We start from the raw sequence: 104,947 nt of genomic DNA on the forward strand, positions 1-104,947 counted from the left end.
TCCTCAACATTCTAGAACGCGCGGGACACCTAACAGGTGCCCAAAACGTTTATTAAATTCGTTTTCGGGTAGCTCGGCTCTCATTCAGCGATCGGCAAGTTCACTGCAGGTTTGGAGAAGACAAATAGGCTTAGGAGAGAGCTGAGTGATCAAAGTTCTTTTAGAGGGGAATCAGCCAGAGGGAGAGTGAGCTTGAGGCCTGGATCTGGGAGTAGGGCAGAGACCGCAGCCGCTTGCGCCTACGCCAGGTGAGTAAGCCTCAAGCAAGGAGACCTAAGACTCAGGGTCAGGAAGAAGGAAGCCGTGCGCTGCATGCTGAGATCTGCGCTACTGACGGCCGCATTGCATGCCGGGGTTTGTAGTCCCGCCCCTTGCAGGGCCCCTCAGACCAGTTATATTCGGCTGCACTCAACCACGTCCTTATACAGATACAGTATTGATCGTCCAGCACAGAATGACTAGGCTCTGCAAGACAAGTTACCTATTAGCACTTTTTAGAGCAAACATCATTTCGGCGTCGGCCACGAAGAAAGCGCATTGGGTGCGGATGCGCATGCGCAACGCGCGCATGCGCCCCGGTGTGTGCGTGTCTCCCTCACTCCCCCCGCGAGTGAACGCAGCGGGCCCCGCCCCCAGAAGTGCCGGCTCGGCGCGCGTGCGTCGTCCGCGTGAGGCCGCCTTGAGCCGGGTGGCGCAGGCGCAGTGTCCCCGGGCCAAGATGGCGGCGTGGTGCTCCACACGCTGGTTGCTGGTGGCCGTGGGGGCTCCGCGGCTGCCGGCTGCAGCGGGGAGAGGGGCCCGGCCGCCCATGGGGGGCGTGGTGGGGGCGTCGCTGGGCCGCAGTCTGAGCGTCACCGCCTTTGCGCCTTCACTGGGAGCTCGCGGTCCCAGGGCGCTGCTGACATTGAGACCTGATGTCAGCCTCACAGGTGAGTGCAGTCTCCAGCGCCCGAGTGAGGGGCTCCAAGGCCTGGAAAGGAGTGACTCGCTTCGCTCCGACTACGGCGGTAGCGGGGTGGAGCGTGTCTTCTGATCTACGTGCGGAATCGCTTGGGGGAGATGGGCCAGCAGGAGGCAGAGATACCCAAATGGCTACTCAGAGGTGGTAAATGAGGGAGAGCTGCGTGGAGCCTCCGGCGGCGGGGATGAAACGCCCCGCAGCCGTGAACCTTCACCTCTCTGTAAACATTTCTGGAGGCTTTTTTCCGGCCTGCCGCTGCTCCCCTGCCCAATTCCTTTCCCTTCCCTCTACCTCCTAGCCTGTAACGGAAGGGAAGAGGTAACTGCCATTCGGTGAGTACCTGCTCATGGGCTAGCTGGGCACTTTGTGCCTCTTCTCCCTTGATGGTAACAACAATCCTGCAAGGTGGGGCTCATCATCCCCATTTTAAAGAGTGGGGAACTGAGGTTCTAGCAGAGGAGTTGACCCGCCCAAGGTCATAAAGTTAGATAAGGAGAGTTGTCCCAAACCCAGAGCTGTTCTTCCATAGCTTACGCTCTCCACCACATGGTGTAAATCGAAGGACATACTTACTGTTTTTTCGAAGTCCCTTTTGATTGACATATATACACTAGTATGTATAAAGTAGATAATAAGAGCCTGCTGTATAAAAAATAAATAAAATTCAAAAAAATAATTAAAGAAGTTCTTATGTTGGTCATTGATGCAAACTGATATATATTGAGCACTTACTATGCACCAGGCATGGATCATTTCCATGTGATAAACACTGCTCTTAATTCTATTTTATAGATTAAAAAATTGAGCCTTAGATGTTAACTTGTAGAATGTCACAAAGCTAGAAAGTAGTTGAGCCTTGATTCAAAACCTGCTGCTTTCTTAATTGCTGGAGGTGATGTTGAATTAGTATATGTTAAGCCTTTTAAGTATTTAGCTATGATGGTTTCTTATGCTGTGTGTTGGGTGACTTCCCTTATAGTGAGATAAGGAAGGAAGGAGGAAACAGTGAACAACCAACGATGTGCCTGGATTGTGCTAGATGTTTGTGTTCTCTAGAATTTGTGCAAATGATATTTAAACTATAAACTTACAAAGATGATTAATTAGAGGGTCCTGACAAGGTAATTTACACAAGATAATTTCCTATTGAGATCCAATTTTTATTGCTTACATAAAAGCCAGTAATTAAAGTATCAGTAATTGTTATTACCTTGTACAGTGAACACTACTCCAGTAATGTATGTGCGACTTGGGTGGATTATTTAATCCTTTTGTGCCTCTCATTCCTTAAGTGAAAATTTTTTTATTTACAGGTATTTATTGAGGACTTGTCATATGCTAGGTACTGTTCTAGGTACTGGGGATACAACAGAGAACAAAGAGATTGGATGTGGTTTTGGTCAGAATGGTCCCATTTTTAAGTTCTGTTCCTGCCACCTGTATTTCCTCATGGATGGACGGAGCAGTAGTCTGCCCAGGTTTCCTCAGGATTATTTGGATCGATGTCATGCTGTATTTCTCAGTATGAGCAAAAGTGATTATTTTTAGGTTTTGCCAACGTTTTCTAATGTCAAGGTTGTTGTGAATAGAATTTGACTACATCTTTATGCTCAATTATTAATTCCTTAGATACCTATTAAGCTAAATTAGTTCATATCACATTTGTACAGGTTTGGGAACATTTTTTGATAATTGTGTATGTGTATGTGTGAGAGACAGACAAGCACTAAGTACTGAGCCTGGCATGGGGTGATTACTAAGGAACTGCAGTCAGCTGTCCTTTTCCCCAAGTGAACCCAGTGCCCACAATGGGCATGTTTTGTAACAGGTGTTGAACACCTGTGAGAGGTGGCATCCTTCAAGGTGCACTGTTACCACATCTAAGGTCATCATCTCAGCTCCCAAACGTTGGTGTGTGATCTCATCTCAAATCCAGCAGTACAGTTAGATGATGTAAAAACTTTATTTAAAAATTTTATTTATTTATTTATTTTTGGCTGCATTGGGTCTTCATTGCTGTGCACAGGCTTTCTCTAGTTGCAGAGAGCGGGGGTTACTCTTCGTTATGGTGCGCAGGCTTCTCATTGCAGTGGCTTCTCTTGTTGTGGAGCACGGGCTCTAGGTGCGCGGGCTTCAGTAGTTGTGGCGTGCGGGCTCAGTAGTTGTGGCTCGTGGGCTCTAGAGCGCAGGCTCAGTAGTTGTGGTGCACGGGCTTAGTTGCTCTGCGGCATGTGGGATCTTTCTGGACCAGGGATTGAACCCGTGTCCCCTGCATTGGCAGGCGGATTCTTAACCACTGCGCCACCAGGGAGGTCCCTAAAAACAACAGTTTAAATCTGACTTTTTCTCCCAGAATGGAAGGTAGTTATTTCACACCTTCTCCCAGAGTGGAAGGTTGGCCATTCTTGGAATGACTTGGAGGCTAATCCTGTTCTGGGTTGTTCTAAAATGGGCAAGACATTTATTGGTCATATCTCGGGGGAAAATGTGTCTATTAAATGAACTCTTTCTAATCATTGCTAATCATTGATGCCTTTGGGATAATGTCAAGTCATCAAACTTGTGCTAGTTAAATGTACTACTTGTCTTTATATGCAGTTGTGCACATTACTGTCTCCCGTTCTAACCCAAGCCTGAGTTCTCTTCTCATGATGTAGAATCTGCAGCTTCCAGAACCTTTGCCACTACCAGCCTCTGCCTTCTGGATTGGAAGGGGTGGGGGAAAGAGGCAGGATAGGTCAAGGTAACCCCTCAGTCCTGGAGTGAAGCGGGGGTTGAGTATGGGAGCATTGAGAAACTAGTTCTGCTCTTTTTCTCAAATCTGACCAGAGAAAGACGATAGTGGTCTCTGCCTCTCCCACACTGTCTGCTTTTCATATTCCAGGAAATCTAGGGTGCAGCAGCAGAAAACAAGTATGGGGGATACTGAAAATACGGATTTACTGTTTCCGATTTTATCGTTCTGACCATTCCTACTTATTCTCCTGATTATCCTTTTTCTTGCCCCCTTCCTGGATATGCTCCACACCCTGGGTTGTCTTTTGTGCATACATAAATTTTAAGTAGCCTCCCAATCCTTGTTGTTGTTGTTGTTGTTGCTGTTGTTTGAGAGCTATTTCTCATGCAAATCTGATCAGTTCTCTGTTTAATGCTTGCAGTGGCTCCCTATTGCCCTCAGGATAAAATCCAGACTCTTCAGCCTACTCAAAGGCCCTTCTGTTTATTCCTAGGCCCTATTAATTATCATCCTCATCAACATCTGTAACCACCCCTCTACCACCACCACCACCACCACCACTACCACACACACACACACACACGCACACGCACACGCACACGCACACGCACACGCACACGCGTGCGCACTCGAGTCTCTAGTTATATCATAGTACCTGCAGTTACACAAGGACTTTCTCTCTCCAAACCAAAGGTGATCATATGATGTAGTTGCTGAATGGAGCACTTTTGAAAGCAAAAGAGGATGCTATTGCAAACAGTGCCGGGACTACAAGCATAAATCTGGATGGATTCCAGCCCTCCTTAGCTGAGCTAATTTCTGCAGCTTAACAGCAGGTGCCTTAGAAGACCTCTGAATTTCTGAGATTGGGTTTACTGGTTCTCAACTGGGGATGATTTTACCCTCCAGGAGACATCTGGCAACATCTGGAGTTTTAGTTACCAGTTTGGGGTTGGGGGGTGATACTGGTAACTAGTTGGCCAGGGATGCTGCTAACACATCCTACAATAAATACATAGGCATGTTAGGCTATAAATAGATAACATAGGGCTGCCATAACTAAGTACCACAGTCTAAGTGGCTTAAAAAAATAGAAAATTACTTTTTCACAGTTCAGGAGGCCATAAAATTCCAAGATGAGTGTTTTGGTAGGGTTGTCTTTAAAGACCCCCATCTCCAAATACAGTCATGTTCTGCAGTGCTGGGGGTTAGGACTTCAACATGTGAATTCGGGAGGGAGGACCCAATTCAGCCCATAACAGCTCCCCCACCTCCGCCTCCCGCGAGGAACCTGATCCCGTTGTGAACATCGTGGAGGCTGAGAGACTCTGGCTAGGTGACCCTTTTGTGTATTCTCACTCTGTGTTCCTGTGTGCTAGTATCACTTCACACACTGCCTCCCACACTCCCCTGCTGGGCAGTAAGCTCCTTGAGGGCACTGGCTTAGACTCTTTTATTCAACTTGTATCCTCAGTGCCTAGTACAGTATTAAGATCCTGAATGAATGCAAGCTCCCAGAGGGCAGTACCTTTGCATGGTTTGCTGCTGTGTCCCCTGCGAGGAGCCCAGTGCCTGGCAGGCGTGTTTGCTGAATGAGTGAGTGGTGAATCTAGAAGCTTCTCCTTGGCAGGGGAACCTTTGACTTAAAAACCTGGAGCTGCCTCATGATCCTCATTCTCTTTTGTGGCCCTGCCCTCTCTTTTGCCTTAACTTGGCCCCTTCTGCTCCCAGCCCTGCCCTCCCCATCTTCAGTTGTCACAGGATGGGTTGGGGGTTAGGAGGCAGGTTATAGAGCAGCTCTCCCCCCTTCACTTGGTGACAGTCCAGTTGGCTCTCTGCTCCATACAGAGGGCAGTTGAGTAGATGTGTCTGTCAGCCTTTCCTCCCAGCTGCTGATGCAGGAGGCCTGAAAGGAGGGCAGGGCATGGAGGCAGGGCTACCATGTGCTTTGATCCCTTTTGGGTTGTCTGCTCTGGGGTAAACAGAGGTTCTGGCACAGGGCCGTTTAACCTTGTGTGTCTATATATATGTATTGTTTTTAGGGGAGGGGTCAGTGCTTTTATTGGATGCTCTCAAAGAGATCTGAGACTCTAAAGACCAAGAACCATTTATTTAGCACAGTGGTTCTCAAATTGAGTGTGCCACAGAATCATCACCTGGAGGGCTTGTTAGACACAGCTTGCTGGACCCCACCTCCGGAGTTTTGGATTCAGATTTGGGAGGGGCCTGAGAATTTACATTTCCAGCAAGCTGATGATGCTGCTGGTCTGGGGACCACACTCTGAAAACCACCCCATAAGCAGATATCCAAGGTTGCATGGTGGAGGGAAAGAACCTGGGGAGTTGTTAAGCTTTAAGTGAGACAAGGCCTATGTGAACACCTGGCATATGGTGGGTGCTCGGCCAGCCGTGTAACAGGAGAGCTAAGTTCCTTTTCAGTCATCCCCAGGTGCAACCCCCATCTGGGGGTGGTTCCTTTAGAGGTATAATGAGGCTACAGCCCTAGTGTAATACAGCAGAATCAGCCCCACCCAGCACTCTGTTTTTTGTAGACTCCGTTTACAGTGGCTTTAGCTGTTTTTTTTTTTTAAACATGTTTTATTTTGTTTGCTTCTTTGACCATGAAGCTTTAATTTTATTTATTTATTTATTTATTTTTGGCGGTGTTGGGTCTTTGTTTCTGTGCGAGGGCTTTCTCCAGTTGGCGGCGACCGGGGGCCACTCTTCATCGCGGTGCGCGGACCTCTCACTGTCGTGGCCTCTCTTGTTGCGGAGCACAGGCTCCAGACGCGCAGGCTCGGTAGTTGTGGCTCACGGGCCCAGCCGCTCCGCGGCATGTGGGATCCTCCCAGACCAGGGCTCGAACCCATATCCCCTGCATTGGCAGGCAGATTCTCAACGACTGCGCCACCAGGGAAGCCCGCTTTAGCTGTTTTTGAAGTGCAGTGAGTTTGGTCCCCAGTGGGCTTGTAGGAGAAGAGGCCCTAAAGCTGTGACCTCTCTGCTCCTTCACAGGTATAGCCTGGCTGGTTGTTTGCTCACTATTTCCTTTTGTTGAGTACATTCCCAGAGTGATTTTCTTTCCTTTTTTCTTTTTTAGGAGTAAAAAGTTACCCTTTTCTTTGTACTGCCTCCTTCCACACGAGTGCCCCTTTGGCCAAAGAGGATTATTACCAGATATTAGGAGTGCCCCGAAGTGCCAGCCAGAAGGAGATCAAGAAAGCTTATTACCAGGTCTGTATGGAAGATTTTACAGACAAGACTGCAGAAGGGACGCTGTGGATGTAGTGTGACCCTGACGGGTGCAGTGTGTGTGCCCGTACGTGTCGGTTGTGTGCAGCCGAGAGTGTGGAATGAGATGGTAAAGATGGGCTTTGCTGGACCATGTTCCTCAAGTGCGCGAGGCCACGCTGGTTAATGCTGCAGAAAAAAGGAGAGTCAGAACCAGAGATTTAAAAAAAAAAATCTTTTTCCAGAGATGTTTTTGTATTTAAATCTCTTCTGTATCTTCTGAATCAGTAGGTGTGCTGCTCTAAGTTTTAGGTACTCATTCTTTGCATTTAGATAAAAGTTTATGGGTTTAGAATTATTTCATTTTTTTAACCCATCGTCCATATCCCGGAATGTATTGGGCTGATTGGTAAAGTGGCATGTGAGTTATCTAGACCTGTGGTTTCCAGGCTTTTGCTCTGATGAACACAATCAAAATAAAAAAAAAAATTAAAGATGAAGGGCGCCGATGTAGGAATGCTAGCTTTTGTATTTTGCCTAATATAGGTGTTAAAAATAATCAAGTACAATCTATTAATGTCATTTGATGAAAAAAAGAGCACTTTAACACCATAAACATAGGAAAGCCATATCAGAATAAAGAAGATTGAAATTTAACAAAATTAATAAATTAAATACAATTTAAATTTTAAAAATTACCGGGAGTTCCCTGGTGGTCTGGTGGTTAGGATTCGGCACTTTCACTGCCGTGGCCGGGGTTCAGTCCCTGGTTGGGGAACTGAGATCCCACAAGCTGAGCGGCGTGGCCAAAAAGAAAAAAAACTTTTTTTTAAAGCCAAATACTGATCAAGACCAGACCTAACATCTTATAGCTTGGATAGCTACTCTCTTCTCTTACTCTTTTTTTTTTTTTTTAAGGGTACAGTTCACTGGTTTTTAGTATATTCACAGAGTTGTATAACCATCACTACAATGAATTTTAAAACATTTTCATACCTCAAAAAGAAACCCCACACCATAAGCCCTTATTCCCCATTCTCCTCTGCCCTTGAAATTGCTAACCTGCTTTCTGTCTCTGTAGATTTACCTATTCTGGACACTTCATAGAAATGAAATCATGTGATATGTGGACTTTTGTGACTGGTTTGTTTTACTTTATTTTTTATTTTTCTGGCCACGCCATGTGGCATGTGGGATCTTAGTTCCCTGATCAGGGATCTTACCTGCGCCCCCTGCGGTGGAAGCGCAGAGTCTTAACCACTGGACTGCCATGGAAGTCCCATGGTTTCTTTTACTTTAGAATAATGTTTTCCAGGTTCATCCGTGTTGTAACATGCAGCAGTACTTCATTCCTTTTAGTGGTCAAATAATATTCCATTGCATGGATATACTATGTTTTATTTATCTGTTCATCAGTTGATGGATATTTGGATTGTTTCCACCTTTTGTTATTATGAGTAGTGCTGCTATGAACATTCCTCTGTAAGTTTTGTATAGACTTATACTTTCATTTCTCTGGGGTATATACATATACCTAGGAGCAGACTTGCTGGGTCAATTCATAGCAATTCTGATTGCCATGTTTAACATTTTGAGGAATGGCCAGGCTATTTCTTTTTTTTCTTTTACTGAAATATAGTTGATTTCCACTGTTGTTAGTTTCAGGTGTACAGCAAAGTGATTCAGTTATACATAAATATATATATCTATTCTTTTTCAGATTCTTTTCCCTTACAGGTTATTACAAAATATTAAGTATAGTTCCCTGTGCTATACAGTAGGTCCTTATTAGTTATCTATTTTATATATAGTAGTGTGTATATGTTAATCCCAAACTCCTAATTTATCCCTCCCTCTCCCCTTTCCCCTTTGGTAACCATAAGTTTGTTTTCTATGTCTGTGAATCTTTCTGTTTTGTAAATAAGTTCATTTGTATCTTTTTTTTTAGATTCCACATATAGGTGATATGTAATATTTGTCTTTTTCTGTCTGACTTACTTCACCTAGTATGATAATCTTTAAGTCTATCCATGTTGCTGCAAATGGCATTATTTCATTCTCTTTTTATGACTAATATTCCATTGTATATATATGCCATATCTTTATCCATTCATCTGTCAGTGGACATTTAGGTTGCTTCCATGTCCTGGCTATTGTAAATAGTGCTGCAGTAGATGTTGGGGTTTATGTATCTTTTCGAATTATAGTTTTCTCTGGACATATGCCCAGGAGTGGGATCCCTGGATCATACGGTAACTCTGTTTTTAGTTTTTTAAGAAACCTCCATACTGTTCTCCATAGTGGTTGTACCAATTTACATTCCCACCAACTGTGTAGGAGGGTTCCTTTTTCTCCACACCTTCTCTAGCATTTATTTTTTGTAGACTTTTTGATGATGGCTATTGTGACCAGTGTGAGGTGATACCTTATTGTAGTTTTGATTTTCATATCTCTAATAATTAGCAACGTTGAGCATTTTTTCATGTGCCTGTTGGCCATCTGTATGACTTCTTTGGAGAATTGTTTATTTGGATCTTCTGCCCATTTTTTGATTGGGTTGTTTGTTTTTTTGATATTGAGCTGTATGAGCTGTTTGTATGTTTTGGAAATTAATCCCTTGTTGGTTGCATCGTTTGCAAATATTTTCTCCCATTCTGTAGATTGTCTTTTCATTTTGTTTAGTTTCCTTTGCTGTGCAAAAGCTTTTAAGTTTAATTAGTTCCCATTTGTAGATTTTTGTTTTTATTTCCATTACTCTAGGAGACGGTTCCAAAATGATATTGCTGCGATTTATGTCAAAGAATGTTCTGCCTATGTTTTCCTCTAGGAGTTTTACAGTGTCCGGTCTTACATTTAGGACTTTAATCCATTTTGAGTTTATTTTTGTGTATGGTGTTAAAGAATGTTCTAATTTCATTCTTTTACACGTAGCTGTCCAGTTTTCCCAGCACCACTTATTGAAGAGTCTGTCTTTTCTCCATTGTATATTCTTGCCTCCTTTGTCATAGATTAATTGACCATAGGTGTGTGGGTTTATTTCTGGTGCCAGACTATTTCAAACAGGCTGCACCGTTTTAGATTTTCACCAGTAGTGTGTGAGGGTTCAAATTTCTCCACATCCTCGCAAACACTTGTTATCTGTCTTTTTGATTCAAGCCACCCTAGTGGGTGTGAAGTGGTATCTCACTGTGGTTTTGATTTGCTTTTCCGTGGTGGCTAATGATGTTAAGCACCTTTTCATGTGATTTTTGGCCATTTGCTGTATGTGTATTAGATCCTTTGCCCATTTTTAAATTGAGATATCTTTTTATTACTGGGTTGTTAGGGAATGAGGAAAGACTTGGGGATAGGAAGCAGAGATCCTGGCTTGGGATAGTGAATAGTGTGTCTCTTGAGCTGGAAGGTAAGGTACCTGATACAAGGGTGGGAGAAGACTGGAGAGATGGAGCCTGGGGCCAACTTAAGGGGGCATGTGAGGCCCTTAGCAAGTACTAGAGATTTAATTTAAGAGAGAGTAGGGAACCATCCAAGTTTTTAGGTGTGGAAGTAAATAGATCAGGTAAAGCTGTGTAATTTAAAACTGGAAATTTAGAAAGTAGGCTTTATGGAGCAATAACTGGGGTCAAACCTTGATAAAAGCTTTTCATGTGTTACATCATTTAATCCTCGTGGCAAAAGACTTGGCAAGGTTATGACATGCAGCTGAGGCCACACAGTCAATAAGTGGCATACATGAGACTAAAGCACAGGTCTTTCTGACTGCAAAAGGCCTCTGTTTTCCTTGTGCTGATCTCATGAGCATATCAGCGTATCTTGCCCTGGCCTGGAACTAGACTTGTGGCCCACCATGATCTACTGCCGTGCCTTGAGAGCCCCCTTCCGGCTGAGCACTCAGCCTCTGACGTCCTTCCACATGCTGGTGTGAGGACCAGCATGTCCAGCAGCAGAGTGAGCAGCCAGTTGCCAGCAGTGGTGGAGCCAGACGTCTCCTGAGTCACTTTCAGCTTTAGGATTCTGTGCCCTCCTCACCCTCTATCAGGGTGACCCAGACTTGGAAGGCATCGGTAGCTGCAGCAAACATAGTGAACACCTACAAAGGTGTCGCACAGCACTGCTCAGCATGGTCAGGAAGAAACCTTCATTTTAGAGCTGCTCAGCTCGCCTGCGTGCTCTGGACAGCCAAGGGAGATCTTGTTTTGTTTTTTAATATTTAAATCTATGTTTTTAGTGGGTAATATATTCCCCTTGTTCAGAAATCAAAAAGTACAAAGGAGTGTACAGTGAGAAGTCTTCCTCCTTCCCGTTCATCCACATCCCTCCTGGAGCAGTCCGTGTTTTCAGCTTAGTGTATGTTCTAACTATTTTATACAACAGATACAGCTACTTATCTATCCAGTTATTTATCTCTCTTTTTATATAGATGGTAGTCTACCAGATACACTCTTTTGCATCTTTCACAAAGGTGCTCAAGTTCTAAAGAATTAGTTTTTATTTTTGTTAGAGATTTGTTGTGGTTGAAAAATGTGTACACACCTCAGATTTGAAGAGATGGTTTTATTTATTTATTTATTTATTTATTTCTCTTTCCCAAAACTCAGTTTGTCATTTTGTAATAAACTTTTGATCGAATTTGAAAGCTGAACACAATGTGTATGTTCTTAATTCTGGCTGTGTGTGCTTTGCTTTTAGTTTGTTTTTATTGAGGTATAATTGACATGTTAGTTTCAGGTGTACAACATAGTGACTCAACATTTGCATACACTGAAATGATCATCACAATAAGTCTAGTTAGAGATGGTTTATTTTAAAGTCTTAAACCTTGTTTTAAAAATTGCTATTGGTTGTAAAGTCTCAGACAACTGCTACAAAGGAGGTGAGGTGTAACTGGTATCTGGGGTTCAGTTTTAGTAATCATCTTGTGTCCATAGTAATTTACCATTTCCTCCCTTAGCTCGCCAAGAAATATCACCCAGACACGAATAAGGATGATCCCAAAGCCAAGGAGAAGTTCTCCCAGCTGGCAGAGGCCTATGAGGTAATGCAGCCCACCGGTGTGTGCAGTCACTGTCATTCCGCTGTGTGTGTGCATCAGAGCTCGCTGCCCAGGGCAACCGCTGTGTCAGAAGGTCCAGTGGGAAGGCTGTGTTCCCCACCAGATCACCTCGTTGAAGGAAAAAAAAAATTCCCAGATCCAAAATTTTCACATTAGATCTAACTTCGAATCTCAACAAAGAACAGGATCCAATAATCTGTGTTAACAGAGCTCCCTCCACTCGGACTTGTAGCTGGGTCTGGGAACTCCTTGTCAGAGTAAAAAGTTTTGTGCCTGTTTGATGACCCCTCCCACCCCCAACTTAGGGCATCACTGTCTGGTGGGGATGGTGGGTGTTGTAAAAGTAGACCACCACTGCCCTAGAGGAGTGTAGAATGTAATCAGGGGGACGAAGCGGACGTGAAACAGCCACTGAGCATTGCAGAGTTAAGTGAAAGTGGACCTCCTTCCTGGACTTTGGCCGTGCTGAAGGGGTTCAGGATATGTAGGGTATCATACGTCTGCTCTGTGTGTGTGTGTGTGTGTGTGTGTGTGTGTGTGCGCGCGCGCGCACAAGTGTGCGTTCCCCCGACCATTTGAGAATAAGTCGCAGACGTGGTGTCTCTCTATCCCTAAGTACTTCTGTGTGTATTCACTAAGAACAAGAACATTCTTTTCCATAACTTCAGTACAGCTGTCAAGATTAGGAAATTTTATGTTGATACGATACCACTGTCTGTGTTTGGTGTCCATGTCCCTGGACCTTGGGAGACTCGGGAGCACCTGACTGCTGTGCCTTTCACGGTAGGTCCTGAGTGATGAAGTGAAGAGGAAGCAGTATGACACCTATGGCTCTACTGGCTTCGATACTGGGGCCGGCAGCTCTGGGCAGAGCTACTGGAAAGGAGGCCCCACTGTTGACCCTGAGGAGCTCTTCAGGAAGATCTTTGGGGAGTTCTCATCCTCCTCTTTTGGAGACTTCCAGAGTGTGTTCCATCAGCCCCAGGAGGTAAGCATCTCATTTTGAAGAATCATTCAAATTTTAGCTGCCAAGTGTGATGCAAACGGATTTTACCAATTGTTTTTCTCAAAGAAAAAGCTAAAGCAGCTTAAATGGGATGATTTGGAGGCAGCCGTCTTGGTAGGAAATGGTTCCAGTATTTGAAAAATCATATAATAATGTGTACATACAGTTTTACTATATTCTTACAATTGCTTAATCAGGCAGCACCTAAGGCTCTCAGAGTCCATAGTTAGAGTGTGACTATTTTATCTGGAGCCTGCCTCGTTATTCTAGGAGAGCTCAATCCATAGGGAGGTACTGCCAGTCCTGCCTCTTCCATATTTATGTCTTGTTTCAGACATTATTAGAATTGAAGAGAGAGGGGAGATGTTTTATGATGTGAGTTATGATTGTGGATCGTTTGAGTTGTTAGTAAGGACCCTGTACAAATATTTTCTGTGAGCATTTTCAGTTTGTTGAAAAGCACATTTTCACTTAAATATTATCTCTTAAAAATTCTGAGGAGTAGGGCAGAATCAGTTGAGTCCCATCTATTCTTGCTTGACAAAGTACAAGTAAGTTAAAAAGTAAAGTAACTAGGGGATCAGATGAATTGGTGGAGCATAGGATTTTTAAGGCAGTGAAACTACTTTACATGATACTATGATGAGGATACATGTTATTATACATTTGTTCAGACCCATAGAATATCCAAAACCAAGAGTGAACCCTAATGTAAACTGTGCGCTTTGGATGATTATGTTGTGTGAATGTAGGTTTATCCTTGATAAAAAAAAAGTACCATTCTGGTGAGTGATGTTGATAACAGGGGATGCTCTGCATGTGTGGGGGCAAAGGGTATGTGGGAAATCTCTGTACCTCCCTCTCAATTTTGTAAACCTAAAACTGCTTTAAAAAATAAAGTCTTTAAAACAAAAAGTAACTGTAAACTGCTGGCCAGTGCTCTCCCTTACTTTAAGAGAGATAACAGGCGGTCCCTTGATTTCTTTAGTACATCATGGAGTTGACATTCAATCAAGCTGCCAAGGGTGTCAACAAGGAGTTCACCGTGAACATCACTGATACCTGTGAGCGGTGTGATGGCAAAGGGAACGAGCCCGGCACCAAGGTGCAGCACTGCCACTACTGCGGCGGCTCCGGCATGGTGAGCGTGAGGCCGAGCCCTTGGCCTCCCACCTCTTGCCCCCTTCCTGCTCCCCTCCACCACTCCTCTTTTCTGTGCTCCAATGGACCTAGGGCTTTGAGAGCTCATAACTAGGTGGGACTGTTTTATCTAGAATCTTCTGCACTTTCCCAGGAGTGCTCTGTCCTAGTCAACAATACAGAAGAAGCAATGAAACTCTGCTATCTTCTCTGAAAATACATTGTGGGGTATTTTGGTAATTTGAACCTGGGGTAGGGGAGGAGGACTTAAATTTTGCTTGAAGTGTGATCATTTTTTTCTTTTTCTTTTTGGTAAGTTTTAGGTATAACTCAAACTTATAGAATAGTATGAAGAACACTCCCTTACTCCTTCTACCCAGCTTCACCAGTTGTTAACATTTTGTCCCATTTGCTTTGTCATTTGTGGTGTGTACATATGTGTGTGTGTGTGTGTATATATATATATATTTTTTGGCTGCGCGGGCTCTTTGTTGTGGCACGTGGGCTTCTTTAGTTGCGGCGTTTGGGCTCTAGAGTGCGCAGGCTCAGTAGTTGCAGCGCACGAACTTAGTTGTGGTTTGTGGGATCTTAGTTCCCCAACGAGGGTTCGAACCTGGGCCCCCTGCATTGGGAGTGTGGAGTCTTAACCAGTGGACCACCAGGGAAGTCCCTATGGTATATATTTTCTAAGAGCAAGAATATTCTTTTACGTAACCACTAAGTTGTCAAAGTCAGGAAGTTTAATGTTGATACGATACCGCTATCTGTACTATTCAGATTTTTTCAGTTGTCCTTATAATGTTCTTTTTTTCCCACAAGCCCAGTATCCAGTCTGTGATCTTGCATAGTATCTGGTTGTCATATCTTTTGTCTCCTTTAATCAGGACCGACTTCTCAGTCTTTCTTTTATGACAACTGACATTTTTTAGGATTACAGACCTGCTTTGTAGGATGTCCCTCATTTGGGTCATCTGATGTTTTCTCTTGATAAAATTCAGATTATGCATTTTTTGCAGAAACACCAGACATGTAGTGCCCTTTTCATGGATCATGTCAGGAGTCATGACGTGTCAGTTTGTCTCATTAGTGGTGATGTTACATTTGTTCACAATCAGTTAAGGTGTAGTGTCCACCAGGTTTCTTCATTATAAAGTTATTATTTTTCCCATTGAAATTAACGAGGAAGTTGTGAGGTACCTTGACACTATATAAATATCCTGTTCCTCATCAAACTTATACCCAGTAGTTACAGCATCCATGGATCAGTCTTGCGTAAATCAGGGATTACTCTGACTGTTGCTAAATGGTGATTTTCTTTTTTGTTTTTTAAGTTTTTTTTTTGAATTTTTGAATTTTATTTATTTTTTTATACAGCACATTCTTATTAGTTATCTTTTTTATACATATTAGTGTATATATGTCAATCCCAATCTCCCTAAATGGTGATTTTCTGATTGCAACATCCCTTCTTTGTTTATTAGTTGTCATTCTCCTGAAAGGAAGAGCTTTCTCTTCTCCATTTATGTATTCATTCTTTCATTCATATCAGTATGAACTCATGGATTCTTATTTTATTCACTGAGTTGTCATTAGTATTACTACTTTGACGCTCAAACTGTCCCTGACTTGGCCTGTGGAAGTCTCTTCTGGCTGGCTCCTGTATTCTTTTGATGTGTCCCCATCATTCTTTCAGCGCTTCCTTACTTTCTATTACAACAGGATATTCTAGACAACTTGTACTTTCCTTGCCACACCCTGGAAAACCAGTCATTTCTCCAAGGAGTCCTGGTTCCTTTTACTGTCTAGTGGGATTTAGAAACCAAGATCTGTGCTCTAGGTGTGGTCATTGTGCCTGGAGTGTCACTGCTTCCAAGACTTTTCAGCAGACTGAGCCAGGAAAAAAGCATGTGTTTGTGTGTATGAGCACATGTGCATGTGCACATATAGATACATATTTCAAACCTATGTTTCCATATTTTTCATATTATAGATGTATATACACACATATGTTCACACTGATCCATCCACCCATCATCCACCTGATAGTTCCACTTCCAGCCCAACACCACAAGGTTTATCTAGTCTTCTGCCTGTCCATATTTGAAACTAAATAATAAAGATAAATTATTAATTTCTAATAAAGAGAAATCTGGCTCTCATTATCCTCTATATTTACTCATTTGCTCAGTCCTATAAGACACAAAAAGTAGTTTCAGAATTGTTATTCATACCACTGCAAAAAGAAGTCCTACTTAACTGGCATTTAGTATTTAGAGTTGTTTTTACCTTTGGATTAAGGGTATATAGTTAAAATACTGTGCTCAACTTACTTAGATCACTTCCTTTTCTCCCCCTTCACCATGATTATTTGTTTGAAATGCAGTTAGGTTTCCATTGAGCATGTTTGTATTCCATTTAGATGGTTTTTTTTAAGGGAGTTGGGAAGTTCTCCATCACCCACCTTTAAAATCAAATCATTGTTCATGATATGTGTGTGTATGGGGGGATAGAAGTTGTCTTTGAGTACAGAAAAGCATGAAAAAGGAGACAAAAGTCACTGATAATCCCACCACTGTTAGTATTTTGGTGTGTTTCCTGCCAGTTGTTTTTTGTTTGTTTGTTTGTTTTTTGGGGGTATAATTGTTTTACAATATTGTGTTAGTTTCTACTGTACAGTGAAGTGGAGTTCCCTGTGCTATACCGCAGGTTCTTATTAGTTATCTATTTTATACATATTAGTGTATATATGTCAATCCCAATCTCCCAGTGCATCCACCCCCCCCCCCCCACCTTGGTGTCCATACATTTGTTTTCTACGTCTGCGTCTTTATTTCTGCCTGCCAGTCGTTGATTAGGAATGTCATTTCTGTTTTATATTAGCTAGTTTTTGAATAGGTTGTATATGCAAATCATTGGAAATTCAGTGGGTACAAATTGAAAACTGTGTAAGATAAGTCTCCCTCTCAGTCTTGACTTTAGCCATTGAGTTCCATGCTCCAGAAACATCCTTTTGTCTTTCTGTATGCAAGCCTCTATGTGTGTGTGTGTGTGTGTGTGTGTGTGTGCATTTTTTCATACCAGAGATAGAATACAATTGTTAGCACTGTTTGTACCTTGGTGTTTTGTTTTGTTTCTAGTTCTCAATATGTTTGGGAAATACTCTGCATTTATAGCTGCCTCAGTCTTTTTTTTTTTTTTAAATGTTTGCTTATTTGGTTGCGCCGGATCTTAGTTGTGGCAGGCACACTCCTTAGTTGTGGCATGTGAACTCTTAGCTGCGGCTCGCTGGCTCCTTAATTGTGGCATGCAAACTCTTAGTTGCGGCATGCATGTGGGATCTAGTTCCCTGATCAGGGATCGAACCCGGGCCCCCTGCACTGGGAGCATGGAGTCTTATCCACTGCGCCACCAGGGAAGTCCCTGCCTCAGTCTTTTTATGGCCATGGTATTCCTTTATATGGACACATCACCGTTTGTTTAGCCAGGCCCCTGTTGCTGGATGCCTAGGTGGTTCTTATGTTTTTCATGTTATAGACAACGGATACCTTTGAATAGTGTCATTCCTCATATTCATTTTCTGAATATACAGGTATCTATTATGTGTGAAGTAGAGTATCTTTTCTAAGATTTGAGAGCCATTGTTTTTTTGCATGTATTCCATCTTTTGTCCTTCTTTGTATTGAGTAATTGGTCTTTTTCTTATTCATTTGTAGAAGCCCTTTATAAATTAATTGAATTAGTCCTTTGCCAACGATTTTAGTTGTATTTGTCTTTTGACTTTGAATATATTTTTGCCTATTTGTATATAATTTTCAACGGTTGAGAATCATACATGCAATTTTTCCCTTTTTTCATTTATTATAATGAAAGCATTTTTCCATATCTTTAAATATTTTTAAACATTCTTTTTGATGGCTAAATAATAGTCCACTGATGGGTGTGCCCAGAGTGACCTGTAAATACTCCTACAGCTTAGTCTGAGAAAGTGAAGTTGTGCTTACATTCCTCTAGAGGGCGCTCTTGGAGAGGATGAGGATTCCTGTGGTTACAGTTTTGTGAGTTGAGTTGCTGCCACTTGTTACAGATACTTTTTATTTTATTTTTTATTTTATTTTATTTATTTTTGGCTGCGCCAGGCGGCTTATGGGATCTTAATTCCCCAACCAGGGATTGAACCCGGGCCCTCAGCAGTGAAAGCTCCGTGTCCTAACCACTGGACCGCCAGGGAATTCCCTACAGATACTTTTTATTGATCCTAATTCCCTCTCACTTCTAAGGTCCTTTCTCCAAGGCCCTGAATTGCTATGACTTTCTTTTTTCACACTTCTTTGGTGAACATTGAGATAAGACAAGCTGAAGTGTATTTCTCTCAAAATGTAATGTTTGAGATTGGGAAAAAAAATTTGCAAGGCATACGCTAAAGGATTAGTATTCCTAATATGTAAAGGGCTCTTTCAGAATAATGAGAAAAAGACTAACAGCTCATTAGAAAAACAGGTCAAGGTGAGAAGAGGAAATGCAAGTGACCAGCAAATGTTTCTTGCTGGCGATCAGGAAAGTGCAGGTGGAGCCAAGGAGATGCCTGAAGTTCGCCACACATTTCAGAGACGGGTTCAGGCCCTGTTGACAGGCCTGTGGGACGTGGCACTCGTGTGCACTGATGGTGGATGTGGAAACCACCCTGGCCTTTGGGAGTGGCAGCTGCAGTGGCTGTTCACCTGCACATATGCCTCTCTCTGTGGGGATGTAGCCTATAGATCACACCTGGAAAATAGCACATGTACAGGGTGTCCCTTGGAGCCTGTGTGTAATAGGAAAGGACTGGACAGCCTCAGTGACCACCAGGAGCGAGTTGTCTGAAAAATACACTGATGAGGAATGCTCTCTGAGATTATTAAATTGTTAAAAACAAAATAGCAAAAGCCACAGAACTGTGTGCACGGTATGCTACCTGGGCTTATTGAAAACTTGTAATGCACAGATGGATGGCTTGAAATGTGTATCTGTAAAAGTAGGATACGCAAGAATATCACTACAGCTGTGCATCTATGGAAGGTACCTGGAATGGTTAGGGGCCAGGGGTGAGGGGGACATTTAAATTTTCACCGTACCTTCATTTTTTACTTTAGAATTTTTTTTTAAAATTTATTTATTTATTTATTTATTTTTGGCTGTGTTGGGTCTTCGTTGCTGCACATGGGCTTTCTCTAGTTGCGGCGAGCGGGGGCTACTTTTGGTTGTGGTGCGTGGGCTTCTCATAGCAGTGGCTTCTCTTGTTGCAGAGCACGGGCTCTAGGCGCATGGGCTTCAGTAGTTGTGGCGCACGGGCTTAGTTGCTCTGCGGCATGTGGGATCTTCCCGGACCAGGGCTTGAACCTGTGTCCCCTGCATTGGCAGGGGGATTCTTAACCCCTGCACCACCAGGGAAGTCCCTACTTTAGAATTTTGTACCATACGCACATAGGACCTTTTCAAATAAATGTAGCACATAAAATTGTATTTTTAAAAAAAAATTTTTTTTTAAATTTATTTATTTATGGCTGTGTTGGGTCTTCGTTTCTGTGCGAGGGCTTTCTCTAGTTGCGGCAAATGGGGGCCACTTTTCATAGCAGTGCGCGGGCCTCTCATTATCGTGGCCTCTCTTGTTGCGGAGCACAGGCTCCAGACGCGCAGGCTCAGTAATTGTGGCTCACGGGCCTAGTTGCTCCGCGGCATGTGGGATCTTCCCAGACCAGGGTTCGAACCCGTGTCCCCTGCATCGGCAGGCAGATTCTCAACCACTGCGCCACCAGGGAAGCCCAAAAAAATATATTTATTTATTTATTTATTTGGCTGTGTCGGGTCTTAGTTGTGGCATGCGGGATTTTTAGTTGCGGTATGCAAACTCTTAGTTGCGGCGTGCAGGATCTAGTTCCCTGACCAAGGATCGAACCTGGACCCCCTGCATTGGGAGTCTTAGCTACTGGACCACCAGGGAAGTACCTAGCACATAAAATTTTAAATTTAGTAAATATTTGTCCTAGCAAGTCCACCTTTGGGAATCTGTCTTAGAAAAAAAAAATTAAGACATCAGAACAGAAGTATCTATGTGAAGAGATTTTTTTCTTCAGCACCGAAACAAAAATTAAATATTAAAATGGAAATTGAAATCTGTATATATTGGTCTGGAGGAATGTTCATGATGTGTCATGAAGATGAAAGGGAAAGCAAGTTTCAGAGCGATAGTATAATATATTGTCATTATAAAATTTTTACTTAAAAAGTTTTTTATGGAGAGAAAGAGAGAGTGAGTGAGAGAGTTGCGGGAAAGAACACCTCAAACTGAGCTACCAAGAGCTGGTCACCTTGGGAGTCAAGATGAGGGGAGAGATTAATAATTTTTTTTATATATGTCTGTATTCTTTGATTTGCTATAACAACAGGTATTTGATAATTTACCAAAAAAAAACACACAAAAAACCCAAGGATGTGAGGTTAAATAAAAAGGTAACCGATTTCCAGTGCCCAGTGAGGAGCTGATGGGAGTGGCCACAAATTGTAAGGCCCCACCAGCTGTGCGAGGGGCTGGGAGCCGGGGAGGCTCCTGGAGGACTGGGGTGGGGAAGAAGAGACCCCTGGGGGGGAGCATGAGCAGCACCAGTGCCTGCGAGAGGCGCTGTTTGCCTCCTTGCTCCCAGGGTGCCTGTGATGGGGGCTGGGGACAGTGGGGGGCCCTGGGAGGCAGAGAGGCCAGTGCTGCTCCTCCCTTGGAGTGGGCAGTGGCAGCTCTGGGTGGGGGTTGCATCCAGTCGTCACTTTCCTCTTTCTTTCCCTGCTTTCCCAGCTGTCCCTTTTGTAATGGGGGGGGGGTACTCTTTTTAAAGCATATTTGTTCAGCCTCAGGAGTTTCGGGAACTTCTGTAGAGAGGCAGCATCTCATTTTTCAGCCTCATATAGTCAGGTTTGTGGTTTGGGATTCAGAAGTCGGTGCGCTCTAGGTCAGATTAACAGTTTGAGCTCCTGCACCTGTGTCTTTAGGCGGTATGTTTTAGTGCATGTGCACGCAACACGTGAATCTTCGGTGAAATGTTTCTTGTGCACATTGTGGTCCCAGGACCTCGCTGTCAGGGTTTACCGGTGTCTAAGGGTCCCGTTTTTCTTCTCCTTTTTATCAGGAAACCATAAATACAGGCCCTTTTGTGATGCGCTCCACGTGTCGGAGGTGTGGTGGCCGGGGCTCCATCGTCACGTCTCCCTGTGTGGTGTGCAGAGGAGCAGGAGAAGCCAAGCAGAAGAAGAAGGTGGTGATCCCTGTGCCTGCCGGTGGGTCTGGGGCTCCTCCACGCGCAGGGGCTGGGAGCCGGGGCCATCGTGTCCTTGTTTCTAGAGCCCAAACTCGAGGAGGAACCAGGGTCTCCTTGCGTTTTCCTCTGCACCAGTTATCCTTAAAATCTGCACACATGTCACATGGGGAGATGGAACCCGATGTGACCGCTCTGCTTCTGCGTGAAGGACTCCCCCATCTCCTCCATCTTTTGTCCCAAGGCCAATGTCGTCCCCACTGCCAGCCCAGTGGGCAACACCACCCCCTCCTCCTGCCCCCAGGGCCAGCTTGTGGCTGCTCTCCCTAACTGGCTCCTGTTCCTAGGGTAGTGTTTCCACTGTGCGGTCTGATCATGTCTCTCACCCTGTTGAAGACACCGCAGTGACTCTCAGGGGCTGAGAAATGGCCTCCCCTTCCAGCCCCTGCTGGTCTCAGCCTCCCCTCTTTTTAGTCTCCCCCTCATTACCTGCCCTGCAGCTTCCTGACTCTGACGTAGCCCCTGCCTCCCAGAACAGAGCCTTTGCGTACGCCATTCCCTGTGACTGAAGCTCGCTGTCCAGCTTCTTTTCAGTAGGGTAACTCTGTTCTCCCGGAGCTCCCAGCTCAAGGGTCACTTCCCCAGGGGAGCCTTCTGGAACCCTCCCTGTTCCTTAGATGTTCCTTTGTCTGGAGTTGTGATCTTTTCTTTCTAAGAACACGTCTCTGTTTGTAGTGACACATTTGTTAGTGTTGTTATTTGGCTAATAGCTGTCTCCCCGGTTAGACTCTAAACTCACTGAGATATTAGGTGGACCTGGTAGTAAACCAAAGAAATGAATAGAAGGGGCTTTTGTTCAGTTATCAATTATTGTATGTTGCACCTTTGGAAAGTTATTCTTGTTTTAAGTTATACTTGTTGCTATCTTTGGTAGTTGTGTTATTCCTTGTTAACAAGAAACAGGAATGAGTAAGTTGGTGGGTTGTAAATGGATCTAGCATAGAAAATGCCTTGGGAGGTCCCAAAATAATCGTTCTCTTTTAAACTTTTGTTTTTACTTACAGGAGTTGAGGATGGCCAGACTGTGAGGATGCCTGTAGGAAAAAGAGAAATTTTCATCACATTCAGGGTAGGTTCTCTGTTTGCACAGCTTCTGTCAGGCCCTTGCTCTCCTGGAGAGGGTACGGCCCAGGCTTCTCATAGGAGAGGTAGGAGCTTCACAGAGTGTCTGGCCATCTGAGTTTCCAAGGTGAGCAGTGGCCACTTTGGCAGGGTGATTAAACGTGTGTTACATCAAGCTTTTGTGCTAAATGTGGAGAGAACAAAGTTTCCTCGAGGTGTTTACAAGTTGGACTCATAAAAATACAGAAAACATCTCCTTGTATTTTTTATTTATGTATCGAATTGTTCATAGGGACAATAAGTGCCAAAGCTACAGTTTTACGTGCAATGTGCAGGGCAAACCCACTTTTCTGAGGTGAGGGAAACATGAGAGGAGGTGGCGCCTTCTGCCAGCGATTCCACCAGACATGTACCCGAGGAGGTGCAGTTCGCAGAGGCAGGGTGTGTGACAGCCTCATTAACAACAGCGAGACAGTGACAACAGCCTGCTGTCCTTGGAGAGGAGAATGGTGAGTGGTCTGCGCTGTGGGCCCAGGGCATCTCAGAGCAAGAGGCTCACGCTACACGTGTCAGCATGAGATGTCCTGAGACTTCTCAGTTACAAACAGGGAGAGAGCAGGTTGCAGGACGAGGGAAGGACGTCATCTGTGTAAAATTTTAAACCATGTGAGGTGGTGTTATGTATTCTTTAGGGACATGTAAACATGTAGGAAAAGTAAACAGATGCTTGTAGGAATGATACCTACTAAATTGGCCTGGTTACTCTGGAGGGGTGAGCTGGAGGTGGGGAGAAGTCACCTGTGTCCTAATGTTCTGTTACCTAAGCTGGGTTGTGGAAACACTGTGTGTTATTTACTTTGCTGGTTTACGTATATGTGAAATATTTCGTAATTTAAAACAAAGAAAAAAATAATGTAAAGGGTGAGTCTTCTAGACTGAGAAATCGAAGACAAAGGCAGCGGGCTGGAAGCCAATCTATAAGGAAGGCTTGGTAGAGAATTCAGATTGTTCCCAGCTGATAATAGAGAAGAAAAAAAGAAAGAAGAAATCAGTGGAAGGCAAAGAATGTGTTTGACACACAAAAAATTGTGCTTATAAAACCAGAATAATTCCAGTGTTGGCAGTGTGACTTGAAGGTAGTTTGTACCAAATGGCTCTTTGGAAAGTAAACCGTTTTCGCCTTTGTAGATTGTATTAGTCTGTGTTTCTTTATACTTTCCAATAAAGAAAGATTTTTTTTTTTTTAATGTTCAGAAGCTGATTTTACTTTTTTAACTTCCCTCAACAATTGAATAGCTTGATCTGAGATGACACTCTAGCGTTGCAGTGGAGTAAGAACCTGCCCTGTAACTCCCAGAGCCTGGGGGCATGGTCGCTTTGGTGAAAGTACATTCTCTCCCTGACACTGTGCTCTGAGCTGCTGAGATGCGTCTGTTGCCCGCTCTGCAGAACGACTTCTCTGAGCGTAACCCCCTCTCGTGCTTGGCTGTAGGTGCAGAAAAGCCCCGTGTTCCAGAGGGACGGCGCAGACATCCACTCCAACCTCTTCATTTCCATAGCTCAGGCCATTCTGGGAGGCACCGCCAGAGCTCAGGGCCTGTACGAGACCATCAACGTGGTGGTAAGAGGACAAGCGTGGCGTCGCCACCCTTGTACTTCCTTGTTCTTTTTTTCTGAAATGGGAAATGGCTGAGAATTGGCTGGAACCTGGGAACAGCCAGCCTGTCGGGGATTCGAGGAGACAAGCTGGGTGTGGGGGAGGAGGGAGGAGTGTTGGCCGTGCCTTGGGTGTGACTTGGCAGGGAAGGCAGCTCCCGGGCCATGTCCACTGCTGCCGGGCCGGGGAGCGGCCTCAGTAGCGCCCCAGTTGGCTCTGCCTCCTCCCAGGTCTCGCTCCCCGTGCTCCCTCACTCCTGCTCTGGGCTCGCCGCCCCAGACTCCCTGCCCTCAAGGCCGTCACAGGCTCTGCTTGGGATGGACCCGGCTTAGCCAGTTTCCGTGTGGTGTCTGGTGGGTTTGGTTTAGAAACCTGAATGGAGTTCTTTTCGGGAATAAGATTGTCTTCACGTAGTGAAATGTTTTCATTTGGGCAACTGGAAACCAAGGAAAACCAGAGATTCCTTTCTTTATAGATTCCCCCTGGGACTCAGTCAGACCAGAAGATTCGCATGAGCGGGAAGGGCATCCCCCGGGTTAACAGCTACGGCTATGGAGATCACTACATTCACATCAAGATCAGAGTTCCAAAGTAAGCGCCGCTCAGCTGTGGCGAGGCCCGCCCGATCTCTGCAGCTTTCAGCACTGGGCAGGAGCCGCTTGAGGGCTTCTTACCTGCTGAGTTGGTGCTGAGCGGCATGGTGGTTCAGTGCCGAGCCCGACTGCCCGGCCTGTGTGGCTCTGCTGCCATAAGCGCTGCGGCTTAGGCGGGTTACTTCTCCCTCTAAGTCACGTGTGTCCTGCCCGGGCGCTCCTTCTGAAAGTGGACGTAATACAAAAGCTCGACCTCGTTGAGTTGCTGGAAGATTAAAGAAATAACCCATAGGGAATGCTTAGCTATTGCTGCTGCTGTTGATTTTGTTATTATTGTTCTCAGGTTGCCTGCCATCTGGTGGGAGAGACCTATAACCAGATAGTGGTGGGTGATGTCTGTGGTGTCTGGGAGAAAAGTCCAAGCAGGGAGCTGTGGGCATCCGGAGCAGGGCATGCCAGACTCTGCTTGGGAGGACTGGGTTTCCAGCCCTCTCTTTAATTAGATCATTTCCATTTTGTTCCCCCCTGTAAACTATTTAGCATAGCCACAGTGGCAGTTGTTTAGAACAAGTTAGGGTAGTTCAGGAGGTTTATTTTACAGAAGCTTTGAGGGCGTGGGCTGTTGGGTTCAGGGTGTGTCCTGTGCCTGGGTTGCGGGTCTTGCATTTCCCACACACTGCGTGGGGACTGGCCGCGTCCACGTCCTTTAAAGAGCTGCCCAGAGGAAGCACTCTGACACTGACTGTGCTCGGTCCACAGGAGACTGACAAGCCGGCAGCAGAGCCTGATTCTGAGCTATGCTGAGGATGAGACTGACGTGGAGGGGACAGTGAACGGCGTCACCAACACAAGCACTGGTAAGGTGGCCCAGCGACCTGTGGGAGCCCCCAGCCCCTCGGAGGGTGGACGGTTCAGAAGCGTGTTGGGGTTTCCACTTGGGCAGAGCAGAGTAGAAAGAGGGGAGCTGAGGGCTAGGAACAGCGGGGGCAGCCGCGCTCCAGAGTAAAGCTGCTCCCCCTTCCTCTGCGCCTGTGCTGCTTGCCAAGGTTAGCAAGTTCCACGATGCTTCCTGCCAGGTAGCAGCTGTGTGTCTCAGAGGGCTGCTCTCCTGATTTCTATCCTTGGTTCTGCCACTTGCCATGTGACCTTGGGCACATCCCTACCTGAGATCACCTTGTAACCATTAAAGGAGAAGATGGGTTGGGAGGCTTAATGCATTCCTCTCCCAGAAAGCTTCTCCAGGATTTCAGAGTGTCCTGTAAACAACAGCTACTATAGCAATGAAGGACCGTGGTCACATTACCCCAAGTCTGCCTGTTCATAGCAGGCCTAAGTTCTGAATTCCTAGGGCAATGAAAAACAAAACACCTTATTTACCCTGAGCTTAAACATCATAGGCCCTCTGTAGAGTGGAGTTAAATATTGGTGATTTGATACCAAAATGCCCACAGGCAGAAGCTTTGGCCATGGGAACCTCGGCCACAGCCCTCCTCCCATGGGATGGGGGTGCTCTGCTGAGAAAACGCTGTTCTTTGTCGGTTGGGCCTCTGTTGGGGCCGGGACAGGCTGTGCCAAGGGTGAATTGGCTTCAGCTGCCCAACATGTTGCCTCCTCGTTGCATCATTTTGTTTTTGTCTGGGTCCTGGATCTGCCTCTCACCTTCTCAGAGCTTGAATGGCATTAGATCAGTGTATGGTCATTCAGAGCAGGTATCGGAGCAGGGGGTGTGGGCTTGGTCTTGCAGCCCCGGGGTAGGGGTGGGGGTCCCAGCGGCAGTAGCCTTTGCGTGGACTTGGCTGAGCTCCTGTTTTGTTTTTGTTTTTTGTGTTTTTTTTTTGCTGTGCCACGTGGCATGTGGGTTCTGAGTTCCCAGACCAGGGATCGAACCTGCACCCCCTGCATTGGAAGCGTGGAGTCTCAACCCCTGGACTGCCAGGGAGGTCCCCTGAGTTCCTTTTAAGTCCAGGGGACCAAGTCCTCCGTGAAAAAGCAGCTGCCACAAATCCTGTCTGTGGCCAACTAGGCACCAAGTGGGCACTTATTTTAGTGGTTTGGTTCATAGACTTTTTTCATATTTTCTGTTAATATCCCTTGAACTAAAAGGAAGTGGGAATGGTTGTTCCATGTAACTCTACTTATGCACCTCTAGCTTCTTCCTGAGTCCCAAATATTTCCGCAGTCATGGAGCATGTGAGATTTGTTCTGCAGCCAGCTCTCAGCTGTGCCCCCTCCCACATTGGGTACTCGAGGTCCACCTGGGCCTTGTTCACTCTATTTGAATGTCAGGTATTAGTCGTCACCAGTTGTTGTCTTCAGTCCCTTTCTGAGAGCTTAAATTGGGAGTTGATCATACAGTCAGCTTATGAGTGTTCTTAGAACCGTCATTACTTTCATGGTTCTTTGTCCTGTTAGCTCATTCCCTGTCCCCTTGTTCAGCCAGGATTTATTGGGACGCTCCTGTGTGCCAGACACTTTGCCAGTTCTTCCTTTAAATGTTTATTGACATAATTTTGCTGAGTATAGTGTAACTTTAACATAGGCATTGGATGCATTTGTGAAAAGTGTTTATAAAGTAAAATGCCGAATTATTATTTTTTCCACTTCTGTTGTCATTTCAGAATTGTATTCCAGTGGGAAATTTGGCTGCCAGACATAATTCTTTAAAAGGCGTTTAAGAATCTTAATAATGGCTTCAAAGAATGCATTGTCAGTCAGTCTGCTACCTGGGTGTGGTTAAGCCTCTTGTTACACTGTGAAGAAAGTTACCTTTGCAGTCCACGCGTGAAAACACACCAGTGTACAAAATTCCCCTCCTGTCAGCTTCCCTAAGGTGACTCCTATTTATTTAAGTAGAGCCTGAATCTCTTTTATTAAAGTTTTACTAGAAGCAGTTGCTTGCAGTCATCAGTGGTTCTTGGGCTAAAGTGTCACTTCTTTTTATAAATTTATTTATTTATTAATTTTTGGCTGTTTGGGTCTTCGTTTCTGTGCGAGGGCTTTCTCCAGTTGTGGCGAGCGGGGGCCACTCTTCATCGCGGTGCGCGGGCCTCTCACTGTCGCGGCCTCTCCCATTGCGGAGCACAGGCTCCAGACGCGCAGGCTCAGTAGTCGTGGCTCACGGGCTTAGTTGCTCCGCGGCATGTGGGATCTTCCCAGACCAGGGCTCGAACCCGCGTCCCCTGCATTGGCAGGCAGATTCTCAACCACTACGCCACCAGGGAAGCCCAGTGTCACTTCTTAATAGCCTCTAGAAGTGAGATAGTCATTGGAGACAGTCACTGCAGATACAAACAGATTCCTGGGTGTCTGCTTTCATTACGGGAAGGCATTTGGAATAGTTACAATTATGTAGGAAACTGACCTAAAGTTTTTGGTGGGTTTAGTATCCCTTGTTTACTTTTATTCCCTAAAGCCCCTGCTGAAAACCTTAATGTCTGACCCTGGCTTCATTCCCAGTCTGTGAAGCAGAAGACCGTAGTGAACTTGGGACCCTTAGTGCTCTCGGGGGCCTGGGGTGCTCTGAGCTTACCACGTGGCCTTTTGGGTTTAGAGACAGTGTGGCTCATTGTTTGTGTTTCTGGATCATCATTAATTCCTGTGACAACCCACGTACGTACACTTAGCTGTCGTGTAGGAGCCTGTTCCATAGCTCATTATTTGGGGATCCCACTGCGTTCTGTTCTCTGACAAGCTGACAGTTGACTGTAGAGCCCCTTTATCTAGGCAGGGTGGAGGCAAGAGGAAGATGAGGGAAAAGACATTTTAGTGGAACGAGGGGTGCTCCACTGGCTCAGTCTGTGCGTGTAGACGGCTCAGGGAGTCAGGCTGTGAGTGTAGACCCGCATCTCTACCTGTAGGGTGGGTCCAGTCCTCAGAAGTCATCCTGGAGTCCTGTTGGCTTCTGTTTCTTCACACAGATGGTCATTGAGCATTTGCCATGTGATAAGAAGCAATGCACAGAGAGACAGGGTCCCTGCCCCATCCAGCTTACAGTGTGAGCGGGGAGGACAGGGCAAGCACTGAACCCCCAAATAAGTGTTAGACCTTGCTTATAACACTAGGGGTTTGTGACTGTGGAGAAAAGTGGTACACATTCCCAGAATGAATGTTACCTGGTTATTCTTCACTTTGTAAAGAGCCATCAAACACTTTTGACTGGGAATCGCTGCCTGTAGGCCGGGAGCGTGTCCTCTTTGAATCCCCTGCACGTGCACAGTGCCTGTTAGCTGAGTTTACTTGAATTCATTTTCCTTCTGAGGGATGGAAACGTAACCCCTGCTCGGGCAAGCTGCGTGTGGTCTGATAGAGGAGCCCTGTGCCTCGGGTCCGGCCTCTGCCTGAGGTTGGCTGAGCAGCCCCTCCGCTCTGGTCACCTCCTGAAGGCGCGGACGGGAAACGCTCGTGCAGCGCCTGTGCAGCTGGAGGGGTCACGGGCATTTCCTGTTTATCCTAAGTGCAGGAATCATGTGCCAGCTTGTATCCTGTAATGAGGCCAGCAGGCACCTGAGTGCTCAGGACATCCTGTAAGGACACGTCCCTCCTCCCCTAGGCCAGAAAAGCGATGTAGGTATAGACTGCGTCATCCGTGTGCAGAGGCCCACAGTTTATCCCTGACTTTCGGTTCAGAATTTTAAATTCAGTGTTTAAATCCTTTGATGTCCCTGTCAGTAAGCCTTATTCCTGAAGGAGCCCACATTTAAAATAGAGATAAGAATGTGTTCTGGTGGCAGGGGATGAGAATTTCCAGATGTGTCTGTGTTCTGTTGTTTTATTTTTCGGTTCTGAATCATTAACCCGCTAACTAGGTATTTATTCTGGCTCTCCCAGACTTTGGCCAAACGCTGTGGCCCCGGGGCATGACTGCAGGGACAGCAGAGTGGGGGTGGGGGTGATGGTGGTCACTGAGTGTTTCTGTGCCCCATTGTGACTAATAGTTAAGAGCTTGGGTTCTGCTATCAGATGATTCAAGTCCCGGCTCTGCCATTTTTAGCTATAAAGCCTTAGGCAAATTTCTTCGCTTCTGAGCCTCAGTTGCCTCATCTATAAATTGGGGGTAATAGTAGCATCTACTTCATAGGGTTCTTCTGTGATTAAATGAGATCATGTGGATAAAGCATTTGGCATGATACCTGGCACATGTTAAAAGCTCCATCAGCAGCAGTAACTCACAGTGTGAGACACACACACACATGCACACACACACAGACTTGCCGTCCCCTCACCAAGGACATAACAAAATTCAGTACTTTTGCCTTGCCTTGCCTTGTCCAAGGAGGCCCAGGAAATTTCTGGTTTGTGGATTCCTTTGTGTCAGGAGAGTCCTTTTTCGTTACTTAAGTCTTTATGTAAGAAAAGGGGACGTGAAGGACTGAAGGAGGGCACACCTGGCCTTGTAACCTGTGGCCATGGATGCCTCTCGCAGGGGCCTGCCGCCGTGATTGTGCAGTGCCCGGGTCCTCACCTGGGGAGCCCTGGGCATCGGGCTTTTGTGGTTGCTCAGACCTCTGTCAGCACATTCTTGTTTGGGGCCACCGCTGTCTCTCTGAGGACATTCCTGACTTAGGAGAGCACGTCAGGTCCAGAGGACGGCCTGGGGGGCTGTACCCAGGACAACCTGCCCCACCCCTGCTGGGGGCCTGTTGCCCAGAGCTTTGGGCCTCTCACCAACAAAGGCGTCTTAGACTGAGATCTTGGGGACGTGACCATTTTGTACCCTCTATGCGCTGTACTTGATGTACATACATCTTCTAGCATGTTGAGATGTGCTAATTCTCCTAGCACAATGAAAAATATTGACTACAGTCCAGCTCATAACAAGTTGGCCCTCTGCCTCGTGGTTGGCAGGTCTTTAAAACGATGTGTTTGTGCAGCAGAATTGCTCTCAGTGGGCCCTCAAGAAACAGCAGATCAGCTTCCCTTTATCTGGAGCATTTGGAGCCAGATGCTTGCCCAGTGACACACAGGGTCCTCGGCTGCCGTTGTCATAGATGAGAAGTGCGCATGTCCTGGGATCCCCAGGTGTCCCGGAGACGGTTTGTGTGCACCGACGGGCTGTGGAAACTGGTCAGTTGGTCTTGGTGCATGTTCTTCACTTCTCAGAGCCGGTGAGCGAGAGCCTGGACTTTGGCGTCTGACTGCTTGGGTCTCATCTCGGGCCTCCTGCCTGCTTACTGGCTCTGTGACCTTGGGCATGCCACCTAACCCCTTTGTGCCTCTGGTTTTTGGTTTTTTCATCTGTGGCATTTACTTGTAAGGTTAGCCTGAGGATTGAATGAGCTAATGTGGATGCTGTGTGGCCTGGCCCAGAAGACATCTGGCACTTGGCTCTATTTCTATTATGGTTGTTAAGGTAGAGACAGCTCCTTTTTGTCCCTTTCTATTTCTTATCTTCCTCTCGAGGGCCAGTGACTCGAGCAGTTGATATGCTCTGAAGTGCTGAGTCATCTGACAGGCGGGGCAGCCCCGGCCAACCGGGGTGCAGCCCCCTCTCCTCTCCGGGTGGCGCTTGGTGGCTCCTTGAGTGGCGAGCCCTGGGTGGCCAGGCGGGGCCTGGGATGGGACACATGGAGGTGTGCGCCCTTGACCCCAGTTCTCTCTGCTGTTTGTGCCCAGGTGGCAGCACCATGGATAGCTCCGCAGGAGGCAAGGCTAGGCCTGAGGCTGGGGAGGACAAGGAGGGATTCCTTTCCAAACTTAAGAAAATGTTTACCTCCTGATATCCTAGCCGAGGTAGGAAAACCCCTGAGGTTCCTCCCCTTTTCGTTCCCCTCTGTGAACTAATCCCTGTTTTCTGTCACTTTAACCAGTATCGTCCCCCCACACCCAGAGTTGAAGAGGTTCCAGTCTCAGGCGTGGTGTGTCTGGCTCCCCTCAGAGCCAAGCCTCAGCTCGCGGGGAGTCAGCCGGTAGTGCAGGGCCGAACCACAGATAGTAGCCGCTTCTGCGGCTCCACTTCTGGAGAGGTTGCTGCCTCCCAGCCCTCCTTCCACCAGCTCCTGGGGGCTCTGCGTCCTGCCGTGGTGAGGACCAGGTTGCCCACGGTCACAGAGGGCAAGTCATAGCAGAGCCAGGCCTAGAACTCAGATCTCCCCAATCCCCGCCCTGTCCTGCCTGGGAGGCGCGGGGAGGTGTCAACCTTGGTTAGGGCTGGGGTGGGGGGCACTGCCAGGAGTCCTGCTTGCTCACTGTGGTGTCTCGGGACTCACTTCTTACTTGTGCTGGTCCCTGGTGGCTGGGGCTCCTGGTGCAGCTCCTTGCCAGGGATGACAGAAGCTCACCAACAGGGCGTGTTCTTCCTGCGATGCCAGTGAAACGTAACTGTTTGTGTCTTGGCTCAGGAAAACGGTCCACTGGAAACTAGGCCGGGAGCAGCAGCCCCTCCTTGTGGCCAGGGCATCTCAGTTGCAGGAGGATTCCACACAGCAGCGCCGAGCCCCTGCCTGCAGAGGCCCTCTGGACCACCTTGGAAACAGCAACATCATGTGACAGTGCACCTCTCCATGAAAGGGTCATGGTGGACAGCCCCTGGGCAGTGAGGCGTGGCAGGTCTAAGGGCTGGTAGTTTCCTATCCATGAGTAGGTAACTTGGCCTCTTCTGGCTCCGGCAGAGTCAGACAGCTGGACATTTCTTGCAGAGCTAAAACTCTGATTTGGAATCAAATGTGGTTAAAGAATTAAAGGCCATGCTTACAGCTTAAAAATGAAGCCTTAAGCTGCACCGAGTTGTGAAGTGATTAATTTCCCTCTCAGCAAACCTCTGGAGGTTCCAGAATGAGTCTTTCCTGACAGGGTTGTCTTTTCCAGGAACCTGGGGCATGCACGCCCCACTGGTGTCATCCACCCCTCAGCAGGGGCATCCCCTGCTAGAGTTTGTTTTAATTCCAAAAGGTACCAAGCAGCTGGAACGTGGGGGCCTTGGGGGCCCAGGGTGACACATATGAAGACAGTCCCTGGAGATGCTACTCTTGTTCACATGGGCCATGATCTCTGTCAGGATGGATAGTCCTTCCTCCCACCCCACTTGGGGTGGCCCCTTGTCCCCCGACGGTTGAGTTCTGTTGTTCTAAGCCGGGTGTGAGTGGAGCTCCTGCCCTTCTGCTGGACCACAGCCAGCCGTGGCCTGGGGCCGACTAACGGCCTCTTAACCCGGAGCCCTGCCCTGCTGCCTGCCAGGGCCTTGGTTCTCACCACTCACAGTTGACCTCTGTTTTCAGAAGTGTGTTTAAATTATTCAGTGCTAAGAATCATCGTCTTTTCCTGATAAATGTTTGTTCAGAAAAGGAGAGCACAGTCTCAGCAGTTGAAGGCTCTCCACCATCCAGCCAAAGCAAAACACTGTTTCCCCAGCCTTGGCTCGTAGGATGTGTGGGTTCCATTGTGTTTCCAGATCCCCCAGCTGTGGTAAGACAGGTTAATGGAGAACACTTCTGATTAGTTCCCTTTTTGCTTTCCTTCATAATTTACTAAAATAAAGCATCTACTAGTGTTTGCTCTAGGAATGTAAAATGATTCTGTATCAATGTAAATAAGATTATCTACCGCAAAGAGATATTTAAAACCTAAATTGTCGTCATTTCTTCTTTGAAAGAGTTCAGACAGCTTTCAGCAGGTGGCCCAGCAGGGGGTTACTGGTGGTCACCTGCCAGTCAGGCCACCCCACGTCTCTGCTGGCCTTCCTGGGGCGGCTAGAGGTGGCTGTCCTAGTCCTTGGAGTCACGTGCGCCAAGGGACGGGTGGCGCTCTGACAGGCGCTCACCCTCTCCAGCCCAGATCCCAGAGTGGGGAGGGTGCTGATCTGACGAATGTTCTAGGGCTCGGCATGTAGCTTTTTCTTTGGGAGCCTGCGATTTGAGAGACGTGCAGTGTGGCCTGCTTAGGTCCCTACACGTCACCACCTCCCTCACTAGATTTTTTTTTCCTCCATTATTTTCAGAGGAATATTAAGGTATTTTTTTGTGTTGCAGTGTTAGTCTGGGCTGTCTCACAGAAGCCCAGGTGCTGTCGTGGCTGGAGTGGGCCCCGAGCACATAGCTCTGCCCCACTCTGGGTTCTGGGCTGAGCAGGTTGAGGCGTGAGGGCACTTGCTGGGTTGGGTGAAGAGGCTGGGAATACCTGTTGGGTGAGAAAGGGGCTCAGTGACTTCCTACCAATTTCCAAACTTGTCCTTCATTGAACAGAAGTTTGTCAAGCGCCTGCTGTGGACTCAGTATGGGCCTGGAAGGATCCTAGACCCTGGGGTGTGGCGGTGGGGAGCTAGATGGTTTCTCTCGTGATAGCTTAGGTTTTCTTCCTGGAGAAGCCAACCGAAGTCCCACTCCTGGCCTGTCTTCTGAAAGCAGAAGCCTAGACTTTGAAAGGGAAAAGTGGATTTTCTTTCTAGCGAGACATCTTCATTGCTGTACTGAGGCGTCCTTCCCTCAGATGGTCAGAAGGTGGCGGGGCAACATCTGTAGAATCAAGCCCCACTCAAGGCCTGGACTGGATTTGGTTTATTCCCACAGCTGGATCCTGAGATGTGTCTCCAGATAACTTTGCAGCCAGAGGTGGGGCTGGAGCATGAGGTGAGGTATTTAAAAATACAAAAGAGTATCTCCAGGTCCCTGAGCCTCTGGGGATCAAGAGGCGAGGTAGATGGTGTGAGCATTTGCTGAAATGTTTGGAGCATGGACAAGGGAAGGCACTGGAGGCTCGCCAGGCCTGACCATGTGGGCCCAGGGGAGTCAGACACTGCTTCGCACAAATGCACTCACGTTGCCTTCACAACAGCCTGGCCAGGGGGCACCGGGTGAGCAAACAGACCCGAGAGGCTCGGCGACGTGTCCATGGCCTGCTGCTTGTGGATGAGGAGCGGCTGGAGCCTGGCATCAGCTCCCTGCAGCTCGCCCTGGACCTGGACCTGGACCTGGACCTGGCACAGCAGGCTCTCCCCAGGCTTGGTACTGGCCAAGGGCTGCTCCAGTATCTCGGCACGGTGAGTCGCAGCCCTAGCAGGTGAGTTTCCCACGCAGGGGCCTGGGGGACTTGGGCATCACAGGGCTGGACACAGATGACCTCTCATGTTCTCTTGCTGATATGGGTGGGCTTGGAAGCCCATGTCATCACGTCCTTTTCCTCCTACCCTGCCTGGGAGGCTGCTCCCCTCAGACGGCAAGCTGTCTCTGTCCCACTAAAGTGGGCCCCTCCTCCAGTGTTCCTCGTTCCTCCTGCTCTCTGCAGCCCTGTGTCAGTCTGCAGTCATTCTGCAGATTTGTATCTGGCTCTCCTGCTAAACCAGGCTCAAGGCAGGGCGCATACTTTTCTGGTGAACATTGTATTTAGGGCCCAGCTTACACTGGTAGGTTGTCAAAGAAGTGCTTTTTCAATGACTCAGTTAATGAACGGATCGAATGAGTTTGGCTGACCTGCTCCCCTTTCAATGCCTCTGCGGGTTCTGAGGCTGAGGCGGGGTAGTACAGACGCTGGTGGAGGTTTCACAAGTCCATGGAGACACTGGTCAGCCCGCCGGATGTGTCCTCTGGGCCTTCATTTCTCTTCTCTAAAGCGAGCGGGAGATGGAAACCGTCCAAATGCCTGGGGAGCCCAACCCGCCAAGCAGGGCTGGGTGGTTATTTCCCTGGTTTCCCTTCCCAGCCTTTGCTGTGGGTGGCGTCACCTTTTCTCAGCAGTGTCCAAGTCTTATATGACCTGGGGTCCACAGAACTGCCACGTTCCTTCAAGGGTTTCTTTCCAGCCTGTTTTGCGATCACCCACGTCTCGAGGCCTCTGCACCCGGGGGCCCAGGAGGCAGGAAAAGAGAGAGGGAGAAGGGGCCGGTCTTCCTGCCCTAAAACTCAAAGAAGGAACACGTGGGTGGCTGCACTCACGTTCTGGAGAGGAACGGCGTGTGTGCAGGGGTGTCAAACATTGCTCCTGGCTGGCGGGGGTGGGGGTGGGGTCCTCTCAGCACCCCCAACTTGACTGGGCCCCCCACCACTTTATGCTCCCTGTTGGAACTTTCATGTCCTCAGGCAGCTGCCACCCCAACCCCAGTCCCTGAAACAAAGCACTTTTCTTTTGGAAGCCATCTGTGAGAACAATGGCCTTTATTTAAAAAATAAACTTTCTTGTAACACGAGAAAGGATCACTGTGACTGCACCTCCTGTCCCCCCAGATGGGGCTGAGAGGTGGGCAGGGTCACAGTCCTGCGAAGTCCCCTTTGTGCTGCTCCAGCCACTGGTCCAGCGTCCTGGCCTTGGGGTTGAGCCTCAGGCTCAGTTCGATGTTGCGGTCGGGTTTCAGGGCATAGAAACGGAACATGTTGGCCAGGTCCTGGGCGCCGGGGAAGCCAAGCTTCTCGTAGTCCTCGGGGCTTATCTGGAAGCAGAGGGGAGTCTCTTAGGGTCGATCGGCATCTGCAGCACCCTGACCACGCTGTTGACACCTCAGTTCCTACCCTGATCCCCACTAAGTTCACCTGAAAACCAGTCTATTATAAAGATGAAACGTCAAAAACCACTGTTCTAGGGCAATTTAAATCCTGTTCTTCCAAGATCACGAGATGAAAACTCAGTCCTTTCCAAATCAGAACTATGCTTATGTCACTTCTTGCTCAAAAAACCAAAGTTGTTCCCCTTTCCTGACCAAACTGAATCTTAACTCCTCAGCTTCCAAATCCTCCATGACTGCCTCAGGCTTTCTTTGTTTAAAGAGCAATACGCAACCATTTAGTGCATGCTTTCTAGTGCATTCATTGTGCCAAGGGAGCGTTTACAGCAATTGTTCCATTCAATCCTCACAGCAGCCCGAGGAGGGGGATACTCTCCATACACCCACTTTACAGATGAGGAAACTGAGGCAGAGAGGGGTCAGGGGCTGGGCCTCCAGTCACACAGGGGTGGGTGTTAAGGGCTGGGAGCAAGATCTGAGTCCAAGGTCTGACTGGCCCAAAATGCGTCCTGCCGTGGCCTCTCCCCCATCATTGCTCTGCTTGGGTCTGGGGGGGGGCTCTACAGGTGGTTTTTGTCATTTAATGACTTGGAGTAGCCCAGATTTTCATAATGAGAAACAAGAAACAAGGCACCTGGGGGTCTGGACAGGAAGACAGAGTAGGCATGGGGAGGAGGGGACTGTGCCAGGCCAAGAAGGGGGGACCAGGATGGGGGCCTACTCCGGCCTCCTTCCCCTCCCCGAGAGGAGCCCAAGACACCCTGCGTTTTCCCTCCTTGCTTTGGCCCCTACTGTCCCCTCTTCCTGGAACCCTTCCTTGCCACTTGATCAACTGACAAAACCAGAAGTTTCACTCAGCGGCCACACCTGGCTCCTAAGAACAGCACGACATAAATGTTCACAGTGAGAATGAATTTGGCTTTACGTTGCTCAGAGCGCTGGGGCAGCTCTAGATGCCCCTTCCCTTCTACCCGCAAAGCCCCTCTGACCACGGCTGCCAAGTCCCAGCCTGGGCCCTCCACCTTGGCATCTCGCACGGTCTTCCTGGTGTGCCTGGAGAGCAAGGCGGCGTACTCCTCCACCGTGTGCCTGCAGGTGCTGAGCCCGATGTTCCGGCCGATGTAGTCTTCGGGCATCTTCAGCAGGCTGAGCACCACGGGGCCCAGGTCGGACACAGACATGCCGTCCATGGGCACGTCACCCATGGGCAAGCCTGGGAGGGAGAGAGGGACATGCTGGCATGCATCTCTGAGGGGTCGGTCCCCACCGGCCAGTCGACTGGATGTGTGCACAGGCCAGCACCTGGCACGAGGCAGACACCCATGGTGCCAGCAGGAGAAATGAGTCAGGAAATGGGACACGATCGAGCTCTGCCACCCGGCAGGCCATTCAAACCCTGGGAGCCCGGCTGTGCCCTTCCCAAGGCGGGGAGAACCCTGGGCCTGCCGCCCCTCTCAGGCCTGAGACGGGAACAAGGGGAAGGAGAGGAAGGGGCTTTGATAGGCACCTCTGAGAACGGGAGCTCCCAGCGTTCAGGCCCCCGTACACTTCGTCAAACCTAAATCTCTGATAGGGATGCCTGTGGTGGGGGGTGCTCCAAACACCAGCTCCACCGGCAGGAATGCTTGGTCAGCTGAGGCCAGGGCTGACCCCAGAGCAGCATGACGGGTGGTGATAAACATGTTAAATTAACGAGTGACTCCACCTGCCGAGGTATGGTCTTGGGGATGGAGAGGCAGAGCTGTGTCCTGATGAGGCACCTGGAGCGCTCGGGCCCTGCCCTATAAAATTTCCGTGGCTGCCCATTCAGACGGCCTGGGGAGCCTGTGGGGGTGGAGCCTGTTCCAACTTACAGATGGAACACAGGTGAATCTCTAATTACAGCTTTTGCAAACTGTAAAGGGAGATGCCGGTGCGCCAACACAAGGACGAGACTGCTCACCAGCAGGCAGGACCCAAGCGAGGGTGAGCGGCGTTCACGCAGAGGTGAGGGGCTGGGAGGGCTCAGACCCCTCCTGCTCCGCCTGCTGAGCCACCTGCATTAACCCACTGCCCCGCCAGCAGGACACAGGTCGTACGTGGTTCCCTCCAGGCTGTTTACAGATTTGCAAACAGATGTTGAGAAGAAAGTGCTTTCCTACTTCAGGAAATCCACAATTGGACCTCGCCTTCCAAATCCTCTCCTTATTTGTGAAGCGGTAACGATAAGCACACTCTCTCCGTAAAGCTCTCCGACAGACAAAGCACTGCATCCCCAGACTCGGCAGATTTTCCCATGGCCCCGGGGAAGTCCGAGTCACACCCATCTCACGGGACAGGACGCAGAGGCCCAGCATGGTCACACGCGTTGCTCGCAGTCACAGCCTAACGTGAGCGAGCCAGAGCTTGGACCCAGAGCCCTCTGAGGACAAGCCCAGTGGGCCACCATGGCTCCACACGGTGAGAGGAGACGCCCGAGGAAGCAGGGAGGGCACTCACTCAGCAAGTAGCTCTTTCCATCTGGGGCTTTCTGGGGCAGGAAGAAGGAGAGGAGGTTCTCGAAATAGCAGGGCAGCCGCACGCTGGTCATGGGGACACCAATGTCCCGGAAATATTCCTCTACCTCCCCTTTGCCGTCAAAGTGTCCCGCTGCCAGTCTCCCTGCTGTCAGCTTCTTGATGTTCTCCAGGCCACTGTAGACCACGTAGTGCAGTCCCAGGCGCTTGGCCAGATCGGCCAGCAGCTTTCCCTGGTGGGCAGGGAAGGAGAAACCACAAAGCTCAGAGGGAGGATGTGTGTCCCCATCACGGCACTGGCTCTCCCACCCCAGAGGCCACTGTGCCCGGTGCCAAGAGCCCTCTGATAAGGCTCCCTCTTCCGTGTGCGGCTCACAGGGCGCCACACGCTCTGCCACGGGATTATAAGCTTCCCACCACCCGCATAGCCTTAGCGCCCCTTCTCTAGATCATCTGGGTCGTTCCACCTTCCAGTGTGCTGGACTGCGGCGCACCATGTGCCACCTGGGAAGGTGCGCACAGAGGCTTCCCGCCTCTGCCTGCTCTCAGAGAGCATCTTGTCCCCATGCTGGGCCGTCTTCCTGGGAGAGCCCCAACCATCCCCTAGGGGAGTGCTACGGCTCAGCAGTTAAGCACACAACACACACCACCTGGGTTCTGGACCAGCTCTGCAGCACACTGGCTGTGCCATCCAGGACAAGGGGTCTGTTTTGGCCTTGTCGGTTAAATGGGGACAGAAACACGACCTGCTGCACAAGGCTGTGTAGGGCGCTGGATGGTGGCCTCCCAAAATATATGTCCACGTCCCAAACCCCAGAACCTGTGAATGTCACATCATTTGGAAAAAGATCTCTGCAGATATTTTTGTTAAGGAACTTGAGACGAGATCATCCTGGATTACCCTCATGGGCCCTCAACCCAATGACGAGTGTCCTTATGAGAGATGGAAGAGGAGACACAGAGAAGAGGAGAGGCCTTGTGTAAACAGAAGCAGAGCCCGGAGTGATGTGGCCTCACGGAGAGCTGGTACCACTGGGCGCCGGAAGAGGCAAGAATTGGAACCTCCCTTGGAGCCTCCAGACAGGGCAGGGTCAACACCTTGCTGTTGGACTCCTGGCCTCCAGAATGGGGAGAGAATAAATTCCTGTTGTTTTAAGCCACCTGGCTTGGGGTCATTTGTTATGGCTCAGGAGGTCAGGTTGACGAGATCTGCGTGAACCAGAAAAGCTGTCTCTGTCCACTCTCTGAGATGGGCTTCCATGTAAGACTGCAACTGAAGAAAGGCTCAGGGCTAAAAACAAGTTTGGAGACCAGTGGTCCGGTCCAGTCTCCCTTTACTGTACACGGGAGGAAAGACAGACCAGTGCAGGGAAGTCACGTCCACAGCCGCAACGGTGGGGAGCTGTGGACGAGGCAAGACTGAAAGCCGACAGGCACGGGTCTCAGCCCAGTGCCTTTGCTGTGGCACCAGTCATACCTTCCACAAATACCTGAGTGCCTGCTACGTGACAGGCCCACCGCAAGTGTCCCCACCTTCCAAGAGACTTTAAAAAGATGCATGTTTGTCTCACATCCCTCCCCCCACCACCTGGGCTCAATAACCACCCAACCAGAGAGAAGCTGGGTGGAAAACAGAATAAAGAGAAACAGAAAACATCTGAAAGGGGACATCGAGGACTTTTTGGAATGATGAAGATGTATTATATTTTGATTAGAATGGTAGTTACATGGGTATATTTATTTTCAAATTTCATTAAATTGTACAATTAAAAAGTTTACTTTTTATTTATTTATTTATTTATTTTTGGCTGCACTGGGTCTTCGCTGCTGTGTGTGGGCTTTCTCTAGTTGCGGAGAGCGGGGGCTACCCTTTGTTGCGGTGCACAGGCTTCTCATTGCGGTGGCTCCTCTTGTTGCGGAGCACGGGCTCTAGGTGCACGGGCTTCAGTAGTTGTGGCATGCGGGCTCAGTAGTTGTGCTTGCGGGCTCTAGAGCGCAGGCTCAGTCGTTGTGGTGCACGGGCTTAGTTGCTCTGTGGCATGTGGGATCTTCCTGGCCCAGGGCTCAAACCCACGTTCCCTGCATTGGCAGGCAGATTCTTAACCACTGCACCACCAGGGAAGTCCCTACATTTGATTTTAAGAAAATTATGGGTCAATAGAGTTTTTTAGAAAGTGTAAAGAGTCACTGGATGACACAAAGCAGATTGTGGTTGCCTGGGGCTGAGGAAGGGAGGAATGGGGAGTGACCACTACCAGGTATGGTGTTTCTTTTGGGGTGGTGAAATGTTCTGGAATTAGGTAGTGATAATGGCTGCACAACTTTGTGAATGTTAAAAACCACTGAATTGTACACTTTAAAAGGGGGAACAGGGACTTCCTTGGTGGTCCAGTGGTTAAGAATGAGCCTTCCAATGCAGGGGACGCGGGTTCGATGCCTGGTTGGGGAACTAAGATCCCACATGTCACGGGGCAACTAAGCCCGTGCCTCAACTACTGAGCTGGTGAACCAGAATTAGAGAGAAGCCCACGTGCTGCAACAAAAGATGCCGTGTGCCGCAACTAAGACCTGACACAGCCAAAAATAAATAAATATTTTAAAAATAGTAATAAAAGCTTTAAAAACAAAAGGGTGAACAGTACGGTACATGAATGATGTCTAAAAAACGTCATCGGATGAGGAAGCGGCCACCTTTTGCCCTCATCAAAGTCTAGGAGGGCTGCATAGAAGAGGAGGGGAAAGGCCTGCAGTGTCAGTGGTCAGGCAGGGGTCAGCCCCTCTCTGGCAAGTCGGAGCTGCCCCGCAAGGGCAAGCAGAGACCTGGGAGCGCCTTTGAAGATGGCCTGCTCCTGCCCTGGCTTCCCCACACCCTCCCGCCTGCCCTTACCTGCTTGACCTCCTGCTCCTGGCTGCAGTTCTCCCAGTAGTTGGTCACGATGAAGGTGGCGTGAGCCCCGATCAGGGCCAGCTCCATGCTGGCCTCATCATCCTGGTCTCCCTGCACTACTTCTGCACCTTGCAGCCTCAGCTCCTTCGCTGCCCTCTGCCCAGGGTCCCGGGTCACCACTCGGACCCTGAATGTCCCATCTTCCAGGAGTGTCCGGGCCACTGAGCCCCCCTGGGCACCTGCAGAGAGTCAGAAAGACCCGCAGGGTGGGACCAGCCTGGGAGCCTGCCAAGGGTGAGGCCCTGCAGGGAATCCTCCACCACAGCAACACACCTGGCACTTTTCACCTGTGATTCCCACTGTTTTGCCTCACAGTCTTTTAACTAATAGCTTCATTGAGATAGAATTCACTTACCGTAACATTCATCCTTTTTTAAAATTTTTTTAAATACAATTTTAAAACAAATTATTTATTTATTTTTGGCTGTGTTGGGTCTTCGTTGCTACATGCAGGCTTTCTCTAGTTGCGGCGAGTGGGGGCTACTCTTTGTTGCAGTGCACGGGCTTCTCATTGCGGTGGCTTCTCTTGTTGCAGAGCACGGGCTCTAGGCGCATGGGTTTCAGTAGTTGTGGCACACGGGCTCAGTAGTTGTGGCTCACAGGCTCTAGGGTGCAGGCTCAGTAGTTGTGGCACACCGGCTTAGTTGCTCCGCAGCATGTGGGATTTTCCTGGACCAGGGCTCGAACCCGTGTCCCCTGCATTGGCAGATTCTTAACCACTGTGCCACCAGGGAAGCCCACATTCACCCTTTTAAAGTGTACAGTGCAGCAGCTTTTAGTACATTCAGAGTGTGCAACCATCATTGCAGTCAATTTTAGAACATTTTCATCACCTCAAAAAAGAAAGTCCGTACCCATCAGCAGTCACTCCCCATTTTCCCCTCCCCTTCAGCCCCTGGCAACCACTAATCTACTCTCTGTCTCTACGGATTTCCCTATTTTGGACACTTCACATAAATGGAGTCACACAATATGTGGTGTTTTGTGTCTGGCTTCTCTCACTTATGTTTTCAAGGTTCATCCATGTTTTAGCAGTCATCACACTTACACCTTTTACAAAAATTTTAAAATGTATTATGAAATATTTTTTTAATATTTATTTATTTATTTTGGCTGTGCCAGGTCTTAGTTGCGGCATGCGGGTTCTTTAGTTGCAGCATGCATGTGGAATCTAGTTCCCTGACCAGGGATCGAACCCAGGCCCTCTGCATTGGGAGCGTGGAGTCTTAGCCACTGGACCACCAGGGAAGTCCCTATTATGAAATATTTACCACATACAAAAAAGGGATACTAACACCCATGCGCCTACCACTTAGCTTAAGAAATAAAGTATCATCTATACCTTAAAAAGAAGACTGAGGGGAATTCCCTGGTGGTCCAGTGGCTAGGGCTCTGCACTCTCACTGTTGAGGGCCTGGGTTCGATCCCTGGTCGGGGAACTAAGATCCCACAAGCTCCGCGGCACAGCCAAAAAAGAAAAAAAAAAAAAAAGAGAGAAAATTATTAAAATCATCAAAAGGAAGAAAATAAAAATCATCCATAAATATATGTATAAGAACACTGGCTGCAAATAAATAAATAAATCCACTTCTTACCAATAAAAAAAAAAAGAACATTGGCTGCAGTATTATTATCCATAGTGGAAGTTTATAGACAACCTAGATGTCCTTTGGTAAGAACTTGGCTAAATAAGTGATAAATCCATACAAAAGTGATTAAAAAGAATGTGGCAGGGCTTCCCTGGTGGCGCAGTGGCTAAGAATCTGCCTGCCAGTGCAGGGGACACGGGTTCGAGCCCTAGTCCGGGAAGATCCCACATGCCACGGAGCAACTAAGCCCGTGCGCCACAACTACTGAGCCTGTGCTCTAGAGCCCGCGATCCACAACTACTGAAGCCCGCGTGCCTAGAGCCCATGCTCCGCAACAAGAGAAGCCACCGCAATGAGAAGCCTGTGCACTGCAACGAAGAGTAGCCCCCTCTCGCTGCAACTAGAGAAGGCCCGCAGTCAGCAACAAAGACCCAACGCAGCCAAAAATAAATAAAAATAAAAATAAATTTACAAAAAAAAAAAAAAGAATGTAGCAGATCTGTATGCATGACTTATGTGACCACAACGTGTCCTAGAGTGGAAAAGGCAACCTGAAGAACTACAACTACCCTCATACAGTACTGGTGGGAATGTAAAGTGGTACAGTCACTTTGGAAAAGTCTGGCAGTTCCTCAAAATGCTAAACACGGTCACCATATGATCCAGCAATTCCATTCCTAGGTATAGTCCCAAGAAAATTAAAAACATATGTCCACACAACAACTTGTATGTGAAGGTTCACAGCAGCATTATTCACAATAACCAAAAGGTGGAAACAAATCAAATGTCCATAATGGATGACGGATAAACACAATGTGGTATAGCCATATAATGGAATATTCTTCAGCCATAAAAAGGAATGAAGTACAGATTCATGCTACAATGTGGATGAACCTGGAAAACGATGCTCAGTGAAAGAAGCCAGACACAAAAGGCCATGTACTGTATGATTTCATTTATATGAAATGTCCAGAATGGGCAAATCTTTAGACAATAGACTGCCAGTTTCCAGGGGCTGGGGAAATGGGGAGTGACTGCTAGTGGGTATGGGTTTTTTGGGGGGGTGATGAAATGTTCTAAAACTGATTGTGGTGAGGGTCACAGAGCTCTGTGAATATACTAGAAACCAGTGAATTAAACACTTTAAACACGTGAAGTGTATGGTATGTGATTTATACCTCAATAAAGCTGTTATCTATTTTTAAAGTACATACAGGAAAGAAAAAAACAGGTGGGGTAAAAATAAAACACTCCCATTTAAAAAACAGTATCTTTATATACCTAATTTGTCCGGAAGGATACTCAAGAAACTTGACAACAGTGATGGATGGGGTTTCGGGGACAGAGGTGGGAGGGAGACTTAATTTTGATATTATGTGCAATCACCTGTTATTCAAAGCTAAGTAATTTTTTTTTTTTTTATAAATCTGTTGGTTTGTTTTTTTTTTAAAGTTATACAATTTTTATTTATTTATTTATTTATTTATGGCTGTGTTGGGTCTTCGTTTCTGTGCGAGGGCTTTCTCTAGTTGCCGCAAGTGGGGGCCACTCTTCATCGCGGTGCGCGGACCTCTCATTATCCCGGCCTCTCTTTTTGCGGAGCACAGGCTCCAGACGCGCAGGCTCAGTAACTGGCTCACGGGCCTAGTTGCTCCGCGGCATGTGGGATCTTCCCAGACCAGGGTTCGAACCCGTGTCCCCTGCATTGGCAGGCAGATTCTCAACCACTGCGCCACGAGGGAAGCCCCCTAAGTAATTTTTTAAAAAAATTAAAAGGGAATCAGCGCTCAGGTCCTGCCCCACGGCCCCACCCTGAGTCAGGGGTCCCAGCCATCTCATCGCTCCCTCCAGGACCCCGGGGACGTCTTCTGGAGCTGAGGGGCGGGAGCCCAGGCTCTGCGGGGTCGGACCGGCATGACCCCTGCCCTGGGCTGGCCTTGGTGAGGGGTCCTGCGCCTCGGGGCCTCCGTTTGGGGTTTCGCTTACCTGTGGCTCCAAATACGACCACCAGTTTCTTGTCTGCCATGAGGCCGGGCGCCGGAAATGCAGTCCGGAGAGGTCTGAGGGCCGTGAGAGGCGCAGAGTCGGTGAAGGGGCCGGGGGTGCCTGCCCGGAACGACCCCGCGCGCGCCGGGTAGGACCAAGGGGGCGGTCCGGCCGGGAGAGGTCGGGACCCCGCGACCCCCGCCCCCTCGGGCCCGACCCCCCCGGGTCCTACCCGCACCCGCCGCCCGGGTCCCCGAGGTCGGCTATACCTCCTAGCCGCTGCCTACGTGGGAAACGGTCCGGGAAATAGGGACCCCCGGTTTTGCAGCCGAGTCCACCGCCGAGGGGAGGGATGGAAGCCTGCGAGCGGCGCCGCCCCCCGCCCCCAGCTCCAGCTGCAACCTGGCAAAGTCACCCCTTCCCGGCCACCCTGCGTGAAGGGACCCCAGGCTGGGCTGCTTCCGAATCCCAGCCGTCTGGGCCCTGACTCTGCGCGGAGCTGACCCGCCACCCCCCTCCGCGGACACAGATGGTTCGTCCCGCCTCCGCCTAGACTCAGCGGCCGGTGAGGACCAGCCAGCCCCAGGCCTGCGTAAACCGAATTTGTGTAAATCGGATCTGACCGAAATGTACACGCCGAGGGCTGCTTAGCGGGATGCTGGGGGTGATGACTGTGCGAAGCAAAAATAAATACATAAACACATAATAAATAAATAAAATTTTATCTTGCATGAGCATCTGAACTTCGATATACGGGTGTCATCCAAAGACAAATAAATCTATATCTGTGAGTCTTAACACCCAAGGCTCTGTTTGAGTTCTTGTATGCCTGACTCACGTTTGAGGTTGCTACTACTTGCCCGTTTTGAATTCTATTTAAGAGGAAAGAGATCTCTCTCTCTCTCTCTCTCTCTTTTTTTTTTTTTTTTTTTTTCTTTTTTGGCCGCAGGCAGCGTCATGTGGGATCCTAGTTCCCCGACCAGGCATTGAACCGTGCCTCTGCAATGGAAGCGGGGACCGCCAGGGAAGCCCCCAGAAAAGAGATTTCTTTGTGTTCAACTAAAACTCAAAAATGGCCCTCTCACTCCTCTTCGGAAATTTATTGCTGACTGGATAAAAGCATTCAATTTTTTCCTTTCATTCATTCCAAAATGTGTACTGACTCCTCAGAGAATGTCAGCTTCCTGACAGTAGACACTCGTCTGTGTTCACTGCTGAGTTCCCAGCACCTAAAATAGTACCTGGCACAAAGTAGTCGCTCAATAAATATTTGCTGACTGACTGGTTGTCTAAACATCTACTAGGAACTGGAGTCACAGGGAAATCAAAGTAAAACTGGTGCTGTTTTCCCGAATCTAATAGTGGAGATAACCCACCAGGTAATGTGTATTTTATGTATGTAAAATATTGGTCTTTATGTGTTGTAAGATACGTGTATTTATTTTAATAAATACTCACTTATGTTTGTGTTTACAAGTGAAGGTGGTGTCTAAATAGAGTGTTTAAATCTTGCATTGTCTCCACACCCTGTTATGTATGTCTCTGAGCTCAGACTGCAAAGTTTGCCAGGAATACCTTCCTCCCACCACCTTAGATAGGGCTGACTCCTACTCATTCCTTAATGCGCCACATAAGCACCACTTCCTCCAAGAAGCCATCCCTGACCCCTAGGCTAGGGTAACTACTATTTCACTCCCATCTCTATTCCACTGGCAACATTGTCTCTACCATATTAGACCCAGGGCTTCTTAAGAGCTGGCCCCATGTCTTTTTTGTCTCTATCTCTCTCCCTCCTGGCACAATGTCCTGCACTTAGTAGGAACTCAATAAATACTCACTAAATGGAACCCAAGTGCATATTATTCTGATAAAAGATGAGGTTTTTCTTTAACTGCATGGGTTAAACCACAAAACTCGATGTTCTGAGGTTTCCACTTTAAGGAAATAAGTCCAAACAAGAAGATCCCTAGTGGGACCAGCTGCATAATTTGCAAGGCCCAGTGCAAAAAGAAAATGTGGGGCTCCATGTTTTAAAATTACCAAGAACAGTGATAGCAGAGCATTAAACCAAACCCAAGGTCCTTCTGAGCCTGGGACCCAGTGTGACTGCTCCAGTCATAAGTCCATGAAGTTGATTGGCCCTGGTCCCTAGGTTTGAGAGTAGCAGCCCAGGGCCACGCTGGGGCCTGAGCAACTCCAGTGCCCTTTGGCCTTGCTGAACCTGAAGCTTGGAAATCAGTGCAGGCAATGAGTGGCAGGGAACAGCATCTCTGCCCCGGGCTTCTGGTCAGTGGTGCTGGTGCCAGGGAGCTGTCCCGAAGTTGGTGGGCAGACAGGCAGCCTGGGCAAAGGTCTTGTTTCTTGAAGCCCCAGCTACCCACCTCAGGCAGTTCCCTGAGGCCTGAGGGAAGAGATTTGGCTATTGACTGGCATATGATCAGCCATGACTCAGCACCTCCTGTGGGACTTTATATCTGACAAAGGACTTCCTGCAAAGCACTTGCCAGCAGCTCACTCAGCCAAGTGACATGTACTAATGATGATAACAGTGGGAACCCTTCTCTGGGCTTCTCCTACATGTCAGGCACAGACTTAGCCCCACATTATCTCATTTTAACTCTTGAGCAACCCCTCCTTCAATCAGTGCCACTCGGTTTAATTCAATTTTACGTGTGCGTGTTTGGGGCAGGGGGCAGTTTTAAGATTCATTCTTTTTTTTTTCTTTTTTTTTGGCCATGCAGCATGGGCATGCAGGATCTTAGTTCCCTGACCAGAGATGGAACACATGCCCCCTGCAGTGGAAGCACGGAGTCTTAACCACTGGACTGCCAGGGAAGTCCCAAGATTCATTCTTTTATTTTTTTTTTAAGTTAATCCTGTTGAGTTTTTTTTTTTTTGTAATATTTATTTATTTATTTGGCTGCACCAGGTCTTAGTTGTGGCATGTGGGATCTTCATTGCAGCATGTGGGATCTAGTTCCCTGCCCAGGTATCAAACCTGGGCCCCCTGCATTGGGAGTGAGGAGTCTTAACCACTGGACCACCAGGGATGTCCCAAGATTCATTCTTTTAAATTTGCTTTTGATAGCATAATGCATTTATTCATTCTCATAAAAAGTTTAAATGGTACAGATATATAGCACAAGTGAGCCTTGACATCCCTCTGTCATTCTAGTGTGTAAACCTTCCCTCTTTTGGATGCATTTACATGCCTAAACATGAACATGTAGAAAGATAACATTTTGTAGTTAAAAAAATAAAACAGAAAACAATTTTTTTTTTAAAAGATTGAGACTTTTTTAAAAAATTAATTAATTTATTTATTTTTGGCTGTGTTGGGTCTTTGTTTCTGTGCGAGGGCTTTCTCTAAGTGTGGCGAGCAGGGGCCACTCTTCATCGCGGTGTGCAGGCCTCTCACTGTCGCGGCCTCTCTTGTTGCGGAGCACAAGCTCCAGACGCGCAGGCTCAGTAGCTGTGGCTCACAGGCCTAGCTGCTCCGCGGCATGTGGGATCTTCCCAGACCAGGGCTCGAACCCGTGTCCCCTGCATTAGCAGGCAGATTCTCAACCACTGCGCCACTAGGGAAGCCCCAGAAAACAATTTTTAATATAAAAAATAAAAGGGATTGTTGACTAAAAAAATTAAATAGCCAATCTAAGAAAGAAATGGAAAATTTTATTCGCATCAACCTGAGCTCTGAGAACTGTTCCAAAGAGGTAAGGGAGGAGGCCGGGATATATGTGATTTTGATGAAGGGTTACATGCAGTCAAGCACACACCCTGGGAGAAGGCTACTGCTATTCATGAGGAATAGATATCTTAGTTAATGGTTTTAGTGCTTTTCTAAGTATGGGAAGATACAGGAAACTGGGTTCATAAAAATTTCTCCTGAAAATATCTGAGGGCCATTTCTGTCAGTTTTCCTAGAGCACAAAGTGCCTTATCCTGATCTTTGCCCTTTCAGGGTGGGTTGTAGGTCAGTGACTGTAGTGGCTAATGACTCAATTCTTGTAGAACTGGATGGTGGGCAACATTCTTTATTTTACAATCTCCTCCCTTTCGGTCTTAATTTCAACCAAGTTTTGGGAGGCATTTTGTGACCAGTTTGTCCCATGGGACTAGGAATGCTCATTCTCAGGTCAGGATTTCATTGATAGGCCACTTAATATACTATTACTGGACTTGGCCCTGTTTAGAGTAGTCAAAAACCTCTGGACCACCTGTCTTATAGTCTGTCATGGTCAAGGAAATGGTTCCCTCTTGTTGCTTCTTCCCATATGTAGAGTTACACTATTACAATCATTGATCTTACAGAACTATATATAAGGTCAATTGTTTCAAGCTGGTTAATCGTCATTAATTTGATCTGAGGCTCAGTCACACATTTGGTAATGCAAGAAACATTAATCTTGTAAACGTAGAATACAAGTAATTCAGCTAGTTACATTAATAAGGTCATAAATAAATATTTAAGCTAAGAACTTCCATTAGGTGCAACCCAGTATCTCCCCAAGATATCTGCATCCTGACCCCTTACAGGATTGAGAAAGGAATGTTATTGTCTCAGGAGTTTCATGACTAGCTTCAGAAGGAGAAAAATTGATATTTATGGTTGAGCAAGTATTTCTGCCGCTAGGGAGGGCTGGTTAATGCATAAAGCAGATACACAATGCACACTAGAGGGGAGGGAGGAGGCCCAAACAGAATTTTTTTTTTTTTGGCCAAGTCGTGAAGCTTGTGGGATCTTAGTTCCCTGACCAGGGATTGAACCCGGGCCGTTGGCAGTGAAAGCGCAGAGTCTAACCACTGGACGGCCAAGGAATTCCCAGAATTTTTCTTGTCTTGTCTTAAAATGTGAATTTTTACTTCATCAGGATCATATTGAATATATTTTTCCCCCGAATTTTATTATGAAAATTTCTGAACATAAAAAAAACTTGAAAGAACTGTATAGTAAGCAGCTATATATTAATACCACTTTCATTCTTTTTTTTTTTTTTGGCCATGCCATGTGGCATGTGGGATCTTAATTCCCCAACCTGGGATGGAAATCGCACCCCCTGCAGTGGAAGCGTGGAGTCTTTTAAAATTTTTTAAATTATTGTTTTAAATAACAACAATTTATTTATTAATTTTGACTGTGCTGGGTCTCCGTAGCTGCGCAAGGGCTTTCTCTAGTTGCGGTGAGCGGGGGCTACTCTTCCTTGCAGTGTGAGAGCTTCTCATTGCGGTGGCTTCTCTTGTTGTGGAGCATGGGCTCTAGGCCTGAGGGCTTCAGTAGTTGTGGCTCTTGGGCTTAGCTGCTCCGTGGCATGTGGGATCTTCCTGGACCAGGAATCAAACCTGTGTCCTCTGCATTGGCAGGCGGATTCTTAACCATTGGACCACCAGGGAAGTCCGAAGAGCAGAGTCTTAACCACCGGACCTTCAGGGAAATCTCACCACTTTCATTCTTAACATTTTGCTATATTTGCTTTATCAGATATCTATCTAGCCATCAACTAATCTTATTTTTTTATGTTTTTCTAGTGAGTTGCAGACATCAGTACTCTTTACCCTTTAACACTTCAGCACACACATTGTTTAGAGTTCAATATTTGTTTTTAAGATTAAATTTACATACTATCAAATGTATTTAAAAAAATTTTTACTGGAGTATAGTTGATTTACAATGTTGTCTTAGTTTCAAGTGTACTGTAAAGTGAATCAGTTATACATATACATATAACCACTCCTTTTTTAGATTCTTTTCCCATATAGGTCATTACAGAGTATTGAGTAGAGTTCCCTGTGCTATACAGTAGGTCCTTATTAGTTACCTATTTTATATATAATAGTGTGTATACGTCAATCTCAATCTCCCAATTTACCCCCCCCCTTTCCCTCCTGGTAACGGTAAGTTTGTTTTCTACATCTGTGACTCTGTTTTGTAAATCAGTTCATTTGTACCATTTTTTTAAAAAAATTCCACATGTAAGAGATATCATATATTTGTCTTTCTCTGTCTGACTTACTTCACTCAGTATGACAATCTCTAGGTTCGAATGTATTTTTGTATTTTCCTACAACTTGCTTTTCCCCCTTCTACTTGATGTCTTCCCTTAAGGCGGCGTCTGCCCTTCCTTTTTTTTTTTTTTTTTGCGGGATCCTAGTTCTCCGACCAGGGATGAAAGCGGGGAGTCCTAACTACTGGACCGCCAGGGAATTCCCTGCCCTTCCTTTTTATTCGGCACAACTCTGTTGAATAGATGTGCCCCTGTCAACCCCAACCCCATCGTCTTTTGATAGACGTTTAGGTTGTTTCAAGGTTTTCACCGAAATGCTGTTGCAATGACCTCCCTTGTTTGTGTCTCTTTGGGTTCTTGTTTTTCTCTAGAACAGCTACCCAGAAGCGGAAGTACTGGGTCAAAGAGAATGCCTATCCTGAATTTTAACAGACCTTTTGCCAAACTGTCCCCCCTTTCCCAATAACTCCCGCAAATACCGCTCATTCCCCACACCTTTGCCAGTACCGGACAATACCAGTCTTAATCTGCAGCCAGTCGCGTGGTTAAGGAAATGACGGGAAATCAGTGTGGCTGAAACAGAAGGGACAGGTGGAGCCCAGTACCAGATGAGCCTGAAGCGGTGGTGACAAAGGACAAGAAAAGCGCGTAGCCCCGAGGCGTCCTCATAAACACCCCCTCTAACGAATGGGAACATTCAGTCGCAAGCACTTTCGACTTCCGCAGCAGACCAGCGCGCTGGGATTGCACCCACTTGCCCGCCGCAGGGGCGTGTCCTCCACAGGCCCGGCCCCCTCTGCGTGCGCACGTCGGGCTGCCTGCTTGGCTGCGGCGGCCGCGGCGCTGAGCGACGCGCGGGCTAGGCGCTGACGGGCGGCGGGCCTGACCTGCGGCCGGTGAGTGTCCACGGCCAGTGAGTGTCCGCGGCCGGTGAGTGTCCATGCGCTGCCGCACCTCCCTCGGGGCTCCTCCGCAGGCCTGGCCCGCCCGGGCCCTCGGGAGCTGGGCTCGGTCGGCCATGGCCCGCTGCGCCCCAGCGCCCGCTTGAGGGAGCCCTGGCGGGCCCTGGGCGGGGGGCGGCCCGGAGGGGACGAGCGGGGGGACCCCGCTTCCTAGACGGCGTTTCACAGGCCCGGGGAGGCCTAAGCCGCGGGTTCGCGTAGTTGTGCCCCGGGGGAGGTGACTCCCTGGTCGCCGCGGGCGGACTTGGCGTTCCCGCGGGGCCTGCAGCCTCTGGCCGACCAGCCTGCACGTCTGTCCACCTTGGGCCGGCGAGGACCCAGACCTGGCCTGGCGGCGGAGAGCCGTGCCCAGGCTGTTGGCGTGGGCCGGGGCTCTGCCCTTCCTGCTCTTGACTCACCTCGGTCCGTAGGGTCCTTTGAGTCACTGTCTTGATTTCCGGAGTGACCCGCGGCCGCCAGATTGCGAGGGACCAACGTCAGGGGCAACCGGTTAGTCTGGCAGGGAGTCTACCTGTCACCTCATAAGCGCAGTGCCCTAGGTGTATTAATTGTCCCGTAAAAGCTGCCAGGACCGCCTTGCACAGTCTTTGCACAAGGCCTGTGTCATGTCATTTAAGTGACTTCTGATGAACCGGTTGCTGTGGCCTGTGGCTGTTCATCCTTATTGTCTTGTATTCATGGCTCTGTGAACCACACAAGGCGGAGCATGACTGAAAAAATATAAACATCCTATGGTGCTCTACAGTTCAGGAAGCCCTCTCACTCTCAGCCCCTAACAAAACCCTGTGAGTTGATAGTTCTCCCACAGGTGAAATGGGTTTAATGATGAATCTCAAGTTAAGAGATTTAACCTGCATCCCACAATCAAGAAGATGGCACAGGTGGTCTTGTTCCTGGTGGTCTGCTCCCAGATCCCATGCTCTTTCCTAAACAGAGCCATGGAGATTGGAAATGGATTATGTTATTTAAACTAGACATTTTTCCCTCTCCCCCTAAACTGCCCTCCCAAGTAGAAGGAAACAGGGAGCTTACTGGTTTTATGTATTTGAATTTCTGTTAGGCATTAACCAGGTGTTTTGATTAAAATTTTAACTGCCATATTAAAATTTTTAGGTTTTCTTTTGTGAGGAGGAGGATAAGGAATATAAATGAGTAAATCTGTGATTTTTAAAAAATTATTATTATTATTTTTTATTTATTTATTTATTGGCTGCTTTGGGTCTTCGTTGCTGTGCGCAGGCTTTCTCTAGTTGTGGCGAGCGGGGGCTACTCTTCGTTGTGGTGCGTGGGCTTCTCATTGCGGTGGCTTCTCTTGTTGCGGAGCACGGGCTTTAGGTGTGCGGGCTTCAGTAGTTGTGGAACACGGGTTATAGAGCGCAGGCTCAGTAGTTGTGGCGCACGGGCTTAGTTGCTCCACGGCATGTGGGATCTTCCCGAACCACGGCTCGAACCCGGGTCCCCTGCATTGGCAGGCGGATTCTTAACCACTGCATCACCAGGGAAGTCCCTAAATCTGTGCTTTATTCATTATGTTTTTTTCAAGAAACATCACAAGACAAGACATCACAAGCTTACCAAGAGCTCACAGTTCAGTTGGGCATTTCAAGTTTACTTGGTGAAATTGGGAAAAGTTTTCAAATACAGTACCTACGCCAAAATACTGGTCGGGGTATGGGAATTCGAGGGAGCTTGGAAACACACTTACTGAGTGACCTCGTCGGACTGGGGATGTGAAGAGGAAAAATCTGTGATTCCCGCATTGTCTGACTTGATCCTTTTTTCCTTTGCCTGGGCCAATGAGATGATATGCTGTGAGTCACCAGAGTCAGGAGTATGAGCTACTCCAGAAATGACAATGCCAAGGAGAAGGTGAATTACAGATAGTAAAGTATTCATTGCCTTTGGCTTACCGTTCCTTGAGTCTGTTGAAAAGCAAAATAGCTGGGGCCTTTGGGCTACCTTGGTTTTTTGGTTTCTTTTTAAAAGCTGACTCTCTTCATAGGATAGTTGGGCTCTGTATCAGGTTTGCACCAAAAACTGAAATATCACTCCTCTAGGAGGAAGATATTTTTGAAAATTGGAATTGTATATTTCAGTGTAAAATTCGGAATTTAGTTTGTAACTCCTTGGAGAGAAAGATGAAAAATTTGAACAATACATTACCTCCTTGTATATTATTGGCCATAGTTAACTAAAAAGTTATAAATAGACATTTAATGCAGTCTCTTTTTCTGATACTAGTTAATGGGAGAATTAAGAGATCTGGGTCACATCTCCTTTTGTGTTGAACACAGTGAAGGTTATTTGCTTTTTAACTTAATTTATTATATTTGTTAGGTTTGTTTGTGTAAAAGTATAGGATGAAAGCTCTGCCTTTTATTGTAATCTGAATAGTCTTTCAGGGTATTTTTGCCCTGCTGAGAAGCAGTGCCATTACTGATTAATTCTTGCCAGCAATGAGAGAGAGTGGGGGGGGGCATATCTTTAATTGGAACAGTTAATATAACTGCTTATGCTGGGGTCTTCCTGTTTTTTATATGGGAGTTATTTCACTCTGGTGACCACTCGGGTGCTCTGTGATAGTTCACTCCAAGGTTTACTTTTCCCTATTGACTTCATTTATTTACCATAAGATGTCTCCCATTATATTACACATTGTAAAGCCAGCTAATGAAGGCAGCTGGCTTTAAATTCTTTTAAACTTTCTAATAAATCTGACACACGGTACTGAAATACAGCAGCCCATAACTGATGGTCTGTTCTAGCAATGTTACATATGTTTACAGGATATGCAGTTACATTTATTCATAAATCCTTTCTGTATGACCAGTGTCTTTCCATTAAGAATAACAATGGTTTTGGAGTTCACTATAGATAATTTAGAGGTGCATAGCTATTATAAAGGGAATATATTTACAATCAGCCCATCAGAGGACTGCATCTAAATTGCGATCATGGCTGACTGCAGTGGAGCCAGAAACTCTTTCTGGGTGGTCATATCAACCACATCTGTAGTCAGACCTTACAAGGTAATACTCTAAACCTTAACTAGGCATTTCAAAACAGCAGTTAAATTCATGAGGCTCTTCTCAGTGAGCAGGTTTTAATGTTGCTTTGATGTAATTTTAAAAGGCTTTTAGCAAATGTGCATTTCCCTATGTGATATATTTCTTTTAATCAAATATTTTAATAGTAATCCAAGGGTGTTTAGTCTGCTTTTGGAGTAGGAATTGCATCAGATTGCGTGTCTTCTTGCTGTTCAATGATGTGATGTTGAGGAGGGTTCTTTTTTCAAATGTATGCTTAAGTATCTCTCTCTCTGAAAGTCTACATATACACTAACTTTTTGTTTGCACTTCAGAATGATTGGATTGTTAAGTACAAAATTGAGCTGATTAATCAATTTATAACCATTATTTTCACTCACAAACAACTATTCAACACTAGACAATGTTGTTTTACATGTGCGTATGTGTATCCAAATACATACATATTAATTTATATTAGAAAGAGTGAAAAATAAACAGTTTGTTTCTCCCCAAAAAGGAAGCTGTGGTATATTTTTGATCATGAGAAAAACATTTAAACCCCTTGAGCTGCAGTTTCTGTGTCTGAAAAATGAGGTTAATACTTGATGAGCCTTCAAGTCTTGAGTGCCTTGAATGCTGCTTTTCAATCTAAGACAGGGGTTTCCAAACTTTTCTATTTCACTAAGTTTGGGGTTGGGCCTGGGAACATGTGTTTTTAAAGTTTCCCATGTGATTCTTGTCTGGGGCCTCCTTGTCTAAAGCCCAGCTGGATGGAAGAGGGAGTAGATTGGTAGGAAGGCAGAGAAGTAAGCGACAGCATACATGAGGAAGGAGACAGCAGAGAGGACAGAAAGGGCGGATTGCTGTACACAGTGACTGCGGTCAGCTTTTCTGCCAGAGGCCCAGCAAGTGGATATTCTTTTCTCTCTACTTAGGGGAAAAATTAATTTTTGTCACACGAATAGATTTGTTTCCTTCCCAGGAATATCGTAAGCCTAATTATTGTCATAGTTCTCAGTAACTTTAAAAGGGCTTTGGGGAAGAATGGCATAAAGAGGCAGGTGTCTAGCACCCCGCCAGCCTGACTTTTTCTCAATACTCCCAGCTTCTTGCCTTTCTCCCAGTGAGCGCTCTCAGTCTTGGAAGCCTCAAGTTTCACTGTCTTGTATTATATTCAATCCCGCAGTTACCTCAGGGCTGTGGGAAGGTGCTAGCATGATTAAAACAATTTGCCATCATGCTTTTAGCTAATCTAGTTGGCTGACCTGCCTCTTCAGTCACTGGGGTGATCGTATTTATTATGCCAAACAGTGGGAGCCATAGTCTGAGCATACAGGTATACTGAAGGAGTTGGTGAGACAGGATATTTGAGTCAGAACTGTCCTGGAAAATCTGGAACATAAGGCTCCACCTTTAGCACTGTTGTCTGTACTGCACAGTTAGCATTTATAATATAATACACCTGTTATGTTATTTATTTTTCTAGTTCTCTCTCTCTCTTTCTCAGTTGAAAGCTGCTTGAGGTCCCGAACATCTTACGCCTCTTTGTAGTCGTAGAGCCCATGAGCATTGTAAGTGTTTGTTGATGATAAGATGGCATGTCACATGCCTTCCTTAGTACTGGATCTGCTGTTCTCTCTGGCAAGACCAGTAGGAGCTGCTGCAGAGGAGCTGTTGTCACCTGGAACTATTTCCAGGGCAATTTGGAGGAGGGCAGGCAGATGAAGGGGAAGAATCAGTGAGCAAAACTGAGTGTGGGTTGGGAGGGGGGGCTAGGTAGTAGTGTTTGAAGGCAGATGAGAAAAGCAGACATAATGAAGTGGCATTAAACCTTTACTCCCTTGATTTTCTACAGGAAGGCAAGGGGAGAGTCATGCTTTCTCTTTGCTTAGTAGTAACAGGTATCCCACTAATTAGAAAATAACTTTTAAAACACTCTATTCTGGGGCTTCCTTGGCAGTCCAGTGGTTAAGACTTCGCCTTCCAATGCAGGGGTTGTGGGTTCGATCCCTGGTTGGGGAGCTAAGATTCCACATGCCTCGGGGCCAAAAAACCAAAATATTCAAAAACAAAAACAAATAAACAGAAACACTATTCCTCTGCCACACTTGGGTTTTTGTCAGCCTCAGCAAAATTTCTAAGTGTCTGGGCTCAGTGTCATGTTTGTCTTGTTTTGTAACACTTTTTGTGTTTGCAAAAAGTCTTACTGGCGGACCCAGAAGGAACAAAGTGGGGTGACTGGCTGCTCTAGGTTATGCTTTCTTCCCTTTGCATGTGGCTTTTCCGGGACTTATGCCCAGATTTTAAAGTCAACACATTCAAGTGCAAATGCCTACAGGTAGAAGGACAAAGAAGCTATCTATCTGCCCATTTGGCACATGTCTTGCCTCTGTGGTGTGCAGACTATTGGCACTGAGGGGATGTACAAAAACAACAGCAAACCCAGCAGTCCTTGTTCACAGGGGGTTGGCAGTCACCTTGAGGAGGTGCAAAACAGTAAATTCACTTTGTACGGTTTATGATTGTTGTTTTGACACTCAGTATTCTGCGAGGTCAAGAAAGTGAAGAGCTGAGAAGTGGAAAGGATGATAATTTGAATGAAACCCACTGGGTTAGGTAAAAGACAGAGTAGGAAGAGAAAAGAAGGAAGGAGGGGAAACCCCTCTTCAATGAATAAGCATTAAGGGGTTTTACTGAAAACATATTACCCACAAAAGGAATGTCTCTCATAAAGTAACTCGTCTAGAATAGGGATTCTTAAGCTGAATTCTCGGTCCACAGGTGAACTTCAGGGGCCTGTGGTTGCTCTGGAATAGCATAGGCAACATTTTTTAAATATGTAATTGTTCTGGAGAGAGAGTTTGAAGTCTTCATCTGATTTTCAAAGGGATTTGCAACTTCAAAAGGCTAATGATTGTTATATTCTGATGAATACCCTTGCTACCCATCTTCAGAAGTGCACGTCTGTGAATTTGTATCTTCAGATGAGGAGGTATTTCCGTGGAAGATTAGAGACAGAAACCGTAGGATTCCTTTGTAAACAAGCAGCCTTCTACCAAACATCAAGTGTCATGGGACATACTTGAGTGTTCATGCAAAGGACAGCATGTTCCCACGTACACAGTGGTCTAATCTGGTTCCCAGGAGTGGGGCAGCTAAAGTGCCCTTACCTGACTGGTGTGGGTAAGGCTCCAGGTGTGCCCTCAGGGACCTTATAGTCGAGTGCAGCCGATTAGAATGTGTACCTGTCTGTGATACAGAGGTAGAGCCAAGTAGGAGTGTTGGGGAGGGGGTGAGTTGGCACAGAAATCACATGCTTTTTGGAAGGTCAGGACGTTTTTCAGAAACTACTAGACTGTTGGAAACAAGGTATGAAAGAGTGGAGGGAACCCTGGGCAGGTCTGTGAACAGTGGCTAATTCAAGCCCAGCTTCCCTCTGCTGCTTTGGACATGCAGACCTAAAAGACTGTCCTAGAGCTGCCGTCACTTAGCACACACGGCGGGAAATGGAAACCGTCTGTTTCAGAGTGAGTGCCCTAGCTGCCCCAGACCACAGCCAGCAAAGCATGCTGAGCTCAGGGCTCCTGAGGGCGGAGGAGGAGCTGAGCTCCCGCCCCCCACCTGCCCTGACTGCTTTAACTGTGGATGCTCCACTGTACTTGCTCCATGTGTTGGCCTTCTGTGTAGGGTTTGGTTTGGGAAAAGGGGTGAGCATACCTCTTAAAGCCCTGGAGCACATGATTCTCTGCCTTTCTTGACATTTGCCCTCGCCATCATGTCTACCTTTTTTCCCCCTAGTTATTCATTCGTTATTGCCTAATCAGGTCCTTAGTCAGCAGTAGATGTTCTGGGCTATTTGAGTTTCCTCTCGATAATGATTAGTGGTGACAGTGATGTTTGATCAGTTCTGGAGACCTCTTGGGAATTACAGGCACCCATTTCATGTATCTTTAATTTATGTATTTTGTGCAGGCTGCCTCATGGAACAGGAAGTTATTTGTTTTACAGTGGCAAAATGCTGTTTGTTTTTTAATTTTCTTTTTGGTAAATTGCGGTCACTGTAGCATTTTGCTTTTCCCCCTTGCAATAATAACCTAATGCCTTGGTGTATTTCCTCCAAAATGTGCTTAAAGACAGGATAAGAGCATGTTAAAAGAAGGTTGACCCCTTCCCTAGACTAACGAACATGAAGAGAATGCTGCTGTGAAATCCCTTCTCTGAAGCCAACTGGGGGAATAAAGGGTTTTCACAGAGGTGGACAGCAGGAAGGGTTGGTGGTTTGTGCATGCGTGGGGTGGAGGAGTGCTGGTAAGCGTTTGTTACCTGGACTGTTAAAATTTTGCCTATCCATTTATTTATTTATTTATTTATTTATTTATTTATTTATTTATTTATTTTGGCCACACTGCGCAGCATGTGGGATCTTAGTTTCCTGACCAGGGATCAAACCCGCACCCCCTGCAGTGGAAGTGCAGAGTCTTAACCACTGGACCACCAGGGAAGTCCCGCCTATCCACTTCTTTAAAAAAAAAAAAAAAAAGGTAAGGCAGTATTCTGCTCTTAATCAGGCTTTCAAAGTCCTTAAAATCTAAAAGGTGTGTGGTCAATAGCTGTATCTGTAGAATGTCAGGAAGCCAGTTTAAAACCAATGCAGTGCAACATTTCTCTTTCAGTGAGCTATTTGAGCACAGAGCATCATGTGCTTGGTCCCCTACAAGACCCGTGTCACCCCCCACCCTCCATCAGTAGAAATTTCTGCAGTAAAAATGCTGTTCAAAGATGCTTACTCACTAGCTAGCCATTTTTCTTATTTCTAGGATTCACTTTTAAATGTTCTCTTTGTCATCTGCTCTTTGAGAATACCTTGATTTTGAGAATACCTTACATTCTGGAAATTGTCTATTCACTCAGCAAACCCTGATTAGGTAGGTACCCTGTGTTGGGCAGTAGGAGACAAAGATAAATGAGCCATAATCTGGAAAAAAGACGTGTACAAATGAATACTGTAACAGAATACAAGTGCTGTAATAGATCATGAAAGGCTTACTTAGGTAGCTCTTAGTGTAACAGCATGCCTCCAAGATCATCCAGCTCATTGTTATCTAGACCTTATTTTTAGAAGCAGTACAACTCCATTTTCAGAGGAATAGGGGAGCTGCTCTGTCTGAAATGGGTGGGGGAAGCCCACAGTCTTTCCTGCTCTGCCTCCTGTTAAATACCATCTTCCCTGCAGCTCACTGAGAAGTGCCTCTTATTTTATAAATGAGGATGTTGGAGTTCCAGGGCAGTTGTGTAATACAGCTAGCTAGCGCAGACCTGGTAGTAGAGCTTAGTTCTCATTCTTAGCCTACTTGTCAGTCAGACACCAGACTGATAAATAATAATTAGATTTTCTCCCTGTTTTATGTTCTATTCCTCCAAGAAGTCAGTGAGCACATTTCTATCAGGGCTTCACCTCTGCCTGGCTTTGTTACTGAGCCTGCTTTATAGGTTTTGCCTCCTAGTGATCTAAATACAAATCAGTCCTATTCCCAGGAAGGTACTGTGACCCTTTTCATTGTCATCTGTGGGCAGTGCCAAGTTGCCCCACCTACAACCTCTTCTGTTTTCTGGTGGAAATTCAGTTTTCCCAGAAATCTCTGTAAAGGATATTTCATGAAGGTGTGATGGATGGTGTGAAGCTTAGCATGAAAACAAAGCTCTTCTTGTCTCTGTAAACTGATGAAGGGATGAGAGGTTCGAGCAGGGTTTTCAGCCTTGGTGCTGTTGACGCTTTGGGCTGGATAATTATTGTTGTTATTGGTGTGTGTGTGTGTACGCACATTTGTGCTTTCTGTGGGATGTTGAGCAGCATCAGACCCACCTCAGACCCACTGGATGCCGGTAGCACAGCCCATCCTCCAGTTGTGACAACCAAACATGTCTCCAGGCATGGCCAAATGTCCCTTGAGGGATAAAACGGCCCGCATCTGAGAACCGCTGGGTTAGGGATTGATTGGCAAGAGACCTAAATGGAAATCAGAATATTCAAGTACATTTTTCATTTACCTAAACTTTTATTTACAGTGATGAGCTGCTCTAAAGAAACAAAACAGTAACATGTCCCGTCCCCGAGCCTGACCCTCTGTGGCATGGAGGGGCTTCACGTAACTCATGTTCAGAGCCTCCTTAAAAGAACTGAACTCTGGTGATTATCTTCCTTTAGGTCCTTTGCAAAATTTATTTTGCTAGAAATTCCAAGGTTTTTCTGTCCCTTTCTTGGTATCTAGTGTTATCAGAATGAAAACAGGTTCTTTACAGTGAGCATTCAGCTCAGTCTGTGACCCTAGTATAGATTTGATGCTACCTGTAGGGCCTTTCATAGAGACAGGGGTTTTTCCATTTCTTAACTAAAAGTATACAGGAACATTTGTTAACTTTAAGTGACACTTTATTTAGTTTATTAATCAACATCATACTATATGGCAGTTTTATAAGTAAATTATCTCATTTAATTTTTATACCTACGTTGCAGAGTTGTTATTGCTATCCTTACAGATGAAGAAACTGAGACTCAGAGAGATAGCTGGTCCAGGGCCACCCAGCAGGTGTGCAGCAGAACCAGGGTTTTCTCTCTGTCCTGCCTGACTAGAGCCTGTGCCTTGACCACAGCCCTATGCTGCCTCTCAGCCTGTGTGTGGCAGTGGATTCTCTCTTGGCTGGGCTTAGTTCAGGTCAGGTTTGTTGGGCGCCTACCGTAGGCCGGCTCTAGAGGTCATCATGCAATTCAGTCATTGCCTGAACTCCTTTGGTGTCCTGTCAGCACATTAGCATTGTGCTGTGCAGATAGGACTTCTGTGCGTATGGCTGCTGTTAGACTTGTTGAGCCCATCTTCTAGAAACTTTGAGATGGAGGGATTTGGCCTGCATGTCATAGGATGTATACCGAAATACAAATACTTATATTTGTATCTAAGTTAATGGTCACGTTTATACATATGCTGAGTTACTGCCAGTGACTACTGCATGGGGAGGCTGTGTCCTGGGCACTTCGTCCTGGTGAGGAAACTAATGCACATGGCTGTGGAAATTTCACGGACAGACCAGGTAGAGTAATGTGTGATGATCTGTTATCTCTTACCTTGGATCCAAGAAGGCTTCAAGGAAGAGCTAGAGTATCTAGAAAAAGAGTTTGAGGGCATTTTGCTAAGTAATCACTGTGCCACCTTGATTTTTCTGCCTTTCAAGTATGGTTTTGAGGGGTGTTGCAAGTAAATTGTTACTAACAGTGAAATTTGTGAATATTTTGTTGTTCAAAATATAAGTTTTATTGAGTTAAAGATTATCCTTATAAGTCAGCTCTCCTTCTGGATGCTTTTTAGAGTGGAAGAGAGGGCTGCTGTTACAACTAACTGCTGATAACTTCACATCACCTACAGTATATTTTTTCTACCCTCTAGTTCCTGGCTACTCCTAGGGGACATTTTCATCCATGTACAAATAGGCCAGATATACTGAGGGAGGAAAACAGTTGCGCAGCCCCATTCCTAGGAGCTGTTGCCTCATTTATTAGTACAGGGAACCAGAGAGTCGAGTGGCAGCAGGCTGCCTGCTCTGTGCTCCTGACCGCTCCTCCAGTGGAGGCAGGGCCTGCTGGGAATGCTGGGAACGCCGAGCCTCTTACTCTAAGCAAGTCCAGTAGCTATTGCTGCTGGTCCCCTGCCACCATAGACGCAAGCCTGTGAGGACAGCGCCAGCCTCTTGGAGTTGCCAGTTCTTGGTCAGGGCTTGTTTCCTTGCCACCACTTCACCCACCCCTTCCCCTGCTGCCAGAATCTAGGCAGTCGTGAAAAAGCCTGAGAATGATACCTAACTCTGTAGGCCTGTGGAAATATGTTAAGATCCCAAACAGGTCCACAGTGAGACAGAGGAGCCGCCTCATTAGATTGACCAATGCCTTGGCCTATGGAGTTGCTAATCTTATAAGAAGTTTATGTTGATGTACTTCCTATCCATCACACTACTGTTTCAAAGGCAGATGTGTTTTCAGTAGACAGAAAGATAGGACTGAATAGGTCTTAGACGCTTAACACAGGGAGGACACGCTTTCAGATTCTTAAAACCAGGTCTTCTATTTCCCTGTAGTTACTATGGTAATAGGTACTGTAGAAATGTGCAGACTCTACTGTGGCTTCCTCTTGGTGTTGGGATGCCCCAGGGCCTCTGGCTCCATCGTCCACCAAGGCCTGGCAGATCTGGCTGCTTCCTTCCAGGCACTGAGTGGTGGCGGGGGTGGGGGGATGGAGTGGGCGCCATCCTCCCCCTTGGGACCAACCATCTCCAGCCTTGGCCTGCCGTGTTACTCAACAAAAGCAGGGCTCGCCAGGGGGACAGCCTTCTCGGGTTGCCCTGTGTTCTGAGTGAGCCAAGATGAGAGTTGTGGGGATGGGCAGCAGCAGCTTCTGACTCTTCAAAGGGGAGCCTGAGCATTTACTTCTCAGAAATCATAGGACTGAGCTCACTTTTCATACTAAAAAAACAAATGGCACTCAGCGGTTTAGCAAACCCCTCCACTGTGAGCGTAAATGCAGTGTAATATAACCTCAGTTTCCATGTTGCTAGTAGTCTGTCGTGACAGCCTACTAATTTCACGTTCATGTACCACTGAGGGTTAGCTGGGGACACAGGAGGAATCACCTTGCATTCAGAAGGACTCAGGTTTGGTCCCAGCTCCACTGTTTACTCTGAGTGACCTTGGCCATATTACTTAATTCTCTTGATCTTAGTTCCTTCATAGTCATGGGATTCTGCTCGAAAGTGACTTAGTCTGGTGTGTCCACATCTGTTAGACGTTAGTCTGGTGCTCTTCCTCTGCACCACCCTCTCTTGGGTGAACTTGAGGGCCTTTGGTCCCTGCAAGGATGCTGCTTAGGTTCTGTCGATCCTGTTTGTACAGAGGAAATTACCTGGGAGCCCATAGCACTTCTAGGTTTTCCAAAATGGAAATTCAGCAGAAGCATCCTAATCATCCACTCTCTCCCTCAACTCCCAAATGCTATTTGTAGTCATCATTTATGAGAGACGCTGAAGTCACAGGTGACAGTTGTTACACCTGAGTGAAAGGAAATGTGGCTGACCACTTAACCCACAGAACACGTGCTTTCAAGATTGTTCCAAAGTTGGAATGATTTTTGCTTGATGGGGATGACCCACCAGCATTTACTCTGTTACAACCAGCCCTGTAGATGTCTGGTGCCTAGGCTTTGTTCTTATAAAATCCCAGCCTAACCATTTTAGAAGTCAGTCAGTACTTCAGCCCCCACCCCTCCAGGTCCTTCTCATGGGACTGAAGAGTCTTGTCTTCTCAGCCCTGAGACCCAGTGGCACTCAGGGAACAGGGCAGGTCTTGTATTTATTTCATTTGTAGTAGGAAGTGGCGTCTTTGGTGCCAGCAGCAGTAGATTTCTGGCCTCTTCTCTGCTCTTTTCAGTGTTTCAGGTTTCGTCCCAGTGTCTGCTTTTGAATTCTTGCTCAGCTGTATTAGAATGTGCTAGAGGTGAGCCCACCCCTCCACAGTGAAAAAAGCCTGCCAGAGAAGTCTTGGACTTCCTGAATCACGCCAGTTTTTGAGGTTACTAAGAGGCTAGTGCCCTTAGTTGCTTTCTGGTTGGTTGCTTGTTGCCCAAATGTGCAGGTGTGTGTTGAGTAAATCTGACGCAAGAGCTTTGTGTCCCTGGACTCCCCACTTTTCCAGGATTCTTTGTCTGAACTTGCTCTTTGTCAAGAGGTTAATAGTCATCCATTCAATGAACTGTGGGATTGAATTCACCCAGTGATCAAAATGAAATGGGTGAAGCTTGTGTGTAAGATTTCCTGAGATGTGGCTGCACCAGAGTTCAGAGACCTCAGGTCATTTATTCTACAGACTCAGAAGGTATTGATCTAGATGATGTGGTTTCCTCAGGGTTTTGAGAGGCCCCTCTTATCACTGCTTTGTAGGGTTAGAGCCGAGTCAACCCTGTGCACCGCTCCCAACCTCCAGCTTAGCTAGCTAGCATCGAGCAGCATCTGCAGTGTGGATTTTCTAGCTTCAGTGGTCACAGGTCTCACCTCAGAAAGAGCAGGAATTCCCATTTCCTGACACTGTCAGAGGATGAGGGTGGAGTCAGAAGTCCTCAGGTGTGACCTGCCCAGAATTACCCATGGATTCACCAAATTTCACATTCTTCCTCAGTGTTTCAGAATCACCCAGCTGCCCATTTTCGCCAACAACTTTCTCAAGAGATCATCAGCATCTGAGCAGCGTTGAGTTTCATGAAGCACTTGTGCACACATTAGCTCATTTAGTCCTCACAGCACACTCGAGAATGTGGAGCAAAGAGAGTTTTGTTACCCAGTTTTATGGATGATGAAACTCAGCCTTCAGAAGGTTATGACTTACCTATAGCCATGGAGTTACTAAGCATTGGAACTCCAACCCAGATCTTTCTAACTCTAAAGACCATACCCTTTGTGCAGGGCCCAGCTACCTTTCCATTCCCGAAGGTGAGCTGGATCTAGAGCAATAATCAACAGTTAGTGGGAGCCCAAAAGTGGCCCCTGTAAACTGACAGGTCCACTGAGCTCCCCCCTCCCCTGCATCATTCCAGCCCTCCCTGAGGTCTGGGAGCAGCGCAGGGACTGTCAAGGCTATTTGCTACAGAAAACAGGTTGCACCTCCTCTTCACATCCATATGCCAGCTGGGGTGCAAAACTGGCCCTTGGTGCAGGGTTTACGCTTATAGATACTGGATTTTAAACAGTGCTAAGGAGAGCAAGTTTATTTCCACGTTGCATCCGGGAACAGGGCTTCTTCCCCCTGTTGAGAATTTCCTGGTGTCCTAGCATCTGAAAAAAGCTCACCAGGAGTGTCTCCTAGGGTAGACCAGCTAGTAAACAGTTCTGAGTTCATTCTCAATTCCTTTTGTAACATTAACATTTGTTATAAAGTGGTTTCATAGTCATTATCCTATTTGATCCTAGTAATAGTCTTTTATTGAATGCTGGGCAGATATTCATTGCATTTTACAGGTGAAAAATGGAGAAAGCCGGAGAGATTTGGAGGCTCTGAAGAGATGCACCTTTCTGCCCCCCTGGCTTCCTCCCTCCTGCTCCCTCTCCCTCCACAGTAGCCCTAGCATTGTTTGTTCCCCAGATCATATATAGGGTTAGAAGTAGGATGTTAGAATTTACTCTTTTTGTGTAGACAGATATTCAGAAAAGAACTTGCATGATGGGTAAACAACTCATGTCTTTCTTTCTTTTTTTTTTTAACATCTTTATTGGAAAAAATATGGAATGCTTCACAAATTTGCGTGTCATCCTTGCGCAGGGGCCATGCTAATCTTTTCTGTGTCGTTCCAATTTTAGTGTATGTGCTGCCGAAGCAAGCACAACAACCCATTTCTTTATATCTGCTGAGGCTTGCCTGATAGGAGTGTGTGGCACCATTAAGAATTGACTTGGCCTGATTATGGGATTGTTCAACAGAAACAGGTATTCTCAAAGGTGAAAAGGGGATGTAGAGAAGGAACAAATCCTATAGTCCAGGAAAGGGGGTGTCTTGGACTCTTGTATTCTGTGTTTATCATCTGAAAACATTTGTGGTGCACGTATTGTACATGGTTTCTGTGAGAGGTGATGCATCGTTTTTAACTATGACCCTCCTGAATGTCACAATATGTGGGTGGGGTGAGATCATAGACAAAGATGTATACAGTTGAAAGGTATTAGTTCAGCCAGAAGAGTGGAAAACACACAAACACATCTCCATGGGCTCTGGGAAGAAAGCTGTACCAATGACCAGAGGCACCTTGAGACAGAAGAAACCAGAGGCCTCATTACCAGCAGTACTGGCTAAGAAAAGGAGTCAGAGCTTGCTGAGGCGCCTGCCCTCACAGGCCGGCGGGTGAGGAGCAGCCTTGCAGGGCAAGGGGAGAGAGGACGCGGGACTGGGCCTGTGTGGTGCTGTCAGAGGGGCCAGGGAGTCAGTGTCCACCTCTGATGTGGGGAGAGCAGCCCGGGGCGGGGACTACGGGGGAGACCCTGGGCTGCTGCAGCCCTGGGAGAGGACTCTGGGGGAGCAGCAGAAAAAGCACAACACTGGCCCCTAAACGAAGGCGACGACCCAGCTGGGCCCTGTGAGGTGAGAATGGCCTTGGCCAGCTCAGAGGCATGGGAATTATAAACAAGTCATTAGTTAGGAAAAAACCAGACCACCAGAAAAGAGGGGTGGAGGTGGGGAGAAGGAGGGAAGGAGGGAGGGAAGGAGTCAGATTTGAAGGAAAATAAAACTAGATTTCATACCATTTAATTCAGAGACGTAGTACCCAACTAAATTTTTTATTATTTTACTTGGTGTTTTAGAATTTAATCCATATTTTATTGTCACCCCTCACCCGCCCCCTTCATTTAGCTCGCTTTGTCAGTAGGCATTTCATTCATGCATTGGCAACAATTACAGCTCAGGATGGAGACTCCTCAGGGTGCTGTGCTGTACATGATTTGGAACATGGTATTGGACTCTGAGAAATTCAGAGTATGAGGGAGTCCTGATCTGTCTTGTAGGATGCTTCTAGCTTAATGGGGTGGGAAACAGGCTGATGGCACTTGTGGAAGCTGAAGAATAATCACCTCTTATAAATGTGACGCCACTTCTAGACCGGACTGAACTCTGAGCCGCCAGCAGCCTTCTAGGAGGCAGGCAGGGGCTTCTGGTGCCCAGTAGGAAGCCATTCGGTAGGGAGGGAGCAGCCGCTCACCTTCCCTCTGGCTGCTTCCTCCTCTGTGTATGTGGGAAAACAACACTAGCTCATGTTGTGGGCATCCCATGAGTTGCGGTAGCTGATAGCTGGTCACTGTCAATTCCAGTCAGGCAGGAGGACTGTTCTAATTTCAGGGAGCTGGTTGCCTGCCTTTCCTCCCCTTTCCCCCCTCCTTCCTCTCTAGTTCTGGCCAGGCTCAGCAACCTGCCCCCTTCCCTCAGTTGTGGTTTTCCTGGGCAAAGAAAAAGAATGGGAATGAAAAAAAGAATTGTTACGGATGAAGTCTCCACTGTGTCTTTTGGGATCACCAGGTGGGGAAGGAGTGGTGATTATGTTTCCATCTGGCAGCCGTGTCCCAGGCTGACTGACCTGAGATTTGCTGACGTGAGTCTCTATGGAGGAGGATTTAACGTCTTTGAACATGACTGTTCTTTCAGAAGCCCTAGAGTCTTGAGCCTGTCATTTACCAGGGCAGAGGCTTTGAAATGAGTGTTGTGGATCTGCTGGGCTAGGTCCACAGGAGGGAACATTGGTGATCGGGACGTTGTTGCCACTTCTCTCAGATCAGGTGTGGGAGTGAAAACCAGTAGTGATCAGGTGAACAGCTAGGAGTACAGGAAGTATGGAGTTGTGGAAGTAGATTTTATAAAGAGAGTCACAGTTTTCTGGAAGTAGAAGAGAGAGAGAGGGCAAATCGACCTTTCTAGAATTAGTAAGAGCAAAGTAAAGGGCCCAGGGGACTTCCTGGTGACCACTTGGTACAGTACAGGGTCTTAGCTGGTTTCCTTGGTCCAATTGCTCTCTCTGTCCCTCCCTTCTCCCATGCCTTTCCCTCCCCCCTTTCAAGAGAATTGAGCCACTTTATATGAAAGAAGGAGCCAGTTAGCTAAAAAGTCCAACAAGTAACAAGTATTCATAGTTTTCCAAATTCCCTTTCTGTCACCATCAGTATACTTAGTTGTAGATAGTTGTAGTCAGTGTTTGGGGGCCTTTTTTTTAACAAAGAAGTTTATGTAGACTTCTTTATGCAGGGGTAGAACCCAGTCAACTTGTTGCTGTGGTGCCAGGATTCCATTGTTTACTGTTGTTTGAGTAGCCCTGCCCTGTATTGTTAGGCTGTGTGACTTTTTTCAAACGTCATAGTATGGCTACTTATCATTTTGGTACAGATTACTATTAATACTTCTTGAAGTGTATTTCCCACAGTGGAATATTTTGGGATCTTTCTGTTTTCATTTTTGTTGGGGGGTTGGGGCAGCTTCATGTTGATAACAAGAGGTTGAAGTCTAGAAAGGTTCCACATTTATGATTTGGCCTCTGATTTTCTAGGGATTACAGTGGTTCCTACAAAGAAAAAAGGATTTGAGTGTAGAAGTCAGCCTGACCAAGTTTGGCCACGTAGCTTTTCAGAGAATGAAGTGATTTCTGTTTCTGACGTGCAAGGTGGCTCCTGAATGCTGCACCCCAGGCCACTCCCTTGAGGAACAGTGGCCAGGCCTCAAGAATGGACACAGCTCTCTTCCTGGCACCGAGCCTGTGTGGGTTGAATGTACTAACTGAGCCTTCCTGAGAGTGTTCTCCTTCCCTGCCAGATGGAGTTTTTAGCCTGCGTAAGGGCTCAGTATTCTTGCCGCTGGGATGGAATAAGCTGGTATCTGTCCTTCTTTCAAAGCAAAATCCTTAAACCGTGTTTTGAGTTTAGAACCTGTTGAAGTAGTGGACCGCAGAGTGTGCTTTGCTGGCCACAGATGCCTACTGTTGGCGGCACTCATTATACCCACCTTCTTTCTTTTGGATTTGTTGTTCAACAAGTGTTTATGGAGAGCCTGTTATTTTTGGGGCCCTGTAGCTACAGCAGTGAAGCAGACAGCTGTGGCCCTGCCCCTGGGGGCAGAGTCAGGCCTCCTGAGAGCTGGGAGGAGGGAAATTAGGGGCTGTTGGGCAGGACCAGGTTGAAGAGGGTGGGCGGAGGGTGTGCCTGAGGGGGGACTGGAACAAATAAAGTGCTGCTGAGAAAAAAAATGCCACGACAGGCACTGGAGGAAAGCTGGCTTTCCCTTCCTCTGTGTTTTTAAGAGAAGCAGAAGCCTTGTTGCTCAAGTGACTACACCTCCCAGAATGTGCAGTTATCATCAAGTAAAACAGTTAATGGTCAGATTTAATCACTCATATAGTCACTGCTGTGCAGCATGATGATCAGGTGGAGGAATTTACCTAAGTTACTGCAGTTGGTAACCTAGGCAACCAAATGGCATTTGTTCTTCTCTTTGCCTGATTTTAGTTTTTTCCTGTAAGCAGCATGGGGGCTGCAGTCTTCAGGTGCCTGGGGCGTGTCCTCAGTGTGGCCGTGCACCTGCCTAGAGCCTCTGGGGCCTTTTACTGCAGCCTCTCTCCTCTGGGAAGCCTAGAACTCTCATCTCAGCACCCTCTCCTCTCTGCAGTCTGAGTGCCGAGCAGCTGGGGACAAACTGTGGCTCTCAGGGTCCCTAAGGGAGTGGAGCTCAGATGGTCTTTCTTAAAAGTCTGGGGAATTCCCGGGCGGTCCAGTGGTTAGGGCTCCACACTTACACTGCTGAGGGCCTGGGTTCCATCCTGGTCGGAGAACTAAGATCCCATAAGATCCCACAAGCCGCGTGGTGTGGCCAAAAAAGAAGTCTGTAAAGTTGGGTCAGTATGAACAAGCTGGGGGAAGCTATGTGGGGCTTATTCCACAGTTGGCAGAGTCTACCTTGACCCCTCAAAGAGGACACATAGCTGGGCAGCCTTTCACCATCTCTGTGGACTGTCCAGTTTCTAGCTTTGTTCATATTGTTGCTTGATCTAGAGGCACTTCCTCTCCCCCACCCCAGATCCCATCTGTTGTTGATGGTCTGCACCATACCGTCACCAGCACTTTGATAGAGGAGAGTGTATCTAATTTGGAGTCAAAAGAAGGTCCCATTTTCTATATTTTGCTATTTCTTTTCTCTCTTCTTTTCAGCTTTATTGAGTTACAATTGACAAACAAAATTGTAATTGTTTAAAGTGTGCAACATGATGATTTGGTAGATGCATACATTGTGAAAGGATCCCCACAATTAAGTTAACACATCCATCACCTCACATATTTACCTTTTTTTAAAAAATAAATTTATTTATTTTATTTATTTATTTTTGGCTGTGTTAGGTGTTTGTTGCTGCGCGCGGGCTTTCTCTAGTTGCGGTGAGCGGGGGCTACTCTTCGTTGTGGTGTGCGGGCTTCTCATTGTGGTGGCTTCTCTTGTTGCAGAGCACGGGCTCTCGGCGCACGGGCTTCAGTAGTTGTGGCATGCGGGCTCAGTAGTTGTGGCTTGCGGGCTGTAGAGTGCAGGCTCAGTAGTTGTGGCGCACGGGCTTAGTTGCTCCGTGGCATGTGGGATCTTCCCGGACCAGGGCTCGAACCGGTGTCCCCTGCATTGGCAGGTGGATTCTTAACCACTGCACCACCAGGGAAGCCCCTGCCTTTTTTTAAAGTGAGAACACTGAAGATCTATTCTCTTAGCAAATTTCAGTTACGCAGTGCACTATTATCAGCTATAGTCACCATGCTATTCATTAGCTTCTCAGACCTTATTCATATTATAACTGAAAATTTGTACCCTTTTACCAGCCATTACCCATTGCCCCCACTCCCAGGCAACCCCCATTCCACTGTGTTCTATGAACTGAACCTTTTTTTTTTTTAAAGATTGTACATAGAAATGGTACCATGCTTTGTCTGGCTTATTTAACTTTCTGCTATTTTCTAAGTGTTCTTGGGCAAGTACAAACCATTATATCTGATATTTACTGAGTGCTTACCAAGTGGCAGGCACTGTGCTTCCATGTTCTCACTTAATCCTTCCTATCATTAATCCCATTGTATAAATACTAAATCTAAAGGTGAGACAAGGTTCAGAAAGATCCTGCTGAGCAAAACCATGCCTTATAATATACCCAAAGATAACAAAGAAGATGTTATCTAGAGAAAACCAAGGATATTTAGCAAAATACTAACAGTGGTTGTATCTGTGGGGTGAGATAGAGGTTGTTTTTTACTCTTTATACCTTTCAAGGACCTTTATGCCTTCTTTATACCTTTCAAAGACCATTTCTTATACTTCTTTGTTCTCCTTGAACAAAGAAGTACCTATTTCTGGGTAGAGCTCAGTAATGCTCAGTAAGTAGATGCTGCTTGAGGTAGAAAGTTAAGGTCTCTTCTTTTCTTGGCTTGACCTGGCCTGAGTTGGTAGCCCTGGTCTTGCGTTACCTTGTTAGTTGTTGGTGCAGCTGTGCTGCTGTTCATCTGGAAAGTTCCCAGATGGGCTCCCACCCCTTTGCACTGCCAGGGTGGAGGGTGAGCTTGTTGTGCTCTGGGGCCGTATCTCCCTGGCTGACGAAGGCTCAGCCGTGGCAGCAAGCAGGAGGCACCGATTGGCTAGCTTGTTATTTCCTTCAGCTGGGCAGAGTCCGGAGTGGGCTGGGGACAGTTTGCTCGCGTGGTGACTCAGTGTAGCTGATGCAGGTTGTCAGGGGCCTTTCAAGCAGCTCTGCTTTAAAGCAGAGCTGCTCTGAATGGCCTGGCTCGACGTTCCACTTTGTGTGCTTCTCTGCTTCTCTCTGCACAGGGCCACCTGCCTCTAATAGGTAGGCTGGGCTGCCTCAGATGAGCTTGCTGCCGCACTGAGAGCTGCTGCATTGCTCTTTTTTTTAAAATGATGTTTTCTTTGTTATTTTATGTTTTGGATAACTTTTAAGTTTGCTATAATTTCAGAAATACAGAAAAGTTGTAAGAATAGTACATAGAACTCTTGTGTATGTTTTATCCAGATTTACCATCAGCATTTTGCCTCATGTGCTTTACTTGTGTGTCCTCCCCCCTCCATGTACGTGCCTGTACACACACACACGCGCACGCACGCGTGCTCTTTTTCTCTGTCTCTGAACCATTTGACAATAAGTTGCAGGTGGTATGCCCTGTTACTTGTGAATACCTCAGTATGTGTTTCCTAAAACAAGGACATTCTCTTAACTAACCACAGTGCAATTAAAAAAAACAGCAAGTTCAGCATCAATATAATGCTATCACCACTGTCCGTATTTTGTCCATATGCAGATATAGTCCCAGTAACGGCAAAGCTTTATTTTTAACGAAAACATTCCTGAGGCACGTGGGTGACTCCTTGCTTATGTTGCTCAGGGGAGAGCAGAACCAGCAGGTGTTTGGGGGACGTGACTGTCGTGGGCGCCGCATCACCTGCTCCTCATGTCTCTGCAGGACCAGAGTAGTGAGAGCAGGAAGAACCACACTTGGCAACGATGTCAGCGGAACTGGAGACCTCAGAGGGGGTGGATGAGCCGGAGAAAAAGAGCTCTGGGGCCCCAGAAAAAGAAAACCACACCAGGTGAGCGATGGGGGCTGGCCATGTTGAGTCAGGTGGGCCCAGGGCCTGCCATGCCCAGCACACCTGGCTTCAGGTGCTGGAGGCACCAGGTGTGGTCAGGGTCATGCTGCTGTGGTCCCCGGACACCAGGCTGGCACTGCAGAGACAGCATATGGCACCCTGGGCTGCTCAGCGCTCTGCCCGCTCCTTCTCACCGTCATCTCCATCATACGAGGAGGCAGGACGGGCACTGCTAGGAATGCTGAATAGTGGAACTTGATGGTATTCCTGGTCCTTTTTTCTTCTTAAAATTCTAAGCGTTTTGTCATCTGGGGTGAGAAAGGGTAATCAGAGGCAAAGCTGGCACCTTTTCCAGTGTCTCCCACCCCCTCGAATGTGGGAGCAACTCTAACTTCAGGGCTTTCCTTTCTGGGGAGGACCAGTTCATCACTCAAAGCCTCTAGTTACCTGGGCCTGTTCTTCATTGTTCTTAGCCTCTCCTTGTAGCCCTGTCATTGGCAAAGTTTTTTTTTTTTTTTTCTGAATATTTGTTTATCAAAGTATGGTTGATGTATAATATTATATAAGTTACAGGTGTACAGTATAGTGATTCACAATTTTTAAAGGTTATACTCCATTTATAGTTATTACAAAATATTGGCTATATTTCCTGAGTTGTACAATACATCCTTGTAGCTTATTTTATACATAGTAGTTTATACCTCTTAGTCCCCTACCCTTATATTGCCCTCCCCCTTTCCATCTCCCCGCTGGTAACCACTAGCTTGTTCTCTATATCTGTGAGTCTTCTTTTTTGTTATATTCACTAATTGTATTTTTTAGATTCCACATGTAAGTGGAATTTAGTATTTGTCTTTCTCTGATTTCACTTAGCATAATGCCCTCCAAGTCCATCCATGTTGCTACAGAAGGCGTTATTTCATTATTTTTTGTGGCTAAGTAATATTCCATTCCATATATGTGTATGTGTGTGTGTGTGTATATCTATCTATCTATCTATCTATGTATATGTCTCACGTTCTTTTTTTTTTAATTGGAGTATAGTTGCTTTACAACGTTGTGTTAGTTTCTGCTGTACAGCAAAGTGAATCAGTTATACATATACATATATCCACTCATTTTTAGATTTCCTTCCCATTTAGGTCACCACAGAGCAGTGAGTAGAGTTCCAGCAAAGTTCTTTTTTTATATCTTGAAATAATTGCTAATAATAAATATTGTCAGCACATGAGTGATATGAGCCAGTCTCCTAAAGAAGCCAACAGAGGCTGGGCTTCAAGAGGTCAAGTTTTTCTCGCTCTAGTAGATGACTGTGTGGACGCACGTGAGCCCCCACCCAGCGTGTTCTCCACCTTGTCTGGTACTGGCTACTGGCATCTGTCAGCACCACTCCATCCTGCATAATTTTGTTAAGCAGCACAAACCTAGGTCCTGGCTCTAACCTCCCCGGCCTTGATTTCATTTGCATCCTCCTACTCCTGGACCCAGCCACATGTAATCCTGAAGACACTGTGGGTCCAAGGTGGGAGGAAAGCAGCAGGGCCACCCCAGGAGATGCACGGTCAGTCCTTCTCAGTGGTGTGGATTCCGGGAGAGACATTCCCAAAGGTTGTCTGTTCCCTGAAGCCAGCACACGCTGTGGTAGGATTAGAGGTGTGTGTTTGTTCGGGCACTAGGGGGCCACAGAAGCAAAGCATCATTCATTTGGGTGGTTCAGAGAGACACAGACACTGTGGAGGAGTAGGTCACAGTCATCCAGAGCGTCTCCCAAGTCCTTGGAGCAGACTCACGTCTGCCTGCCCTGTGCTTCTTGGTAAGAGGCTGGAATCAAGTTTCTGAGCAGCCTCTGCCTCTAGCTCAGCAAGTGGTCAGCCTAGAGCTGGGAAGCGCTAATTCACACACGCATGCTCTCTCCATAGGATGGTGGACCTCTCCGAGCTCCTGAAGGAAGGGACCAAGGAAGCACATGACCGGGCAGAAAACACCCAGTTTGTCAAGGACTTCTTGAAAGGCAACATCAGGAAGGAGCTGTTTAAGGTTTGTGCCCTAGGTCATGGATTGGGTCGGGCTGGGGGCCTTAGTCCCATGAGGAAGCCCCCCTGGAGCCTTTCTCCATACTCCCGTGCTTTCTCAGCGTCAGGCTGTGGTTTCATGTCTTAAGTGGAATAACATAGTGATGTAAAGGAAGTGATCCATGTTCCAAAGAATTCACCGTGTCATTCCTTTAAGAAACAAAAGCTTCCTGCGCATGTGAAATAATTCACTGTATAAAAAGTAGGCCTTTGGGGAATGGAGGTGGGTGCTACTCGAGCCTTTGTCTACAGCTGCTCAGAAGTGTGGGCAGTGGGCTCGGGAGTTGCCGGCCAAGGTCCCCCTTTCCCATGGTCTCCCCATCGCCCTCGGCAGCTGGCCACCACTGCACTGTACTTCACATACTCGGCACTTGAGGAGGAGATGGACCGGAACAAGGACCACCCAGCCTTTGCCCCCTTGTACTTCCCCACGGAGCTGCACCGGAAGGCGGCGCTGATCAAGGACATGGAGTATTTCTATGGTGAGGACTGGGAGGAGCAGGCGCAGTGCTCCGAGGCCACCCGGAAGTACGTGGAGCGGATCCACTACGTGGGGCAGGATGAACCAGAGCTGCTGGTGGCCCACGCCTACACCCGCTACATGGGGGACCTCTCAGGGGGCCAGGTGCTGAAGAAGGTGGCCCAGCGGGCCCTGAAACTCCCCAGCACAGGGGAAGGGACCCAGTTCTACCTGTTTGAGAATGTGGACAATGCACAGCAGTTCAAGCAGTTATACCGGGCCAGGATGAACGCCCTGGACCTGAACCTGAAGACCAAAGAGAAGATCGTGGAGGAGGCCAACAAGGCCTTCGAGTACAACATGCAGGTATGCCAGGGGTCAGGCGGGAAGGGGCCTCTGACCGCGGGGGGCCGCCCTGGGTCTGCCTGAATGGACATCAGTGCACTAGGACAGAGGAGCTGCCCAAATGGGCATCAGTGCGCTAGGACAGAGGAGCTACAGCCTGCCCGAGAGAAAGTCAAGGGACCAAACAGGCCAGAGAGCACGAACCCAGTCATGGCTCTGCCTTGTTTGATAGCCTGTGTGTTGTGTTTTGGGAAGGCGAGGCCCCAGCACATTGAGGGGTTGGGAAGGAGAGAGCCATCTCCCTCCCTCTCACCCCAGGATCCTGGTCTTAAGGAATGGGTTTCCCCTTTTAAGCAAGGATTGCTATGAAAAGTCCTACTTGATAAGTTCAGGGAGAGAATCAAGGAGAGTGAGAATGACTCAGTTTACAAGTAGCTGTTAGATGGGCCCAAGTCTGGGGAGGCTGATTCTGTGTCCAGAGCCCAGGCCCAGCCCTCAGCACCAGGAAAATTGCCACGGGAGGTGGTGAAGCGCCAGCCTGACCACAGGCCTGGCAGCCCTCTATTCTGATCTCAGCAGGCCTCTGAGGGCCACTCAGGCTAGGTCTGCCCTGTCAGGGCCTCATTCTCCCATGTTCCTCTTTTTCTGTTGTTTCTTGCTAAAAATACCCAGCAGCTGGAAATAGGGAAGTACCAGTGCTCACACAGTGTCTTGGGGCAGCGCTTTTGCTTTCTCCTCCTATCTGTTCCCTGGTAGTTTCAGTTGTGGGCTGTCAGTCTGGGCAGCACAGGTGCAGCCACACCTCCCAGAGCTCGGTGGCGGGGCACGGACTGGGGCTGCTGCTCTGCACTCCTGAGCAAGCCTCGCCTGCTCCAGCTCCCTCTGTGTCCGGGGGAGAGAGATTTTTCTTTGAAAACAGAGGATACGCAGTCCAGTGATGGCCGTCGATCCTCTGCACCTGCAGATATTCAGTGAACTGGACCAGGCTGGCTCCTTGCTGGCCAAAGAGACCCTGGAGGACGGGCTCCCTGTGCACGATGGGAAAGGAGATGTGCGGAAATGCCCCTACTACGCTGCTAAACAAGACAAAGGTAGGTCTCGTGTGTCCTGAGCTCCCCCCAGGGTGGTTGTGTCCGTGTCCCCCGCTGATGCCATGTCCCTTGTTGGTGCTGCCATGCAGGTGCCCTGGAGGGCAGCAGCTGCCCCTTCCGAACAGTCCTGGCTGTACTGAGCAAGCCCAGCCTCCAGTTCATTCTGGCCGCCAGCGTGGCCCTGGCTGCCGGCCTCTTGGCCTGGTACTACATGTGAAGGACCCACCACCCACGCTGGCACCCTCCTCCTGACCACTGGCCCGCCCTCACCTCCACCCACGACCAAACTACCACCTCAGGTGACTTTGTTTTAATGCTGGGCTTGAGAAAACAAGCAACCAGTAAAAGCCAGATGCTAAAGCCTTTGCCTGTCAGCATCCCACCTGCGGGCCAAATGCTGACCTGGGTGCAGGCCCACCCTCCCTGCAGCCCCCAGGCCATGGCAGCAGGAGCAGCCAGCGCAGCTCAGCGGGCCAGCCTGGGCCTCTGGAACCAGCTCTGCTGCCGGGGCACCCACACCTCTGACCCCAAGGCTCTTTCCCTCTGCTCTTTCTCGTCGTGTCGGCATTTAGGTGGGTATCTTTCCCCTGCTGGGAGTGGGGTAGCTAGCAAGTTCAGGCTCCCATAGCCCTGGGGTCTGGGGGGCTCCCTAGATGTGGCTGCTCTTCTGCAGGACCTCTCCTGGGGGCGGGGGCCAGGAAGAGGACAGAAGCCAGGCTCGCACCCTGCCTCAGAGGCCCTGGGAGCTCCGTCCTGGGCAGCCAGTCCTCATGCCTCTCAAGCAGAAACCTGAGTGGGGTCTGTTTGCCCGTGGCCTGTCTCCTCTGACCTGTGGAAATGCTACTGCTCTCAATAAAGTGGACTCTGACAGCTGCGTCCCTCCTTCCTGGTGTGATGTCATCCGTCTCGATGGCCCCGGCAGCCCCTCACGTGCTCCCAATACTGCTGGTCACGTCCCAGCAGCGCACCTCTCCGGGGCGGGGTCACTGTGACCATCTCACAAAGACCCTTAAAGTCCATGTGGTCCCGTGGTTTTCTAATTCTCAGAGTGCTTTGGAGTTTTCCTCCTTTTTGAATTTTTTTTAATAACTAAGATAAGAGCATATAATTATATAATAATTCATTGTCTAACATAGAAATGAAGTATTTATTTTAATAGGAATTTATTACCGGTTTTATATATTGAGGATCTGTGCAAGTTTTACTCAGAAAAGGGTTCAATGGTGGGGACACTTTTTTCAATAACTGACCGAGCCCACTTGCCTTCACAAGGCAGATGAGGGGCAGAGGCAGAGCCGGCCAGAACCTGCGGGCCCAGCTGCCTGCCCACCCCCAGTAGCCTCAACCCCAGTGCCTCTGTCTTGCTTAAGGGAGCGAGGGTACCTCCCTGCAGGGTGGGATGACCCTGAGCTCTAGCTGGGGGTCTCCAGCTTGCAAACCCCGTGGGTGGATGCGTGGTGTGGAGGCGGGTTACATGTTATCAGTAAGGCGGCCTGACAGAGCCACGAAGCCAACTTCCTGGCGCAGTCACAGCTGGAATCCTAGGGCTCGTCCCGTCCTAGGGCGGGTTTAATTAGGGACTGAGATAGCAGTGTCGTCCCTGGATAGTCGGTTTGGCATAAGCACCGACACCCTGAGGACTCAACCCCCCACCCTCTTTCCCTCACAAAAGAAGGAAGCCAGGCAAGAGAGCAGAGGCCTCGGGCAGGGGAGTGAAAGGGCCAATTTAATGAGAAACTATAAACTGAGACCAGCCACGATTCACAGTGACAGGAGGCCATGCAGTGGCAGTGCGAGACCAGGAGAGGGGCGGCAGCAGGATACAGCGGTCCACGTGAGCAAGTTCACAGACAAACCATTCAGGAAATAGACAGTGTGGGCTCAGGCCCAGGGCAGGGCTGGTGTCCACCAGGGCACTTCTGCCACTTGCGGCTGCTCCTTTCTCGTCCCCAGCCTGTCCCCTGTCCAGTGCCACAGCTGCTCCTGCTGCAGTGCCCGCTGTTGGAGCGAGCACAGTGACAGGTGACAGCAAGCCAGCCAGGGCAAAGGGTGCAGCGCTTACTGGGAAGAGGATCCGTGGAGAGTGCACTGCAGATCTGAGTGTGCCTGCAAGGAGGCCCCTCCTCTCTGTCACCTCTAGTCCCAGCTAGGACACACCCCACAGAGGTTGTGCCCACATGCAGCAAGGACATGGTATAGACAGATGGGCTAGGCTCCTGGGCATTCCTTCTGGCCCTAGCAAAGACCGGGGTTCACAGAGGTGTGGCTGAAAAGGGAGCTGGGCAGGGGCCAGAGGAGAGTCCCTTCTTGGCAAGCTAGGGCCCAATCTCTTACCCCATGGCCTGCAGGTGTGCCAACGTCCACATTACCCCAGGTGGCTTCTGGGCACTGTTAAGAGTTCCTGAGTTCTGAGGGCCAGAGTCATTCCTTCTGACCATCATACCTGCCTCTAGCACTCCAGAAACAAACTCAGGCCTGCCTGGGTCCATCCCCCACTCTCAGCCCAGCAGATCAGAAATGACTGTGGCTACAGGCTAGGCCCCACTGCAGGCCCCAGGTCTGGGGAACCAGCCACTGCTCTGGCTGCTTTTGGTCCCAGGAAGACCCAGGACCGAACCTGTACCTGGTTCAGAAATGGAGGAAGAGACCCCAGCAGGGAGACCATGTGAGATCATTCCCTGCTTATCTTTCTGATCACAAACACCAAGCAAACCAGCAGCACACAAGCTCAGTGCCATCCCCCTGCCACTTGCTGACCCTTGGCCTAAAATCCAACAATTTTTGCCAAAAGAGTCAGATGCTCAGGGAAGGGCAAGGCGAAGAGGACAAGACTTCCAGGGGACGGACTGGTGGAACGGCTTCCACCCCCAAGTGGGAGCGGGGAAGCGAGCCACTGAGCGCGGGGAGCAAAGCACAGGGGGCCAGACTGACAGTGGGGAGTCCAGTCCCGGCTCCGTCAGCAGAGGCGCTTGTACGTGTAGATGTAGGCTTTGCAGCTGGGGCACGTGTGCGTCACATCCTTGAAGTCGTTGATGAGGCAGGGGATCAAGCAGCAGCCCAGGTCACACCTGAATCGGAGATGGGGAGAGACAGGGAGGCCTGAAGAAAAGGCGCCGAGGGCCGGGGCCTACTCCAGCGTGGTGGTGGGTGGGCTCAGCCTCCCCACCCAGCAAGCGCCATACCACCTACCCCATGAAGCAGCAGAAGAAGCCCAGCACGAAGTTCATCAGGCCAATCTCGTAGGAGATCTTGGTGGTGATGGCCTGCTGGCAGTGGGGACACACCGTCTGCACGGGTGCACCCTCAAAGATCTCTCCCTGCAGCACTGTCACTGTGGTGGCAGCCCCTGAAGGGACCAGGACCGTGGCCGTATGGCCCCCAGGGCCAGGGTAAGGCCCTGGCGGGTAGGGCCCTGGTGGGTAGTAGCCCATGGGTGGATGGGGGCCTGGAGGAGGGTAGAAACCTGGAATGACACGGAAGATGGAGCAAAGACAGATCACTGCCTTGCCACCTGCCCCATGTGAGAGGTGAGCACAAAGCCCTGAGGCCCCCAGCACCCGAGGACATAGGGTGAAGCCTTGGGGACCAGGCCCTGGGCCAAAGTAACCATCCACATTCTCCCAGCCTTTCCTGGTCCCTGTCCCATGGGGACCAAGACAGAGAAGCTACTTGGCCCAGCCAGATAGGGCAGAGAGCTGGGAACAAGGCCTAACCTCTCCTCTCCTCGGTCTTAGTAGCTTGATGCGTTGAGCTCCCTTGCCTCTGACACACAGGGGACTGAACTGTGCTCAAGGACCTTGACCACAGGAGGGAAAGCCTTGTCTCTCACCAGCCTCTCCTCCCCACCAGCATCAGGTATTGCACTGTGGTGCCAGGGGCCAGCCCACCTGACCAGGGCCCTTCTCCAGCCTGTGTAGTCTCTCTCAAGAGCTGCTGGGTAAGCAGGATCCCAGGCCTCCACCATGGACTCAGGTTCCTGGCAGCACCTCCAGGAACCAGCCCTCCCCTGGCAGGGCCCGGGACACCTCTGGCTCACAGAACCTGTACCGTGTTCTAGGGCACCTTCCCATGTCCACGGTCCAGACTCACTGTCGGCCCCCCGCCCTTATATTAAACACCCACACAGACTACCTGCCCGCAGCAAAGGCTGGCTGGCAACCCAGGTGACATGCTGGGTGCTGGGCTAAGCGGATTCCTTTCCAGCTTACCTGGAGGCATGTAGGTGCTGTCTGCATTCACATGTGGGGGGATGAAGCCAGGCTGGGGCATTGGGTGACCCGGCGGCTCATAGGGTGGGGGACCAATGTCTGCAGGGGGCAGTGACATGCCCGGTGGGGGCTGCATCACAGCTGGGGAGGTGCGGCCTGGACAGAGAGAGACACAGAGAGGCGGGGAGAGGAAGCTCAGAGGGCTCCAGCCATCGGCAGAGGGCTGCTCCAGGCACCAGCTCCTGGCAGCTGGAAAGGGCAGGGGACAGCAATCAAGCACTGAACCCTACCTGGGGTGGGCGGAGCTCCACTTTTCTCCTCCAGAAGGGGGGCTGTGGGGCCCCCAGGGTAAGGAGGGGGTGGCTCATTCGACATCTTTGCTGCTTCTCCTGGACCCTGGAGGACAAACCAAGATGCAAAGTATGCTCCCAGCCCGCACCCCCCCAGCCCCCACCGCCAGTCAGGCACTGGTCTGTGATGAGGGGCTGCAGCACAAGGTGTGTGGTCATCCTCAGAGCCACCCCTGCTGAGCCCAAGCACACAGGGCCTCCTGTGGCTCCTCCTGCAGGTGTCCCCTGCCCTCGGGGCTCAGGTCACCTTTCACTCCCCTCCCCATAAATCTCCACGCTTGTGATGGGCTGGGACCAATTCCTTTGAGAGAGCAGACTGGGCTCCCTGTAGGCCCTGGAGATGCCCCACGATTGCTGAGGTAACCCAGCCCAGAGCCACCATCCTCCAACCCCCAGAAACTACCAGCTTCAGGGGTCACCCACACTTCCTTTGTGAAAGCCAGAGGGTGGGGTGGCCCTGGGAAGGGGACAGAACCCAGCAGCTCGGGAACCTAATCTAGGGCTTCTCACAGGGCAGTCTGGTCACTGGTCCTCTCCTCCCCTCCAACTTAGGGAGCACCAGGCTGGCCTCCACGCCAGGGCACTGTGGCCTGCTTGTGGGAGGGGGTCTGGGAGAGTTTTTACCTCCAATCCCAGGTACTCAGAGGAGACAGGCAGGTGAGGCTCCTTCTACTGCCGGCCTGGGCGGACACACAGGGTTCTGGGGAGCTGTTTCAGGGGGAGAACAGGTAGCGCCCTCAGCAGCGGGGCAGGGCCGCTCTGGGCACCTGGCCCCACGCAGCCACACTCCCTCGGTACTGTATGTCTGGTGTCTCCCCCGCTGCCCAGCTCAGCGCCATCCTGTGTCCCTACCCACTCCTCAGCCCCCCCTTCCCTTCCCCACAGCTGCTGTCTCCCCAGGGCCACGGCCAGTCCTCTGTGCACTCCCCACCAGGCCCAGAGCAGCCCCCCCACGTCCACATGCCCTGTGGGAAGGAGTCAGAACCAAGGGCTTCTCCCCACGGCAGCAGCGCTGTTTTGGTCGGGGAGTGGATGGGGCGAGAAGGAAGGAGGTAGCGTTGGTCATTTCCTTCACAAGGTCCGCTGAGCACCTGCTGCCGGGTACTGGGGGAGAAGCGGGGGAAGCAGGCCATCTTCCCGCCCCTGGGTCTGCATTCTGTGTCCTTTAGTAAGACACTTCCTTCACTCTATTCAGCAGCATAAAAGGCTAAAAATTAGTAGCATTTTAAAGTGAGACTCATTTTTTTAAACTGATATAATATGAACTAGAAAAAAAAGCTAAACAGTATAAAAAATATATACAGTGAAAGCAAGTCTCCTAGTGTAGCTCCCTCCTAGAGCCCAACAGTGTTAAGTTCAGAACGATGTGGGGATGGAGGGCCCCAAACAATCCTGCCAGGGGAGAGGGAGCCTGGAGTCAGTAAGTTTAAATATTAAATTTAAATCAGTGGCAGGGCCAGAGGAACTGAGTCCAAGCAACAAAAGTGAAAAAAGATACAATCGATTTCATCATAATTTAAAACTTGTGCTTCTAAGGATACCATCAAGAAAGTGGGAAGACAACCCACACAGTGGAGTAAAATTTTTACAAATCATGTATCTTATCAGGGACCTGTACAATTTAGAATATATAAAGAACTCTTCTAATTCATTAACAAAAAAGATAACCCAATTTTTTTAAATGGGCAAAAGGATCTGAACATACATTTCTCCAAAGATAAACAAATGCCCAATAAGCACATGAAAAAAACCTGAACATTGTTAGCCAAAAGGAAAATGCAAATCAAAACTACAAGGTACCATTTCCTACCCACTAGGATGGCTAAAATGAAAAGGACAATAATAACAAGTATCGTGTAGAGGAACTGGAACCCCCCACACTGCTGGTGTAGCCGCTCTGGGAAACAGTCTGGCAGTTCTTCAAAAGGTTAAAATAGAGTTACCACATGACCCAGCAATTTTGCTCCTAGGTATATACCCGAAAGAATTGAAAACTCATGTCCGTACAAAAACTTGTACAAGAATGTTCATAGCAGAATTATTCATAATAGCTAAAAAGTGTAAACAACTCAAGTGTCCATCAACTGATAAATGGATAAACAAACTGGAGATATATATATATTTCCATACAGTGGAATATTATTCAGCCATGAAAAGGGATGAAGTACTGACACAGCTACAACCTGGATGACCCTTGAAAACATTATGCTCAGTGAAAGAAGCCAGACACAAAGGACCACATATTATATGATTCCATATATGAAATGTCTGGGACAGGTAAATCCATAGGGGCAGAAAGCAGATTCGTGGTTTCCAGGGGTTTGGGGGGCTGGCCATAGAACGGCAATTACGGAGTTCCTTTAGGGATGATGAAAATGTTGTAAAACTGACTAATGATGGTTGCACAATTCTGTGAATATACTAAAAACCACTGAATTGCACACAATTATTTAAAATATTTTAATTTTTTGGCCATGCCCTGCGGCATGCGGAATCTTAGCTCCCTGACCAGGGATTGAACCTGTGCCCCCTGCATTGGAAGCACGGAGTCTTAACCACTGGACCGCCAGGGAGGTCCCTGAATTGCACACTTTAAATGGGGAAATCGTATGGTATGTGGATAATTGTATATCAATAAAACCTATTAAACTGAAAGAAAACAAAATTGCCCAACCTTATCACCCTAATGCAGCCAGTCTCTGCATGTCCCTGCCAGTCTGCATGTATAGGCACCTATATTTTTATATAGTTGCCGTTGTGACAAAGTTTTAAATCCTTTTAACATTGTGTCACATATATTTCCTCCATCTTGCAAGACTCCATGACCATAGATTTTAATATTTCCAAAAATGGGCCCATCACTGTTTACATGACCAATCCCTATTAAAGCATTTAGAATGCTCCTTATTTCATAAAAAACTGGAACACCTTTGGCTAATGCTCTTTCCCTTTCTTGGATTATTTCCTTGGGCTAAACCTGTCAGAAGTGAGATTATTAGGTCAAAGGGTATGGACATTTTATGCCTTCTGTGAAGGATGATGCTGATTTACAGTGCAAACTCTGAATACTACTGTTACGATTTGTAATGTTAAGATGACACTTGGTTATGTTTACTTCTTTGATCACTAAGAGTGAGGACATCTTCCCAAGTGCTTATCAATTATATGCCAGCTCTTGTGAGTTGCTGCTTATAATTATCCTTTGAAGACATGGGGGCCAAGGAAAGACAGGACCTGTCTGAGGTCCCATGGCTTATTAGAGGCTGAGCCAAGCCTAAGACCCTGGCGTGACTCTTCCACCCCCACCTGCAGGTGACTCCTCATAGCACGGGGTCAAGAACAGTAAACAGCAGAGCCTCTAGAGGACGTCACAGAAGGTCCCTTTCCAGGGGCACTGGCTGTGCATGCTGGGCCTGAGGACCCTTGCTCAGGCCACTGCCAGCAGCCACAGCCACCCCGACGGGAGAAAAAGGCAGCTTTCCTTAAGGAGCTTGAGGCAGCTTTCCTTAAGGAGCTTGACTCGAGTCTGCAGAAAACTCTAATATGCTGAGTCTGTTAGAACCCAGGCTGGCACCTGCTGCACACTGCCATGCTCCGCCCATCAGGGATGCCTCTGGGGGTGGCTCACCAGGAAACTGGCGGGTCCTGGGTCGCTGAGCAGGCCGGGAAGAGCTGCACTGTGCTTGGCAAGGCGCTTGAGCACCTTTGGGTTTAAGAGGGAGGAACTAGCCCCTCCATGTCTGGGGAGCAGGCACACACATACACTTCTGAGGATGTAGGCATGGCCTGCCTTGTCACCAAAATCTCTGGATCTAATTCCGTCATCTCCTAGAGTGCAAGAATTCACTCTGGAATCCCACCATCATAATGATGGCATAAGCCCTGCACACAGGGCAGAGGCCTCCCCTGGTGTCCAGCAGAACCTAGAGCAGGCACTGCTGCAGGACACTCATTCCACTCCAGGCCCTGACTGCACCATGGCCCAGCTGCTCCTGTCTCCTCCCCTCCCCTCCACACCCACACCCACACCCACACTGCAGCTGCCTTCCTGAACTGTGGCAGAGACTGGGGGGCAGGGCCCTCCAATACGAAAGAGAGGTTTCTGAAAAACGGCTCACGAAGATTTCAGGAATTCAAACCCCAGTTCCCCTAGTGCCTCCCAATATAAAATCAGATGTGTGTGTTCCCACAAAACTGCATTGTCTCTAAGGTGTAATCAAAAACCTCAAGAATGCAATAATATTAAAAAAAAAAAAAGGCACGTGTCCAAAAGCAAAACAGTTTTCCAATAAAAACGCACACTGGGGCTTCCCTGGTGGCACAGTGGTTGAGAATCTGCCTGCCAATGCAGGGGGCACGGGTTCGAGCCCTGGTCTGGGAGGATCCCACATGCCGCGGAGCGACTAGGCCCGTGAGCCACAATTACTGAGCCTGCACGTCTGGAGCCTGTGCTCTGCAACAAGAGAGGCCGTGATAGAGGCCCGCGCACCGCGATGAAGAGTGGCCCCTGCTTGCTGCAACTAGAGAAAGCCCTCGCACAGAAACGAAGACCCAACACAGCCATAAATAAATAAATAAATAAATAAATAAAATTTAAATTAATTAATTAATTAAAAAAAAAAAAACAACGCACACTGCTCAAGTTAAGCTACAAGTGCAAGCGTGGAATCTGAGATCACAGCCCAGGCAACTTCACTGTTGGGCAGGTGCTGGAGCGTCTGTTAAAAGAGGCTCAGGAAGGGCCACAAGTTCCCAACAGAGGAGAGGGAGGCCCATGGTCCTGGGAGCTCAATGAAGCCAACTTGCAGCCCCTGAAACCCAAGACAGGCCTCTCAGCCTTCTGTTTAGATATTGTAGCTACAGACTGTGAAGAAACAGAGTTGTCTGAGAGCCATCATGAGTCTATCATAAACCAAACAGGAGCTCCCGGGGGGCCCAGAGGATGTTACACAGCACACCCCTTTATGCCCTCTGGACTTGGTGGATGCAGAGGTATTACCCAGTCATAGTACTGATAAAATACAAATTCTCTAAGAGAGCTAGAGATCCAGCTGACCGCTCAGCAGCTGGCCAGCCAAGGTGCTGACCCCAGCAGCACGTGGGTGTAAGGTGCAGAGCAGGGCGCCCAGGACCTGGGAGCTGACTCTACTCTGCCACAGGCTTCATGGATTTCCTCTTTAAGGAGCCTTAAATTCCTGCTTACCTGATTTCAGGCAGTTTTGGGGATGCTGGGGAATTTCCACTTCACCCTGGATGAAAGCGAAGTGCCGCTGCCCCAGCCCTGACGGCTCCTACTTTAGAAGCCACTGGCCTTGGGAGACAGAGCACTTTCGAAAAGCTGAAGTCTGGGCTGGAACTAAGCAGGAGCTGGAAATGTGTGCAGGGCAGAGGCTGGATTCCTGGGGCACCTGTCACGGGGCCCCGAAGATGAAACTGACAGAGGAGATCAGTGTCCCCTCCACTGCATTTTCAGGTTGAGGCCTAGCCTGAAAGGAATGTCCTGACTATGGCCAGGGCGGGGAGGCAGCGTGGGGCGCGTGGCTGGCAAGCTGAGAGGCGCTGTTAGCCCACAGCTTCCTCAGGAGCCGAGGACAGACCAAGGGACAAGGGGGTGTCCAGAAGCTCTGGGACCATCATCCCCTACATGGGAGAGAGGAGAGGGCCTGCACCCTGTTCCACCAGGGGATGGAATGGGGCCACTTAAAAGCTGCATCTGGCCTCTGCCCCCACAACCAGCACAGCCTAGCACCTCACCCCCTGTGCTCTTATGTAGGAGGGAATTATTCCGGTCACCCTAAAGTGAGATGAAGCCTGTCTCCACGTCTGTCTGTCTGTCTTTGGACCCACTCCCTGCTGCAATCTCATCTCACCTTCCCCAGAGCAGCAGGCACTGGGGCCTCTGGGGTAGGAACAGGGCCGGGCACTTTCTGCAAAGCCAGGTCTCCCCATGTTCCCGAGTGGAGTTAAAAGCACAAGACCTCCCGGCCCTGGGAAACGGCTCTGGCGTTCTGCTCTGCTCCCAGCTACTCACTGTGCCCTGTGGAGAGCGCTGCTGTTGACCCAGGGCCAGAGCCCGGCCAACTGGCAGCAGCCTGAGGTGGCCCAGGTGGCTCCCCGTGGGAGCTGGGAGGGCCTGGGACCGGGCCAGCAGGATACACCCCTCACTGGCTCAGCCGCTGCTGCAAACTCCATTCTGTAGTCTAAGCTGTCCTGCACACCACCATGGGGGTGCCAACCCTGCCCCCGGTCCCCCCACCCCAGACAGTCTCTGCTGAGGAAACACACCCACACTGCCTTCTGGAGGAGGACTGGGAGGGCAGGGAGGGCAGTTTGAAGCTGAGACGCATCTGTACATGAGTGCAGGTTCCTGGAGGACTGAGGACAGATGTGGGGGGTGAGACAGAGATGAAAGGAGAGGACGCACCCAGAAGGAGGACTTTCTGACATCAGTTTTCCCCCAGGGTCTGCTAGAGCAGCGGTTCTCAAACTTTTTGGTCTCAGAACCCCTTTACACTCAATTATTGAGGACTCCAAAAAGATTGTTTTTGTGAGTTATATCTATCAATACTTACCTTACTAGAAATAAAAAATAAGGAATTGTTAGAAGTATTTATTCATTAAAAAGATTAACTCATTACATGTTAACATAAATAAAATTTTTAAATAACTACTTTCCAAAACAAATTTAATAAGAAGATGGACATTGTTTTACATTTTTGCAAACCCTTTAAAAGTCTGGCTTATCGTTAAAAAGTCTACAAATAACAAATGCTGGAGAGGGTGTGGAGAAAAGGGAGCCCTCCTACACTGCTGGTGGGAATGTAAATTGGTGCAGCCACTATGAAGAATAATACGGAGGTTCCTCAAAAAACAAAAAATAGAGCTGCCATATGATCCAGCAATCCCATTCCTGGGTATATATCTGGACAAAACTATAATTCAAAACAATACATGCACACCTATGTTCATAGCACTATTCACAACAGCCAAGAGACATGGAAACAACCTAAATGTCCATCAACAGATGAGTGGATAAAGAAGATGTGGTACATATACACAATGGAATATTACTCAGCCATAAAAAAGAATGAGGGACTTCCCTGGTGGCACAGTGGTTAAGAACCCGCCTGCCAATGCAGGGGACACGGGTTTGAGCCCTGGTCCGGGAAGATCCCACATGCCACGGAGCAACTAAGCCCGTGTGCCACAACTACTGAGCCTGTGCTCTAGAGCCTGCAAGCCACAACTACTGAGCCCACGTGCCACACTACTGAAGCCTGCACACCTAGAGCCTGTGCTCCGCAAGAAGAGAAGCCACCACGATGAGAAGCCTGCGCACCGCAATGAAGAGTAGCCCCCACTCGCCACAACTAGAGATAAAGCCCGTGCACAGCAACGAAGCCCCAATGCAGCCAAAAATAAATAAATAAATTTTAAAAAAAGAAGAATGAAATAATGCCATTTGCAGCAACGTGGAGGGACCTGGAGATTATCATACTAAGTCAAATAGAAAGACAAACACTATATGATATCAATTATATGTGGAACCTAAAATATGACACAAATGAACTTACCTATGAAACAGACTCATAGACATGAGAACACTTGTGGTTGCCAAGAGGGGTGGGGGTGGGGGAGGGAAGGACTGGGAGTTTGGGATTAGCAGATGCAAACTATCATATAAAGGGTGGATCAACAAGGTCCTGCTGTATAGCACGGGGAACTGTATTCAATATCCTGTCATAAACCATAATAGAAAAGAATATGAAAAAGAATGAATATATATGTATAGCAGAAATTAACACAACATTGTAAATCAACTATACTTCAATAAAATAAAAAAGTCGGGCTTAAGAGAAGGCAGCTGGATGCTCATATCTGCTTCTCCATCCAATCTGTTGTGATGTTTTGGTTGAAGTATGAGAAAATCCAGCCTCCCACAGTAAGTAGCTGGAAAAGGGAGAGGTATCTGAATAGTCTTCTCAGGTAATTGTGGATATTCTTCAACACTACACCCAAACCTGACAGGTGGCAGTAGCTTCTTAAAGGTTAGTTGCAATATGGAATCTGAATCTTTAACAACAAATTTTTCCTATTACATTGAAAATCATTGGGCCACCTTGTATTTGGAATGGATCTTTTACACATGCCCCGTTTTATAACAGCATGCATGGGTCATTCGGAAAATAATGGTCCATGATTATGAGCCCTGATGATGTAGATCTAGCAATGTTAACACATCTCATTATGAGATATGCCTCCCTCAAAAAAATCACATTGTTAGTATCACCACCAATCCCATCAGAAAAGTCTTTAACTACTGGGAAGCTGTCAAGCTCACTGTGGCAGATACAAGTTTTCCAAAATTCTGACATCTTCACTTGAAAGCTCAAATTTTATCATTGGAAACAGTAACAAATTTATCATTGGCAACTTATACAAAAACAAAAGGTCAGTTGTTTCCCTTGAATTAGCAGGCTCACTTTGTTCATTTTCAAGAAAATGTCTGCTAAATCCCCAAGTCTGAATAACCATAGTCTGTGTGTCAGTTGTTTTAAATAAATATGGAGCTCCATGAAAACGCTAGTTCAGCTCACAGCTCAAACAGCTGCACACATGCTTCCCCTTGAGGTCTCCAGCATGCTTCATGTGCGTCCTTTCATTAAAACATTAAAAAAATGTGTACTCAAGGGTCCAGATAATAAACTCAATAATTTTTACTGCTTTTTCTTAAATGAAACTGGCGTGAACACAACCACAACAATGACTAGCACAGCTGGGTGCCACGTGCCACGCCTTGAGCAGAGCTAAGTCCCGCTACTCTTGCACCGCCAATGCTAATGCCAACACAACGAAAAAGGCAATATAACCAATAACGTCTTGGTGTCCTTATAAACAGAGTTCTGACCTTCCGCCCCAGAAGGTCTCAGGAAGCCTCCAGGAGACTGCACGTCACCTCTCGAGAGCTGCCGGGCTAGAGGAACCCCCAAGCCAGTAAGAGGGTACCTGCAGGCAGAGCAGGGTCAGGGCCAGAGGGACCGAGAGTCCCAGGACTGAGAGTGGACTGTGCCGGTGAGTCTCTGAGCTGGCTGTTTGTCACACCGAGGCCCCACCCCAGGGACATGCTTGCTGCAACGTGCAAGGCTTTAAGGAGGCATCAGACTAGTTCAGACTCAGCTCCACCACTTTCCAACTGTGTGACCTCACTGAGCCTCAGTTTCTTGGTTTGTAAATGGGGATAATCATGCCTACCTCTCAGGGTTGGAGCAAGTTTTATAATAAACAGCGTAAGCAAAACACCCAGAGCAGTAGCTTGAGGCCGAGCACACAAGAACACTGAATAAATGGCACCTGCTATTGTGGTCAATTATTGTGAACAACTTCCAACGGGAAGGAAAACAAAACAGGCACTGATGCCTCTGCTATGGCAGCTTCTGCTCCCATAGGAGCGGGGATCCTGGTGTGCATTCCCCCAGGATCCCGGGGTACTCGTAATCAAGCCCAGCCTGAGCGGCTCAGCCCGGAAGAGGTCACTGCGGCACAGCCAAGTGGCGGCCAACTGCTCTGTGAGCCCCTAAGACAACTTCTGGAAAGGAAGAGATACTAGCAATCATTCTAAAGGGCCATCGCTCCTTCCAGGCAACTGCCCTGGAGCTCCATGGGCTACAATGCCCCGGGAAGGGCACTCTGCCCAGACACTGGCATCCACCCGAGACCCTAGTGGCAGCAGCTGCAGGGCCGAGTTTCCCAGAGCTGGGCTGGCCTGCCCACTGCCTCCCGCCAGAGGAACTCACCCCCCACCCTCCGGCAGCCATGGCACCAGGATGCCAGCTGGCCTCAGAGGGGCTCCTCTGTCCCCAGGAGGCAGGTTCCAGGCGTCTGGCCAGAGGGGCTTTGGGCTTTGCCAGGGAAACTGAAAGGCAGCTTTTCGTCTTGCCCACAGCCTCACATCTGCTGAACCAAGGAGGCGCCCACTGCTCCGCGAAGGGTGGAGGCCCGGGGTGAAAGCCAAGTGCCCCGGGGGGGTCCCCTGGGCCCACCCAGAGGATGGGGGACGGGGAGCACACTCAGCCCCTGCTGAGCAAGGGGGCCTGGCCCACATCGTCCACAGCCCGCCTGCCCACTGTAGAGGCTACGTGGACCATGAAGGACCAGGCAGTGTGAGGTGTCCCTGTGGCTGGGGGCTTATTCACCAGGGATGGCCGCTGACTCCCTGGGCGACGCCACGTACCGTCCTGTTCTCCCAAGTTCCCAGGGGTGGGCTTAAGGACAGTCTGTTTGGTGGCCACTTAACAGAGGCCCTTGGAGGGGGACGGCACTTCCTCTGGGAATAGCCAACGGTCTGTTGGTGCTGATCATTGTGTAGCACCTACTTTGCGCTGGGCACAGGCTGGGAAGTGTCAGGGAGTGAGTGGCTCGGTCCCTGCCTTCCAGAAGCTCACAACTGAGTGGGGGAGACAGGAGTCAAATACACACCAGAAACACCAAACCTAAGTACACAGTGAAACCAGTGGTGTACAAGAAAGTACACTGTGAAAGTACAGAAAGATCAGACCCTTTCCGGGGGTCAGGGAGCAACTCTCCAAGTAAGCCGGGGGGAGGAGGTGGGGTCAATGAGACTAGCAGGCAAAGGAGAGGACGGGACAGGGGCAGGACAGTGAGTCACAAGGCCTCAGGAAGGAGGCTGCGCCCGGTGTGGGTGGCCAGACGGCAGCCTGGAGCCATCGAGCCTCAGGACTGTTTCAGAGGGTACGAGGCGCAGGGGCTGCCCTGCAGCGCACAGACCTCAGACCTGCAGACCACAGACCTCTGTGGGGACAGAGGACCTGGGCCAGTAGGCAGGATAAGGACCTCAGGCCACGCAGCCCACAGCAGCACCCCAGCCCTTCTCCTCTGAGCAGCCACCCCCCACCGCATGCACCACCCCCTCAACTCAGCCTTCGGGAACAAAGACACTGACTTCCTTTCTAGACCAGCAGTAAAATTTGAAGAGCGCCACCGATGGATTGTATGACCCTATATAATCTCTCCACGCCTCGGTTTCCCCACCTGGACCACAGAACTCCATTTTTATTCAGGGCAGCAGTATCTTTGCTAAGATGGTCTCAGCCCTTCTTACAGTCATGTGACCATGTGGCTAAGTTCTGGCCAATGAGTCACAGTAGAGTGACATATGTTCTTGTTGGAAGGTGCTAAAAGGGAGCCACCTCGGCCGGGAGATGGAGCCCATGTCCTCAGGCCCTCCTCCTGCCTGCTGCCAGGAAGATGGATGTGACAGCCCTAGCGGCCATGCTTGACCACGAGGTGACCTTGGGAATGGAAGCCATGCTAAGGACAACTGAAGGTACCCAGGCCCTGGATGACCATGGAGATACCATTCCAGCACTGAATGGACCACCTCTCTCACCTATCTTGTAGTGAGAAACAAACTAACTTGTTTTAGCTGGGTTACTGTGAGTTTCCTAGTAAATGCAGCCAGACCTCAATATCAAAGAGAAACAGAGAAGCTAGTTTTCCAGTAATTCTCAAATCCAAGGTAGCCAGAATCTACTTGTAATTGGTCAATTTCCAGTTAGTTATTAACAAGGAAGGAAAACAAGTACCATTAAAAATAAATAGTGCTCCTTGGGCCTGAAGGTATGTAAACAAGTGGTCCATCACTGAAAAGCTCCCATTAGGACTTCCCGATGCCTTGGCTTCCTCTAGCTCACACTGCCTTGCCGAGCAGGCCCTTAGGCTGCCAAGTTCAGCCCTGGCGGGACTGGAAATCCTGAACTCAGCCCCTTTTCCATTGTCCTTAAAGATGCAGGCAGGACAAGAGAGACAATCCCTCCCTCAGATAGCATCACTGGTGGCTGCATACCATTTATTTTTACGCTTGAACCTGGGTGTATCTGATGCCTTGGGAATTCTAAACACCTCAAAACAAGCTAAAGACATGGAAAGGACCAGAAAGTAGATTTGGTTCTCCCATCTGTCTGCTCTCCTCCCACCCAGCCCTATACTCTTCTCCCTGATGAGTATCATGGCTCAACGGAGCTGATACATCAGCCTAAGCCAATGGCCCCAAATACCACAGCCTATGCCCTTCCCCGGGGAGGCTTGAGCCCTGATGTCACAGGCCAAGCAGGAAGGGCAGACTCCTTGCCTGCTAGTACCCAGGCACTAGGTCCCACCCATCTGGCCACCTAATGTTCCAGAGTCTCAGTTTTCTCATCTGTGAAATGGCAGCAGCCGTCCTTGACCCACCAAGTTGTGATGAGGCATAAATGAGGTCATGGATGAAGAGCACGCAGCTCAGAGCCTGTCACATAGTGTTCAATAAACACAAATCATGGTTTGCATAAATACAAATAGTTGTATTTATGGAGACGCAAGCAGAGTGTGGGAAAAGGAAGTATACAATAAAACAGAAAAGAGAATACATTGGTTGCTCTTAATCAGAAGCAAAATCAAAAGGCAGATAGGACTCAAAGAATGGTTCTAAGCTAGAAAGTAGTAAGACTTCTAGGAACTGTGATGATGACAATCATAAATGCACAATTTACATCACGCTGAATTCTGGTCAGAGCCATGGCAAACCACTCTGACTCCCCGTGACAGAGGCAAGGGCACCTGGGCCACAGCACAGTGGGTTCATGCAACTTTTCTGGAGGACAATCTCACTCCTGCACATTCTTTTTAACACATTAATTCCATTTTGAGGCATTTGTCCTAGAAATAAACGAACACATGAGCAAAGGTTCACATGTAAAAATGTTTCTATATATCAACGTCTTGATGTTCAACCAAAGGGACTAGTTACCCATCTGGTTAACCTATACGATGTAACTATATTCACTCCCTCAAAATTATGTGGATCTACCTTTACTGACATAGAAAGATGGACTTGATAGAGCACCACATAGCATGTACAGTGCGATCCCTTCTCAGAGAGATGTGTGTATTTACATGTAGATTACACACCAAATGTTAAGGGTGGTTTTTTTCTGGACAGTGAGATTTTGGATGATTTGTTTGCACACACACACCCACCCACACACACACACACAGAAACTTTTTATTTCTGTGTAGTTTCTAGTTTTTATAGGGTGGGCAGCTCCTTTGGTTGGTTCCTTCCTCAAAATGCTCACTGTAAGTGTGCTATATTTATGTGTATTCCTCCTCAGTCCAGAAAAGGTGTCTCTGACCATAATCTAGTTCTGTCTGTAGGGAAAGAAATGCTCCAAGGAGCAAACCCAAGGACTGGGCTGTTCCCCTCTCATGAGTTGGAGTGGTCTTTGCTTCCGTTTTGTAGGAATTTGGTAACACAGGTCAGTTCTCTATACCAAGTCACTTCCCAGTGCTCCAGTAAAATTGAGGGTCTAGACCTGTGAAGCTGGGACATAAAGGCCATCCAAGGTAGTTCTAGCCTCAGAGACCCTGCTTGGAGAGCCAGCAGGAAGTCACCGGCAGAGGAGGCAGGTGAGAAAATCCCAATAGACACATGACAGAACTGAGACTGACAGCATCACAGGGCTTGACCGAGGTCACTAGCTGGAGCTGGCGCTGGGAGCACAGGTCTCCTCCTGCCCTCTGAGCCGCCTCCCAAGCAGGACCAAGCTCAGGAGCTTGGATTCCGCATGTTCTACTATTGACACAGAAGAAGGAAGTACAGACAGGAGGGGGATGAGGAGCAAAGGGCAGAAAACAGATGCAGCTGCAACCACGAGTGGATAAACAAGTCATCTGCACCTGCTGGACAGGCAGGGCTTGGTAACCAGAAGGCTGACTAATTTTAGAAATGCAATGAATCTAAAGAACCATCGCTTAGGCAATCAAAGTGGAACCCTGAAAAGAAAAAGTCCTTAACTCTGCCTTTGTTGAGCTGACACAAAATGCAAGGCAGCTATGCTCCCCACTACACCACCTACACGAGCTGACACAAATGGACAGTCTTTGGATTGACTCTACTTTAACTGGTTATCTGAGATCAAGATACACCATCCTGATCCAGGAAAAAGCTCTAGGGCCTTAAGTGCAGCCAAGCCACATGGCCACTACAAGGTCCCCATCCAGCTGTAAGAGTCTTATTTTGGACACAAAGGCCTACTGGCCTTGCTGGCCCAGGAGAGGAACTCAGCCTGCAGCTGGGCCTTGCCCGAGTCCCCCCATTCTGTTGGGGGTGGGGGAACCTCTGTGCTCCCAAGAGAACGGCTTTGCCTTTCTGCCCTCGTGAGCTCTGAGTCCCGGAGGTACTGCTCATTTTCCGTGAGCACAAGGAGGGAGTGCCTCTGCATCATTTAAGTCCCTCCTGTTGCAGGCAGTCTCTCAATTCTTCTACACTAAGCACTGCTGGGTGAAGAACAGCAGCTGCAGCCAGTCCAGCGTGACACGCTTCTAGAGGTCACCTGGATGGAATCAGTGAAAAGAAAGAAGCCCAAAGCCAGCAGACACCTAGCAGACTAGTAATTATTCCTGGGGTAGGACCTCACAGTTGCAATGGTTAGATGTGCCGTAATGTGCCGTAAACACCCTGTGAAAGGGCACACGGTAAGAAGCTGCATACAGAACTGACGAAAAAACTCAAGAACACACAACAGTACAGGGATACTCCAGCGGAAACGCCCCTACGTGTAGCAAGGGGCGCTCACACGACTGGCACTGACAATCCAGAGGGGCTAGCATCCAGGACAAGGACACGATGTCCACAAAGGTGAAGGGGAAGAGCCGGAAAAGTGCCCTGGGAAACCTGAGTGGGGAACAAATCTAATCAGCATGTGAAATTACACTCCATGAAACAGTATATGGAAATTGAACTAAATTCATACCACTCTAAATGGACATCTGACCCAAAGAGCTGGCTTGTGCCTTTTGGGACAGAATTATTTTGGATCTTCTCTTTGAGGAAATGAGAGCTCACGCTGTATCTGGGGTTGCCTTATTTTCGGCCATGTGCGTATTTCTCTCTGTTACATACATCTAGAGGCCACCTTTCAGGCCACAAGTGTCTCTAGGGATCACCAAGTCCAAGGTCTCAGCTGACATACGTTTGGTCTTCCGACATTACTAAGCACCCATGAAGGCAGGCCTGGGCGCGGTGCTGCAGATAACAGCGGGCAAGACAGCGGCGCCTGCCCTCCGGCTGCTCCCTGATGGGGAGCCTGGCCCAGCTGCTCAGACAAGAGTCGAGTCTCAAACCAGCGCTCCTTCCCACTGCAGCTGGCTCAGTCCCATCTCTTATCTCACACATTTTCCAAAATGTTGCTCCAAATTTTGCTTAAGCAGAATCTTGAACACCCAACAAAGTGCTATGCATGGTGGAATTCCACTGTGTGAGTGTACATGGATTTCACTGCACCCAGGACAAAAAGAGAAACAAGTGAAGTGAGCTGACCAGTCCCTCCCTTTCTCCTGGAACAGAACGAGGGCTCCTGCGTGCCTCCCCTGGTGCCACCCAAGGCCTCCACAGGGCACCAGGACCGGAGGCCTCTGCCCTGCCGGCTGACTGCAGCCCTGACCCCTGCACGTTCACTAGGGAATTCAACTCTACGCAGATCTGTGTTCCCCGCTCCAGGGAGGATGGAGCACACACAGACCACGGGCCCTACACCTCAAGGCCTTACCAGCCAGTAGAGAGATGGGACAGCTGAAGGGCAGACACATACATGATTTTATTCAACACACAAACAGCCAGCACGCATCTAGGCCCTGAAGATGGGGGAAAAAGCAGTTTTCATGTCAAAATCCAGTGGGGGAGGGGCTGTAAAACACATAAACTGGTAAAATACATTGTATGTCAGCCAGTGAGGCGCACCACAGAGGACAGAGGAGCAGGGAAGCGAGGGCTTCTCTGAGCGGGGAACCTTCAGGCAAAGACAGGACGGAGGTGAGGCGAGAGCCACGAGCCATGTACACGGCCGGGGAAAGGTCCTGGGGAAGTAGTTCCGCGCAGAGGCCTGGAGCATGTCCACACGCCCGTGGCTGGGCGGGCGGCTGGGCAGAGTCGGGGCAGGAGTGAGATGGAGGGCTTCCCGTGCTGTGCCTGGGCACTAACGTGGGTCCCCGAGAGTCTTGAACCCTACAGCGCTTGGCCCCCACCTCCGGCAGGCACAGGTTCTTTTTGGCCAGTGTGACTGGGACCACAGAGAAATGGGCCCCGGTGTGGCCCCCATACTCCCCAGGCAAAGCAGGTAGACAGGTGACCCAAGCTCGCCTGAGCTTGCCTCCATGGGGACAGAAACCGAGGCCTGCTCCGAGTGCCAGAGCTGAGAAGTGGTCACGTAAGCAACACAAAATTCCTCTAGCTCTGGGATTAGCCAATTTTATTCAGCAGAGCCATCACTACCCAAGTTTGTTTGCTTATTCTTTCTTTCAAGTGACTACCTGTTTGAAAAGACTTAAGATTCCTGACTCTTTAATTCAGCCAACATTTCATAGGCCCTCTATAGAGGCCACTCACCTCCCTGGTCCCTGCCCTCAGGGAGCTGCAGATCCAGCTGGAAAGCCAGCTCACACTTGAAAAAATTTTGCAAAAGATACTCAGCAAAACCCAAATGAGAATACGTGACAGTAGGTGCTCCACGTGAGAGAGGGGGCGGTCTGTGGGTGGGGGCCCTGGGAAGGCTTCAGGGACCAGGTGGGCCCTAGGTAGGCCCGCAAGGAGGTGGGCAGGGGTTCCAGGACTGGAGCAAGAGTCACTAGGAGCAAGGGGGAAAGAACTGTGATCAAAGGCGCAGCCTCCCCAGGCAGACCGGCAGCTCCCAGAGGGCAGGGGTGGTGTTTGGGGCCAGTCTCTCCACAGCCCCAGGCAGCACATCAAATATCAGCTGACCAGTTGGATGATAACACAGCCTGGCTGATACTCCCAGGCAGGAGCTCTGTCCCCCAGCCCGCAGGCCCTGCTTCAGTTAGCAGTACCCCTGTCCCCAAGATGGACGTCTGAGAGATGTTCCAGAATTGTCTCTGCCCCTTAAACCCTGACCTGTCAGCAAGCCTTGCGAATGCCATGGTTCACAAAGCTCTCAGAGCTCATCTACTGGTCAAGGTTTAAGGTCAAGGTTTACTGGTCAAGGTTTAAGGGGAAAAGTCTGGACTTGGCCGTGTGTTCCAGATCTCTCTACCACACTACACTCCAGCCACCCAAGACTGTAACTCACCCTTTCCCAAACAAACCAAACCCCGCCCCCACCAAAGAACCTTTCCACTGACCCTTCTTTCAGCCTCCAAACCCTCTTTCCAGAAGATGGAGCCTCTCCTGTAATTCCCTGCGGTGGGGATCCTCTGTCCCTCACTCTTGTCACCCCACTGGAGAACACTGGGACTCTCCCCCTCATTTTCCTGGGACCCAGCTCAGTCCCTGGCACAGGTGTGTTTAATAAGCAGGTCGGTGAGGGAAGGCTTCCCATGCTGTCCCTAACCCACAGCCACTGGGCCAGAGCACAGCCTCAGCCGAGAAGCAGTGTGCTGGCTTCCCGATGAGAGTGCCAAAAATCCAGACAAGAAAAGAAACCCTTTCTTGAGTCACAGTCGAGTCCAGGGAGCAGTTTTCACAAGGGGGCCGGGGAGCCCCCATCTCCCTTCAGACCCTGCTGTCTCAGGAGAGCTGGGTTTGGGGCTCTGCTCTGCCATTATTTGGCAACCCTGAACAAGTCATTTGGTATTCTGGCTGCTTCCTCAGCCGTGAGACTCAGAGGTGCCTGAGCTACATCTGCAGAGCTGACACTGCATGCAATGACAAAACACAGGTGAGAGTTCTGTCCGGTGGGAACAAAGCACATACAAAAGGCACACACTGCAGACAAAACTTCATTCCCTGCTGTTTCCCCAACTTGTAAGACTATTGCTCTTAATGTTAATTAGGACTGTGACAACCGTTTCGCGTCTTCCTGAAGTAATAACAGGTTAGAATTCTCCTCAAACCCCACCCAGGGAGACCCTTCCGCCATTCCCTACCTACTTCCACCTTCCCTGGCCTCTGTTTCTCCTTGAAGGAAAAACACAGACACTGAAACAGATCTGAGTTTAGACAGAATCAACACTTACTGAACACATTATGTATCCAGCACCTTCACAATTTTTACTGGACACCTCCTTGTGGTAAGAATTGATGGCCTGGATCACCCAGTGGACAGACCACGCAGGAGCTCACAGCACCCACAGATCAGGAGTACCAAAAAGGTGATGAGAAATGTTTTCTGGAAAAATGATCCAACATTACCAAAAACACATCACAACCGCTTTCATGGAAAGAATCAGAACGCCACTGGCCTTCCTCACCCTGCACTGCACGGTTTCGTGCTGTCTTCAGTCTCATATTAGGGGACCCTAATCTTCTCAGCGCTTACAGTAGAGACAGGCCTTCATCTGGGTTTGCTCCTCACCTACCACAGACGCAGCAATTGAGGCTCTGGAAGGGCGAATGACTTGTCACACAGCTTGGAAGCGACAAAAAGGCCTCTAGCGTGGTCCTCGTGGCCCTCTAAGGGCGAGAGGCTCTGCCTGCCACAGGTCCCAGGCCAGGTGCCCCCTGTTCCCTGCAGCACTAAGTTGCACTGCAGCCTCTACCACCTCCAAGGGAGATGTGTCTGGGAGAGTCCTGACTATGCAGAGAAGAGAGAACGAAGACCTTTGTGGGATCCTAGAAACCGGCACATTTCCATTCCGTGCACTCCACTTCCAAGTCCCTTTGTGGGGCACAATAAGCCTCATGCCACCACTGCCAGCCTGGCTCTCCTCCTCTCTCCTCCCCACTAAGGGCCGAGCTCCCACTGCATGCTGCCTTCTCACTGGCACAACTGCCTTCCTCCGCCTAAGGGCAGAGACATCAATATAAGATGCCATGACTTGAACTGCCACACTTCCCTGACTGTGTCCTACATGAGTACAAATACATCCGTGCCCTTTGAATAGTGTTTCTGAAAGTGGAGACGAATTTTCACAGGACCTGTCTCTTCTCTCCCCTTCAGACCACTGAAGAGGGTTAGGGTTGGTGTCTGTGGCTATGGAATAAAGTACCTGGGCCCAAGGGACTCAGAGCTTGTTCACTGGGCTACGGAGCCCTGTGCCCCTAGGGCTTTAGAAAACACACCAAACCAGCAGATTCAAACTGGGAAAGCTTATAGTGTAGAGAGCAGGAATGGCTTGCAAGCTGACGACTTAACGTCAGTTCCTGCCGACGCAATACATGCGGCGACCCGGCCATCGGGACACATCCCATCAGTTCCCCCTCACAACAATTTTGTTCCCTCAAGTATCATTCTATGTCACACAGTCCATGTTTTTGCTCTTAGGGTGATTCTAGAACCATGGCCTGCTGTTTTCAAATCTTTGCAAGAGCACATGTAAAGCTCTTTCTTGGTTCCAGAGGCCCATCCTATAGAAAAACCTCCAGAGTCCTCAGCTCCTCAGGGGCGGGAGGCAGAGAGAATGACTCTCAAATATGCCGTTAGTTAAAAAACAAGAAGAATTCTAAGACTACTTAATTATATGCATGTTTAACTATTTAGGGGGGGACAGACCGATATCTGCAACTTACTTTGACACACGTAAAAACAAAAAAATCAGATGGACTGCTGGATGGTTAGATTTGTGATAAAGTACAATAAAATGTTGGACATTCTAGGTGGCATTCACTGTAGAATTTCTTCAACTTTCCTGTACGTTTGAAACTTTTCATAATTAAACGTTTGGCAGAGGGCAAGGCAGAGCTGGTGTGCCTCTCCCCACCAGACTCTTAGATCAGCCCTGAGGGAAGAAACAAAGCACGGAGGAGCAAGGTCACACTTGCTAGGCACTGCCCTGCCCAGCAGCCCACAGGACACACATGAAACTGGTATAAACCCTATGCTCAAGGTCTTCCATCCTCCTCACACTAAGACCAAGGTTCTCAACCCCAAATGAGCCCGAGAATTATCTGCGGAACTTATTAAGTAAAGTCCTGGGGCACATCTCATAACTGCTACATCTGAACCTCTGGGGGTGGGTCCCCGGAATCGGCCCTTTTAACGAGGGCCCCGATGACTCTGATGCAGAGGATCTTAGGCCCATACTGGAGAAACTTATAGCCTCTTGCTCCTTACCTGACACCTGTTGAGAGGCCTCCTGGGAACATTTAGAGGAAAGCAGAAACACGCATACCCTTAAATAAGTCAAGTGCCCAAACCCGGGCTCGCATGACGCCGTGAGTTCAACTACACCAAAGTCCCCGATGGCATGAGGTTGGGCCCAAAGATAGGCCAGGTCACTGTCTCCACCCTCGGCACCGGCGTGTGCGGTCGAGAGCGGGCGCAGAGATTTACAGATGTAGGCAAACCAGGGCGGGCGGGGGAGGGAGAGCCGCGCGGGGCCCGCCTGGCCTGCCAAGGTCACCACGGAGCTCAGCAGAGGCTTCTTTGTCGCCGGGACCCTCCTCCCGACCCCCCCTCCTTGAGGAAACAGCCCCTGCGGAAAACCGGGGATGGTACTTCCCCAACCTTCCCCTCAGAGGACGTGGGAGGAGTGATAGCGGGATCCAAGGAGCGGGCCGGCAGCCCTCGGGGCACCAAGCCCGCCGCTAGCCGAAGCCTGGCTAAGCTGTCACCGCAGCCCCGCGGGTGCCCGGCCAACCCAGCGACGGTACGACGTCAAAACCCCAAGGCCGCTCTGGATCGCATCAGCATCCTGGGAGGAGGCGACCGGCCCGCTGCGCCGCCCCCGGGGTCCCTTTACCTCGAGAGGCCGGAAGCCCAAGGCCGAGAGAACGCCGAGACAGCCCGGGTCCAAGCGCTCGGAGGACAAGACCCTCAGCCCCGCGGGGCTTTGCGCGCACACCCCCCCCCGCCAGCCCAAAGGCCTCTGGGAGATGTAGTCCGTCCGGGTGTCCAAAACGCGCTCCGCGGGCCAGCGGGACCACAGTGCCCGGCGTGCACCGCGCGGGGGCCGGGGGCGGGGAGGGGGCTGCGCGGTTTGAGGTCGTATCCCTCCCCGCGCGGGCCGCGAGTGCCCAGCCCTGCTCCCAGGGGTCTGCGCGGGAAGCCGTCTAGAATGGTCGAGGCGACTCACCGTCGCCGCGGCAGCCGCGGCGGCCGCAGCAGCAAGAACAGCCGCCTCCGCAGCTCGCAGTCGCGCGTCTGTCAGAAGAAGGCGGGTAGACTTTGGAGCGGGGCCGAGGCCCGTGGCGTCACAGCGAGGGGTGGAACCATGCGATCAGAGGAGGGGCCATGAGGTCAGTGCAGGGGCGGGGCCTCGGGGCGGCACGTGACTAGCCCTGGTGACTTCACGAGAGCGGGAGCCCTTCGGCCCACGCGAGGCACGTGGCAGGGCGTGGGGTCTTTGTCAGGTGAGGGAGCAATCAAGGGAGGCCCTGTTAGGTTTCCCTCCCGGCCCGCCAGACCCCGGGTATCCACCAGAGCTAGGCGCACCTTTCTTCCTTTCAGGCGTATTTGTTCGTTTATTCCACAAATACCTATTGGGTTTAGGCGTTGGGCATTATGTGGACATGACCAGGTGGAAAGATTTTAGTTGCCTGATGTGGCGGTTCCACGCAGAGCTTAAATGAGACAACACTCCGCCTTTTCCTTTCAGCTCTCATTCTGTTAACAAGTGTTAGTGGGTATTTTTAGTGTCATGTTTTTCGCAGTTTTGTTCCTTTGGTTGGTTTTGCTGTTTAAAATGGCCCCCAAGCATGGTGTTGAAGCGCTGTCCAGTGTTCAGTGAGCATGAGAAAGCTGTGATGTGCCTTACACAGAAAGTACCTGTATTAGATCAGCTGTGCCTGTGTGAGTTATAGTGCCCTTGGCCTTGAGTTCAATGTTACTGAACCAATAATATATATTAAATAAGGTGTTTTAAACAAACACTCAAATATGGTTATGTATTAATTAGTTGATACAAATGTTGTGCCAGTGGCTGGCAGGAACCTTACCCTGCATTTCCCCAGGAGCAGTGAGTGGTTCACTGTTCACTATTTCAGTGTTTGCAGTGACTTTTTTTTTTTTTAATAATTTTTATTTTATTTTTTCTTAATCAACCTAGTAAGGGATTTTGTTATAGTTTATTGTTAACATTTAAGCCTTTGGTCATTTTTTAATTTATCCAAATGATATTCCTCCTTTCCTTTTTTTTTTTTTTTTTTTTAGGCCACAACACTTGGCTTGCAGGATCTTAGTTCCCTGACCAAGGATTGAACCCAGGCCACCACAGTGAAAGCGCTGAATCCTAACCCCTGGACCACCAGGGAATTCCCACAACTTTTTTTGTTTTTAATTGAAGCGTACTTGATTTATAATCTTGTGTTTGTTTCTGGTGTACGACAAAGTGATTTAGTTATACGTATATATATTTTCTTTTTCATATTCTTTCCCATTATGGTTTATTACAAGATATTGAATATAGTTCCCTGTGCTATAGAACCTTGTTGTTTATCTGTTTTATTCAATATATATAGTAGTTTTTATATGCTAATCCCAAGCTCCTAATTTATCCTCCCCACTCCTTTACCCTTTAGTAACCATGAGTCTGTGAGTTATCTATGTCTGTGAGTCTGTTTCTGTTTTATAAGTTCATTTGTGTCATATTTTATTTTATTTTTTAACTTTTATTTATTTATTTATTTTTGGCCATACCATGCGGCTTGCAGGATCTTAGTTCCCTGGCCAGTGATTGAAACCACGCCCTTGGCAGTGAAAGCACGGAGTCTTAACCCCTGGACCGCCAGGGAGTTCCCGATTTATGTCATAATTTAGATTCCACATACAAATGATATCATCTATTTGTTTTTCTCCTTCTGACTTACTTCACTTAATATGACAATCTCTAGGTCCATCCATGTTGCTGCAAATGGCAATACTTCATTCTTTTTTATGGCTGAGAAGTTGCAGCGACTTTATAGAACATAAATACCACTAATAATGAGACTCAACTGCGTATGATTCGATTGACATTTAATTTATTTTTTATGCGGTGCTGGGGCTTCTCACTGCGATGGCTTCTCTTGTTGCGGAGCACAGGCCCCAGGCGCGCAGGCTTCAGCAGTTGTGGCTCGCGGGCTCTGGAGCGCAG

At 48.5% G+C, this 104,947-nt stretch overlaps 4 protein-coding genes and 1 non-coding gene across 15 annotated transcripts; 2 read left to right on the plus strand and 3 right to left on the minus strand.

Moving 5' to 3' along the window:
• The first annotated feature begins 713 nt into the window (after positions 1-713).
• Positions 714-33,343, plus strand: DNAJA3 (DnaJ heat shock protein family (Hsp40) member A3). 2 transcript variants are annotated; one of them, XM_036826564.1, is made up of 12 exons: positions 714-929; positions 6,799-6,932; positions 11,881-11,964; positions 12,770-12,970; positions 13,977-14,129; positions 21,283-21,430; positions 22,473-22,537; positions 24,023-24,151; positions 24,663-24,778; positions 25,540-25,637; positions 31,393-31,509; positions 32,118-33,343. In XM_036826564.1, exons 1-11 carry the CDS (start codon positions 719-721, stop codon positions 31,494-31,496), a joined length of 1,443 nt encoding a protein of 480 aa, XP_036682459.1. In that variant the 5' UTR covers positions 714-718; the 3' UTR covers positions 31,497-31,509; positions 32,118-33,343. The 2 variants fall into 2 exon arrangements, with proteins under 2 accessions (XP_036682459.1, XP_036682460.1); XM_036826565.1 differs by lacking the exon at positions 31,393-31,509.
• A 2,482-nt stretch (positions 33,344-35,825) lies between these two features.
• Positions 35,826-45,747, minus strand: NMRAL1 (NmrA like redox sensor 1). Of its 2 annotated transcripts, XM_036827437.1 has the most exons (6): positions 45,492-45,747; positions 45,223-45,296; positions 41,588-41,826; positions 38,684-38,933; positions 37,228-37,418; positions 35,826-36,133 (listed from the first exon to the last, which is right to left on the minus strand). In XM_036827437.1, the coding sequence occupies exons 2-6, from the start codon at positions 45,260-45,262 to the stop codon at positions 35,954-35,956; spliced, it is 900 nt and encodes a 299-aa protein (XP_036683332.1). In that variant the 5' UTR covers positions 45,263-45,296; positions 45,492-45,747; the 3' UTR covers positions 35,826-35,953. The 2 variants fall into 2 exon arrangements, with proteins under 2 accessions (XP_036683332.1, XP_036683331.1); XM_036827436.1 differs by lacking the exon at positions 45,492-45,747 and having other exon boundaries at positions 35,845-36,133; positions 45,223-45,481.
• A 6,282-nt stretch (positions 45,748-52,029) lies between these two features.
• On the plus strand, positions 52,030-78,252 carry HMOX2 (heme oxygenase 2). 6 transcript variants are annotated; one of them, XM_036827167.1, is made up of 6 exons: positions 52,030-52,157; positions 73,276-73,402; positions 75,322-75,439; positions 75,809-76,300; positions 77,244-77,370; positions 77,460-78,252. In XM_036827167.1, the coding sequence occupies exons 2-6, from the start codon at positions 73,317-73,319 to the stop codon at positions 77,585-77,587; spliced, it is 951 nt and encodes a 316-aa protein (XP_036683062.1). In that variant the 5' UTR covers positions 52,030-52,157; positions 73,276-73,316; the 3' UTR covers positions 77,588-78,252. The 6 variants fall into 6 exon arrangements, with proteins under 6 accessions (XP_036683062.1, XP_036683064.1, XP_036683067.1 ...); XM_036827169.1 differs by having other exon boundaries at positions 52,030-52,123; XM_036827171.1 differs by lacking the exon at positions 52,030-52,157 and adding an exon at positions 54,036-54,058.
• On the minus strand, positions 66,524-66,630 carry LOC118882140. Its single transcript, XR_005016692.1, has one exon. It is a non-coding gene; the product is annotated as a U6 spliceosomal RNA (small nuclear RNA).
• An 805-nt stretch (positions 78,253-79,057) lies between the features above and the next one.
• CDIP1 (cell death inducing p53 target 1) lies at positions 79,058-103,051 on the minus strand. Of its 4 annotated transcripts, none has more exons than XM_036826671.1 (6): positions 102,950-103,051; positions 82,553-82,636; positions 81,869-81,974; positions 81,579-81,734; positions 80,560-80,833; positions 79,058-80,438 (listed from the first exon to the last, which is right to left on the minus strand). In XM_036826671.1, the coding sequence occupies exons 3-6, from the start codon at positions 81,951-81,953 to the stop codon at positions 80,327-80,329; spliced, it is 627 nt and encodes a 208-aa protein (XP_036682566.1). In that variant the 5' UTR covers positions 81,954-81,974; positions 82,553-82,636; positions 102,950-103,051; the 3' UTR covers positions 79,058-80,326. The 4 variants fall into 4 exon arrangements, with proteins under 4 accessions (XP_036682566.1, XP_036682565.1, XP_036682569.1 ...); XM_036826670.1 differs by lacking the exon at positions 102,950-103,051 and adding an exon at positions 102,617-102,726; XM_036826674.1 differs by lacking the exon at positions 82,553-82,636 and having other exon boundaries at positions 102,950-103,040.
• Between the last annotated feature and the right edge of the window lie 1,896 nt (positions 103,052-104,947).

This window comes from Balaenoptera musculus, chromosome 15, assembly GCF_009873245.2.
Source record: "Balaenoptera musculus isolate JJ_BM4_2016_0621 chromosome 15, mBalMus1.pri.v3, whole genome shotgun sequence".
Taxonomy (NCBI): Eukaryota; Metazoa; Chordata; class Mammalia; order Artiodactyla; family Balaenopteridae; genus Balaenoptera; species Balaenoptera musculus.

Coding starts and splice junctions, on each gene's coding strand:
- CDIP1 (XM_036826671.1), bottom strand. CDS start 81,953: ATGTCGAATGAGCCACCCCCTCCTTACCCTGGGGGCCCCACAGCCCCC. Junction 81,735..81,868: donor TGGAGCTCCGCCCACCCCAG/GTAGGGTTCAGT, acceptor CTCTCTGTCCAG/GCCGCACCTCCCCAGCTGTG. Junction 80,834..81,578: donor CAGCACCTACATGCCTCCAG/GTAAGCTGGAAA, acceptor GTGTCATTCCAG/GTTTCTACCCTCCTCCAGGC.
- HMOX2 (XM_036827167.1), top strand. CDS start 73,317: ATGTCAGCGGAACTGGAGACCTCAGAGGGGGTGGATGAGCCGGAGAAA. Junction 75,440..75,808: donor TCAGGAAGGAGCTGTTTAAG/GTTTGTGCCCTA, acceptor CGCCCTCGGCAG/CTGGCCACCACTGCACTGTA. Junction 77,371..77,459: donor CGCTGCTAAACAAGACAAAG/GTAGGTCTCGTG, acceptor GCTGCCATGCAG/GTGCCCTGGAGGGCAGCAGC.
- NMRAL1 (XM_036827437.1), bottom strand. CDS start 45,262: ATGGCAGACAAGAAACTGGTGGTCGTATTTGGAGCCACAG. Junction 41,827..45,222: donor GGTCGTATTTGGAGCCACAG/GTAAGCGAAACC, acceptor GACTCTCTGCAG/GTGCCCAGGGGGGCTCAGTG. Junction 37,419..38,683: donor TGGAAAGAGCTACTTGCTGA/GTGAGTGCCCTC, acceptor TCTCCCTCCCAG/GCTTGCCCATGGGTGACGTG.
- DNAJA3 (XM_036826564.1), top strand. CDS start 719: ATGGCGGCGTGGTGCTCCACACGCTGGTTGCTGGTGGCCGTGGGGGCT. Junction 12,971..13,976: donor TGTTCCATCAGCCCCAGGAG/GTAAGCATCTCA, acceptor TGATTTCTTTAG/TACATCATGGAGTTGACATT. Junction 25,638..31,392: donor CGTCACCAACACAAGCACTG/GTAAGGTGGCCC, acceptor GTTTGTGCCCAG/GTGGCAGCACCATGGATAGC.